The sequence below is a fragment of the Arachis ipaensis genome, chromosome B3, assembly GCF_059453495.1.
Source record: "Arachis ipaensis isolate K30076 ecotype BB chromosome B3, ASM5945349v1, whole genome shotgun sequence".
In the NCBI taxonomy this organism is placed as follows: domain Eukaryota; kingdom Viridiplantae; phylum Streptophyta; class Magnoliopsida; order Fabales; family Fabaceae; genus Arachis; species Arachis ipaensis.
Genome location: NC_142438.1, coordinates 18,090,975 through 18,235,153, shown reverse-complemented (window position 1 = coordinate 18,235,153; position 144,179 = coordinate 18,090,975). Strand labels below are relative to the sequence as shown.

General features: G+C 33.7%; 7 protein-coding genes and 5 non-coding genes across 18 annotated transcripts in view; 6 read left to right on the top strand and 6 right to left on the bottom strand.

Moving 5' to 3' along the window:
• The window catches only part of LOC107629951 (Zinc finger C-x8-C-x5-C-x3-H type family protein), a 7,557-nt gene extending 5,447 nt beyond the window's left edge, over positions 1-2,110 (top strand). For all 5 annotated transcript variants that reach the window (XM_016332918.3, XM_021118314.2, XM_088509338.1 and 2 more), the window contains 4 exons: positions 130-350; positions 525-727; positions 964-1,164; positions 1,762-2,110. In XM_016332918.3, coding sequence (XP_016188404.1) covers positions 130-350; positions 525-727; positions 964-1,164; positions 1,762-1,830 — 694 coding nt within the window. In that variant the 3' untranslated portion in view covers positions 1,831-2,110. The remainder of the gene's footprint in view (positions 1-129; positions 351-524; positions 728-963; positions 1,165-1,761) is intronic.
• Positions 2,111-33,822: 31,712 nt separating this feature from the next.
• Positions 33,823-39,063, top strand: LOC107629952 (TraB family protein). Its single transcript, XM_016332920.3, has 9 exons — positions 33,823-34,478; positions 35,224-35,271; positions 35,405-35,464; positions 36,053-36,136; positions 36,270-36,374; positions 36,927-37,040; positions 37,142-37,242; positions 38,518-38,629; positions 38,771-39,063. The coding sequence occupies exons 1-9, from the start codon at positions 33,993-33,995 to the stop codon at positions 38,897-38,899; spliced, it is 1,239 nt and encodes a 412-aa protein (XP_016188406.1). The 5' UTR covers positions 33,823-33,992; the 3' UTR covers positions 38,900-39,063.
• A 6,076-nt stretch (positions 39,064-45,139) lies between these two features.
• LOC148569955 (small nucleolar RNA snoR80) lies at positions 45,140-45,266 on the bottom strand. The gene has a single exon (XR_015908945.1). It is a non-coding gene; the product is annotated as a small nucleolar RNA snoR80 (small nucleolar RNA).
• A 153-nt stretch (positions 45,267-45,419) lies between these two features.
• LOC148569954 (small nucleolar RNA Z152/R70/R12) lies at positions 45,420-45,531 on the bottom strand. Its single transcript, XR_015908954.1, has one exon. It is a non-coding gene; the product is annotated as a small nucleolar RNA Z152/R70/R12 (small nucleolar RNA).
• A 114-nt stretch (positions 45,532-45,645) lies between these two features.
• Positions 45,646-45,730, bottom strand: LOC148569953 (small nucleolar RNA R11/Z151). Its single transcript, XR_015908961.1, has one exon. It is a non-coding gene; the product is annotated as a small nucleolar RNA R11/Z151 (small nucleolar RNA).
• Positions 45,731-45,838: 108 nt separating this feature from the next.
• Positions 45,839-45,938, bottom strand: LOC148569952 (small nucleolar RNA Z157/R69/R10). The gene has a single exon (XR_015908949.1). It is a non-coding gene; the product is annotated as a small nucleolar RNA Z157/R69/R10 (small nucleolar RNA).
• Positions 45,939-50,343: 4,405 nt separating this feature from the next.
• LOC107629953 (peroxidase 39) lies at positions 50,344-53,132 on the bottom strand. The gene is made up of 4 exons (XM_016332921.3): positions 52,831-53,132; positions 52,556-52,747; positions 51,848-52,010; positions 50,344-50,930 (listed from the first exon to the last, which is right to left on the bottom strand). Exons 1-4 carry the CDS (start codon positions 53,038-53,040, stop codon positions 50,521-50,523), a joined length of 975 nt encoding a protein of 324 aa, XP_016188407.1. The 5' UTR covers positions 53,041-53,132; the 3' UTR covers positions 50,344-50,520.
• A 24,717-nt stretch (positions 53,133-77,849) lies between these two features.
• Positions 77,850-80,231, top strand: LOC107629954 (protein translation factor SUI1 homolog). Of its 3 annotated transcripts, none has more exons than XM_016332922.3 (4): positions 77,850-77,999; positions 78,703-78,803; positions 78,933-79,138; positions 79,870-80,231. In XM_016332922.3, exons 2-4 carry the CDS (start codon positions 78,767-78,769, stop codon positions 79,966-79,968), a joined length of 342 nt encoding a protein of 113 aa, XP_016188408.1. In that variant the 5' UTR covers positions 77,850-77,999; positions 78,703-78,766; the 3' UTR covers positions 79,969-80,231. The 3 variants fall into 3 exon arrangements, with proteins under 3 accessions (XP_016188408.1, XP_016188410.1, XP_088363266.1); XM_016332924.2 differs by lacking the exon at positions 77,850-77,999 and adding an exon at positions 78,005-78,125; XM_088507140.1 differs by lacking the exon at positions 77,850-77,999 and adding an exon at positions 78,075-78,216.
• Positions 80,232-86,136: 5,905 nt separating this feature from the next.
• Positions 86,137-91,441, top strand: LOC148569951 (uncharacterized). Its single transcript, XM_088506753.1, has 2 exons — positions 86,137-87,087; positions 91,436-91,441. Exons 1-2 carry the CDS (start codon positions 86,137-86,139, stop codon positions 91,439-91,441), a joined length of 957 nt encoding a protein of 318 aa, XP_088362879.1.
• A 352-nt stretch (positions 91,442-91,793) lies between these two features.
• On the top strand, positions 91,794-93,482 carry LOC148569950 (uncharacterized). Its single transcript, XM_088508132.1, has one exon. The coding sequence runs from the start codon at positions 91,794-91,796 to the stop codon at positions 93,480-93,482; it is 1,689 nt and encodes a 562-aa protein (XP_088364258.1).
• A 17,976-nt stretch (positions 93,483-111,458) lies between these two features.
• Positions 111,459-116,697, top strand: LOC148569949 (transcription factor CPC-like). The gene is made up of 3 exons (XM_088507779.1): positions 111,459-111,644; positions 112,165-112,249; positions 116,259-116,697. Exons 1-3 carry the CDS (start codon positions 111,593-111,595, stop codon positions 116,347-116,349), a joined length of 228 nt encoding a protein of 75 aa, XP_088363905.1. The 5' UTR covers positions 111,459-111,592; the 3' UTR covers positions 116,350-116,697.
• A 24,705-nt stretch (positions 116,698-141,402) lies between these two features.
• LOC148569948 (small nucleolar RNA R71) lies at positions 141,403-141,506 on the bottom strand. Its single transcript, XR_015908739.1, has one exon. It is a non-coding gene; the product is annotated as a small nucleolar RNA R71 (small nucleolar RNA).
• Positions 141,507-144,179: the final 2,673 nt, after the last annotated feature.

Here is a 144,179-nt window from a genome sequence, read left to right as displayed (position 1 = left end):
ATATCGTTGCTGTTTGTTTTCATAGTTTGATGTCTCTCTATGCTTTTTTTCTTGAATTGATTATTTATTTATGTTTTTCTATTTTAATTGGGGGACGATTTTTGTGTTCAACATGGTTGTTTAATGTAGATCACAAGTCCGACTTCAAAGGCTTGGTGATCAACTTGTCTCGGATATTGCTAGAATTGGTGCTGAGGAAGAAGATCTAAGCATTGATATTGTAAGCAATGGTGAGAATAATAGTCATCCTCCAATCCCCAAACATAATGCCGAACAGAATGATGCATCTCCCCATGGAAAAAAGCTGCATGTGCATGCTGAGCAGGATGTATTGGAAGAGTTAAAACAAGGTAGTAGTTTTGGAAAATACAGTGTAGAAACAGTTCTGTTTACAGTGAAAAAAATGGTAACAATTGTTGTGAGCTGTGACTTCTTTGTCGCTTTTGTTCTGGTAATTACTCACGGTTATTGCAATTGCCTCTCTATTTTGTATACTGAGCTGAATTCTTGTTACGTGCATACAGATAGATCAAAAGTTGGGAATTCGGTTGAAACAAGAAGAAACAGGAAGCGATCTCGTTGGAATTTGCCTGCTCAATTGAATGACAAGGATAATGTAGGCCTTGAAACTCCAAACGATGGAACTGAAGATGCTAGGCCTTTAGATATTGAAAGCAAGCAGAAGAGAGGAAAGCTGAATTCTTCTGACAACCTTTCTTCAGAAAAGGTACAAATTCAATTAGTTATTGGTAGCTATGCCACTATCTATGTGGGCACTCTATGCTTTTGAGGTGTTATAATTCTTCCTGGGTTGTCTGTGAACCTCGTGTTACCATTTTTCAAATTAATTCATATATTAAGCTGCTCTATTGTCTATACCCTGCATGGTGTAATTAATATTTTGCAAAGTGGACTTTTGTCATTCAAGCTGACCTTTGTCTATTCTTCTCTATCAATGTGAAGTTGAAGGAATTTAGGAATGAAGTGCCGTCAACAAGCATGGCAGCTCATGTGTTTGACGAGGAAGTTGAGATTGTATTTGATGACAGAATTGACCTCAACGAAATTGCACATACAGAAAATGACAATGAAGTGGCATTAGAGGTGAAGGGCGTACCCCTAATGCTTCCCCCAGCATTGATTCCCCATACCAATTATTCGCAGGTTAGTTATTCCTCAGATATTTCTTTTTAAATCTTATCAGACTAATTTAATTACTTTTGATCTTTTGTTCTATAGATACTGCATTTTTGTTTTGACAAAATGTGGTTTCATTATGCTAATGTAATTGCTGTCTATGCACATCAACTATGAACTTATATAAATTATACCCGAGTTTAGAAAAGTTCAATTGTCCCCAATAAACTTAACACTTGCAAACAAAACCCCTTTTATCAAGCAAATGATTACAGGATTACTGTAAAGGTTTTGTGACCTGCGTACGTATCAGTCAAACATGTTTTAACATTCAATATATAAAAATCATTTCTGCCATCATTGCAAAATGCAAATGAAAACAGGGCTTTAATGCATGAAATTTCGGGCAGCCTTTTATTATGCCTTATAAACTCAAATTATGAAGTTTATGCGTTATCCAATTTTCATGTATTCAAACTTTCCAAATTCTGCATCACAAAAGTTTAGGGTGTATAGTGCAATTTACACTCTTCTATGACCATAAGTATATTGTTAATCACTTAATTGCATTGAAAATCAGACATTTGTTGTTAAAGACTTAAAGACCATTTCAATCTCGTGCAGTACGAGGGGGACGACGAGAATGTGGACGTGGATGGTCTTGATGAAGGGGGAAATGTGGATATTGTCTGATTAACATTATGGAGTAGCAATTTCTAACCTCTGGTGATGTAAAAGTAGATTTTGAAAGCGACCAAATATCTTGAATAGAGCATTTTGGAATACGTTAGGATGTAAAACGGTGGAAGAAACAAATGACGTTAGTACTTTGTCTATATACTGTAGCACTTATTAGTGATATGATTTATACAGAACACTTGTATAATAGTCTTCATGACTCGGATTTTCGGTGGTTCAGCTTCAATTATTGGAATGGTTTTATATTATCAACCATAACATGCAATTTTCTACATTTTCTGGCTTTTACGGTTTATGTAGTTAAATAGATGTTCTTATTTAAATTCACACGGCTTTCATATGTGTGAAAATTCTTACTACTGTAGTAAAAGGTGGAATCTAGACAAGAAATATGATATGACATTTTATATAGATTGGGAAAATTAAATGAGAAGATTCGCTCCCTCTGCATATAAAAGATGTTGGGAAAATGATGCTCTACCAGCTACCTGGAGAGTTTAATATCATTGATTTTTTAGTTTACATCTGAATTTTACTATTTCGAATTTGATTTAATGATGTATTAGATCTTTAGTTTTTATTTTGTCAATTTTTTTCATTTTGAAAGAATTTAATCCTGAGAAGATTTTTTTTATTGTTCCACACTAATTCAAGGTTTTTTTTTTCTTATTTTTTTATTTATGGTCATGCAGTTGAAGTTGATGACATTAAAAAATGATCATATTAGATGTACATTAAAATTATCTATATAAAAAAATATACATTAAAATTTAAAATATATATTAAAAATTAGTTAAATTATAACGAAGCTGATTTTAACATGTAAATAGTATTTTTGATTAACAAATCGTAAGTTTCGAGCGTTTACAAGTGAATAATGATAAAATAAACTCACTATGTAAGGTAAAGTATTTTTTGTCTTATGATGGCTACATGCAAATTTGCACCGAAAAAATTGCGCGTTTGCTATTAAGAAAAGAAAATTAGTACTAGCTGGTAATATATATATTCTGTTTGATTGATGCCTCGAGAGGAGTGAACATTTGAGATAGAAGTATATTTTGTCTTGCTAGACGTTGACGGAGAACGTCAGAAATTAATCTAAAAATAGAATAAAAAGTGGTGTAATTAGTTGCTAATTAATTTTCATATGGAGGTAACGTTGGGGTTAAATAGCGTTATGGGGAGGCTTTGTGCTTTACCTACATGTGAGATCAATGGAAAAGAAAATCGGACCGTGCATATTGGGAGAGCTAATCGGACGGTCCGTCTTCAACGCACAACACGGAGGGTCCGAGTTGTGAACGAGCTTCCACGCGTCGCACCTCTCTTGCTCTCTAGGATGGTGCCCCCTCAACCAGCAATGAAGTCTTTACTACCCAACCTACCTCCGAAACTCCCTCAAACTATCATTTTCATCTATCCCTACCCACTCAGTAGCCACATTCTTCCTTCTTCTTCATCCTTCAACAACACACACAATCCCTTCATACAAAACAGATCAAGATGCCGAAGAAAAAAAAATATAGAGATGTTGATCGTCCTGAGTATGATATTGTAAATTATTTCAGCTATGATGACTATGTAAGTGTATTTATTAATTTTTTTTGAATATTTCAAAATCAGTATTAGTGTTGTTAGAAAGTTAATTATAGTTATTGTTTGAGATAGTTTAAAAGATATATAACAACCTCAATATTATTATTATTCTTAATGTTATCATCATTATTATTTTTATTATTTAAAATTATAATTACAGTTGTTAGAGTTTTAGTTATAGTTGTTGTTGCGTGGTGTAGTAGCGTTTAAGTTTAGGATAGTACATTATTATTATTATTATTATTATTATTATTATTATTATTATTATTATTTAAAAATTTACTGGTTATTACTAGAAATTTAATTAAGATGGTTGTTGTTAGTAGTTCAAGTTAAGAGGGTGACATTATTATTATTATTATTATTATTATTATTATTATTATTATTATTTAGAAATAAATATACTGATTATTTTTAGAAATTTAATTAAAATAGTACATTATTATTATTATTATTATTATTATTATTATTATTATTATTATTTAAAAATTTATTGATTATTACTAGAAATTTAATTAAGATTGTTGTTGTCAGTAGTTCAAGTTAAGAGGGTGACATTATTATTATTATTATTATTATTATTATTATTATTATTATTATTATTATTATTTAGAAATAAATATACTGATTATTTCTAGAAATTTAATTAAGATTGTTATTGTTAGAGGATTTTGGATTAACAATTAGAGTTTGTAAAATATAATACAATGTGTTAGCAGGCCATGTAGAAGCGGGTCATCTTAGGGCGATCTTTGGTCACGCGTTTTAGAAATCGATTGGGTACGAATCGTGGCCCGAAGCAGGCCATGTAGAAGAACCAGATCTGAAATCTTCTTCACGACACACACCTTTTTGTTCATATATATACGCACCCATAACTCGGACCCAGCGATTACTTGCTTCTGATTCAAAAAATTATAATACTCAAATCGAACCATGCGACTTCTTTTAGGATTTTTAAATCAAAATTTAAACACACACCCAAATCGGACACTGCGATTACTTGCGTCGGATTCAAAAAAAACTATGAAACCCTAATCGGACCATGCGACTTCTCAAACCCATTTTTAATTAATCTTTAAACACTCACAACACGGAGGGTCTGATTAGGGTGTTGCTGCATTTTCAAATTTTTCCTCCATTCAAATCGGACCATCCGATTTTGGCACCCTATTTTCGTTGCAAAGTAGTCGTACGGTCCGAGTTCTCCAACCTGCTACTGAGCAAAAAGCTGCCCCACACAATGGTCTAGCTCTCATGTGACCCATATCCATGCGAAACACAACCCTGGTCTCCATAACAAAAAAAAATGAGCCGTAATTAGTGGTGGCAAATAGGCAAGTTTGTCTTGTCCGGCCCTCCCAAAAACTTGCTATTTGGCGGGTTGGTGTGCCTCACCCATCTAGTAAGGACTGTAAGGCGGTCTCGAATGTCTTTTTCATCTCGCTTAACGGCAGCCAATTTTTTTAATTATTTTTTTATTAATAAACTATTAAATATTAAACAATATGTATAATTTTACAACTATTTTAATAAATTTATAATTTTTAAAGACATAAAAAACTATAATTTTTAAATTCAAAGACATTAAAGTCTTTATAATTCTAAATATGTAACAAACATAATCATCAAGCAAGTTTTTTGAAACAAAAAATAAAACTAAAATTGTAAAAAATAAAATATTAGAATAAATATTATCCAAAACATATAATTAAATATTTTTAAATCTCTAATCAATCAAATATAGAACATAATCCAAATTATAACGTCACCAAAAAACAAAATCCAAATTATAACATCTTCAATTTAAAAAAAAAACCTACGGGCCCGCCCTGTCCACCAAAACCCACCAAAGTCCGCGGATTAGGCGGTGCGGGTTAGACGAATTTTTTAATGATGGCGGTTTCAAATTTTCAGCCCGGTTCGCCTTTTTGAGCGAGTTACGCGGGCCGGGCCGGTGGGTTTCGACTCGTTTTCCACCTCTAGGTGTAATACAGGTATATTAGTGCATAGTGTGTTATGTAGAGATGTGGACCTATAACTTGACTGTGCTACAAAACGCAAGTTGCGTTTGCCAGAAAAAAAAAAGTAAAATGGTTGCTGCAAAAAGGAAACCACATTTCGAAACGTGTCCCCTGCATACAGACACACCTACAACTTTGATCTTTTTTGCCTTGGAAGACGCCAAACGCAGCTTGCGTTTTGCAAGTGGCAGAGCATAGTACAAAGTATGTTTTGCAGGGAATATACTTGCATGTTCGACATGTGTACTGAGAGGAAATTTTATATGCTTCGCCCAACCATTTGCGTTTTGCGTGGAGAAAGAGAAAGAAGTGTTCCTGTATTTTGAGTGAAAGAGAAGTGTTCTTCAGGAGAAGGAAGAAGGAAAAAGCTTGTGTGAGGAGTAAAATCAGTGAAAAAAAAAGGTTCATAATTTTATATTAGCTCAAGAATATATTATTGAACATCTGAAAAATCCTCAATCGGTATGTATATTTTTTATTTTAATTATAAATAATTTGATTTATTTGTGTTGTTATTAGTAAATTTTTGCTATATAATGTTCGTGTTAGTTATGATTATTATTATTACTGTTGTTGTTGTGGTATTACCTGGTGATTATTGTTATGTTATTATTTACTATTACAATATGTTTTTATTATTAACACTATAAGAAATATCGTTAAAATTGACGGTCAAATCGACGGTAATACTGTCGATAATATTAAAAATCGACGGCAAAATTGACGTCGAGTGATCGCTTTTAAATGTATTGATTTTTCAAAAATCTATTAAAATCAACGGCTTGGGGCTGTCGATAATATTAGTTTTGTATTTTTACATATTTAATAAAAGTGACACTTTAATTGTCGATAATATTATTAAAAAGCGACGAAAATGGTGACCGTCGATTTTTGACGTCAAAAAATACGTTGTTTCTTGTAGTGTACTATATTATTATTATTATTATTATTATTATTATTATTATTATTATTATTATTATTATTGTGTTAGAGCTACGTTTATTATTATATTATTATATTGTTATATTATTATTATTGTTGTTGTGGTTGTTGTTGTAGTACGGTGATTATTATTATTATTATTATTATTATTATTATTATTATTATTGTTGTTGTTGTTGTTGTTGTTGTTGTTGTTGTTGTTGTTTAGAACTACTGTTATTATTATATTGTTATATTATTATTATTATTGTTTATATTCTGGTTCATTACTTAGTCAGATTCAAAATGAATAAAGTTCAATCTACATACATTATACAAATTGACACTTTTCTGACCTCATAGAGGTCGGTTATAATGACATAAGCGCAGCTCTACTTATCTAAATAAGTAACCAACTCCTACTATCTCTCCTACTCATCTAGAAAGAAGATCTTAAAAGCCTCCCTAACAAAAAGGAGTAACAAACCCATCATCAAAGGTGAGACTACTCAAAAGGTGGTTATTGACTCTACGTTTACACTTATAAATACCCTGACACCCTCAGGTATTTTTTGAACCCAATTTACTAAAAAATTTGCTAAAATCCTTGCTAACTTAAGCATCGGAGTCCCTTGCAGGTACCATCCCCCAACCTTTACTCGTAAACAACTCGAACGGATTCATCCTCGTTGGAGAAGACATCGTACAAATCACCCAAAGGTGTTTGGACCTCACATTCAAGCCAAAAGCAACCCAGTTTTAGGTAACCTTTGGAACATTTGCGCCATTGTCGGGGATCTGAAAATTAAGACCGTACGATGGCGAATGACATCTCAGAAGATGGACACACAGCTTCAGATTCGGAAGTCCGAGATGAAGATCAACACAACGACGAGTGGGCATTAGTCATACCTCCTCGAGCTGATAGAGGAAAAGGTGTAGCCAGAGATGCGCAACCATCAAATCCTGAAGGAGACAGGATAAGCTCAGAAGTACACCGACCTGAAGGATCCGGGCCAAGGGATTCCACGGAGACCATGGGATTTGTCCACGGACATCAAGGTCAGCTAAAACAACTCGAGCAAGAGCTAGAGCGACGGCGAGAATCTGAAAGAACCCTGAGAAGGGAAGTTCGACGACGAAGAGAGCTAGAAGAAAAACTCTTAAAACTGAAGTTCGACTTTAAGGGCAGGAGAGCCCGTGCTGATCGAGAAGAAATGCCTCTAACAGGCGAAGATCCATTCATAGAAGATATCATGTGCGCTAAAGTTCATAGAAACTTTAAGAGCCCAGACATGGATCATTATGATGGAACCACCAATTTGAGGCATCATCTGAGCAATTTCAATAGCCGCATGTACTTGGCAGATGCATCGAACGCAACTCACTGTAAAGCCTTCACGACTACGTTAACCAAAGCGGCTGTGAAATGGTTTGATAGTTTACAACCTAGATCAGTCACGTGCTTCAACGATTTGGCAAAGAGCTTTCTTACCCGATTTTTCATAAAAAAAAAAAGGATAGGGTCAAGCATGCGCCAAGCCTTTTAAAAGTAAAGTAAGAAGTCGGGGAATATCTACGGTTTATATGGAAAGATTCAATAAAGCATGTTTAGAGATTCAGAACCTACCCATCGAAGCAATCATTATGGGACTAGTCAACGGCCTTATAAAGGCACCGTTCTCCCAATCCATATCAAAGAAGCACCTGACCTTTTTGTACGAGGTGCAAAAGCAAGCCGAAAAGTACATTAATATGGAAGAAACTGCTCGGTTGAGAGAGCCTGCCTCGAGGCAACACAACCCATATCCAGCCTGAGATAAAGAGAAAAAACCAAAGAAAAAAGAAGAATACAGCTCAGACAAAATTTGAAGGTATCACAACTACACTCCGTTACGAGTATCCCTTGTTGACGTCTACAGAAGAATCTATCACACGAAGAAGATTCCAGCTCTCAGACTGATCAAAAATAAAAAAGGTGGAAGTCATTCAAGATACTGCAAATAAGACAAAATTTATGGACATTCCACTAATGATTGTTATGACTTAAAAAATGTGATCGAGAAATTGGCTAGGAAAGTTTGGTTGGATAGGTATCTAGCAGACACGTCGGATGATCAGGGCAAGAGGAAAAGAGATGAAGAAGTGGTGCACGAAATTACAATCACACTTTTGCAATTCCGTACAACTAACCAGCAAGTGCACTGGGTCGTCCAAGTAATACCTTACGTGAGTAAGGGTCAATCCCACGGAGATTGTCGGCTTAAAGCAAGCTATGGTTATCTTGTAACTCTTAGTCAGGATATCAATAATTCTCAGATTTAATTGTAAAAAGTAAAAGAACATGAAATAAATACTTGTTATGCAGTAATGGAGAACATGTTGAGGTTTTGGAGATGCTCTGTCTTCAGAATCTCTGCTTTCCTACTGTCTTCTTCTTCACACACGCAAAGCTCCTTCCATGGCAAGCTGTATGTTGGTGGATCACCGTTGTCAATGGCTACCATCCATCCTCTCAGTGAAAATGGTCCAAATGCGCTGTCACCGCACGGCTAATCATCTGTCGGTTCTCACTCATGCTGGAATAGGATCCATTGATCCTTTTGCGTCTGTCACTACGCCCAGTACTTGTGAGTTTGAAGCTTGTCACAGTCATCCATTCCCAGATCCTACTCAGAATACCACAGACAAAGTTTAGACTTTCCGGATCTCAGGAATGGCCGCCAATAATTCTAGCCTATACCACGAAGGTTCCAATCTTAGATTAGAAACCCAAGAGATACACATTCAAGCTTGATTACATGTAGAACGGAGGTGGTTGTCAGGCACGCGTTTATAGGTGAGAATGATGATGAGTGTCACAGATCATCACATTCATCAGGTTGAAGTGTGAATGAATATCTTAGAATAGAAGCAAGCGTGATAGAATGGAAAACAGTAGTAATTGCATTAATTCATCGAAACACAGCAGAGCTCCTCACCCCCAACAATGGGGTTTAGAGACTCATGCCATAGAAGATACAATATGAAACGTGTAGAGTGTCATGAGGTACAAGATGAATCACTAAAAGTAGTTTTTATAGTAAACTAGTGACCTAGGTTACAGAAAATGAGTAAGCTAGAATAGTTAGTGTAGAAATCCACTTTCGGGACCCACTTGGTGTGTGCTTGGGCTGAGCATTGAAGCTTTCACGTGTAGAGACCTTTCTTGGAGTTAAACGCCAGCTTTTGTGCCAGTTTGGGCGTTTAACTCCAGCTTTCATGCCAGTTCTGGCGTTTTGACGTCAGAATTTCTATGCTGACTTGAAATGCCAGTTTGGGCTATCAAATCTCGGGTAAAGTATGAACTATTATATATTGCTGGAAAGCCCAGGATGTCTACTTTCCAACGAAATTGAGAGCGCACCAATTGGGCTTCTGTAGCTCCAGAAAATCCACTTCGAGTGCAGGGAGGTCAGAATCCAACAGCTTCTGCAGTCCTTTTTTAGCCTCTGAATCAGATTTTTGCTCAGGTCCCTCAATTTCAGTCAGAAAATATCTGAAATCATAGAAAAACACACAAAATCATAGTAAAGTCCAGAAATATGATTTTTGAATAAAAACTAATAAAAACATAATAAAAACTAACTAAAATATACTAAAAACATACTAAAAATAATGCCCAAAAGCGTATAAATTATCCGCTCATCACAACACCAAACTTAAATTGTTGCTTGTCCCCAAGCAACTAAAAATCAAATAGGATAAAAAGAAGAGAATATACAATGAATTCCAAAAACATCTATGACGATCAGTCTTAATTAGATGAGCGGGGCTATTAGCTTTTTGCTTCTGAACAGTTTTGGCATCTCACGTTTTCCTTTGAAGTTTAGAATGATTGGCATCTATAGGAACTCAGAATTCAGATAGTGTTATTGATTCTCCTAGTTCAGTATGTTGATTCTTGAACACAGTTACTTTATGAGTCTTGGCCGTGACCCTAAGCATTTTGTTTTCCAGTATTACCACCGGATATATAAATCCCACAGACACATAACTGGGTGAACCTTTTCAGATTATGACTCAGCTTTGCTAGAGTCCCCAATTAGAGGTGTCCAGAGCTCTTAAGCACACTCTTTTTGCTTTGGACCACGACTTTAACCGCTCAGTCTCAAGTTTTCACTTGACACCTTCACGCCACAAGCACATGGTTAGGGACAGCTTGGTTTAGCCGCTTAGGCCAGGATTTTATTCCTGTGGGCCCTCCTATCCACTGATGCTCAAAGCCTTGGATCCTTTTTATTTTACCCTTGCCTTTTGGTTTAAAGGGCTATTGGCTTTTTCTGCTTGCTTTTTCTTTCTTTCTTTTTTCTTTTCTTCTCTCTTTTTTTTTTTGTTTTTTTCGCCATACTTTTTTTTTTCTGCAAGATTTTTACTGTTTTTTCTTGCTTCAAGAACCATTTTTATGATTTTTCAGATTATCAATAACATTTCTCCTTTTCCATTATTCTTTCAAGAGCCAACACTTTTAACATTCATAAACAACAAATTCAAAAATATGCACTGTTCAAGCATTCATTTAGAAAAACAAAAAGTATTGCCACCACATCAAAATAATTAATCTGTTTTAAAATTCGAAATTCATGCACTTCTTTTTCTTTTTCAATTAAAAACATTTTTCATTTAAGAAAGGTGATGGATTCATTTTCATAGCTTTAAGGCATAAACACTTAGACACTAGTGATCATGTAATAAGACACAAACATAAATAAACATAAAGCATAAAAATTCAAAAAACAGAAAATAAAGAACAAGGAAATTAAAGAACGGGTCCACCTTAGTGATGGCGGCTTGTTCTTCCTCTTGAAGATCTTATGGAGTGCTTGAGCTCCTCAATGTCTCTTTCTTGCCTTTGTTGCTCCTCTCTGATTTCATGGAGGATAATGGGTTGCTTTTGTTGAGGTTCATGAGTGGGCTCTCTTGTTTGCTCCATCCTCTTTCTAGTGATGGGCTCTTGAGATGAATCTCTCCATCTCTCATGACTCGGAGTTGGAAGCAATTGCCTTCCCTTTCCTCTTCCTAGAGGTTTCTCTGGCCTTAGGTGCCATAAATGGTTATGGAAAAATAAAAAGCAACGTTTTTACCACACCAAACTTAGAAGGTTTGCTCGTCCTCGAGCAAAAGAAGAAAAAGGGTGTTATCGAAAGGTGTGAAGAAGAGATAGATAGAGTTGAGGTAGGTGGGGATCCTGTGGGGTCCACATATCCTGAGGTGGCAAGGATTTTTCATCCCTGCACCATGTGACGTGTAAACGCCCCCTTGATTACCAATCCTGGCGTTAAACGCCAGGTTGCTACCCATTTCTGGCATTTAACGCCATCTTTTCTCCCCCTTTCTGGCGTTTAACGCCAGCTCTGTGCCCCTTTCTGGCGTTAAATGCCCAGAATGGTGCCAGACTGGGCGTTTAACGCCCATTCTGCTACCTTTACTGGCGTTTAAATGCCAGTAAGCTTCTCCTCTAGGGTGTGCTGTTTTTGATACTGTTTTTCATTCTGTTTTGTTTTTTCAGTTGTTTTTGTGACTCCACATGATCATCAACCTAAAGAAAATATAAAATAACAATGGAAAATAAATATATATAATTAAAGAACATTGGGTTGCCTCCTAATAAGCGCTTCTTTATTGTCTTTAGCTGGACCTTGACTGAGCTTTTATTCTAGTCTCAGGTTTGAGCATTCTTGTTCAAAATTGCTCTCAAGATAATGTTTGATTCTCTGTCCATTAACAATGAACTTTTTGTCAGAGTCAATATCCTGAAGCTCAACATATCCATATGGTGACACACTTGTAATCATATATGGTCCCCTCCACCAGGATTTCAATTTCCCGGGGAATAATCTGAGCCTAGATTTAAACAGCAGAACCTTCTGTCCTGGTTCAAAGACTCTAGATGACAGTTTCTTGTCATGCCACCTTTTTTCTTTTCCCTTATATTTTTTTTGTATTTTCAAAAGCATTGAGTCTGAATTCCTCTAGCTCATTCAGCTGGATCAATCTTTTCTCTCCAACTAACTTAGCATCTAGGTTTAGAAATCTGGTTGCCCAGTAGGCCTTATGTTCTAGTTTCACGGGCAGATGACAGGCCTTGCTATACACAAGCTGGTATGGAGAGGTTCCTATAGGAGTCTTGAATGTTGTTCTGTATGCCCACAGAGCATCATCCAAGCTTTTTGCCCAATCCTTTCTATGGGCAATTACAGTCCGTTCTAGGATTCTTTTTAGTTCTCTATTAGAGACTTCAGCCTGCCTATTTGTCTCTGGGTGATATGGAGTTGCTACTTTATGGCTAATTCCATATCGGACCATAGCAGAGTACAGCTGTTTATTGCAGAAATGAGTGCCCCCGTCACTGATTAGTACTCTGGGAACACCAAACCTACTGAAGATATGTTTCTGGAGGAACTTCAGCACGGTCTTAGTATCATTAGTGGGTGTGGCAATTGCTTCTACCCATTTAGATTTGTAGTCTACTGCCACCAGAATGTAAGTGTTTGAGTATGATGGTGGGAAAGGACCCATGAAGTCAATACCCCATACATCAAACAACTCAATCTCTAAGATCCCTTGTTGAGACATGGCATAACAATGAGGTAAGTTACCAGCTCTCTGGCAACTGTCACAGTTACGCACAAACTCTCGGGCATCTCTATGGAGAGTAGGCCAGTAGAACCCACATTGGAGGACCTTAGTGACTGTTCGCTCACCTCCAAAATGTCCTCCATATTGTGATCCATGGCAATGCCATAGGATCTTCTGTGCCTCTTCTCTGGGCACGCATCTGCAGATCATTCCGTCTACACATCTCTTAAAGAGATATGGTTCATCCCATAAGTAGTACTTTGCATCAGAAATTAGTTTTTTCGTTTGCTGCCTGCTGTACTCCTTGGGTATGAACCTCACAGCTTTATAATTTGCAATGTCTGCAAACCATGGTGCTTCCTGAATGGCGAAGAGTTGCTCATCCAGAAAGGTCTCAGAGATCTCAGTAGGAGGGAAGGACACCCCTGCTACTGGTTCTATCCGGGACAGGTGATCAGCTACCTGGTTCTCTGTCCGTTTTCTGTCTCTTATTTCTATATCAAACTCTTGCAGAAGTAACACCCATCTTATGAGCCTGGGTTTTGAATCCTGCTTTGTAAGTAGATATTTAAGAGCAGCATGGTCAGTATACACAATCACTTTTGAACCTACTAAATAGGATTTAAACTTGTCAATGGCATAAACTACTACAAATAACTCTTTTTCTGTGGTTGTGTAATTCTTCTGTGCATCATTTAAAACACGGCTAGCATAGTAAATGATGTGCAAAAGCTTGTTATGCCTCTGTCCTAACACTGCACCAATGGCATGATCACTGGCATCACACATTAGTTCGAATGGTAATGTCCAGTCTGGTGCAGAGATGACTGGTGCTGTGACCAGCTTAGCTTTCAGGATTTCAAACGCCTGCAGACACTCTGTGTCAAAGACAAATAGGGTATCAGCAGCTAGCAGATTGCTTAGAGGTTTTGCAATTTTTGAAAAATCCTTTATAAACCTCCTATAGAATCCTGCATGCCCTAGAAAGCTTCTGATTGCTTTAACATTAGCAGGTGGTGGTAATTTTTCAATTACCTCCACTTTAGCTTGATCCACCTCTATTCCCTTGTTTGAAATTTTATACCCAAGGACAATTTCTTCAGTCACCATAAAGTGACATTTTTCCCACTTTAAAACTAGGTTGGTCTCTTGGCATCTTTTCAGAGCAAGTGCTAAATGGTCAAGGCAGGAGCTGAATGAGTCTCCAAATACTGAAAAGTCATCCATGAAGACTTCCAGAAATTTTTTCACCATATCAGAGAAAATAAAAAGCATGCACCTCTGAAAGGTTGCAAGTGCATTGCACAGACCAAAAGGCATCCTTCTGTATACAAATACTCCAGAAGGACATGTGAATGCTGTTTTTTCTTGATCCTGAGGATCTATTGCAATTTGGTTGAAGCCTGAATAGCCATCCAAAAAGCAGTAATAGTCATGACCTGCTAGTCTCTCTAGCATCTGGTCTATGAATGGTAAAGGAAAATGATCCTTTCTGGTGGATGTATTGAGCCTTCTGTAGTCAATACACATACGCCACCCTGTAACTGTTCTTGTAGGAACCAGTTCATTCTTTTTCATTGTGAACCACTGTCATGCCTCCCTTTTTGGGTACAACTTGGACAGGGCTTACCCAGGGGCTATCAGAAATAGGATAAATAATCCCATCCTCTAGTAACTTAGTGACCTCTTTCTGCACCACCTCCTTCATGGCTGGATTTAGCCACCTCTGTGGTTGAACCACTGGCTTAGCATCATCCTCCAATAGGATCTTGTGCATGCATCTTGCTGGGCTAATGCCCTTAAGATCACTTATGGACCACCCAAGAGCTGTCTTGTGTGTCCTTAGCACTTGAATGAGTGCTTTCTCTTCCTGTGGATTTAAAGCAGAGCTTATGATCACTGGAAAAGTGTCACCTTCTCCCAGAAATGCATATTTCAGGGATGGTGGTAGTGGTTTGAGCTCAGATTTTGGAGGCTTATCCTCTTCCTGAGGAATTTTTAGAGGTTCTTTTATTTTCTCTGATTCCTCCAGATCAGGCTGAACATCCTTAAAGATGTCCTCTAGCTCTGATTCAAGACTTTCAGTCATATTGACCTCTTCCACTAAAGAGTCAATAATATCAGTGCTTATGCAGTCATTTGATGTGTCTGGATGCTGCATAGCTTTGACAGCATTTAACTTGAACTCATCCTTATTGACTCTCAGGGTCACTTTCCCTTTTTGTACATTAATAAGAGTTTGTCCAGTTGCTAGGAAAGGTCTTCCTAGAATGAGAGTTGCACTCTTGTGCTCCTCCATTTCCAGCACTACAAAGTCAGTGGGAAAGGCAAATGGCCCAACCTTGACAATCATGTCCTCAATTATGCCTGATGGATATTTAATGGAGCCATCAGCAAGTTGAAGACATATCCGGGTTGGTTTGACTTCTTCAGTCAAGCCAAGTTTTCTGATAGTGGATGTAGGTATTAGGTTGATACTTGCTCCAAGGTCACATAGAGCTGTCTTGGTGCAAGCACCCTCTAATGTGCACGGTATCATAAAGCTTCCTAGATCTGTAAGCTTCTCTGGTAAGCTTTTCAGAATGACTGCACTGCATTCTTCAGTGAGAAAAACTTTTTCAGTTTCTCTCCAATCCTTCTTATGACTTAAGATCTCTTTCATGAACTTAGCATAAGAGGGTATTTGCTCAAGTGCCTCTGCAAATGGGATCTTTATTTCAAGAGTCCTGATATAGTCTGCAAAGCGGACAAATTGTTTATCCTATTCCGCTTGGCGGAGTTTCTGAGGATAAGACATCTTGGCTTTATATTCTTCAACCTTAGTTGCTGCAGGTTTATTTCCTACAGAGGTGGTTGGAGAAGCCTTCTTAGAGGGGTTACTATTAGCACTTGTAGGTGTCTGATCCCTCATTGGCATTTGAACGCCAGGATTGGGTGCTGGATGGGCGTTTAACGCCAACTTCCCACCCTTTTCTAGCATTTGAATGCCAGAACTGGACAAGGAATGGGCGTTCAACGCTAACTTTTCTCCCTTTTCTGGCATTTGAACGCCAGAAGTGGGCATCCACTGGGCGTTTGACGCCAATCTTTCACCCTTCTCTGGCGTTTTAACGCCAGAATTATTCCTCTCTGGGCTCTTGCTGTCCTCAAAGGGATTTTGGGCAGTGGTTTGGTCATCCTCTGTTAGTTGTTCCTTTCTTGGCTTTCTGCTACTTTGAGCTGATTTATTCAATGTCTTCCCGCTCCTTAATTGGACAGCTTGGCATTCTTCTGTTATCTGTTTAGATAGCTGCTGTCTTGTCTGATTCAATTGTGCTTCAATATTCTTGTTAGCCTTTTTAGTGTCTTGGAACATCTCTTTAATTTCTGCTAATTGTTTTGTCATAAGGAATAATTGCTGATTAAGTTCAACAATCTGTTCTTGAGGATTAGGATCAGTAGTTACTGTTCTAGCCTCTTCTTTTATAGAGGACTCACTGCTTGAGTACAGATGCTGATTTCTAGCAACCGTATCTATGAGTTCTTGAGCTTCTTCAATTGTCTTTCTCATGTGTATAGATCCACTAGCTGAGTGGTCTAGAGACATTTGAGCTTTTTCTGTAAGCCCATAGTAGAAGATGTCTAACTGTACCCACTCTGAAAACATTTCAGAGGGGCATTTCCTTAGCATCCCTCTGTACCTCTCCCAGGCATTATAAAGGGATTTATGATCCTCTTGTTTAAAGCCTTGGATGTCCAGCCTTAGCTGTGTCATCCTTTTTGGAGGATAAAATTGATTCAGAAATTTGTCTGATAACTGTCTCCATGTTTTTATGCTTGCTGTGGGTTGGTTGTTTAACCACCTCTTAGCTTGATCTTTTACAGCAAATGAAAACAGTAATAATCTGTAGACATCCTGATCCACTTCTTTATCACATACTATGTCAGTAATTTGTAAGAACTGTGCCAGAAACTCAGTAGGTTCTTCCTGTGGAAGACCGGAATACTGGTAATTTTGCTGCACCATGATAATGAGCTGAGGATTTAGCTCAAAACTGCTTGCTTTAATGGGAGGTATACAGATTCTACTCCCATATGCAGCTATAATGGGGTTAGCATATGACCTCAGAGTCCTTCTAGACTGTTCACTTCCACTTAGGTCCATGATGGAGAAAGGGAGATGATGTGAATTGCAAATAAAATATATTTTTAATTTTTTTTATTAAAAGTAACCGAATAAAATAAAACAAAATAAATGGGAGGTAAAATAAAAGTTTCGAAAATTAAGAGAAAAAGTAAAAAGATAAAAGAATAATTCAAATGCTAAAATGGCTAATTAATTAAAAAGATTTGAAAAATTCTAGATATGATTTTCGAAAATTAGAAGAAAATGGAATAAAAGCAAATTGAAAACTAAATTAATTAATTAATTAAAAAGATTTTGGAATCAGCAATCAGAAAGATATGATTGAAAATTATTTTGAAAAAGATATGATTGAGAAGATATGATTGCAATTTAAAAAAAAATATGATTGAAAAGATATGATTGAAGAAATTAACAAGATTTGATTTTTGAAAAAGATTTGAAGAGATCAATTTTTGAAATTAGAATTTTGACTTGACTAAAAAAAGATATATTTTGAAAATCTTTGACTATTTTAATGCAAAATTTCGAAATTTATGAGTAAAATAAGGAAAAGATATTTTTTATTTTTGAATTTTAATGAGGAAAGAGAAAAACAACAAAATGATACTAAACTTAGAAATTTTAGATCAAAACAAAGAGAACAAACAAGAAAACTTTGAATGTCAAGATAAACACCAAGAACACTTTGAAGATCAAGATGAACACCAAGAACAATTTTTTTGAAAATTTTTAAGTAAATAAAAGCACAAAAACACACCAAACTTAAAATTTTTAGAAAATCAAACACAAATTTTCGAAAATTTAAAGGAAAACACAAAGGAGACACCAAACTTTAAAGATCAAGAAAGAACTAAGAACATGCAAATTCGAAAAATTAAAAGAAAATAAAAGCATGCAATTGACACCAAACTTAAAATATGAAACTAACTCAAATAAAAGACTCAAATTTAGTGACTCTAAACCAACAAAAATAAATTATTCCTAATCTAAGTAACAAGATAAACCGTCAGTTGTCCAAACTCGAACAATCCCCGGCAACGGCGCCAAAAACTTAGTGCACGAAATTACAATCACACTTTTGCAATTCCGCAAAACTAACCAGCAAGTGTACTAGGTCGTCCAAGTAATACCTTACGTGAGTAAGGGTCGATCCCACGGAGATTGTCGGCTTGAAGCAAGCTATGGTTATCTTGTAACTCTTAGTCAGGATATCAATAATTCTCAGATTTAATTGTAAAAAGTAAAAGAACATGAAATAAATACTTGTTATGCAGTAATAGAGAACAGGTTGAGGTTTTGGAGATGCTCTATCTTCAGAATCTCTGCTTTCCTACTGTCTTCTTCTTCACACACGCAAAGCTCCTTCCATGGCAAGCTGTATGTTGGTGGATCACTGTTGTCAATGGCTACCATCCGTCCTCTCAGTGAAAATGGTCCAAATGCGCTGTCACCGCATGGCTAATCATCTGTCGGTTCTCACTCATGCTGGAATAGGATCCATTGATCCTTTTGCGTCTGTCACTACGCCCAGTACTTGTGAGTTTGAAGCTCGTCACAGTCATCCCTTCTCAGATCCTACTCGGAATACCACAGACAAAAGGTTTAGACATTCCAGATCTCAGGAATGGCCGCCAATAATTCTAGCCTATACCACGAAGGTTCCAATCTTAGATTAGAAACTCAAGAGATACACATTCAAGCTTGATTGCATGTAGAATGGAGGTGGTTGTCAGGCACGCGTTCATAGGTGAGAATGATGATGAGTGTCACGGATCATCACATTTATCAGGTTGAAGTGCGAATGAATATCTTAGAATAGAAGCAAGCATGATAGAATGGAAAACAGTAGTAATTGCATTAATTCATCGAAACACAGCAGAGCTCTGATAAACCCATATTTCATGAGTTATTTTGTGCTTAGTTTGAATGATTTATTCAATCCTTCACCCACTTATTCATATTAATTGCATGGTTTTACTTTCCCTTCCTTATTATGTGATGTACGTGAAAAATATGTTTCCTAAGCTTTAAAATTAATTATTTTAATTACCTTTATTTCCATTTGATGCCGTGATTAGTGTGTTGAGTAGTTTCAGATTTTCTAAGACAGAATGACTTAAAGGATGGAAAAGGAAACGTACAAAAATGGAAGAAAAGTGCGAAACGGAGTTTTGAAGAAACTGGCATCCACGCGATCGCATGGACGACGCGATCGCGTGCCAGGAGCGAAGAAGCAGCGACGCGGCCGCATGACTGACGCGGCCGCGCGACTTGAGCATAGCGCATTCGATGCGGACGCGTGACCGACGCGACCGCGCCACAAGGAAAACTCCAGATGACGCGACCGCGTGACCCACGCGGACGCGTGACCCACGCGGACGCGTGACAGAGGCCATGTATCAAAATTTACAGAATACGCCCCCAGCGATTTCTGAAGCCTTTTTGGCCTAGATTCAGGTACAGAACACGCAGACTAGAGGTTATAAAGTGGGAGAATGCATCCATTCAAAAGAGAGCTCACATTTTTATTACTTTCCATGATTTAGATTTAGTTTTGAGAGGGAGATTCTCTCCTCTCTCTCTTAGGATTAGGATTTAGGACTTCTCTTAGTTTTTAAGAGTGACTCTCGATCCAGGTTTAATATTTACTTTAATTTATGTTTCTATGCTACTTTTACTTTAATGCTTTTATTCGTATCTACAGATGTTGCCCAATTGGCTTATGAATTATTCCATGTTACAGATTATTATTTGAATTAATGATTATTTGAGGTATTTCAGTTTATTATTGTTCTCTTTAATTTAAGTTATTATTGCTTCCCATCTAAGGACATTTTTATTCCAACAATTTTACTTTTTCCCTTTTTGGTCTTGGTTAAGAAATCAGTAATTCAACATTATTAAACTCAGCATAATTGATAATCGTTATCTTACTAATTGAACTGAACTTCAATAATCCCAACTTTTTCTTAGGAAATAAATAGGATTCGAAGGTCAAACTAATTAATCCCTTGACTTTCCTTTACTTTAGTAAAGGTTAACTAAGTGGAATTAAGATTCAACTTTCACTATTGTTGAGAGGAATAACTAAGTTGGACTTCCAATTTCTCTTACCTTGCCAAAAGTTGCTTTACAGTATTTATTTATTTTAATTGCCATTTACTTTACTTGTCATTCAAATCACTTGCTTCTCACCTTCTAAACCCCGATTACAACCTTTATAGCCAATAATAAGAACATACTTCCTTGCAGTTCCTTGAGAAGACGACCCGATGTTTGAATACTCGGTTAACAATTTTTAAGGGGTTTTTTACTTGTGACAACCAAAACATTTGTACGAAGGGATTTTTGTTGGTTTAGAGACTATATCTACAACGCAACTGTTTTTATGAAATTCTTTACTGGCAAAAATCCCAACGTCAAGCTCCTCACCCCCAACAATGGGGTTTAGAGACTCATGCCATAGAAGATACAATATGAAACGTGTAGAGTGTCATGAGGTACAAGATGAATCACTAAAAGTAGTTTTTATAGTAAACTAGTGACCTAGGGTTACAGAAAATGAGTAAGCTAGAATAGTTAGTATAGAAATTCACTTCCGGGGCCCACTTGGTGTGTGCTTGGGCTGAGCATTGAAGCTTTCACGTGTAGCGACCTTTCTTGGAGTTAAATGCTAGCTTTTGTGCCATTTTGGGCGTTTAACTCCAGCTTTCATGCCAGTTCTGGCGTTTTGACGCCAGAATTTCTATGCTGACTTGAAACACCGGTTTGGGCCATCAAATCTCGGGCAAAGTATGGACTATTATATATTTCTGGAAAGCCCAGGATGTCTACTTTCCAACGCAATTGAGAGCACGCCAATTGGATTTCTTTAGCTCCAGAAAATCTACTTTGAGTTCAGGGAGGTCAGAATCCAACAGCATTTGCAGTCCTTTTTCAGCCTCTGAATCAGATTTTTGCTCAGGTCCCTCAATTTTAGTCAGAAAATATCTGAAATCACAGAAAAATACACAAACTCATAGTAAAGTCCAGAAATATTATTTTTGAATAAAAACTAATAAAAACATAATAAAAACTAACTAAAATATACTAAAAACATATTAAAAACAATGCCAAAAAGCGTATAAATTATCCGCTCATCAAGAAGATAGGGTTCGCCGAGATTGACCACCACAAACTCCTGAAAGGCACATCCATATGATTGCTGGAGGATTTGCATGAGCAAGAGTAACAAAATCCTCCTGCAAGAGGCATTTAAAAGAAGTTTACCAGGTCGGTGAGGAAGTTGAGGTGCCTGACCTTCCCTTGATCACCTTCACAAAAGAGGATGCCCAAGGGGTAGCGCCTGGACATGACGACCCTGTCGTGGTCACAGTGATACTTGCCAATGTGAACCTCCACATAACTCTGGTAGATCAAGGGAGCTCAGCAGACATCTTGTTTAAACTAGCTTTTGATAAGTTGGGCTTGGAGGAAAAGGATTTGAGAGTATACCCAGATAACCTCTTCGATCAGGGAGACACTACGATCTGACTCCCAGGGTTTATTTCTCTTTACACCACCTTTGGAAAAGGGCTCAAGATAAAAAACCTTGAGCATAGACTACATAGTAGTCTCTACCCTTCACCTTTGCAGTAGTCTCCACCCTTCACCTTTGCATGAATTTTTCCACTCCTGAGAGAATACCACTGTGAGGAGAGACCATAAACTGGCAAGAAGATGCTACAATGAAAGCTTGAACCTACGAGGGTACATGAAAGGGAAATAGGTCAACACCATAGAGCTCGGAGGTGTTTGAATTTGGGAGGAACTGGGACCCCAACCTGAAGAAAAGATAAAGGAGGTTCAGATTGGGGACTAAATCGGAAAAACAACCAATGTAGGGGATAACCTAGAAGAACAACTAAAACAAAACCTCATTAAGCTCCTACAAGAAAACTCCGACCTCTTCGCTTGGAAAGCTTTTGACATGCTTGGGATCCACCCCGACCTTATGAGCCACAAGCTTGCTATTTACTCGGGCTCACGACTAGTCCAGCAGAAACGATAAAAACTCAGTCCTAAAAGAGTAGAAGTCGTAGAAGAACAAGTCCAGACACTGTTAAAAGCCAATTTTATAAGGGAGATAAAATACTTGTTATTGCTTGCTAATGTAGTACTCGTGAAGGAAATAAAACGAGAAGTAGAGGATGTGTGTTGACTACACCGACCTCAACAAAACTTGTCCTAAGGACCCTTATCCACTTTCCAATATCGACACTCTGGTAGATTCGGCCTCAAGCTACAAATACTTGTCTTTTATGGACGCATATTCGGGATACAACTAAATTCCAATGTATAAGTCAAATCAAGAGAAGACCTCTTTCATTACTCCCAAGACTAACTATTGCTTTGTGGTAATGCCCTTTGGGTTGAAAAATGCTAGAGCCACTTACCAAAGATTAATGAACAAGGTGTTCTCAACCCACCTAGAAACTAGTCTACTGTCCGACCTCACAGAAGTGTTTAACACGATAAGGCAGCACGAGATAAGATTAAATCTCATAAAGTGCACCTTTGCAGTAGAAGCCGAGAAGCTCCTAAGATTCATGCTCACTCAAAGAGGCATCGAAGCCAACCCGAACAAATGTAGGGCGATCATGAAAATGAAAAGCCCGACCTGCTTAAAAGAGATCCAACAGTTAAATGGCAGGCTGACAACCTTGTTTGGGTCGGCTATGAAATCCCTACCATTGTTTGCAATCCTCAAGAAGGGATATCAGTTTCAATGGACTCAAGAATGTGAGCAAGCCTTCCAAGATTTTTAAACAATTCTTGAGCCAGCCACAATCTTGACCCGACCCAAAGAAGGAGAAGAACTCGTGCTATACTTAGCCATTTTAGACAAGGTCATACACTAGAAGAAAAATGCTGAGTACCATCAGAAAAATGAAAAAAAAATTGACTGTAATTAACTTACTGTCGGAAGCAATCAGACGGTATAAATCTCGCCGGTACATGTTTACCCCGTATTTAGTAGAGAATTAACTGTTTGAAAAACTATTTGATTATCGGTGCATTTTTTGACGGTATTGTTGGCGCCAAATATATTGTTGCCCGCACTATTATTGTCGGATTATTCTCTCGATAAATCCGACAGTAAACGTCAATTTAAAAAAATGAAATAAATGGTCAATTTTAGTTTTCTATTTAAATTTATTTTTGGTACAATTAATGATCAATTCATAAAAAATAAAACCTATTATTTAAAATAAATAATACAATATGCAAATAAATTAAAGTCAAGTCCACCAAATAACTACAATGAAAAATAAGGCAGAGTAGAAGGCGGTGATGTCTGTGCAGGACCGCTGCTGGTGGCACCAGCAGCGGTGCTGCCACCAGCAAGGATGATGCCAGCGGCGCGCATCTGAGACTGGTATACCTCTATCTGAGCCTCCATCTACTGAAGTCACTCCAACTGCTCCCTCCACTCTAGCCTGAGGTCATTCATATTCGTCAAGCATGTGAGGATCTCTTGATACCTCTCCTGATAATCGTTCAGCTTTCGTGCCTGCTGGTGAAGCCTGCATTGGATCTCCTGCACCTGAAGCCTCAAATCCACACCTTCCACGAGCTCGACAGCTCAACTGGTGGTAGAACCTAACGACGGCCTCAACTGGAGGTGCGGAGGCTGCTGGCGAAGAATGACCACAACTCGTATTCACGGTTCTTGTATGGCACTGAGGCAGTCTCGTGCCAAACCACATCAAGAACAACAACTAAAGTAGCAGAGCCATCAGTGGTGTCCTCCCCACTTTGCTGAGATTTTTGAGTCGCAGTATCTAGTCTCTGTGTATAAGACTCCTGTGTAACACATGTTATTGTGATTAGTAAGATAGCTATACAGTTAGTCCTTAATAATTTTATACCAGAAGATAATCAGATGTATGTTTACTCACATAATGATCCTGAGACTGCTGATCAGCAAATCTCTCTTTGTTCTCCTTCAACGTGTGGGTGTACTTGAAAGTTTCCGCCAATGTCGCCTGACGATCCAACGACTTTGACTACACATGTTGCATTGAAACAATATGATTAGGATTCGTAGTAATGATATGTAAAAGAATATTACTAAATTATTAACAAAATTAAAAACACTACATACCAGGTTAGCCTTAGTCTTCATGAAGGTCGCTGAGTCGCCGGTATACTTAGGTGACCTGGCCGATGCCTTGTTTGTTCTGTTGGTGAGACGCTGATGTCTGAACCCCTCATCGGTCTCTCACTAACTAATAGAGCCTTCTTTATTTTCGGTCAGAGCCAGGTCGTCAGGTGGTCCCGCCCCTAACGAACATCATCCAGCATTTGCTAGAGCCGCCGACCCATTCTATGATCGAATAATTTCCTGATGGTAAGATTGTGCTTAGCGTCCTATATAAAGTGCTGCTACACAAAGAAACTTTAGAATTAGTTACTCAAAACAGAGGATATAAACTAGCTAAAAAGGTTTAAAACTTAAAAAAAAATTAATCACCGCTAATTTATCAAATCATCAATGTTTGGTTTCAGCGGGGATCTTTTTGTAGCTGGGCTAGGATGGTCGTACATCAGCTTGATGACGTTGGTCATCTTCTGAGTACATGCATTGTTGTTCGGTGCGAACTTATCAACAATTCACAAACAAACCATAATATACAGAGAGTTTTTATAGAAATTTCATCAAAGTTTCATCTATAACTGGAATGCGCCACAATCAATGAAATAGGAAACACACTCAGGCATTGAAACCTAAATCCATTGAACAAGAATTAATAACCAGGAATTGAACTTTCAGCAATTCCACAATCAATGAAATAGGAAACACATTCAGGTAATGAAACCTAAATCCACTAAACAAGAATCAATAACCAGGAATTGAACTTTCAGCAATTCCATAATTAGGAAACAGAAAACACTTTCAAGCAGTCAAACTTACACCCACTAAACAAGAATCAATAACCAGGAGTTGAACTTTCAGCAATAACAATAATCAGGAAATATATAAAACTCAAAGGTTATCTCGTACCGCCATAAGGACAAATGGTCAACCGTATGATGGGAGGTGGTGGAGGGGCATCAGCTGCCTCACTTCCATGAGAAGACTTCAGAACTGCAGATTTCGTTGCTGGAGGCAGCGTCGGCATTGCAGCGGGATGCTGAGCGGTAGGAGGCAGTGTCGTCACCGTAGACAGAGGCACGTAGTTAGGGTTAGGGACCATGATAAACGGCTGGCTTGTTAAACCTGCAACCTGTGATGTCACCGAAGTGGTCAGAGTAGAGGGAGAGTATCCAGAAGTCCCAGCGGTATAGGAAGAAACCCTCCCTCTACCCCGACCATGGCTACGACCACGATCAGCAGCCCGATCCGGCAGACCTCTACCCGTCATCATATCTGAAAATAGCATACCAATTAACAGAAATTCAGAATAACAAATCAATGTTATTTAATACTAAGTTCAACATTAATTCAATTTTATTCAAACAAATTTCATCAAATTCAACACAAATTCAGAATATTCAACACAAAATTAGCAGGATTATCCATCAATTTCCAATACTTTCAGCAATATAACACAAACTAATAATCCTAAAACTAACTTATCTTAACCACCCAAAATCAATATACTTGGCAAAAGTTCTGTGTGTATAAATTACGAAAATATTAGCAAACAACTAACAAACAGCTGCGAAACACAAACTACTAAAATCCTATTACATGGCTAGCCAAAGGCATAAGCACATGCTTATCAAAGCATTAATATCCTCATCACAGAAACTATACACCCATCCTAAATTTTCAATTCAACGATAAATTTAATATACTTGGCAAAAGAACTAAAGATTTACAGCAACAAAAGATTTAGCTAACTGATTTTTTAAGCAACACAGCAACAAATTTAACTAAATTTCAGTAATTGTTCAACAAAATAAATAGTTTTTTAACATCAATTCGCAAAAATTCAGCATATTCAACACAAAATCAGCAGTATTACCCATCAATTCAGTCAATTTTCAACACTTTCAGCAATATAACACAAACTAATCATCCTAAAACTAACCTATCTTAACCACCTAAAATCCACTAAAAGCAAAAAATTAACTCTAACTAAATTAACTAACTAAAATTAGAATAATGAAACAACCTAAACAAAACATAATTTGAAGAAGAAAGAAAAAGAGTTTAAAGAAACCTGAAATGCAGAAATAGGAGAGAACTGAGAATATGTGAAGATGCAGCGGCATTATGACATTGCCGCTAGAGGAAGCGGAAGGGTGGTCGCCGAATGCTCGGGAAGTCGCCAAAGGCTGGAGGGCAGCAGCAACGCGATGGTGGTGGGGGCGACGGTGATTTAACGGTGCAAGGAGAAAGGAGAAGAGCAGAAGAAGGAGAAGAAGGGAGGTGTCGAAGATGTAAGACCCCAGATTTTTGAAAATTAAATAATAAATTATTTACGATTTATTTTATTTATTGAAGATATTATTTTCAGAGATTTTTGTATTAATTGAGTATTTTCTTATTATTGATTTAAAACTTTAGTGATTGAGAAAATAATGAGAATTTTATATGCTTTAAATTTGAATAATTAGATTTTGAACTTTATTTTATAATTTAAAGAAAATTAATTTGATTATCTCTAATGATTGAATTAGATTATTTATTAGAAAATAAATTATAAGTTGATAATTAAATATTATTTTTATAGATATTATTATTGGATTAAAATTAGTTTTTTTTATTACTCTATTACCCCTACTTTTAGTAAAATTACCAAAATTACCCTTACCCGTTTTCAATTTAAAAATCCTCTATTGAGAACCAGCGAGAACGATGTTCTCACCCTTACAAATTTTCCTTTTCAAGACGGACGAAGAGTTTAAGAAATTCCTTCTGCGCATCTGATTGTATTATATATTATTGTGTGTGTGTGTGTGTATATATATATATATATATTATAGTTTTCGCTCGCCTTTATTATTATATTTTTGTAAGAGGGATAGGAGTTGTAATGATATGTATGCTTATGCTATTTATAAGTTACTTGTATACGAAGTCTGATATGTTTATATATACATATATGAGGATTGTGATTGATTTTGGTTATATATGCATGTTTGATTAAAATAAAAGCTATTTCCGATTTTTCAAAGAAAACAGCGATACAGTTTCGAGTCAAAGGCTCTTATTCTATTATTTAGTACATAGAAGTTGTCGTAACATCCTCACTATCAGAGTGGCACAGCTGAAAATGTGACATTCTGGTAGTAAGGGTGTTACAGTCGGCGATGTGTTGACGGCGACAGAGAGAAAGCTGTGACGGTGGTGGTCTCGGTGGTGGCGGCGGCAGAGGGTGGTGAGTGAGAGAGTGGGTGAATCTGAAATGAGGGAGAATATGGTTTGTGATTTCAATTTATGCCCTGTTACTGTTGGAAAAATCCGACGGGTAATTATCCGAGTTCGACCTTAAATATGAAGCTTGTATGACCATCAAATTGCAATATCCTTCTTAGCTGAATACTTGAGCAAACAACAAGGAAGCCCAAAAACTTGGCATTTATATGTGGATGGATCATCAAATAAGTTGGTAGTGGAGTAGGAATCATTTTTAAAAATGAGGAAGGAACTCGGGTGGAGATTTCGTTAAAATTTGAGTTTTCGGCCTCCAACAACCAAGCTAAATATAAAGCCAGGCTTGCTGGCTAAAGGCTAGTCAAAGAAGTCGGAGTAGCAAAAGTCACTGTGTTTAACAACTCCCAAGTAATAACCTCTCAGATAAATGGGGATTACCAAGCTGAAGATCCTAACATGAAGAGGTACTTGGAGAAAACACTAGAACACTTCGGACAATTCCAGAAAACAGAGGTCAGACATATAACTCAGGAACTCAATCGTCAATTTGATGCCCTCTCCAAACTGGCTAGCACTAACCCAGGGGATAACAATAAAGCTTGACCCAGAAAACTCTCCATACACCATCAGTTGCCAAGGAAGTCGATAAGTCGGACGCACTGATAATCTCCAATCTTAACTTGGGTTAGATGACTCCTATTATTGAATACCTCAAATTCGATATCATCCCTAAAGAAGAAAAGGAAGCAAGGAGACTCGTAAGGAAAGCACAGAGCTATACTGTAGTTCACAACGTTCTCTACAGAAGAGGAGTATACAGACCTTTACTAAAATGCGTTTCGTCCTCCAAGGCTAAAGAGGTCCTAGAAAAAGTCCATTGTGGCTTCTGTGGAAATCATCTAGGGGAAGGTCACTAGCTAAAAATATATTGCGAGCTGGCTTTTATTGGCTGACTTTATAGAAGGATGCGGCCAACTTTGTCAAGAAGTGCCCGTTCTGTTAGCTATATGCCAACTTTCATGTGGCCCCACTTGAAGAGCTCATCAGTGTCACCTCGCCATAGCCTTTTGCAAAATGGGATTTGGACCTTCTCAAACTATTTCCTTAGGCACCCGGACAGGTGAAATACCTCATAGTCGGGATTGATTATTTCACTAAGTGGATTGAGGCAGAGCCTTTGGCAACTATTACGGCCCAAAGAAGTTGGCGATTCCTCTATAAGAACATTGTCGCCCGATTTGGAGTTCTATATTCCATAACTACGGATAGTGGTACTCATTTCACCGAATCGACCTTCAGAAACTTGGTGGCAAGCCTTAAGATCAAATACCAATTCACATCAGTAGAGCACCTTCAGACTCATGGACAAGCAGAAGCTGCGAACAAAGTCATATTGGTGGGGCTTAAAAAAAGACTACAAGATGCAAAATGAGTATAGGCTGAGGAGCACTCCCAATTTCTATGAGCATATTGGACAACTCTCCATCCCACAACAGGAGAATCTCCGTTCCGACTTACTTATAGCATAGAAGCAATGATTCCTATTGAAGTAAATGGATAAAGCCTAAGGGTAAGGTTCTACAATGAAATAGAAAACATTCAAGCTCAAAAAGAAGAGCTTGACCTCCTCCCAAAAATCCAAGAACAAGCTCGGATAAGAGATTAAGCGTTAAAACAAAAGATGTCGACAAGGTATAACAAGAAAGTTATCAGAAGAAGTTTTGCCATAAACGACCTCATCTTGATCAGGAATGACATTGGAGTACAGAAGTCGGGTGAAGTTAGCTGCAAATTGGAAAAGACCTTACAAGATCATTGAAGTCGTGGAAAAAGGTTACTACAAAGTGTCCAACCTAGTAGGAAACGAGCTCCCTAGGTCATGGTATGCATACAACATGAAAAGATACTATAGCTAGAAAGCGCACCTTGTTCTTTGGTGTACTCTTTTTTTCCGACTTTGTAGGTTTTTTTCTGAGAAGGGTTTTCTCGAAGGGAGTTTTAGCGAGGCATCATAACAAGGGCTAGGAGTTAAAGATAGAAAAACTCTTAGTAGCAAAATAGCATCATTTTTCATTAATGATAAATTGTCATTTCTCTCATTTTCTACAATTAATTGTTCTACTAAACGCATCGATTTAAGCTTGATAAAGCGCAAAAATCGTTGCCTGACCTAGATGGTCGACAAGACAAAGCGACAAGGTCCAAATCGGTGTAAAAAAATACGTAAGTAGATCGTGGTCCAACCTCATTAAGCTATTTGTACAAAAATGAGTTAGCAAAAGAAGCAAGCCTAAAACGAATCGTAAAAGTAACTTGATAAAACAAGACCGATCTATTAAGGTCAGATTCAAGCCTCAATATTAGGAAGGCAAAATCCTATCCGAACTTATAACAGTTTGAGCAAAATGTTATGAAAAAGAGGGTAATCCAAACAAGATGTATGACTTCATAAAACATCTCGAGCAAAGTTGTAAAAGAAAGTCTCAAATACCTTATATTACCAACACTCTTAAAAAGAGGGTAGCATCCCCAAATGATAAAAAGTGTGTTAAGTGATATTTGAAAAAAAAAACAAAAGCACAACATAAAGGCTACGACAACACTTATAAGCAAAAGCTAAGGAACATAAAAGTTACGACAACACTTATAAGCAAAAGCTAAGGCATTTCAAAAGGCCCCTAAAGGGGTAAAAATTCCACAAATATGAGTATTCAGAAAGCAAGTATCCAAATTGAATTATTACAAAAATAAAATATTCAAAGACCCACAGACCAGGCCATCAAATACAAAAGAGATTTTTGAAATAAAGCTAAGAGAAAGGAGGATCCTGCTCATCAGTAACCATGATGGTTGCTCCATCAGCTCGAGATAGAGAGGTCGGGAGAGTCTCATCTTAGGTAGGAGAAAAAGGAGATTCTTTATTGATTCAAGTTGGGAAACTCTAGAAAGCTTCTTCAACTCAGGCACTAGTAGTCTTCGGATCTCCAGAAGGGGTGGCATTTTCTTTAGAAAAGATAATCCTCCCATCAACCACAAACTTGTCAGGATCAATGGGAGAAAGGTCCACGTTGAGAGCAAGTACCCAAAATTGGGCCTTCAAATTCTCGGTCATTTCGTCCATACCCTGAGCCATCGATTCTTCCAGGCCCTCGTACTCTTCCTTCAACCTGGCAACCTCCTCTTTTAGGTTTAATTTCTTTCCAAAGATGTGAGTATAACTCTCTTCAACCTTCTTCTTCAAACCCTCCACCATGACACAAGATGCTTCAGACTATTTCACCCTCTCTCGAAGCTTCAAGACGTCTGCCGAGAGAACTCCTTTTTCATCTTCCAGCTCCTTTTTGGCCTCCCGCAAAGACGCCACCTCGGCTCGAAGATTGGTCGACTCCCATTGGGTAGCGCCAATAGGAGTCTCTTCGAGTTGTTTGAGCAAATTTGAGCACACCTCAGCTATCCGAATACTTCCTCGGGCCAGAACCTGCAGATGGTTTTTTATGGAGACATCATCCATGCTTATGAAACTATGAGAAAGAATTTGCTCTTCACAAAAAGCCACAGCGTTGAATCCCTGGTCGTATACACTACTAGATTTGAACAAAAGGGCTTTGCATTTCTTGGAACTTGACTCAGTAAAAGGAGGCACAAGAGGGGTGGGTCGAGGAGTGGACTCAGTAAAAGGAGGAGGAGGGGGAGGGGGAGGATCAGGAATTACTTTACCCGACTGGGAAGAGCTCGTGTCCGATTTTGAAGGAGAAGAAGTGTCACCCGACTTGGCAGTTTCCTTCAGCTGGATAGCCCGGGCAACAACATTTTTTTAGCCTGTCGAACTCTCTGCAACGCGTCCGAGTCGCTGAGTAAATAATACTAATATAAACATAGAAAAAAGCATAGTATTGGTGGATTCATGAGGATAAAAAGGAGAAGGCTTTTTAGTATCAAAATGAGTAGTATCAAGTCAGAAGAATACTTCAATTCAGTGCTAAAGAATTTCCTGTAGTAGTGCTAGTTGATGAGAGTTACTTCGGAAACAAAGAAGAATCAAGTCAAATTTCATTCTGTATATGTCAGATCATGAATTAGTAACTGCATCCAATCTCCAAAAAATTCTAATTGTTTCGAATTTTCTCTTTTTTTTGGAATGGAAAATGAGGCTACTACGAAATATTTACTCATGGATGGGGCAAGCTTTTTCTTTTTTTCTTTTTTGTAGTCTAAGAGAGGTTGAGGCACAATAGCTATTAAACGATTACTCTAGTCTTCGCTATAAAGGATAAAATAAGTAAAGAAACTCAAGATATATAATCCAGATATAAATAGCAAAAATATTCAACAAAGGAAAGCTAACTACCTAGTTCGGTACGAACATAGCTTGGCTTTTCTATAAAAAAAAATTTGGTGTCAAGATTAAGTGCTCGACCGCAATACTCATGAAAAAATGCCATTACACACTCCTCCACTTCATCTAAATTCTCAAGATTATATTTGATAATGTTGAAAACCTCCTACCAGTATAAGAGTAAACACGGGTTCATTTCTCTCATTCAAGAAAAAGGTCGAGCACCTTCCAAAGATCAGACCTTAAAGACATGATTCTTAAAATCATGAAATGAATAGTCAAAAATAGAGAATACTTTCTTCCCCTAGATAGCCTGAAAAAAATTCAATACTATTTTTTAGAACTAAATGGTTTAGCAAGTTGGAAAAGATAAAAGAAAATCTTGGAAGACAATGGAAGATCGAGCTCCCGACTAACTAGCTGATAAACTTTCATGAAACCTAGGAGTTAGGGTGAAACTAAGAAGGGGCAACTTTACAAATACAAAGAATTTCTAAGTCCAAATCAAAAAAGGAAAGACTCACCTCTAATCTAATAAAAAGACATTCATACATAAAAATGAAATGGCGCTCCAACTTATCAAGTCGGGAAAAGCGAATCCTATCTTCAAGGTCATAGGCACTATCCCATACTTCTCCTCATTCTCCCTCCTCCTACAAATCCTATTCTGCCTAGGAAACATCTCTATATACTTGTTATCAACTACAGGGACAGCAAAGAGAATAATAACATCTACCCAATCTAAGTTAGACGAAACTTTAGTAGACATGCTGAGAATTATTGAGCGAGACATAAACTATACCTACAAAATAAAAGAAAGTTGTTACCACAAAAACTGACGACTTACAAATCGGGAACAACAACTCGTCACACAAAAATGGTCGGATCATCTTTAAGAATGGGACCTTCAACCTGCTTTATTATAATACAAAATGGCACCATTACTCAGAATGAAAATGGCACCATTTAGAGACAAGACAAAACTTTAGAAATTCAACAAATAAAGTCATAAATTTAGCAAATTCAAACTCCACCAGATTCTAAAAATTCTTACAAACAGTAATGAAGGTTTACGATAACCAAGAGAATAAGCAAGAATGAGAAAGGATAAGAACTTCTACGTACAAAAACCCACATTTTTAGGAAAATAAGAAACAACAACATGAAGCTTTACCAAAGAACATCAACCAATAACAGTAAAAAACAGATAAAGAAGAACAAAAGAAAAACCAACCTTAAAGAAGAACAGAAAGAAGGAACGCGCACAACAGCAAAACAAATGGACGATCCCAAAAGCGTTTCTCAACAGATAACCTAATTTTTTAATTCAAAAACATATAAATTTTAAATTGTTACTTTTTAATTAAAAAAATTTAAATCGTTAATTTTTTCAAATCGAATATTTCAATAACCATACGAGTACAATAATACGAGTATGCAATATTATAGTTAAATCGTTACAATAAGATATATATTCTAGTACTATGCCTAAAAATTGTTTATCATCATATCTCGGGTATATAGCACTCGATTTGTCATTTTTTAATTTTATGTATTATATTTCGGATATTGTTTACCCGAGATGTGCTTTTAACTATTTTTAGGCACCGTAGACGGGATATGAGGTGTTGTGCATATAAGTAAATACACTATAGATTACACATTTTTGTAAATATTATATTTAAATAATCTAAATAAAAAAAATCTCCTTTTGATTTGGTGAGATTTTTAAAAAAAATTAAAGAAAATAAAAATAATTTTATATAAAAAAATTTTATTTTCAATTATATTTAAATATAATAATATAAATATATTTATTTATTATGTAAAAAATATTTTTTTAATAAAAAGATTTTTTTAAAAAATAATTTCTATTTTTTAATATTTTTATTTTTATTATTAAAAATTTATTAAATAAATTAAAATAATAAAAAAATCTTTTTATTAAAAAAATATATTTTCTCAATTTAATGGGAGTGAGATACAAGCTGATACCTTTGGAATAACTTGAACGAAGAAGGCCCACAGTGTCCAAAAACAGAATACAATACAGAATAAAGAAAGAAGAAACATTCATCAAGTCACTAAATAGTCTCACGTCATCAAAAGGAGAGAGAGAGAGAGAGAGATAACGCCCATTTTCGAAGTTGTCTTCTATAGCTTATGACTCACCCGCTCACTCGCTCTCAACTCGCCCGAGTCACCACACTCACTCACTTCCTTCGCCCCAAACTAAAACCCCACAATCTCCCCATAACAACAACAGTTTCTCTTTCTAGAACCTTCTCCTTCGCACAATTCTCCACCGCTGCTACCCGCCCTATCCACACCTTCCTCCGGCCAGCGATGGACGACGCGCAAACGCCGCCGTCCGCCGCACCGGTGGGCGACGACTTCGTCCACATCGAGGATCTGAAGATGGAGAGTCTCTCTGACAGCATGGTTCGCATCGATGAGGCTTCCGGCGCTGGTGCTTCTGCCGCCGTTGGAGATTTGTCGGTTCCTGAGGCTCCGGCGGAAAGTTCCGATCGACGTCATCCGGAGCTCCCGGAGGAACTTTCCAGGAACGTGATGGTGCTGTCGTGCGAGTCCTCTGCCGAAGGCGGTGTGTGTGACGTCTACCTCGTCGGCACCGCGCATGTCTCCGAGGTAACCTCTCTTTTGAACTGGAACGGGTTTTGCGTTTCGCTGCATTGAACATTGTCACTGTCTTTGATCGGGAACGTTATATTAGGGTTCTGTTATGTACAATTTAATTTAATTGGAATTCACTTGTTGATATTTTTCTGATTCTTAACGAAGTGGTCCTTTCTTCTTTTCATTATCATTATATCACTAATTTTACGTGTTTTTTTTCAGCTTGCTTAGCAAGCCTTTGATTATAAGCTGTTACGAATAAGAATGAGCTAACTTTTTATAATAGAAGAAATTTGCTACTAAGAAGGAAACAATAATACAAAGAGAACGAACCAGAAAGAAGACATCTATTTTGCAACTGAAAGAAGGTCATGTGTTTTGCATCAAGTAGAAGTGAAATACTTGTTCGAATTTCTACCATTAAAGATGTGATGCGAGAGTTATGCAATGCCCCAACCAAATACACCAAAGAATGGCATAAACTACATACTGCCACAAAGTTTTGCTTTCTTTTTCCTAATCCAGGAAAGCTAGAAACAATATTCTAGGACACACCAAACGCTAACCGGATAAACCATTGCATGAAAATTCAGCCATAGAGCAAAGCAAAAATAAAGTTAAAATAAATAAATAAATAAGACGTGTAACGGTGTAAGTGATTCTAGACTAAGTTGAACTAATTATAGGTGTAATTCAGATGGGGAATAGACAGGTTATAGCTTAATATTCAAGCTTAAATATACATTGTTGGTTGCAGGAATCAAGCAGAGAAGTTCAGGCAATTGTCAGTCTTCTGCAGCCAGAGGTGTTTCCCTTGAACTCGGTTTAAAAGTTTGTTGATACTTGATAGATGGGGTCATTCATCTGTTTAGCTGTCTGCTGTTTTGCCTTATAGTTTTAACGTGGATACCATGTGTCTGGGCTTTCTTTGGCTGCAGGTTGTCTTCTTAGAATTGTGCTCAAGTCGTGTGGCAGTGCTTACCCTGCAAAATCTTAAGGTTTCTGCTTTATACCCTTCCTAGATGATTTTTGTATCACTTTCTTTGTGCAGACATTTTACTTCTGCCCCTTTGTATTTAAGAGCATAGACTTTACAGTTATGGGAAATGATATTACTCTTAGTGGACATCAGAATGCTAACTTCTTGGAGTGAAGAGTTTGAAAGATTTCATATCAGATTGCTTAATATTTTTGTGTCTTACTAGTGTTAGACTGATGGTTGAACATCATTATTTTTGGGAGAATAAAATATTGGCCTTTTACCTTAATGATTTAAGTTTGGCTAACCCATGAGTAGTTTATTTTTACTTTCACGCAAAGGTGAGATCTATCATATTTTCTTTCAGCAATAGCCAATATGATGATAATTGAAAGTAAATTGTTGATCAGTGGCCTAGATATTATGTTATTATTAAACTATAGTGCCAACTAGTTTCCTTGATTCTATAATACTACTGATGTTTTATTCTATCATTTTTTTCAATAGTTTGGTTCTTATTTGGTTGTTCTGTCATTATGTTAGTTTCTATTGAGTTATTTATTTGTTTATTTTATGTTTATTTATTTCCTGGATCTCCCTCTATCAGGTACCCACGATGGCAGAGATGGTTGCATTGATAAAGAAAAAACATAATATGTTTGAAGTACTTTATGGCTGGTTCCTTGCCAAGGCATGTTTACTGTTTTTGACAATCATATTTATCTTCCCTTTGAGAATTGCTACACTGATCTTTGAGTCGTTCTTACTCAAGATTGTTGTATTTCTCATATTCCCTATTTTTTCTTCCCTGAACATTTCTACAGATTGCTAGCAAGCTCGAAGTCTTTCCTGGCTCTGAGTTTCGTGTAGCATATGAAGAAGCAATGAAGTATGGTGGCAGGGTGATCCTAGGCGACCGCCCAGTACAGGTTGGTTAAGCCTTTTGTTTTAATCTGTGCCGACTGTTGGGAGGAACTCTAGTCATCTTGTAATTTCAAGTATAACTCTGCTAGAAAGATTGAAATAAATTATGTTGCATAAGTATAGTTTTCCATTCCTTTTCATATCCTGGTGTTCTTTCGGTTGAGGATAAATTCATGCAGTATAGCTGCCAGAAATGCTAGCTGTAATATATAATGGTGTGGTGCGGAATGCTATATCTTCTTTCAATTGGAATTTCCTGTATTTTTCCCCCCCTGGCATATGTGTATACTTCATACCAAAAATGGTTTGTAGAGGATTAGGTTTGCATATGTTTGAGTATATTTAAGGGTATGGAAATGTATGGTTTATGCACTGTCTTATAGCAGTAAAGCAGAGAGGCTGTTACAGTGACTTAAGCTTTTGTGACTACCATGTCGCAAGATAGCATTCTTACTGTTGCATGAAGATGTAACATCTAAAATTCCATCCCACATTATTATTTTCAGCACTTGCTATTTCATTTAGTACTCATGTATTGTGTTCTCTGATTGAAACAGATTACAGTAAGGAGAACATGGAGTAAGATGCCACTTTGGCATAAGACAAAGTTTTTGTACTCTCTACTTTTCCAAGCAGTTTTTTTACCCAGCTCAGATGATCTCAATAAAATGGTAGATTGCATAATCCTGATTGACTAGCCATTATAAGTGTTAATTTATCATGTGAATGTTAAATTGTTGTCCATATCCTAACCTTTCCTTGCTTTCTTCAGTTGAAGCAAATGAATGATAGTGATGTGCTAACTTTAGTTATTCAAGAAATGAGTAAGCAATTTCCAACTTTGATGGAGACTCTTGTGCATGAACGAGATCAGTAAGCTCTTTTTAACTTGTTACTATTGAAATTTCCTTTATTAAGTCTGTTGCTTGTTGCCTTTTCCTTTGCACTTTAAAGAATGATTCCTTCCATCAGCATTTGTCTCCACAGTTTTGTAATCCACAGCGGAGGGGGTTCTAGGAGGATATACAGGATATGGTTCTGATATTGACACTTTCCAAAACTGAATTGAAATACCAAGGAGGATTAAACTTCATACAAGTGTACCTATTTTGTTTCAAAGTGTAGGATGTGGAAGACCTTTAAATGGGTTGTCGTAGATAGAATGTAGTTATTTATTATGTTTTAAATTTTTAAATCATCTAACCAGATACACCTTTTGGCTAGCGCGCTATAGCATTATGGGTGTTCAATGAAATAGTTTCCTTATACATGGAATGAACAGTACGTCATAGCGCCCTAGAAAGCACAAACATGCTTACTTAGTGGTGTGATCACTCCTCTATCTAGGTACACTTCGTACTGCCCTAGAAGGCACAAACACTTCAACCTAATAAAAAAAAAAGCACAACCCTATAACCTACTTCACACCAACTACCTCTATCTTTTGGAAACTGTACCTTTTGTCAACTGAAGAGATAACAATTATGGAGACAGATCAAGTTAATCTAAGGATACTTTAGAAAGTAGTGAATATTCAGAATTTGTCATTCGATGAATATTTGAAGATATTGTGTCTTAAGTCTTAACCCAACCTCAAAAAAATAAAAAATAAAAATCCTTGGCCAGCCACCCAAATTTTGGTTATTTGTGTGTCCTTCAAGTTTAAAAATTTTGGTGTCTCCTAGTCTGTTGTAGGCTTGTAGCTATGTCAATGCCTATGTTTCACAGTTATAGGTTACTTAATGCGTAAATTTTCCTTCTTTTTTCTTGTGTACAAACAGCATCCTCTGCCTTCTAGCGGTGTTGCAGATCATTTTTTCACTCTTTAACTCATCTTTTGTATGCCCCTTATGTTTCTTCAGAACTAGAATGCCCCTGTAACCCTCCTTCCTACATTCTCTTCGCACCATGTATTGATAAAAATCATGAAATCCATACCATGCATTTACTTTTGTAGATATTTTTATGGGCACAGCTTTACTTCACACGGGAGCATTGAGGTTGACTAACTACACTGGTTCTATCAATTGGCCATTTAGCCTCTTTGTCTAGAATGTCTATAAATTTTTTTCCCCCGATACATATAATTATGCATTAATATTTTGTCTATGATATTAACTACATATGACAATATATGTGACTATATAGATACATGTCCTCGACATTATTAAAAGTGGCTAGCGAGAATAGGTCAGTGGTTGCTGTTGTTGGGAAGGGGCATCTCCAAGGAATAAAGAAGCACTGGAAGCAACCTGTAATGGTTAGTGAAACATTTCTTTTCCTATGTTGTGTAATTTTATATATGCTATAATTTGTGCCCTTCAAAGGTGATATCTTTGTATCATTCTTGATATATTAGATTTTCTGACCATAAGTTTGCTTTTTTACTATTGTTTTTCAGATGAGGGATCTGATGACAGTTCCATCCCCAAAACCAGCTATGTCTGCAATCAAAATCCTCACATCTGTGGGTGTTGCCGTGGCTGGGGTGGCCATCATATCGGGCATATATCTTTCATCCAAGAAATGACTCACTTGACAGATACAGAGATACTATCTTCTACAAACTACAGGATATTAAGTATTAACTGAATCATGGGCTTAAACAAATGTTGCTATCCGCAGAAAAGTTGGGGCAAAGTCATTTAATTTTTTTTCTTTTTTTACACATAATGAATCGCAATTTTACCTAAATCGCACATTTTATTTAATTTTTTTATAACTAAAGTAACTAGTTTGCGCTTATAAATGGCAAGATGCTGAGATTGAACATGTATGCTTTCAACAGTGAACACATGCTAAACACCGAATTCCGTCATCCGAAACCCCATGATTGCAAGTTGCTACTCACTGCAATCTTGTGTTCCTCACGCTGTCACGGGAAAGGATTCCTTAATAATTTATCCCTTCTTGGTTAATTTTCACTTCAAACGTTCTCTTTTCTCCCCCTTAACTCTGCCCACATCCAAACACCACCATTTCAGAAGGCAAAAATTTTAAAAGAGGATTACACAAAATATTAAATCCATCTAACTCCACTCCTTTTCAGTTGCCGCCAACATTTGAAGGTGGTTTCAAAATTTTTTCATATGAAGTACGGATACTTTGATGAGTTGTCGTGTTAGCATGTTAGACACATTTCGAATACGACACACGCGTCTTCCATGTCTACACATGTCCTGTCCAAAAAAAATAAAGTTTTCGGACACGGCCCAAAAGTGAAATTCATTGATTTTTACAAAAGTGAAACATGAAGAATGTAAAATACATAGTAATACCGGTTTTTTTATTCATGTACGCATAAGAAAATCATTATTTCCCAAAATGCGCATGGATGAAAAGTGTGATTAAAATGCGCATGGCCATTTTGCGTTTACCACCCACGAAATGGAATTACTCTCCATTTCAAGCCTACGAAATGGGTGCAATGGCCACTGTGTGCATCTGACCCTCCATTCCAAGTGTGGCAGCCACGAAATGGAGGAAGTCATGCTCACCAAACGCGAATTGGACGACCTCAACGCTGACGCACACGAAGTGGCCAAATCCATGGGGAAGACATGAAGGCATATGACATTACTATCAAGTTGAGCATGATCTTGCGAAGTTGCAGTTGCCAAACAACTGTGAGGCTCGTGGTATTTTTGGATTTCCCAAAATCTCGAAGCCCTCGTCTTCGCAACTCTTACCATCCAATGACATTGGTCACCGAAAAGTTTGCATCGACATACATACCGAGTTTGATCTGAATCTACCACTTTGTATTCTGCACTTCTATGAATGTTATAGTTCTTAACAGCAAGCATCGTTGTTTCTCTGTTCAGGAACTTCAAGCCAATTTTCAGCTCCATCTCACCGGTCAAAGCATAGTTGCTTGGTATGTCTTTCGCTATAGTCAAGTTCATTGGACCAAGACTCAGTGCAAGATAGTGGCCGGGAATGCTGTTGGATCCACTGCCTACCCCCATCATAATTACCGGTTCGGCCCGAGTTAGTATAACCCTTTCGCCATGAAGTGGTTGGGTTTCAAGAACAACTTCTGCTTCCTCACCGCTATCATCCTCAATCTCATCTTCATCAGACGAGTCTGCCAACCCCTCAACAATACCTTCTGGGGATGCAACATGGGTGGTGAGGGAGGGATGTCCGTGAGGATTTTCTACATTCTGTTCCGGCGTCACGAAGGCGTTAAAAGAGGGACTCCGAGCCCTACCAAACTCCAAAAAGGGAATGGCTTCAGCTGCACCGAAATTTCACATTTCCTCCACATTATTTGAACTAGATGAGCTACCACCGACATCTTGCGGCTTCATACGAAGTTCCATGGAATAGATGCTTGCAATGCTACGATGATATGAAAATATCATCGAAACATGCTGGTCCGATTTAATCTACATTTTCTGATAAACAAACGAATTGGCTACCGCAACTGGCATCCTGTAAACCAGGTTACTGATCTCTTTTTTTCCAATTAATCCAGTATTCATCAGAATCAGATTTTTTAGTTGTTGCAAGGATGATTGTGGAGGAATCATTATCCAAAGTGGGTCATTACACATAAATGTTACATCCTCAACTATATGAGAAATTTCTCCATTCGGATATAAGATCACATACATGTGTTCAGAACCCATTTCCACAACAAAAGTGGATGAATCCAAGATTTATGAAAATGGGATTCACAGAGACGAAGAAGAAGTAGAAGAAGGATGAATTGGAGTTGTGGCATCACTTCCACTGGAGAAGGGTTTATATAGCCTCACTTTGGTTCCAATTCGTGTGTGGTACAACAGAATCTGGTGCCCATTTTGCGTGTGTCCCACCTGAGTTTTCCACTTCGTGTGCAGCATCCGCAACTTGGAAGGTGTCCTGACACGAATTATTTTGCGTCTGCCCTGCCTCTATTTCGCGTTTGCCCTGGCTGATATGGTTGTTCCATTTCGTGGCTGGTGAAGTGATATGTGATGTCTATTTCGTGTGAACCAGGCTTGAAATGGAGAGTAATTCCATTTCGTGGGTGGTAACCTTGAAATGGCAATGCGCATTTTGATCAAACTTTTCATCCATGCGCATTTTGGGAAATAATGATTTTCTCATGCATATATGAATAAAAAAGCCTAGTAATACCCCTAACTTTTTCCCTTCCATCCTCTTTGCCTCCACACCCTCAACCTCTCCTCGTCATTGCCGGTCTGTCGCCACCTTCGGTCTCGCTGCCGTACGGGTGATCGTCATCCTTGTCACACCCTTTCGGCCTCTCCACACCCACTCTCTCAATCTCAGCATCTGCTCCTCGCTGCCGTGGATGTTCGTCGTTGCTCCCTGCTCACCTGTGCTCGCTGCCGTGGGTGTTCGTTGTGGCTCCTTGCTCACCCGTGCTCGCCGCCGTGGGAGTTTATCGTCTCTCCGGTTGTCGCCTGCCTCCTCCATTTCAAGTAAGAGAGAATTTTTCTTTTTCCATAATTCAAATTTTGGTTTTGTAATTTTATGTTGCTCTGTACTTCTGAGCTTCTCTTTGATTCTGTTTTTGTTCTGTGATTCTCTTGTCTCCATATTGATTTATCATTTATGCATCAATTGTTGAGTTAAATCTCTGCTATTGTGTGATCATCAATTCCAATACTTCACATTTTGTTGTTGTTTTGTACAAAAGAAATTAAATTGTGCAAAAGTAACTTTTGTTCTTAATTATTGTAAGATTATGAGAGATGAGTTTAGAGAGTGTTCAAAATGATTCTAAAGAAAGTGTAGATAAGTCCTTATGAAAATTTGCAATAAAGAAAGAAAAGATTGAAAGTGGTAAAAATTTTGAGTTTCAATGTAAATTTTACAAGGTCTTGTTTAGTGGTTCTTACACTAGAGTAAGAGTATATTTATTGAAGATTTTAAGAAAAGAAATTAGATTTTGTGTAAAAGTTACATCAACAAAGTTTGAACATTTTAAGAAACTTGATAGTGAAAGTACATTGTTGCATGAAAATAAAAAGCCTAAGTCAATTTCTCTTTCACCCTTATCTAATGCAAGTAAATTTGAATAAAGAAAAAGAAGAACTACTAGACCTTTAGTGAATGATTTTAATGTGAATAAAGAAAAAGAATACTCTAAATTTACATATTGCTAGAAAATTTTTTTCATTTGAATTACCTTTTCATTTAACAAAATCTTTCTCTTGTTAAAGTTTTTTTTATGCTGCCAATAATTATATTGATGGTTATATTCCTCTTGGATACAATAAATTGATGACAACTTTACTTGAGAAAGAAAAGCAACATGCGAAAAGAATGTTAGAGGTTACCAAAAATTCATGGAGTGGAAGGGAGTAAACATTGTAAGTGATGAATGGAGTAATTCCCAAAGGAGGCCTCTTCTTAAAAGTTGTAGATTGTTCATATGAGATCAAGGACAGGATTATGTTGCAAAGAAAATAAAAGATGTGATAAGAGAAGTCGGTCTCTAAAATGTAGTGCAGATTGTGGCTGACAATATGCCAGTTTGTAAAGCAGTTGATTTATTGATTGAAGCTGAATTTCCATATATTTATTGAATTCCTTGTGTTGTTTATACTCTCAGTCTTGCTTTAAAGGACATTTGTGCGGCTAAGAATATAGAGAAGAATAATTTTGTTTATGAAAAATGCTCATTGATTACTCAAATTGCTGAAGATGTTTCTTTTATATATAAAAAAAAACTTTATTGTTAATCATCATATGAGATTATCTATTTTCAATGAATTTAATTTATTGAAGTTGCTTAATGTTGCAATACTCAATTTGCCTCTACCATTGTGATGCTCAAAAGATTTAGGTTGTTAAAGCAAGAACTCAAAGAGATGGTTATAAGTGAGAAACGGTCTTTATACAAGGAAGATAATATTAGCAAAGTTGAGTTTGTTACAAAAAAAATTGAGTGAAAATTAGTGGCAAAAATTTGATTATATTCTTACTTTCACAAATCATATTTATGATGTTTTAAGAAGTAAAAACATGGATGCACCTACTCTTCATTTAGTTTGAGATATGAAATTCAATGATCAAGAAGGTAAAAAGTGCTATATATCTATATGAAAGAAAGGATAAACAAGAGTCATCATCCTTTTATAACGTTATGCACTCAATATTAATTTAAAGATAGACAAAAAATAGTACACTCTTTCATTGTTTAGCACATTTATTATATCCAACGTAGCCTAACTCTTTACAATTATAATTTATAACTTTTATTTATAAGTAAAGATAATTGAATTATTATTAATTTTTTAATCACTAATTATATAAGTATTATAGCCATTAATGATTGAGAGAAGACTCCATACGATTTTTTTTCTCATCTTCTCATCAAGATATTGAGATCACCAATGAAAGTGTTAAATGCTTGCAGAGGTATTTTTTTAATGAAGAGAGGAGAAAAATAAACATTGAATTTGCAAATTTTTTTTATAATAGAAGTGTCTTTACTGATTATGACTCATTGAATAATAGGGGCATAGTCAATGCAAAGTCCTGATGGCTAATTTATGATGGTAAAGTAAAACATTTTCAACTAATTGCTCTTAGGCTATTAGACAACCATCTTCATCTTCTTGTTATGAAAAGAATTAGAGCACTTGTTCCTTTATCCATTTCCTAATAAAAAACAAGTTGAAGCCTAAATATGTAAAAAGTTTAGTATTTATTTACATAAACTATGATGAAATTTCTCTTGATGAATCGGAGTAAAAAGAATAACTTTTTTTAATAATGAAGATATTAACCATATATGATGAAAAAATAGTATGAAATTTAGATAATTTTTTTTTATATGTAATGTACAAAATTCTTACTAATTTGATTAAAATATAAGAATTTAAGATTTTAACAAAAAATGCATGTCCTATGATTTAATATTAATCATAGAACTATATACACTCCATTTCTCTGCTTCGTAGAACTAACTATATACACTCCATTTCTCTTCATGAGACATTCGACCACCTGTTACATAGACTGATTCCACAAACTCCCTCAATTCCTTTACACTCTTCCCTTCACATTTGATCCTATGGTCATTACTTCCTGCACCCATCACTATTAAAATCTGCAACGTTTGCTTTAGTCCTTCCTTCATATTCTCTCGGTCAGAATCATCCAACTCATACCTTCTCCATTCAATCTTAATTTTCCCAAAACTATCGTCCCTAATAATTGTGATGAAATGAGCAGCCCTTGAATATTTGAACATCCTTTCTTTGAAATCAATTCCATTCCCAAGGAAACAATGAAGAATAAAACTCAACTCCTAGTCCCCCATTGCAAGAGTTTCCAACTATGGCTTTCAACTTTTGATGAGTCCTTTGATTGAACCATGTGAACTGATGTAATTATCCCTCCATAAATCTTATCGTTGAGATTTAGGAAAACATTAATTCTGTCGCCACGATGATATATACATCACTATCCCAACTCCAAACGGAGATGTGGAATGATGCAACACCACAAGAGACTTTGAATTTAGATTATTTTGAGTTTAATGTTTTTCGCTTTTTTATGTTTTTTAATATTTTTTGGGTTTTTCTAAATAGTATTTATGAATCCGTGTTATTTGAGTTATTATGATTTGAGTCCCAATCACTAATAGATTATTAGTGTCCATGGCTACATGCTGGTATGTCTCATACTAGTTCAGATAAACTAATAATGTGCGTGCAAAACCCAGTAGAACAGGAATCTTGTTTGAGCCTCGTCTCGTTTCAGCCTCTCAGGTCAGCTAAAATTAATATAATTCTTGAAACAGGAATGTATGTGGCGTTTCCAGGATAAAATGGTACGGATTAAGAAAACCACCAATCAGGATAACCACAACATAAATATGGCGTCCGAGCCATTATACCAAGAGGAACATAAAATCCCTTGGAATTGGTAATGGACGCAATCTAACTCTTAAGTAGTAAATAACCAAATATCACATTATAAACATCACAGAGAATTCCATGAACAAATAAACATTCACATTCATACAAATTCCCAAAATCACTTGAATGTTGTTATTCTATGCAAATTTCATCAATAACTATAGTGCTCAGAAGAAGGAGAAGTCGTTTTTAAAAATTAAGCTCACGGCGAAACCTGACGGTAACGTCCACTGCTCAAAAAACACATCCAGTGTTTTCATCTCGTCACTGCACTTAATCAAGTGTGAAATTAATTGACACCACTTCGGAAATTAATAATAATAATAATAATAATATCAATTGAAAATAAACATTTGTAAGTGAAAAATTTCATATTAAAACAAATCAAAGGCTTCAGTGTGTGTAACAATCAGATCATTGATATGAAATCTCACTGAAATCCGCTAAGATAATTATATTTTCATCATAAGCCCAGATTTTTCTCAAACCAGTTCATCAAAAACGGAATTTGTAGAAAATTTGAAACGGTAGTATTTGGAAAATAGAGCAGAGACTAAACCCTAAAATTTTGAAATAATTTGAAGTGTGCTCAGACAGCCAAGGGTTAATAATCAAATTCCGGGGTGAAGAATCCCAGATCAGAAACTCTAGTCCAAAAAATTGCTTCGTCACAGCACGGAACCAAAATTACCACAACTTTAATTGGGAGAGGTGGAAAAAATGACGAAAAACAACATAAAACAGAGAAGAAAACAGAACGCCCAACACGTAAAGCTGCAACCTTTGTGAGAATTCAAGATCCGAAACGGTGAAGCGTGGTGAAGAAACCCTAAAGAGACATTTGGATCGCTGCGAAAGCAGGGAGATGGAAAGAAAGTGCAATTGGGTTGGATTATATAGGGAAGGAAGGGGAGTGAGGAGATACAAATTAGGGTTTATGAGCATTTGAGTTTGTGGCGGCTATCTTGTGGGTTCACAAAAAATTTTGCCCTTTTTGTCGCGTGGGCTGGATTTAAACTTCCTGCTACTCGTCCAATCTATTTTTTTCTTTTTCTTTTTTTCTTACAAAATTTTCAAAATTAAAAACCCTAATAATAATTTGTGTCAAAAAAGTGAAAAACCCTAATAATAATAATAATAATAATAATAAATTTTGACTATAAGATCTAAAATAAATGGTAATTTATTAAAACTTTTAAATTTACCACAAGTTAAATTTTTTCTATTTATTAAGTCTTACTTTTCTACTAAGGCCTATAGACAATTTAATTAAGTTATTTTTAAAAAAATAGTTTAAATAATAAATGCATATATTAAAAGTAACTTATAAATAAGTTATTTTGTATTTGATTTTTTAGTTCTAAAAGTACTTATTTTAAAAGAAAATAATAAAAAAATTTATTATGAGAAAAGTAATTTTTTTTAACTTCTCCATAAGTACTAAAATAACTTTTTAGAAAGTTACAATTTTATTTTGAAAATTGTACCAAACATTAGGGGTGCACATGGGCCGGGTGAAGTCAGATTTGTTGTGACCCAGACCCGACCCGAAATATACACCGGGTCTATTTATTAGACCCAAACCTGGCCCTAGACCTAATGAAACCAATACACTTTCGGGCCACAATTATACCGGGTAAAAATCGGGCTGTTAATATTACATTACATTGATACCTTCTTATAAGCTAGCATGTAAAAATATCCAAATTTCCAAGACTCCAACCATTATTTAACATAGTAAAATTCACTTAGAAAAATATAACAAGAACCAACCCTTCAAAATTAAAGCATAACCACAATCAATACTAATATTGTCTAATAATACCAAATATTTAAATCAATACAAATAATACAATATTATGCATTAGTCTAAAGTCCTATGCATTCTAAACATAAAACATTAACTTATAGTCTTATAATGACTAATAACACAAAATATTAAGGTTTACAATACTTAAATTCCACATAAGAATAGTCATGATCCATCACTAATAACACAAAATATTAATTGTGTATGATGACCGGGCCACTAGGCCGACTTCGGGTGACTCGAGCTATGGCCTGGACTCGACTCGAAATAATGACCGGGTCTATTTTTAAGACTCTTATCCGGCCCTATACCCGATGAAATCACACCAAATTAACCCCTAAAGTGTTCGGGACTGGGCCGGACCTTCGGACTGAGCCGGGTCATGTGCACCCCTACCAAACATTAATACTATACACTTTTATAAGTTAAAAATTAAAAAAAGTAACTTATAAACCTATCCAAACGGACCCTAAATAATTCTGAATTAGAATAATTTACTCATTCACGAGCTATACTAAATAATTGCTATTTAAGATAATTTATACTTGTAAGAAATAAATCACTACATCTCAGAATAATTTACGTAAGGAAAAGTATAGGGTACTAATATATTATCTGCCAACTCTTATTTATAATTGTGTTTTATGGAAGTATGTTCGTGGATGTGTCTAATAATTAATATATTTTAAATACATATATAAAGAGACACATCCAGAAAATATATTTATAAAGACACTTCTATTAAACACAGCTATAAAAAAGACATTTTTATTAGACACATCCACGAACACACTTCCATGAAACACAATTATAAATAAGAGTTGGTAGAAGTTGACAGATATGTTGTTGGTAACGTAGCGGAACCGTTTACATAAAGTAAAACATGACAGAGATATAATATAAAACCATTCAGAACAAACGCATAATATTAGAGAGAAATTAATTTATATACATAATTTATTCATATATTACATTTTAAAAATATTATTTGTAGACCAAAATTTTTAAAAGATTTTTTTTGTTTTAACTTAATACAATTTCTACTAGTCAGAAAAATACTATTTTTTATAGTTGTCAGAATCGAACCGATAATCGAACTGATTAAATTATTAGTTTATTAATTCAACCAATGAGTTATTGGTTGAACCGATAGAATCAATCCTATATGAATAAAATATAAAATAATTAAAAACCTAAAATTAAAATTTAAAATACATATCTTTACTAATATTTTAAAAATAATTAAGTCCCAAATTTTAAAAATAACTAATATAAAGATAAACATAAAATTAGTTAGTACTACTACTATAACATCTTAATTTTAACGATTTTTTCTATCATGGACCAATTCTGGTTGGTTTTATTCCTTATACAATTTGATGAACAAACCGAACCGCCTGAACTTTCTATTTATTGGAAACCGGCTAACAACTATGCTATTCTTTTCATTTTGGTGGTGTAATTTTTTTGGGCATGCATTATATTTTGTTTTGTATATTACTATCATCTATTTTACTTTTTTTTTTTGTAAAATAGTGATATATCATCTTACTTGAGTTAAATTTTAAAATAGTCTTGAGATTCATAAAATATACTAATTTTATTTTTCATTAATTATATTCTTTATGTTCTCGAGATTATAAAAAATGTACTTAGTTAGTTCTTTACTTTATTTTTGACTAATTTTATTTCCATGGCCATTGACATGTCACACTCTAGAATATATAGTAATTAAATAAGTTAATAATTGAAACTCTTTTAACTTAATTTGATCCTTTATCTCTCTTTTTAACCCTAATTGTAATAGCATTTTATCTTCTTTTTTTTTTTTTTTTTGTGCATTTTGGAACAGAGTAAAAGAAACTCTATTTGATCATCAAGAACGAGGAGTTCAAGTTGTGGCAAAGCTTTGCAAGGGTCAAAATGATGTGATTGTGGTTAACATCCTGTATTCGGGGGGTCTAAAATAGATACCCATCCAAATAAATTCTTATTTAGATGTTTCAATTACAATGTGAGTTTTTCTATAAAAATTATTGTTGAGTTCTTTTATATTAACTCTTAACTTTGCTGCATACATACTAGTAATTAAAACAGAGCATATTAAAAATTCCTTATCCACACAAGACACAAAAACTCTAGCTAATAATCTACTTCTAAAATATTTTCATCAACCTATACAAAACACCGAACTAACAACCACAATGACATATACCTTTAAATTGAAAAAGATGAAAAAAATTAATTTTATTTACTGTACACTTACCATTATGTCAATAGATTTTACGAAAAATTCTTGCTCATTTCCTTCAATGATTTTAATCACTAATGGCAATGATGAACAGGGTATCAATGAACTCAAGAAACCCAAATCGCTTCACCAAACAAACTCTAAAGAGCACTCACAGACTCTAGAATTTTAAGCACAAAATGTTTTAGTTGAGAAGAAGATGATGATATCATTTTGTTTTGGAGTTTCAATGTTTTAACTATCTTTTTCATGAAACAACCTCGTTTTTGAAAAATTTAGCGCCAAAATTAACACGACAATATTTTATGTTACCTAACGTGGCACTCATTTGCTATGTCACTGTCATGTTACTATTGATAACAACGAAATTGATCGAAAAGAAATTAACTAAATGTATTTTTTTAATCTCAAAGACATAAAAAATACAATTGGTAAGTTAAGAAGGAAATTAATATTTCGTAAATATTATCGACCACTTTAAGATTTAATTTTATATTACTTATTTTAAAAAAATAAAATAATAACGGTATGAGACGGTAACATTGATTCTATGAGGAGAGAAATCAAATAAAATAACTGAACAGATGATTTGACTCACTGAAAAAATAACTTTTAAGCATGAGGGGCTCAAAACAACAGCAAATTATTTTCCCCTCTCAAATTTGCTTCTTATTACCACAAGAAAATTATTTTTCCATCAAACCTATTAAAAAAAAAACTATCAAATATATCAACCAAACATGTACCCACAAGTCCACAACATACATCCATAAAAGAAATATACACCCATCCCAAACCGTATAGTATATATCTTATACTATATATTTGATGATTCATGATACCACTTGTATAGATGCCTTGGCATAGATAACCAAACCCCCCCCCCCCCCCAAAAAAAAAAAAAAAGAAAGAAACAGTGTTGAAGATGAAAGAATACCGTACAAATCAAATGTTTTACCAATGATTATTCTGTTGCACTTGTTGCAACACAAAGTTTGCAACAAGAATAAACCATTCTTTCACGGTTTATCAAACTTTGATAGACAGTGAAATTTATAAATTATGATAAGATAATTTTGTTTGATATTACAAGTCTCATATCTCTAAAAAAATATATTCTCTAAATAAAATGTAAGGTATTGGTCACTTATAACCATTAACATTTTTTTTAGATATATGAAACTTGTGATAGTAAATTTTTTTTAATTGATTCTTGAACATATCTTTCTGATCTCTCCTTGTGTCCCAGTAAGGACACCAATCCTTCCCAACTTCTCCATTGAAAGAGTAAAGTCCCTAAAGAAGGTGTCAGTAGAAGTAAGCTCATGGTTGATAATGTTCCTGGTGGCAACGCTATCCAACAAAGCAGAATCAGATTGGAACAAACCCCTTCTCTTTAGAACCTGCTTGTAATAGCCGAGATCAAAGGAGTTGCGGCTTCCAGGGTCCATTTCAACCAAAGTTGTTTGGTCTGCGATGCTCTTGCACTTGGTAGTCTTGAGATTTTGAACGTAGGTGGAGTCTAACGACGGGTCAGCGTCGCCGTTTCCGGTGAAGTTGTAAAGTCGTGTTGCGATTGTTGAGCAGTGCCCAATGCCAATGGTGTGAGCACCTGACAAAATTAGGGAACTATTATTTGCATCCACATACAACACAAGATTTTTTTAAAAAATTTAGGAAATTAACTACAACCTACATCAATTTAAGCCCATCTTTTGTATTTTTAGTTTTGAAATTCAAAAAGTTAGGATAGTGAAAGATTTTTTTTTTGATATAACATACTTTTTATTTTTCAACTTCGTTGGCTGTAATTGGCTACCTTTCTAATTGGCTTTTTAACAGAATCGCAGTTCTACTAGAAAATCAATTAGGAGGGTAGCCAACTAATTGAAAAATAAGAGATCTGCTATAAGAAAGAAAAAAAAAATTCTCCACTACCGTAATTTTTTGAATTTCAAAACTAAAGATATAAAAGATTATCCTATATTGTAGTTGACTCCTACATTTTTTCATAATAAATATATATATTTGAAAAAAGATTTTTTAAGTAACTTAAGTTTTTAATCGGCTCAATTATTTTATTATTTTTTATTGATTATACCTATTCTTTGACTGATTTTTTTGTTAACTATTTTTTTTTATTAAAGTGAACTAAGACGATCTGATTCCAGAACCATAATTAGGATTTAGGAGAATCATACTGAAATAGTCAGTTTGATAAATTATAAAAAAAAGCTAATAATTTATTTAGGTTTATTGAATTTAAGAATTTGATCGTGTAAAAACCGATTAAACAATAAATTGATTAAGCCAATATCAATTTTTATGTATAAAGATATTATTTTATTATAATTTGTTGAATCGAGTCACCAAAAAAATCGTTGAATCTTGATCTTTTAAATTTCTAACTATAATATTTCGTCCAGGGTTCTTTTTAATTTGAAAAGATTAAAAAATACTACTTTGGTAATTTAATTTATGCATGATAACGCAAAAAATGATGAAAAATTAGGATTTTGCATGAATTACCAGAGAGCACGACAAGATCTTTGATATCAAGTCCAACTTGGCGAAAGCGTCCAATGAGTGTGGTGAGGTTGTGAAATGGAGCTGGAAGGAATTGTAAGGTCAAGGCTCCATTAGAGATCAGCCCATCCCTTCTTCCTGTTGGAACATTCCAATAAGGTCCCCCCTGCATCAATGCATCCAGGTTATATGTCACACACACACACACAAATATATATATATATAGACTCGAACTCGCGACCTTTTAAGTGAGTATGGGAAGACTATGTCATTTGATTTATAACTCATTGGCTTATATGTCATATATTTATTGCATACAAAAAACTAACTTTTAATTAGCCAAATATTAGTCAAATTTAGAATTTAGGTTTATAATTTTAAATTAAAAATTATAATTTATAATTTAAAAGGAAGTTGATTAAAAATGTTGATTCGTAATATTATTCTAAAATATATAATGAAAAATTTTTGGGGTAAGCAATTTTTAGTATTTTTTATTATTATTTGACCAGTATAAATACTAAATTATCTTTAATAAATAAATTTTACTAATTTATGCATGCAAACACCGAAAAGATGTAAATGCAAACTATATTAATTAATGTGTGCAAACTCTAAAAAAATGTGAGTGCAAACTATATTGATTCATAGGTATAAAATTCTGATAAATATAGGTACACAGAAAATGGTATAGAATGAAAAAGGGCTTACAATAGCACGAATAGAGTCTCTGGCAGTTAAAGCAACAATATCAGCACAAGAGACAACTCCAGGGCATTCAGCTTCAAGAACGCTCTTTAATACTTCAATGAAATCAAACCCTCTTAGAGTAAGGTTTGGAGGTGCTTCCTTTTCAGCTTGATTGTTCTTTGTTGACGTCACAAGCACTGATCCATCACACCCCTGAACACAACCCGCTACATTATATTAATGCATTATTCAAATACAAATAAGAACAATGATAGATGAAGAAAGTTCATACATACCCTTACAAAACAATCATGGAAGTGAACTCTTAAGAGTGCCGCTGCGAGTGATGGAACCTTATGGATATGCTCATTAACATAGTCCGAAATTATTTTCTCTGCATTTGGGCAACTTTTGGAATAGAAACCAAGTTCCAATTGAGCATGTGTTGCTCCAATTAATGCTATTAGGCAAAGGATCCAAACCTTCATGTAGCTATGGCTTCCCATTTTCGTGTACTTGATGGCAATGTAACTATAAAGATAGATACTTAATAAACGGAAGATTATTGTTCTGTTTTAATTAAGTTGTTTCTTGCAAGTTCCCTCTCCATTGCTTTATATATATAGTGCTCTTAACTCTTCACATTTTGAAATGGTCTTTTCTGCTAGCTATCTCGATCACATGTGCTAAGGTAATGCCTCATGTTACTTCGTCAATCTTTTCAAGTAATAATAATAATAATAATAATAATAATAATAATAATAATAATAATAATAATCTTAACTGTCCAATAATATATAAATTATAAGCCAGAGTAAACCTTTTTTTTTTTAAATTCTATTAGTCAATCATATTTTATATGAATTTTTTTGCAGTATTTTTTATGGCATAATTGTACATTATTAAACAAATCTAGTCACTTCATAAATGGTTAGTACAGATATACAATTATACATACATAAAATTATATATATATGACTTAATCTTTATATTTGTTATTTTTTATTATAAATAAAGTCACATAATATCATTGATATGCATGACCACATGTAATTAATAAAAAAATCATATATAATTTGTGTGCATAAAATAATTTGGTGTGTAATAATTAGGCAGCATGTCCTTTTTCTATTATAGGATAATTAAGTTAAAAATTCCAACAAGTAGTATATGGGCTTCTAAACCCTTCGTTACACGTCCAAGCTATAATCTACAAGTTACAACGAATAATAATTCACCCTTAATTTGTTTAATAATCAAACTTGCCATATCACGTTCTTTTTTGGACGTTGTATATATATATCTTCAAATTTTATATAATGTTCAGTAGAGTTTCTTGCGGTGGTTAATGTATGTGCTTTGGAGGATTTGATGTGCATGTTCTAACAATAAATTAATTTAATTTAATTTGGCTTTTAATTAAGGGAAATAGAGAGTTGACTGATACTTCTCTAAGGTGCCAATGGACCTTCAATATCATATGACACAGTTGAGACATCGCTTGTTTGGATTAAATTAACTTAGCTTCCTGTTGATACACATGGTGGACACATTAGGATAAGAAATGAGAACATAACACATAAATTATGGGAGTTGGTGAACAACACATACAGTTGTATAATCCTAATCATTCATGAATTTTAAATACATTAATATTTAGAGGATGACAAAGATAGAGACAAATTATATAGTATGTAGTATATCCGGGAATTTACTTTAGTAATTGAGGTCATTATATTAGAGTATTAAATTCTGTATATTTAGAGGTAGGATTCAAGCTAATTAAGAGAGCAGCCAGCTTAATTATTAACCTCTAGTGTTCTAAATTACTATTTCATTAATGCTCTCTTCTTTGTAGAGAAAGTTTAGAGAACATATATATAATTAACAATTAGATTTCAAAAATCTATGTGCACAAAAAACAAAAATCTAATTATCATATATATATATATATATATATATATATATATATATATATTATTTAATTTATTTTTAATGTGTATTTTATATTTTAACATATATTTATATTTATGGTTAATTTTGTGGTTATTTTTTATGTGCAGCTAGCATAATTAACATTGTTATATTTTTACTCTCATTATTGTTTTTACAAAGAGCTAATATACTGAGTGGAAATTTAAACTTAAATTCTTTTCTTTTGCATAATTATTTAGTGTCATCAAATTAATAATTCAATTTATTAATAATATATAAATAATATTTGATATTATAAAATGTGAATGAATTAAATATTATGTTTAAGTGAAAATAATATATATGTTTTTTTTCTTATAGACCGGGTATAAATTTAGGTTAAGAAATTTAAAGTACAAATAGAATTTAGGTCAAAAATCTGTATTCATGTATGTATAAGATTAGAATAATGTTACATATTTAAATCATTTTATAAATCAAGTCCAATCAAGTTAAATAATAAGATTTGAAATAATGTTAGTTATAACTAATTTTTGTTATGTTAAACTAATTTAATTAGATTTAATTAAAAAAAATTAGATATGTAGTATTATTCATAAAGTTATAGTGAAATTTAAATATGCATTACTCTAGCCACCGCTAATATTAACAGTGAAAATTAAACTCATGTTTTATAGAAAAATGAGAGAGAAAATAACATAGTTAAATGTATCTCAAGTCTAAACTGTGTGTGTTTTGCTAATGTTAATGACAACTTGATTGATTGATAAAATTGCTTTGTTGGCATGTTACCAAGACACGTGAATTAAGTATAATAAGCATTACAATGATAAGGTTTAAAAATTGCAAGTCAAAACTATGTATAGGGAGATCAGAGATTATTTGTGCTAATGTTGTGCAGAGAAGCATGTGCCGTGTGACCAACATTTCTTGCTTATGCATCTTATATTCTAAACATGCTAAGTTCGTTACTTTCGAACAAAGAATATAGGAGGAGAGAACTAACTGAACGCACATTATCTAACATGAATTTAATTTTTAAATTGTAAATGCAATTCTAAGCAAAGTATATGAAAAGGAAAACACTGTATCTATGCATGTATATAAAGCTAATTAATTAATCAAGAGTAATGGAATAATAACTTGAATTTCATACAAAATTGCACCAAAGTCTTGAATCTCACAATACCACATATACATATTAATCAATCATAATAAGTTTAATTTCCATCAATTAAAAAAAGTGACATAGTTTGCGAAATACGGGAGCTATTAGCTACATGAAACAAATACTATAAGAATTTTTATTTATTTATTTATTTTAAAAGAAAGATTCATATAATTAAGGCAGGATTTCTGTTTCAAGCAACTAGCTAGGGGCGTGGTGGCCGTATTAGCTTGTAATTTAATTTACATGAGAACAAATCATATAATATAATTGTTGTTCTCTTTTGTTTGAATCAATGTGCAATTGATGATGAAATAATAGGGGAAAAAAAAAAAAAGAATAGTTGCTTTGCATTGCACTTTGTCTTATAGCAATGGTGGCTGCTGGCTGTGGCTGGAGAATAAACATGCTGTGTTTATTATAGTTATCTATTACTAATTATTAATTGTTTTGTTGTACATATATACAACATAATAAAATTAACTAATAAGCATAATATAATCCTTTGAATTTCATTTATAATACTCAATGTTGAATGTTCCACTTAAGTACTTTAGAATTCTCTGTATTCATGAGGGCAGAGTATTAGTGAAGAAGGAAAGGACTATTTTAACCGTGACAAGGTCGAGAGATCAAAGAGAATTGGTTAAGATTCTGTTATTGATCAACGTTATGTTCACTGAGAGTTGGTTACATGCATGAACCTATATGCAGTTGCTGCAATAACACAAATATGCTAAATCAACATAACTAACATAACAGATTCAGATTCAAGTTTTTACATACTTCTCTTATCTACATCCACATCTAGAATAAATCATGCTAACACAAATTAACACAGATGATAAATATTCAAAATACATTTTTAAAAGTGTGAATATACAACGTTGGCGTATGATTATACAAGGGCAGTCAAATACTCCATCACATGCAGTTCATGTCTTCATGATTGGTTACAACTATAATTTCAAGATTGCATTGGCACGTTCAAAACTGAGTAATTAAACGTATACAACAAGGTATGTTTGGATTGACTTTTGAAAGATACTTATTTTTTTATTTTTTTAACCGACAAAAATTATTTTATATTTAGATAAATTAAGAAAAAAGAATTTTCAAGTATTAAAAACATCTTTTACTTTTACTTTTAAAAAAACAAATAATTTAATTTTTTTAATAAAAGTATTTTTTTAAAAGATGTATTTAAATAGGTTTTAAATTGAATAAAAATATTTTATTTTAAAAAAAAAATCCAAACTAACACTTAATTATTACTATATGATTTGTCTAAGTAATAAAGTCGTTCTAATTAAATTAAAAAACACATAATAAAATGGCAAAAGGAACCTAAGATTTAGGGGTTTAGATTATCTAAATTTTGATTTCACTTTAGAGAGTAAAATGTGACTTTTCACCATTTATTTCATAAGTGAGACCAAGAGTAAATATAAAAGAGAAACTATTCAATAGTAGAAGATCATACTTTATTCGCTAATGAGTAATAACTCAAATAGCATAGTCTCTCCATACTCAATTAAGAGGTTGCGGGTTCGAGTCTCCTATCTTTAGTAAAAAAAAAAATCATACTTTATTCTCTAAAGTAAAAATTTAAAATTTAAAGGATTCAAATTCAAGATTTAGCATGCAGACATATGAAAAGACATATGAAAATGCATACTTCTAAGTTCTAATGTAAAGAATCTTATTTCCAACATGACCAAAGCGTAATACAGATAGCAATAAATTAGACAGACATTAGAAAAACGTAGTTATTTTTCAATTGGTATGACTTTCTGTCGAATTTAAAAATTTTAATTAAAAATAAGAAGTTTTGAAAATTAATTATGAACAAAGACTGTGTTTTTGCCCCCAACAATTTATTTGTGGCAAATGTAACTTTGATTTGGGAGAATATAGTACCAATTTAAAATTGATAACATCATGTTAATTTGATAAAAATTTGAGAGTAATAATTAACATTTCTCAAATAGGAGCGATAATATTTTGGCAGTGATAAAATCCACTCTCTAGTTTCTAATATAAGAAAAATAAAATTTTTTAATTGTATTACCATATCTCTTGTACAAGCTGATTTTTAAATATTTTAAAGTTAAATGGACAAGTTGTACATGAAAATGGTATTCATCATATTTAAATTAAAGATATGTTGTTCATCAATAATTTAAATAATTCTACTTGCTTATTTTAGATTATAAGGTCGGATAAACTCAATTCTTCTTCTTCTTTTTGATATTTTGGATCAGATAAACTAAATTCTAATAATTGTGCTTATAATTGGGAATCGATTCTAATTTCTTTTATTTTCAAATTTTTAAGATATAATGATCATGGATAATGTAATCAGATGTATTTGAATTATGATACAACTTTTGGGTGGTTGTTGACTATTCTTTAATTATTGGAAAAGTAATTACTTGTATTCAATATTTATGAATTTGATAATAACAGCTAATCTATACTTTGCATATAGAGTTGGCTTATTTAATTTTAAATAAATATTTTTTTACCGACAGATGTTTCCTATTGTATAAGAGTATATATAGGATATAAAGTTGTCATCTTCACTATATGTGCAGAAAAATAAAGAGTAAATTAATGATTAAAATCGTTGCTTAAAAATTTATTCTATTGTTTTTAAATAAATTAAAAACTCTCACAGAACTAAAGGACGATATATACATACATTTCCACTTCTTAATTGTTATTTTATCTTTCATTTTTAGTTAGGTCAAATACTTCCAACTTGTCCAAATATATTATACATATTTTCATTCTGCAGAACTGAAATTGGAATGAACGTATTCGAGCACGCCAGCTAGCTACTTGATTACTGATAAAAACACCAAAACAAACAAGTTTTGGAATTAGACACATCAAATTTAGCATCAAAAGTGGAGTGTATAATATAATATATATTAACAGAACATGAAGCTATAATAACTTACAGGGTTGGCTAGTGGCTACAGTGTCATATGCATTGTTATATATCTTGAATATTCACATCTTTTATCATTATATAAACCAAAATAATTTATGCACCAATTTTTTTCTTATATATTTTTAATTATATAGGGTTAATCATTATATAAATCAATTTTTACTTTTGAATATTACAGTTTGTCTATCTACAATTAAACAAAGGCTAAATCTACAGTCAAGTAAAGGCTAAAAGCCTAAAAACCAAAAACCTAAAATGGTAACCCCCAGTATCTACTTAACATTGGCACAATTCAAGCATACAATCCAACAAATACACAATATATACACGAAACCAAACAAAGAAAAAGCAGCATAAGTACAAAATGAAACTAAGAAGCAGAGAAGAAAGAGGAAACTTACCAGGATGAGGATGATAATCGAAAGGAACTAAGGAATCTCGAAGGAGTTTGGATGTGATAGGGGCGAAGGACTTTAGAGAATGCTAAAAAGAAATGAAAAATGCGAAAAGGAAATGAAGAACGCATAGTAATGATTTGGGAGTTGGAAACTAAAACGTAAGGGCCTAAGGAAATTGAACAGTAACTGACGTCTAGAAGCGCGAAAGACAGAGGTATATAACAGACATTTCGCTCGGGGTTCAAATCAGCAATTAAGAGCATTAAATGTCCGGCGCGAAGAACGAGGCGACAAAGGACGTTCTTTCGAGGCGATGAAGCCCACTCGCGCGTAGGAGGCACACCCCTATCACGAGCGGCTGATCAAGCGACGAAGCAACCAAAGGAGACTAGAAACGCGTCAACAACGGCGCTCGCGACCCTCACTGGCGCGTTGGGGCACTGTTCCGGCCCGGCCCAGCTAATGCAATTCCCCGACCCGGGCGGCCGACCCGGTGAGCGAGCGACACCCAAACCGAGGGGAACACCCGAACATTCCCTCCCCTCCAGCAAGGCACATGACAGCTGGGAGGGGAAGTTTCCTAGAAGGCAGGTCTGTCCCTGTAGGGCCCGCCCTAGGCATGGAATATATAAGGGGAGGGCCCTATCCCTCCCCCACGGTACGTCACTATCTCCTCACTTTTACTATCATCTGTACGGATTCTGACTTGAGTATCAGAGTCTTTTTTGCAGGTGGCTCTCCCTTCACACCATGACATCTCGGTAGGTCGCGAGACTCCAACGATCTATCCTTAGACATGAACCCAGAAAGTAGATCCATTCTCCAGCAACCTAGGACCAGATCCCCTTCATTCCTCATAACCATTCTATTCATCCGACCCGTTTGGTACTCAGCTAACCGAACAAAAGGGAACTCTCCAATAAATTCTTTTTTATTGTTTTTATTTTTTAGTTTAATTTTTTGCTTAAAGGAGTCCGTATTCATTTTAGCAGATGATACTATAATTTTAAAATTGAAATGAAAATGCAAGAGATAGATCAAATTATTGAGAGTGGTGTACCACACTTGACAGCAAGCTAGTACGTAAAACAAAAATGGAAATACTAATACCAACTACTAAATCTAGAATTATTTGGCATTATATATTATTATACTTTTCACATCATTACTAAATTGACTTTATTCGCTAAATTAGTTAATCAATTTAAGTTTGTAATATAATATTTATTCAATTCTATATGAAGCTGCAATGCAAATCAATCATCTTATTGAACATTACTTTGTCATTTACTTACCCAGCCGTATCGTCATCAACATATGATGAGAAGGAATGTTGCGAAGCAAATTAATAACATAAGTGGGAATATCAATAATTTAACTGACCCCATCATACGTCCCAAATTAATAATATAACTGTGGGAATATCAATAATTTAACTGACCCCATCCATCATACATCTATCATTCTAAATTCTAAAGATATATAAGATTTCAAGAATCCATTGAATTTAAGAAAATTATGACTACTGAGAAATGGTTACATTTAATTAGTTTGACTAATAAAAACATCTGGTAAATTGAATATAACTTGATCAGTAGGATGATTATTGTTATTATTATTATTATTATTATCATCAACAGGGTTGAGAAAAAGATATACGTGAGATCCATCTTGGACTCCATATTCAGCAAGAGAAACTCTTTCTTCTTCCTCTTTGCTCATCAAAGGGGTATGATCAGCATCGACAACAAGGATTAAACGTTCAAAAGGTAGCTTCTGTTGGGCTTCAATTTCTCTCTTTAGATCGTGAATCGTGGCATCATTTTTCACTTGGATATAGAACAATGTTCCCGTCAAATTTTCTACCACCACCTTCATGGCCCTGCAGTGATATAATATTATTTGTATAAATATGTAATCTACAAAACAAACCGTTAATATTTTCCATTTTGTGTGTGAACTTAAAGGAACAAAATGAGTTTGGATTGGAGGGGGAAGATGGAGGTAGAGTTGGAGATGCACGCAAATGCTGAAGGGGTTTGTTCATGTGTGCTGCATTTTCGGGAGTTAGTTTGTGTGAATTGAATGTTTCTAAATTCTAAACTTTGAATGTGGCAAAACGGACTTTTAATAGTTCTTTTTGTTACATGCCTACAAAACGAGCAAAACATGGGTCTACTTTTGTTATTTCTTTGGCTTTTTCATTTCTTTATTTAAGCAAATAAATATATATTTTTATCTCTTATTTTACAACATTTTTTTTAATATTAGAACTATTATTTGTCAGTTTTGAATTATAATTTAATTATTTTATTTTATATTTTTTAATTACCAATTTACCTTATTAAACATATAAAATAAAATAATTTTAAGTTATTTTTGTGTTATTTTTAGGTTAAATTATTTTATTCATTTTTATAGTTTTACCAAATTTATAATTAAGTTTTTATAGTTTAAAAATTTTAAATTAGATTTTTACACCGATTTAAAATTTATAATTAGGTCTTTATCGCATAAAATGCGAGAGACATTCAAATTTAGGAATTCAGTCCTATTTAAAAATTTAATCTTTAAAAATAAGTATCTTTAATTTTAAAAAAAAAATTCTATTAATCTAAATATATTAATCTAAATATTTTTGATACGGTAAGAATTTAATTAATTTTTAATTATAAAATTTTAAGAATTGATAGAATAATTTAATTTATTTTTTATTATCTTCTAAGTAATTTTGTTGCTTTTGGATGGGATAAATTGCTTGAATAAATTGCTTTGAAAAAATATTATCCAATCGTCTAATTGTGAGATTAATAGATTACACATTTGAACATAATTAGTGACAACCTAGAATGATTAGGAGAAAATAAAAAGTCAATATAATTTGCACAACAATGCTAACATTCTGTCCTAGGGTAATTGCCTTAAAGGCTGCAGCGAATTACTTGTATTCAGGTTCTATGCATAATCCGTTGCTCCACGCGGAAAAAGGAGGTTCGTTTGACAGAGTATAAATATAGCTTGAATAATGTAAAAGTGTTGAGTGAATTAATTCTTAATACATCTATTTATACATAAATTTTTAAAATTTAATATTTTAAAATTTTTAAAGAATAAAATACATTTTTTGTCTTTAATATTTATAACTTTAATTTTTTTTAAAAAAAAAGAGCTCAACATAATAAAGTAGAACAACAAAAAGAATAATAACAACAAACAAACATAGAAGAAAAATAAAACAATAATCTCATTATTATTTCTGACATTGCCATCAACGATAAAAAAGATCTTTTTTAGTCCATTCCTTGTAATTAATTGAAGATTTGTTGATAATCTTTTTGATAATTTTCTTTAAAAATACTCTTAATATTTAATTGTATTTAATTTTGTCCTAATGTTTTTTGTTTATATTAAAATTATTCTTAAATGTTAATTTCATCTGAAATGTTGGGAATAAAATTAAAAACGTTTAAGAATAGTTTTAAAAAATAAAATTGAATAAATAAAAAATATTAAAGATAAAATTGAATAAAATTAACCAATTAAAAATATTTTTAAAAAAAATTACAAACTTTATCAACAAAATATATACTTTACCCATTTTTAAGTTGATGAAAATACTGCTAATAAAACATAATACTCCAAATTATATTTTATTATATTTTAATATATTGTACTTTATCAACAATACTCTAAAATTTTATTTTATCACAACACTGCATTTTACAGTATTGTATTTTATCAACAATATTTTTATGAACTATACTATATTAGATATATATGCGATTTATTTTAAAATTTATGAAATATTCTGAAAACTTTAGAGTAGTACTCTTTAAATTCATGTATTTATGTATAAATATATAATAAAAATTTTAGATAATATTTGAATACATATATTAAAAATATAGATGAGTTATTTAAAATAAAAAAATAGATTTTAAAATTTAAATTGAATATAGTCTATTTAATTATTCAAAACACAATTTTTTAAATTAAAATTTTTATTTAAAATATAATTTATTTAATTTGAAGTATTAAAATTAAGTTTTATTAAATATGGATTAGTTTTATATTTATTTATTTATTTTGCAAGCAAATTGTTCCAATACAATTCATGATTTGTTCATGGATCATTATGATATTTTTGTTAGGAAATTATTTGATTTCCTAACTTATTTGTGGGCAATACATATATTAATTATAATCACAAATTATGCTATTTCAAATTAAATGACTTATATAATGATGATCTCATTTATTACTAATGAATAAGTCATTATTACTTTTGATTTGGAATTAAATGAGAATAAAACCGGATATTATCTTTTGTTCCTTAGATAATTATTTTTTTGGATTTTAGATATATTATCTTTTGGGCTTTAGATACTATTTTATTTGGGCTTAAGGGTTTAATGGGTGCCATGCTCAAATATAAATAGACCTTCAGGGTTTCGGTCCCCAAGATACCAAAAGCCGCCTTTGTTACTCTTTCCCCATCAAAAGAGTTACAGTACAGCCTCCTAGGAATACAGAAGGCTTTGGTTGAGGAAGATCGAAAGAACCACAAGATCCAAACTCTTCCGATCGTATGATTCATGTTTATGAATTCAGGTACGCTTCCGCATTATGATATATATATTTTTGGTGATTCAATATGGATGATCTGGGATATTGGAAATTAATTTATTCTAACAAGTGGTATCAGAGCCATCCATAATTTAATCATCGAAAATATTCGATTTTTATTTTTCTATTATCGAATCAATATATATATGTATCAATGTATGTTGTTTACGTGGTAAAACCGTTGCACGCATATATATGAACTTGTTTGCGTTTGTGTGTGCATCAATGTATATATATATAAATTGATACGTATATATATTATTGATCGTTTGCGTTAAGCTTGCTTGCTCCCTTTTCAGCCATTTATATATGCATATATATATATATAATATATATTATTTGCGTTGAACCCGATTGTGTTTACGGCCATTCATATATACATTTTTGCGTACAGAATGTGTAAAGCATGTTGTATTTTATTTGTTTGTAAAATTGATAATTTCATTTGAAATATTGATGGAGTACTATTAAATTATAATTTTTTTTTAAAGGTCTAAAAAAGAGAACTTTTTCTTTTTAATATTGTATTATTAGAGGTGAAATCCTTCATCATGAATTAAACTGTGTGTTGAACACAACTATGGCCATTTACAAAACGTCAATGACGTTTTGTGTTTCTTCAATTAAAATAATATTTTTCTAACAAAACGTCAGTAATGTTTTGTGTTTTAATAATTAAAATAATATTTTTTATTACAAAACGTTAGTGACGTTTTGTTCTTTGATGATTAAAAAAAAAATTTTATTGCAAAACGTCAGTGACGTTTTGTACTACTACCACAACCCTGTAGAACACCAAAATCATCAAATATTTTTGCATTTCACATTAAAATTATCCATATATAAAAATTTTAGCCTAAAAAAGACACCATTAAGATTTAAATCCTTTTGTGATTTAAATATTTTTTTAATTGTTACATAAAGAAATTAGTAACAATTTGAATTATTATACCCACATATTTTATAAAGATTTGGTTTTGGAATAAATTGATTGAACATTATGCTGCCAAAGTAGTCTCTTTTGTGAAAATTAATTTATTCAAAACATAAGGAATATGGTGATATGTAATTTATGCGAATATTGGTCGGCCCAAAGGAAGGCCTATATTTGGCCGAATTACATGCACATATTAATGGTAAATAAATATTTGGGTAATTAAGAATAAAATAATACTTATTATTTATGCGAACAATAATCGGCCCAAAGGAAGTTTATTGTTTGGCCAAATAATAAGCATTGTACATTTTTGTTTATTTTCTATTAATTATGCGATCAATAATCGGCCCAAAGGAAGGTTATTGTTTGGCCAATTAATAGAAAATATATGCGGTAATAAGTAGGTTGCAAAGTTTAAGTCTCCATGTGCACATTAAGTCAGTCCAAAGAAAGGCTTAATGTGTGACAGGAATTTTGACAATATTTGATTACTGCAATGAGAGTATCACTTACAGTTAATTTTTCTATCCAAAGATTGAAAATTAATGTTGTACTAGATATCTCAATATGGATTTTTTTACCCATTAATTAACTAATATTTACTGCATGTTCTTTTTTTTTGTTCTAATCCAGAAACTATGGCTTTAGCTACCAATGTTTCTGCGCAAATTAGCAGTATTCCTATGCTGAATGGTTCAAACTTTAAAGTTTAGAAGGATACCGTAGAGATTGTCCTCGGTTGTATGGATCTAGATATAGCTCTTCGAGAGGAGAAACCCACTTCCACTCCGGAAAATCTCAATGAGGTTAAAATAGAGAAGTGGGAGAGATCCAATCGAATGAGCATTATGATCATGAAACGCTCAATTCCTGAGGCGTTTCGGGGCTCAATTACTGAGGATAAGGATGCCAAACAGTTCTTAAAGGATGTTGAGAAATTCTTTACTAAGAAATTCAGTGCTCACATGGCTTTATCTTCTCAGTATAAAAGAAAGCGTGATACTACTGCGGATGCGCCTTCTCAGCAGAAAAAGGCTAAGAAACAGGATCAAGTTTCAACCTGTTTCTTCTGTAAGAAGGTGGGACACATGAAAAAGGATTGTACCAAATATGCCACTTGGCGTGTAAAGAATGGTATAATTCTTACTTTCGTTTGTTCTGAGGCTAGTTTGAGTTATGCACCTGTTGATACTTGGTGGGTAGATTCTGCTGCTACTACTCATGTAAGTGTCACTATGCAGGGTTGCCTGTGGAGCCGACCGCCAAGTGATGCTGAAAGATACATCTACGTGGCAGACGGCAATATAGTTGCAGTCGAAGCTATAGGAACCTTTAGATTATGTTCCACGAGTGGATTTTACTTGGATTTATTAGAGACATTTTATGTACCGTCATTTAGACGAAATTTGGTTTCTGTTTCTCGTTTGGACAAATCAGGTTATTTTTGTTCATTCGGAGACAATAAAGTCAGTCTCTTTTACAATTCGAATAATATTTGCTCTGGTCATTTGGTGGATAATCTATATAGGCTTAACTTAAATTCCTATAATAATGAAATACTGCAAACGGGTACAAAACAAAAACTGAATGAGAATTCGGCATCATTATGGCACAAACGCCTAGGCCACATCTCTAAACAGAGAATTCAGAGGCTTGTGTCGGATGGAATTCTCGGACCCCTAAATTTGACGGACTTTGAAGTTTGCATTGAGTGCATAAAGGGGAAAAGGACAAACGAAAGGAAATTAGATGCCGAGAGAGCTAAAGATGTCTTAGAACTAATACATACCGATATATGTGGCCCATTCCCTACTGTCTCTTGGAATGGACAATGGTACTTTATTACGTTCATAGATGATTACTCTCGTTATGGGTATCTATATTTAATTCATGAAAAGTGTCAAGCCTTGGATGTTTTCAAGTCTTTCAAAGCTGAAGTTGAACTTCAACTTGGAAAGAAAATTAAAGCTGTCAAATCTGATCGTGGTGGTGAATACTACGGAAGATATGACGGTTCAGGTGAGCAACGTCCCGAGCCTTTTGCTCTTTTCCTAGAGGAGTGTGGTATTGTTCCGCAATACACCATGCCAGGCAAACCTAGCATGAATGGTGTTGCAGAGCGAAGGAATCGAACTCTTAAGGACATGGTGAGAAGTATGATTAGTCATTCTTCCTTGCCTGAATCACTCTGGGGAGAAGCCTTAAAGACCGCAGTGTACATCCTTAATAGGGTGCCAAGCAAAGCAGTTAACAAAACCCCATATGAAATTTGGATTGGGAAAAGGCCTAGTATAAAGCATTTGCATATTTGGGGATGTCCAGCTGAGGCGCGACCTTATAGGCCGCATGAAAGAAAATTGGACTCAAGGACAATTAGTTGCTACTTTGTTGGTTACGCTGAGTGTTCACGGGGGTACAAGTTTTACAATCCTGCATCAAGGTCTATTTTGAAACGGGAAATGCGAGATTTCTTGAGGATGTTGAGTTTGGGGGGAAGGAAATATTAGGAATGTTGCTTTTGATGAGGATTCTGTAACTGACAATGATCTGGTCTTTGTATTTATTATTGTTCAAGACACAGTTATAGTACAAGAGCACAATGAGAGTCCTATTGTAGATCTAGTTTCAGTACAAGAGAACAATGAGAATATTGTTGTTTCTCAAGATACTGCTACAGCACAGGAAAATAATGAGAATCCTCCTCAATCCCAATCCATACAGCAAGCTCAACAACCTCAAGAAGTGTCATTAAGGAGATCCAATAGAAAAAAGAGAAAATCCATCTATGGTCTCAAACAAGTTTTCCGTTAATGGTATCACAAGTTTAATTAAGTCATTACCTCATGGTTTTGAGGTAAATATTATAGATAAATGTGTATACCGCAAGTTCAGTGGGAGTAAATACTTTTTTTTGGGTCTTATCTGTTAATGACATTCTACTTGCCAGCAACGATATAGGCTTGTTGCATGAAACTAAGAAATTTCTATCGAACAAATTCGAAATGAAAGATCTTGGTGATGCCACTTTTGTATTAGGAATCGAGATACTAAGAGATTACTCTCAAGGTATTCTTGGATTGTCACAAAAGAACTATATCGAAAAGATTTTAAGTAGATATGTCATAGAAAGTTATAGACCAATGGACACACCCGTGGTTAAAGGAGACAAGTTTAGTCTCAAGCAATGCCCCAAAATGATCTTAAGAAGACAACAATGCATGATAAACCTTATGCATCAGCACTAGGGAATTTAATGTATGCTCAAGTCTACATACATCTCGATATATCATTTATAGTGGGAGTGTTGGGTAGATACTTGAGCAATCCGGATATGGATCATTGGATAGCTGTTAAACGCGTAATGCGTTGTTTAAAGAGAACAAAGGATTACATGCTTATTTATCGGAGATCAGAAAATTTGGAGATCATTAGGTACTCTGATTCCGATTTCATGGCATATGGTTGCGAAACTTTGTCACTGAGCTTCATATAGTAGATGACATTGAAAGGCCATTAAAGATATTTTGTGACAATAAGTCAGCAGTACCATACTCCAATAACAATAAGAGCTTGACAGAATCGAAGCATATAGACATCAAGCTCTTAGTTGTCAAGGAGAAAGGTTAAGAAAAACATATTTTCATAGAACATATAGGAACAGAGTATATGCTAGCAGACCCATTAACCAAGGGATTGATCCCTAAAGTTTTTCATGAGCACACTGCTCGGATGGGTGTCAATATTTGTGATGCCTTGGTTTAGTGAGAGTTTATTTTATGCTATATGTCCTATGACAGATATTGAGTTATTTTTCTGCAGAATTAAGTTGATGGTTTATTTCATGTTATGTGAAATGTTCATTTTGCAATATTTATATTGTATTTGATCTCAATAAAGTTGGACCAGCTGGAAATAGACATGCATGAGATCACTTGGCATGTAATTTCCATATTACTCATCCAAATTTGATCTATGTCGTTAAGTATATTAGGATGGTGATTGGCGTGGTTTAGTCAAGGGATTTAATGTGATAAAAGCTGCGGTAGTTCCATATCTAATGTATGAGACGGACCAGATTGTTAAAGTAATGAGAGAAATAGCATTCAGATGCGCGCATAAAGTTTATAAGATGTGATTATGTCAAGAAATAATATATGTATAGCCCAAGTGGGAGATTGTTAGGAAATTATTTGATTTCCTAACTTATTTGTGGGCAATACATATATTAATTATAATCACAAATTATGCTATTTCAAATTAAATGACTTATATAATGATGATCTCATTTATTACTAATGAATAAGTCATTATTACTTTTGATTTGGAATTAAATGAGAATAAAACCGGATATTATCTTTTGTTCCTTAGATAATTATTTTTTTGGATTTTAGATATATTATCTTTTGGGCTTTAGATACTATTTTATTTGGGCTTAAGGGTTTAATGGGTGCCATGCTCAAATATAAATAGACCTTCAGGGTTTCGGTCCCCAAGATACCAAAAGCCGCCTTTGTTACTCTTTCCCCATCAAAAGAGTTACAGTACAGCCTCCTAGGAATACAGAAGGCTTTGGTTGAGGAAGATCGAAAGAACCACAAGATCCAAACTCTTCCGATCGTATGATTCATGTTTATGAATTCAGGTACGCTTCCGCATTATGATATATATATTTTTGGTGATTCAATATGGATGATCTGGGATATTGGAAATTAATTTATTCTAACAATTTTACCACGCACTGAGTATAAAAACTATGGATGTTATTTTTTAGGATAATTTACTTAAACAAACTAAATGAAATTAATTAAAAAACTACTAGATTGTCCTAATGTTAAAAAGATAATATTTTTGTCCTCAAATATTTTATATAAATCGTTGTTATCATAGAAGTTTTAATAAAAAGATATAAAATTCGAAGAAAGATAATGATTTAATTTATACTTAAATGAAAGAGTAAATCGTTATTGAATTACAGATTCACTTTTTACACATAAAATAAAGTGATGAACCACGATTTATGATCAATCATTGAAGCATTAATAAAACAAAACCGTAAAACAAAACCATATCACATATATACTACGATTTATGTTGTAAGGACATGAAATCCTTATATATACAAGGATTTAATCATTAATGTATGGAATGAAACCATGTGGACTTAATAGCAAGTAGTATTTTCTTGATTTTATTTCATTGAAAAAAACAAATTCATTAATTAAGTCCACAGAAACATTTGTACCATAAAGAGAAAATTATTCGAATGTATAAATATAGCTTTGGATAGGATGAAAATGTTGTAGAAAACAAAAGAAAAGAAGTGATAGTGATAATTTTCTAGCCCCTGTGCATAATAAGGGGGAGATTAAAGAGATTAGAGAGGGTGTAACTTTATTCAATCAGATTTTGATGTAATTTTTTTGTAAATATTATTTAAAAAAATGTTTTTAACTTTAAAATTTGGTAACTTTATAGCAAATAAATTTTAAAAAAAATTATTGTAAATGATCAATTTTTTAAAAAAATAAAAAAATATAAAAATCAAATTTTTGCACGTTTTAAATATTTATTCAAATATTAACAAAATAAATAAGTCGTTTAATAAATATAAATATTTTTTATTTATAAAAAATATAAAATTTATTAATTATTTTTTGTTATATTTTTAAATTATTCAAAAAATATTTTGTCCATAATATCTTATGTATATACACCATTATTGCTGCATATTTATGTCAGGTAATTGTATCGTATTAATAAATGATTTCGTCTTTACGGTATAAATATTTGTGTGAACTTAATTAATGAAATTTTTTACTAAACAAAATAAAAAAAATGTTTTAATTTGAATTGATGTCTCTATATTAGACAAATAGTCAATAATACAAATAAGTGCCAAAAATATGATAGACTATTCGATTTTAAAAAAATAAAAATTCTGGTAAAAGAAGAATGGTAAATTGTGAAAAAGAGGCAAATAGTCTTTTTGCTAAGAAGGATAAAGACATAATTGGGACAATTATAATTGTGTAAAGTCATGATATAATTGAATATCTAAAAATGGTCAAAATGATGAGATCTCAATAAACTATGTCTTTACAGAAAAAAATAAAATTGAAGAAATGATTATTGATGATATATTTGCATATAATGTACCGCTAAATATTATGCATAAAAATGAGTATCCTGAACTAAAAACTGTCGAAAAATGTCGACGAATGGTTGATTGGCGAAAATGAAAAGAAGTCATGAAAAATGAATTATATTCACTTGCAAAACGTGAAATCTTTGGACCTGTGGTCTGAACGTTAGAAGGTGTGAAATTTGTTAGAAGCAAATGGGTATTTGTGAGGAAACAAAATGAGAATAATGAACTTGTACGCTATAAAGCTCGACTTGTAACACAAGGTTTCTCACAAAGACCTAGTATAGACTATAAGAAGACCTACTCTCCTGTAATTGATGCAATTATCTTGAGATATTTGATTAGCTTATCTGTATATCATAAGTTAAATATGCATCTAGTGGATGTGGTCACCACTTATCTATATGAGAGTCTCTAAAGGAATAAAGATATCTGAATCATCCAAAGAGAATTCTCGAAGATTATACTCGGTTAGATTGCAAAGATCTTTATATGGTTTAAAACAATCTAGATGGATGTGGTACAGTTATCTTGCAGAGTATTTGATGAAAAAAGTGTTTAAAAATGATAATATTTGCCCATGTGTTTATATAACAAAATTACATATAAATTCATTATAATTATTGTGTATGTTGATCATGGTTCTGAAAACCAAACCGGACCGGCTAGTTCAACCGGAATAACCGGGAACCGGTCACCTAACCGGTCCGGATAAGGTCAGAAACCGTCTGGCAAAAAATCGATAAAAAACCGGTCGAATCGGCGATTAACCGTTGAACCGGGTGAACCGTCCGATTTTTTAGCGGTTTTTGGTTTGAAATTAAAAATGCTAAACGGCGTCGTTTTGTCTCTTAAAAAAAAAGAAAAAAAAAACCACCATACGGGCAGTACAGAAGGCTCCCTCTTCCTTCACTTTCACAATTCACACAACCTAAACCCTATCAGAGAACTCAGACAAGAGCAACCCCCACCAACAGCTGCTTCTCACCCTCTTCTCCTCATCGTGGAACATCGCCGTCGCTCGCGCCGCCCACTTTACCGTCGCACATCGCTCATCTTGTCGTCTCGCCTCTTCAGTCTCCGGCCTCTGCTTATCTTGTCGACTCACCTCTACGGTAAGCACTCCTCGGCTTCTCCTCTCCTCGTTGACGCAACCAGCGTTGATCACTCCACCCACATCCCTCTGTCTCCGGTTTGTTTACTTCGTCTCTGTCGCTAGCTCGCCGCCCAAATCGCCTCTCTGCTCGCCTCTCCGTTCTTCGCGGCCAGATCTGAGATCTACCTCTCCCAATCCAGCGTTATCACGGCGGCCAGATCTGAGATCTACCTCTCCTTCCCATTCACCCACTACTCCATCGATCTGAGATCTGTTTATTTTTTCTTAATGCAGAGTTCAATTTTTGAATTCCTGCTGTTGTCAGTATGAGAAATCTTTTCTTTCTTGCTGTTGTGGAAATTGGAATCCCTAGAACTTAATTTGTTTGTACTTGTTCTTTGGTTATCAATTGTGTCCTGAATGTATTGTTGTTAATTTTTATGACCTATAGGTATGTGATTTTGATGTGGGCTTCTCTCACTTTCTTGTTTGTTACTGATTAGTTACAATTAATTAGTTTCTAATTTTTTTTCAAGTACTCTTCTTTTCTTTGTTTTCTGAAACTCTAGAAACTTGTTTCTGCATAATTAGTTTGGTGGGTTTGGACTCTGAGTATTTGTTTTGAGAATTGTTGTTCATTATCTCGGTAAGAACTTGTTAGAAGTTAATTAAAAAATTTTCATTTTAAATTTTATTTAGAAATAATTAAATTTTCAAAGATTTTATTAATATTTAATTAAACCGGTCACTTGACCGGTTCGATTTTCAGAACCTTGATGTTGATAACTTAAATATCATTAGATCTCCTAAAGAAATTTCAGTGATCATAAATATTCTGAAAGAAGAGTTTTAGATAATAAAATATTGGAAAAACCAAATTTTGTCAAGACCTGCAAATAAAGTATGTAACAAAAGGGATATATGTTCATCAAAAGATTTACATAGAGAAAATGATAAAGAGATTTTTTATGAATGAATCACACCCAATAAGAACTTCAATTATTGTTAAATCTTTAGATGTGAAGAAGGATCCATTTTGACTAAAAGAAGAAAATAAAAAAACATTTGGTCCTAAATTACCCTATCTTAGTGTCATAGGGACATTAATATATCTTACTAATAATACACGTTCCAACATAGCATTTGTCATAAACTTATTAGTAAGATATAGTTCCTCTCCAAGACATTAGAATGTAATAAAAAATGTGTTTTGATATCTTTGTGGAACAATTGATATGAAATTATTTTATCCTTATGGATCTAAATGACAATTGGTTGGCTACATAGATGCAAGTTATTTATCTGATCTCCATAAAGGTAGATCCCAAACAGGATATTTATTTACACTTGGTTACATAGTTATATCATAGAGATCTACAAAGCAAAATATAGCCGCAACATCTTCCAATAATGCTGAAATATTTGCAATACATGAGGCAAGTCATGAATGCTATTGGCTTAAGAATCTGATCGGATATATTCAATCATAACGTAGGTTGTCTGATAAGAAGATAGCTCCAATAACATTGTAAAGATAATGCAGTGTGTATTGCTTAGCTCAAAAGTGGATACATCAAAGATAATCTAACGAAGTATATTTTTCCCAAGTTCTTCACACATGATCTTCAAAATCAAAGAACAATTGATGTTCAATAGATTCGTTCAAATGATAACTCAACAAATTAATTCACAAAGTTACGTCTAACACCCTCCTTTGAAAAATTGGTACACCAAATCAGAATGCATCGATTTTGAGATCTTAAGTGATGTTACTAACTGGGAGAGAGACTATACTCTTTTTTCTTTGATAAGATTTTTGTTTCTATTATATTTTCTTGACAAGACTTTTAATGAGACAGTTCTCATCACAATAGAATATTATACATTTTTCCTTTCGAGAAACTATAGGGAACAATGTTTTTTTCTGAACAACCAAACAATAGGTAAAAAAAAAGTTAATTTTAATTTTTAAAATCAAATTTTAAATTAATTAGGTTTAATCATAATATTGAATCTTTTTTTATTTTTGAATATGATGGTAATCAGTGGCTAAGGGAATGGGGGTTGAATCTTAGCCCCTTTTTGCTGAGTAATACTAGCTGCCTTTCAAATTAGCTTCAGGAGATTTTTCTGCGTTTTGTCTCATAACCAGATACGAGACATTTTCTTTTTGTCTCGTACCCAGCCAGGAGATATCTTTCAATTTTGTCTCCTTAGCAACAGAAACTGAAATGGAGTAGAAGAGAAAGAGAGAATCACACCAAGAAGTATCCTAGTTCATCTGCCAAGTGCAATGCAGCCTACATCCAGTCTTCATCATAACAATGATGGAATTTCACTATAATCATCTTAATTACAGACACCAATTCTCCCTAGGAACTACCCTTCCTATCCGGGACAAGTCGAGAATCTATCCCCAACCCTGAACTTGACTTGGTCACCTACCAAGCTTTCAACTGCTAAGTGCTAACCCAACTTGCAAGGGGATTCCCACAGAATCATGATACACAACACATAGATGTACAAAGGACCTCTAAGACACATAAGGCTTTTTCTTTAATTTTGTACACTCTACCTTTTTTCACTCACTGGTTTTTTCTTACAAACCTCACACTGTTTGTCTTTTTTACCATGAGACTCAGACAAACAAAACTAAAGAAAATACAAAATGAAACACATTGAAGGAGAAGAACTTTTGTTAGCTTGGGTAGCTATGAGAACCCTGTACTTTTTCTCCTTGTTTCAAGCCTTGGCGGTTCACCTTTATTATAGAAGGAGAAGCCTCCAAGGTTGAAACGGTTCAACCGAGCCAACTTCTTCTTCTTCAATCATCAAATCGGTTCGGACAGAGAGAAGAGAGAGGGAACCGAAAGTTAAAACCAACATGCAATTACCTCTCTCTCATCCCTTTTCTTCAAACTTCATCAATCTAAGCCTTTCATCTTGACTTGGTCCCCAAAACGGATTTCTGACCCTTGATGAATGCTTGATCCTTGACAGCTCCATTTGCTCCACTTCTGCTTCCTCCTCCACGTAGCTACAGTAGCTACCTTCTGTGATGGATGAACAAAAAGTAGAGACGAGCCATACCCCAGGGATCTTCTTCTCTGACCGAAATGGATTGCTTCTATTTCTAGGTATAGAGATCTTGAGATTTCCTCACCACATCTTACCTTTTGTGGCAAGAATCTTAGCCACACCATATTGTAGATCTTCCTTTTGCAAGGGCCATCATCACCTTGGCCATTTGCCTTTTCATAGCTTTTGTTCTTCTTCCTTTGATAGCTTGCTTCTACAAGCTTCTTCCCTGTCAGTGAAATGATACACGAAAACTAGAGAGAGAAGAGAGAGAAGAGTGAAAAGTTTTTCAATGTAATTGATGAATGAAATTAAAATAAATTAATTTCCCACTCCCCATGCTTAGTAACGTGTGAGAGTAATAAAAGCCATCAAATCAATTTTGAATTTTATCTCTCCTATTATCAATACAATTAAATCCATTTAATTAACTTTAAATTCCATTCCAAAGTGGGAGTAGGTAACTGTGAAAAGCATGCACCATTGCTTTCATTCTTCTTCCAATTTCGGACCAAGCCTTGTTGGTCTTTGTAACAAAGATTAATTGGGCTTTGCTAACAAATTTCTTGGCCCAACTAAATAATTCAGCCATATGTCATATAGAATTTTTGTACAAGGTTGAATGTATTTTCTTAACATATATGAGCTTTAAGTTGCTTTATGCCCAATGACCAAGATCTGCAAACAAAACAGAAATTATTAACTAAATAATTTGAAGCTTTAAAAACAAATTAATAATTTCTAATATTTTTAACAATGTTTGATCATCACAATGAACTTGAAGTTTTCCAAACTCAACAGAATTTTTTTTTTCAAATGACGTCACCTTCCGTTTATTCACACAGTCCTCCCATTTCTTCTAGCTGTCTGCTGTTCAGACCTCCGCCGCTATGCGTTCACAGTGTGCCGCCGATCCACCTGCACAGATCTCATTCGCCACCAGAAGGAGAGCCATCGCAAGCTGCCGTCCGTCCACGAGGTGCGCGGCCGGCTGCGAGTGTCGTTGTATTGCGTTACACGTGCAGCTGCCGCAACTGCTCTCTCGCAATCCTGCGCCACTGCCGCCACTGCTGTATTGTGACCCCGGTGCCCTCGTAGCTACTGCCTCGTTACTTATTTCTTATCAACTAAATCAGATGTTCATTTTACTATGTATGCAGATGGTTCTTTTCATTCTAAAGTGGATGTTTATTTGGGTATACCATTGGTATTATACTTGATTTGCTTGATTCTACATGCACATGCTCCGTAGGTTTCTTTTGTTATGTGATTTGGATTAGGTTTAGTTTAATTTTGCTTGAAATCAAGTTGGGTTTGAGTTACACCATTTAAACATGGTGCACAGGTGGTATTTTGGACAACTTATTAGTTGTTTCTTATCAACTAAGGCGGATGTTCATTTTACTATGTATGCGGATGGTTCTTTTCACTAAGATGTGGATGCTTATTTGGGTCATACTATTTGGGTGAACAAAGCAACAGCATGCGATGGAAGTGGCAAAGACACAATGCAGCAGCGTGGAAGCAAGGGCAGAGGTGCAGCGTTGGAGCATCGGCAGAACAAGGCCTCTGGCTAGGCGACGGTGCGACGTCACTCGTGGGTTTCGAAAGGCAGAGCAGTGGTGCGCAAAGAATAAGGAGAAAACGCGACTGCACAGTGGTGACACAGCGGCAGTGGTGCAGCGTCTGAGCAACGGAAGAACTGCGATTCTCCTCGACGGGTTAGCGATGATGGGCGAGAGCGACGCTGGGAAGCTTCGTTTCTGGTGATAGGAAAGGCGGCGGTGTAGTGATGCAGTAAAAAAACAGAGTTGATATTAGGAATAGGTAAAAACGGGGTTTAAGTTAGGAAAAAAAGTAAAATGAGAAAGTGAAATTGAAAACACGATAAAATAATTATATTGGATGTTATTTTCATATTTAGTGGACTTAGGATGTAATCTATTATTTACAGTGTTTATAATTTTTGTTATCTACCTAACGAAAGTATTTTCTTTCACTAAAATTTTTTTTATTAATTTTTTTTGGTAAAATTTTAACGAAGCATATCCTAAATAGAGATAAAAAAAAATGTGACATATTATTTTAATTGAAAGAATGTTATGGTTCGTATGCCTCACTGCATCACCAAACCAATAATCATCCAAATTCGTCAATTTTACCTACACGAGTATTCTTATAAATAGACTAATAAGTGACCACACTTCATACACACCATATTTAACACAAATCAAAGAAGTACTCCGAGAGTTGTCTTCATAATATATATATATATATATATATATATATATAAAAGAGTGTGTTATAAAATCTCAATTATAATAAAATATACATATTAGAGAGTATTAATAAAAATATCTTATTCTATCCATTTTATTTATATATCTACTTATCTTTTCTATATTTATTATTTTACAACAGTTCTTAAAATTTTAAAAAGTAATAATTTGGTCAGTTATTTTTATACAAATAATAGGGTAAATAGATTAGTTATTTAAAATTAAAATTTAAAAAAATAATTATTTTTTATTTTATTATAAATTAATCTACATAATGTTCTAAAGGATTAGGATCAATTTATCTTTTTAAAAAAAAAAAAAGAGTAACTTATGACTTATCTTTCCTGAATAAAAAAATCTAGGCCAAAAAAAATTGATATTTCTAATAAAAAATTAACAAATTAATTTACAATATTTTAACAAATTTGACGAGTCAGTTCTTAAAATCTTCAAAAAGTAATACATTGATCAGTCTAAGTTATTTAAAATTCAAATTAAAATTCAAATTCAAAATAGTTATGAAATTAATGTATTTTTTGTTTTATTAAAGATTCTTTTTTTTTAAATAGATTTTATTAAAGATTCTAACTTTCTTTTTCTTGGTTTGGAAAAGTAGGAAAACTAACAAAATTGTTAGAGGAATAAGAAATCAAGGCCCAAAAAGAATAAAAAAAATTGAGTGGTGTGGCTGGGAGAGTTTCTCGTGTCGTCTAAAATAAACCGCCCTATCGCTCTCTATATAAACTTCACCCCCTGACCCAAAAAAAATAAAACTTCACCCACCGCACCTTCGTATTCTTTTGCCTTTCGCAATTCACCGACAATACATCGCAACAAGTTTCTGGTATTATTACTGTTCTTCCTATTTAAAATATCTTCTTTTTATTGGTGTTATTTCCTGTTTATGCTCTTTCTCTCAATCGACGCATATGTCACCACAAGTTTGAGGAATAATCTCGTGTTTTGCAATGTGCGGGGTTGAATTTGTTTCATTGCTTTGATCTTATTGTTACGTGTTTAGTTAATTTAGATGTTGGAACTTTATTGTTTTCCCTTTTCAGGTGAATGATTTTTTCCTTGTTGGCTATTTTTGTTTGTTTGTTTGTTCGCTCAATGTTTTCTTAAAGTAATTGTGCGTTAGGAACGAGGCAGTTTTATATATGCGTTGTTTTGTACTTTTCAAATTGTTCGTTATGGGAAGGTCTCGTTTATAGTTAAGAATTGAATCGTTACATAATAATTTAGTTAAATAGATCAAATCATTTAATAATTTTTAACTATTAACTTTACATGGAAACAGCTTTATAATTACTCTTCAAACTTACTCCATATGATCATGTGTGCAAATAGTTGAAACTTGAAAGAATATGCCTTTGTACAATAACAACGTTTATGTTCATTGAATATTTTGTATATTTGTTAATTGTTAGATAATTTTCATATTTTTCATGGATCGAGAACTCATAGCAAGTGAACACTTTATAGATGTGTATCCAAATTTCTCATCAATCATCTGACTTGGATTATATTCTATATATGTCGTTCAGTGCCCCGAGTGGTTGATTACAGCAAAAGGACTTTGTTCGTTACAAGTTAGAGAGGCCAACTTTCATGTCTGAATTCGACACTAACATCTCAACTGCTTTTGGTGGGTATTGAATTTCTATCTGCTCGAACATTTATGCTGTATGCATATATTGACACCAATGTTAACTGATTTCCTTTCAACAATTTGTCATTGGTTCTGTCTTTTTGATGTGATTCTGTGATTGAATAGATCCCTTTGCTGAGGCAAATGCTGACGACTCAGGTGCTGGGGCAAAAGAGTATGTTCATGTGCGTATACAACAACGCAACGGAAGGAAAAGCCTGACAACTGTTCAAGGATTAAAGAAAGAATTCAGCTATACTAAGATACTCAAAGACCTGAAGAAAGAATTCTGCTGTAATGGTACTGTTGTACAGGACCCTGAGTTAGGCCAGGTTTGTGTTCTTCCTGATAAATTATGTTCCTTATTTTAGTTTTTAGTTTTCATTCATAGCATAATAAGTGTATCATATTTAATATTCTGTCTTGATCTTAATTACAAAACTTTTGTTTTAGGATTTTGTAAATGAAACAAAAGAGAACAGAAAAATGTTTCCCGGTGTCTATGTAAGAACTGGTACCTAGAGATATAGTAAGGAATGATAGAAAATAGAAGAAAACCTCGGAATTCGATTTATACACTATAGTTGTAGTGCAGTACGTTCCAGTACAGGAACGGGCATGTCTGGTACGTGGTACGTCACCTAATTAGGGAATTCTTATAACTATGATTTATACCAGTGGGTGTAAACCTTCTACTGCAAGAGTGTACTAACATCGAAGCTTGTACCAATAGTTTGCGAGTATTCAAGAGACTCGCGCTCTCCTTGCCTGAAGTATATTTCTGACCTCTCTAAGATAATCCTCTGGTTACCCCTCTCAGCCCTTGATAATTCCCAACTCCCCTCTTAGAATGCTCACACTCTTACTTTGCCACTCGCCAGCTATGCAAGTTTGTTATATAAAACCCACTCTAGCCGCCCAATTACATTAAGTCCTCTAGGTTCCTAAAGGTTTCCTTCACAAAATCTTAAAATAATTACACGAGTATCATTCAGATATCGGTATCCAATCTTTCCATCCTTCGATGAACAAAATCTTACATTCCAATTTTGCATGGATGCAGGTCATACAGCTTCAGGGAGATCAAAGAAAGAACGTTTCAACTTTCCTTGTCCAAGCGGGCATAGTAAAGAAGGAGCATATCAAGATTCATGGTTTCTAAGGCCTAAGCCGCAATTGGCAGGCAATTCAGCTTCAGGCTCCAATTAATATCGCTATATATAGCTTATAATAGTCTGCTATATTATAGTTTAGAACACACCATATAATAGTTTCTACCGTTGTGGATGTTTATTTGCTGGGTTATGTAGCAGAATTATATGTATGCTTCTAAGACAACTATCTTCGATAAATTTGTTATTGTTTATTTTGACATATTGAATGATTGTTATGGATTTATGGGAACTTACCTGTTTGGTTTGTAAATGCATTTTTATTTTCATTTTTAATTTCTGGTTTTAAGAATTTTGCAAGAAAAATAACTTGAAAAGGAACACAAGATTCTATTGTGTTCAGAAGCAAAAAATCTTCTCTTCACACAATTTTAAAGATCAGAAAAATCCTAGACAGGATGAATTGAGTAATGCGTTTGCAGACGAGTTTGTTTTCTTTTATTTTTTTTGAGTCAGAGAGACTAGTTTTTCCTTGACCTGATAGATTTTTTTTGGGGTGTTATGATATATAGTTATTCGGGTTTGCTTTCCAAAATGATTCAAAATGGTCTACAAAGTTCCTGTGTTTCTTGCTTCATGTTTTTCCCCTACAAAATCTAGCGAATTTAGTTGGACCTGATAGGCTGACATATTATTGGGCTACTAGAGAAGGTATACATGGTTTTACCATTAAAAGTTAAACAGGTCCATGACCCCAAAAAAAAAAAAGGTATACAATACATCTAAAAAAGGTCTAATATACATAAAGATGAAATTTTCAAAATTAAGGTCCATGACTCATATTTAAGTGTTTTAAAAAATATTCTTAATATTTTTAAAGTTACAAAAGTAAGTATATTATTTCTTTTTTTTTTTGCAAAATATAAAATGAGGAGCTCATGTTTTTTAAAATACAAATACTTTTTTTTTTAAATTTTACTAAATCGAATTTTTAGTATATCTCAATGCACCTCACTCCACAAACATTTTAGAAGACTAAATATTGTTTCTAAATGATATCACATAATGTCTATATATATATGGATTTTTTTTCTATAAATCACTATTCTTAAAAGTCTTATTATTAAATTAATAAGAGGTGTATGAATAGTTATATCTCCAACATAATTCCTTATGTAGGAGTCTATTTTGGGGTCCCATGATAATTTTTTTTCTTTGTATTGACCTTATGTTAAAATTCTTTCTTTTTAGAATTAATAAGGATTGAACATTTAAGTCATAGAATTTTTATATGTCATAAAATTATTTCTTTCAAAAATTTAAGATGAAAGGATATATAAATGGTTATATATTTAACACACACTCTCATGCAATAGCCTTTGTTGGGTTTGCACAAATTCTTTTTATAAATTTTCTTTTTTTTTTATTGGTCTTATGATTTTTTTTAATTTAACAAGGATCAAACTCTAAATTTTTCGATAATAGAAACTCAATACCATACGATGATGTCATTTTTTTTTTCTAAAAGTGTGACGGAGAAAAAATATCGAAAAAGATTTTTACAAAAATATCGAGTTGTAAGTATAGTTTTAAACCGACAATTAAACTTCAATCAATGTTTAAATTGTTTGTCCCAAATACAAACTCAATAAAATTAACCGAAATATTTAATCCTCGGGTCATCTCTCAAGGAATTACAGGAAAGTGTATTTATTATTGGTTATGAGATTGTATCTTTTTGGGTTTTGAGTTTAATAAGCAAAGAATGTAAATAACAAGAAAATAAACTAACAACTAAGAAAAGTCCTAGCAAGGGTTGAGAAGCGGAATTCCTATCCTCATTACCATTGTCAATTGTGATGGTAATTGCAAATTGCTCTCACGTAATTAACCTCTAACAATTGAAGGAAAGTCAAGTGAGCAAATCAACTTGAGTTCACAAGTCCTAATAAAAAACTAGAGTTAGTGAAGCTCAAGCCAACTAGCAACTTTCAATCAACAACCAACAAGAGACTTTCACAATTCAAGAGTCTCCAAATTACTCAATCCAAGCTAAGAATACAAAAATCTAATTTAAAATCCAACCAAGCATTTTATCAAACATTTGGAAGGCACAAAATAAAAGTATAGAGAATTAATAAGAGATAATAAAATCTAAGATATCCAATTACAAGACAACAATAACCAATAATTAAAGAAAGAACAATAACATAAAAATATGAATTGCATTAATCTAAATCAAAGGAAGCAAAAGTGCATAACAATGAAATAACAAACGGAAGCAATAACAAATAAACTAAAAGAAGTAAGATACTAGAACAAACAAGAATAAAGGAAAACTAAATTAAAGCAAGGTGAAAATTTGAATCTAAGAAGAAATAAGACTAAAAACCCTAAAATCTAGAGAGAGGAGAGAACCCCTCTCTCTAGAAACCTACATCTAAAATCTAAAATTGTGAATGAAAGAGAAGTGAATGATTCTCCCCTCTTCTCCACTCTGCAACCTCTAATCTGTATTTTCGGGCCTGAAATTGGGTCAAAAGCAGCTCAGAAATCGCCCCCATCGTTTTCTGTTTAATGCAGCACATGACGCTCTGTCACGCGTACGCGTCATTGGACTTTTCACTGGCCACGCGTAGACGTCAGCCACGCGTGCGCGTTGTATGTCTACTGCACCAGTCATGCGTACGCGTCGCCCATGCGTGCATGTTGCTACCAGATTCTCAAAACTACAATTTCTTGTGTTCCTTCCACTTTTGCATGCTTCTTTTCCATCCTCTAAGCCATCCTGCCCTGAAAAACCTGAAATCACTTAACACACATATTACGGCATCGAATGGTAATAAGAGAGGATTAAAATTAGCAAATTTAAGGCCACAGAAGCATGTTCTCAATCATAGCACAAAATTAGAAAGGAAAATGTAAAACATGCGAATTATATGAATAAGTGTGAGAATAATGGATAAAATCTACTCAATTCAATACAAAATAAACCGCAAAATAGTGGTTTATCAATCTCCCCATACTTAAACATTAGCATGTTCTCATGCTAAGCTCAATAGAATCAAAAGAGTGAAGAGAGATAGTAGAATTTATGAAATGCAACCTATCTAAATGAATGATGCGAAATGCTTTTACCCACTTGGTTAAAAGTAAATCAAATTCTCGAAAAAAAAATATGAACTGGATTCCACTAATTCAAATTATAAAATGAAGTACACATAGACTTGCAAGAAGAAAGCTCGTGAAAGTTGGGAACAAAGAATCGAGCATCGAACCCTCACCGGAAGTGTATACACTCTAATCACTCAATTGTTTAAAGTTCGATTCTCTTAATTCTCTACTAACCTTGCTTTCTAATGTTTTCTCTTCTTCTACCAATCAACAAAAATTTAATGCACAAATACACATATCAAAAGGTCTTTTAAGGGTTGTAATGGGGTTAGGGTCAGGGTAGGATTGTATTTGGTCAAGTGGATAAAAATCTGAATCCTTGATTAACCTAAACTTCCCACCTAACTTAAGACAATCCATGTAATCAGAATATAAAATCTAACTACCCATTAACTATGTTTACCACATATTCATGCACCTCTATTTTGAGTACAGTACATATGCATTGCTATCACCATTTACTTTGGGGCATTTTGTCCCCCTTTTTTTTATTTGCTCTTTTTCTTTTCTTTTTCTTTTTCTTTTATTTTTGGTTTTTCTTTTTCTTTGGTTTTTTCAATGCATACGATTAAGGTATTGAATGCATAAACATGTCCTCAACCTTCTTTTCATATTTTCACAAAAAAGTCTAACATACTCAATTCCCAAACCAAATATTGCCAAACAAAATTTTTCCACACTTAAATCATGAATACTTTCACTAGTCTAAGCTAACCAAGGATTCAAATTAAGGTCATTCATTATTTTTCACTTAGAGTTAATGATGTGCTAAAGTAAAGAACAAATGAGGTGAATTAGGCTCAACATTGGTTTGCAAAGGATAATGAAAGGGTAAGGCCATATGAGTATGTGAGCTATAGTGAAACAAATGCCTCAATCACGTAAGTGTATACATGCATCAAACAATGGAAATATAGAATCAAGCAAGACAAATATCACAATTTTAGAGAGAACAACACACACCAAAACAAAGTATTGGTTGATAAAATGCAACCAATCAAATAGGTTCAAAATCTTACTGGGTTTTGTGTGTTCGAGCTCTAAACCATGTTCCAAAATAAATTTCTTCAAGCAAGTTCAACACAAATTTTAATTCAAATTAGTGAAATGCTATAAAATAGTTTCTTGGAAAAGAATTCATCACTTCAACTAAGTAGTACTATTATGCAAGCAACTAACTACACATGCAATCTATCATGCAATGCAACAATTAACTAACAAAAAAATTAAAAATTGGTGTTGAAAAGAAAGTAGTTACCCGTGGAAGTCGGTATCGACCTCCCCACACTTAAAGATTGCACCGTCTTCGGTGCATGCAAAGATGTGCAAGTGGATTAGGGTTGCTATTGTTGAGTTAAGAAATTAATTAATAAAATTGATGATGACAAACATTTGATTAGTGGGCTAATCACCCAATTAGTTTTGATTATTTTTGATAAGTGATGCAGGCTAAAAACAAGCGTTGCAGCAACCCAACATCAAACAAAAGATATATGCTAATGGGCTGAATGGTAAGTGAAAATAAAGACAAGCCCAAGTCATTCATCTCAAGCAAAAAGTCTTCCAAGAAGCAAGACAAGGCACCAACGGGCTGAACTTGAGAAGAACCCGATCCAAGCCCGAATTGTTTTTCAATTCCCTCCATCTTGCCTTACCAGAGGCAACGTTCCTCTCCTCTCTAATAAAGTCAAATCAAAGCTTCAGAAAAGTAAGAAAGAGAAAGAGAGAAAAAGCTTCTTCCCTAAGCTAGTAACCAAAGAAGTAAGAGAGAGAAAGTTTAAGCTTGAAACACAGAAGCTAAAACAGAAAATCCAAACCAAATCAAGCTTAAGTTAAAGGTAATCCATCTCATTTTGCATGCATCAGATCTTCTTCTCTTCTTCCCAACTCTCTGCTCTATCCGAAAATGGCATTCAAGGGAAAGTTGGTCTCTGCCCTATTCTGCTTCACATCTACGGTCACAAGTGATACTTGGGGACCAAGTAGTTTCTCAATGGCTAAGATCAAGTTGACCATGAGAAGATTTCTATAGTTACTGCTTTGTGGCTTTCGGTCAAGATGAAGGAGTCAGAAGCAAAGTTTCTACTCTAAGGTTTAATGTGAAAAAGTGAATCTGTGGGTGGGTAAAGCTCAAGGCTCTAGGTGTTGACCATGGAAGAAGAACCAAGCAACAAGCAAGGAGATAAATGAAGCTTGCTGTTCATTCAGAAGGCAAGGAGAGAAAACCAGAGTGTGAGAACAGTGTTCTGTTAAGAAGTTCCTCTACTTGGATAATGCTTTCTTTCAAAGAAGCATTCGGCCAATACTGAAGAACTGAATCTGAGGTTTGCGAATCTGGTTTTGCACATAGCAAAGAGGCTGCTGATGAAGTCAATCTCCTTCATGTTTTACAGATTGTAATGTACTTTTCAAATGTTTATCTTTCTGTAATTTCTTGTGAGAAAAGGCATATTGTGAGAGCTCAAGTAAAAGCCATGAGTGGAAAAAGGCTGAGTGATACACTTGAGAGAAAAGCCTAGAGTTATTTTTATATTTCTTTAGGTGTGTTTATGTCTTGTATCTTGTACTTGTGAGGTATCCCTTTCTTAGTTGGGTTAGCACTAAGAGTGAATAGTTAGGTATTAGCATAGCCAATGTCAAGTTAGGTTAGAACTTGAGTGTGAAAGGATTGGGTCAATCCTGTGAAATTGGTGTATGTAATACTGTTAATTATAGTGAAATTCTTCCATAGTTGTGGAGGAGACTGGATGTAGGTTGCATAGCACAAGGCAACCGAACCAGGATACATGCTGGTGTTAGCTTTTCTCTTCTCTGCTGAGTTCTGTTTTCTGATATTCATGAGACAAAAATAAATTGTCTCATAAATTTTCGCTACTGAGTTCAAACAGAACCTGAATTGAAAGTTCATTTTAAAAAGGGTAATAACAGTAATTAAAAGGAAGGCATAGATTCAACCCCCCTTCTCTAAGCCTACCACAACCTTCAATTGGTATCAGGAGCTAAGGTCTCAAAAATCAAGCTTAACCGCTTGGAGCAAAGATCCAATGGCAAACAACTTGGGCACAACCACAGTTGCCTACACCCTCACTGAAGGCAAGTCAAACAACCGGCCACCTTTCTTCAACGGGAAGAACTACTCCTACTGGAAAGAAAGGATAAGGATTTTCATCCAATCCATTGACAATAACATATGGAAGATTATTGTGAGCGGTCCAAAGATCCCAACAAAGACAAGTACTGATGGAGTGGTGACTCCAAAAGAAGAAGCTGAATGGAATGAAGATGATAAGAAGAAGATAGAGCTGAATGCCAAAGCAATCAACATTCTTCACTGTGCTATCAGCTTTGAAGAGTACCGGAAGGTGTCTAGATGCAAGACAGCCAAAGAAATCTGGAAAAAACTCCAGGTTACACACGAAGGCACCAAACAAGTAAAAGAAACGAGGATTGATATGCTGCGAAAAGAGTACGAGATGTTTAGCATGAAGGATGGAGAAAGCATTGATGAAGCGTTTGAGAGATTCTCATTCATAATCAACAACCTTGATGCTATGGGTACAAATTATGCAGAACAAACTTTGGTGAGAAAACTCCTTAGAAGCCTCACAAAAGAATGGGAAAACACTGCCACTGTCCTAACCGAGAGCAACAACATAAGTCCCATAACCTATGATGAGCTGAGAGGAAAACTCCTTGCCTATGAAGCCACACACACAAACACAGACTCAAAGAAAAAGGGAATAGCCCTCAAGTCACAAATAGAACCGAAAGAGAGTGAGTCTAGTGATGGTATTTCAGATGACGAGCTTTTGTTTTTTGCTAGGAGATTTAGAAGGATGATGAAGAACAAGGGAAAATACAAAGGTTCAAGTTCAAAGGAGCACAAGATCGACTTGAGCAAAGTGACGTGCCATCACTGCAAGGAGGCTGGACACTTCAAGCTAAACTGTCCAAAGCTCAAAAAGAAGGACAAAGGAAAGAAGGAAAGGAAGAGAGTACTCATGGCAGCTTGGGAGGATCTTGAGAATGACTCAAATGAAGAAGAAGAATCTGAAGGAGATGACAAAGACTGCTTCATGGCTGGAAACAACAATCTTGATGAGGTAAACTATTATGATTTGACCATTGAGGATTTGCATGCTATTATTGATGATCTCACTTTAAACACATCAAAACTGCTTGATAAATACAATGAATGCAGATCTGAAAGAGATGTGTTAAGAGCTGAAAATGATTTTTTAAAAGAAAAAGTGAAGGAAACTGAATGTGCTTTGGACATCATTGAAGAAAACAGATTTCTAAAATCTGAACTTGAAAAATTAAAAGGAAAGCACATTGTGGATCCTTCTCATGAGTTAATTGCTAAAAATAAAAGATTAAATGATATGATTAAAAGACTGAATGGTGACTTAGCAAAATTTGCTCAAGGTTCTAGCAACTTGGACAAATTACTTGCAAGTTAAAGACCATTGTTTGAAAAATCTGGTTTAGGCTACATAGCTAAGGAAGATGCAGTTTCTAATACTTCCTCTATAAAATTTGTGGCTTCTTCATCAAATACCAAATCCATACCAAGCAAATCAGGTATCAGATATGTTTCAACTTGTGAAGAAAATTTTGATGAAGCATACACAAGTGAAACTGAGCCTTCACCAAGAACTGGTCCGAGTTCAAACCGGCCAGGTTTGGGTTACATTTCGAAAAATGAGGCTGTTTTCAAGAAACCACCATTTTACAACAAAACCTCATATCCGAAAGGTAAAAATGTTCAAAGAAATTCTGGTGAAAATGCTTTTGCAAAGAGGAACAACTTTAATAAAAATCAGTTTGTCAAAAGAAATGCATCTCCTCCAAAAACCAGAAAATTTCAACACTTTAATCATTTCAAGCAATATAACTCACCTCAATTTCAGCGACACACATATGAAAATCATTGTGTCAATTGCAAGAAATTTGGTCACTCATATGAACAATGTTTCATTGAAAAAAGAGTTGTTGGAAACAAAGTTTACAATGTTGTTTGTGATTTCAATGCACTTGGGCAACCAAGATGGATTAACTTCAAAGGATCCAAATTAATTTGGATACCTAAAGCTACTTGAAAATCTTCATGCATATTTACCTAGCATCCAAGAACAAAAAGGACATGTGGTACATGGATAGTGGATGTTCAAAGCACATGACTGGGAGGTCAACTTACTTCATCAAACTAAATAAGTATGATGGAGGTTTTGTGACCTTTGGAGATGATGGTAAAGGTAAAATCATTGCTGTTGGAAAAGTAGGTAATGAACAATCTACTTTCATTGATGATGTACTTTTGGTATGTGGTTTAAAGCACAATCTTTTGAGTATAAGTCAGCTGTGTGATTTAGGATATTTAGTTGTTTTCAAAAGGCTTGAATGCTGTGTTGTTAATGAAAAGACAAATGAAGTGATGTTTGTTGCCAAACATTTCAATAATATGTATGGACTTACTCTTGATGAACTAAAGGATCAAAATGTAGCTTGTCTTCACTCTAAAGAATCTGAAAAGTGGTTATAGCACAAGAGATTGGGCCATGCAAGTATGTTTCAAATAAACAAAGTTGTAAAGAAAGAATTAGTAAGAGGTCTTCCTTTGATAAAGTTTGACAAAGACATCACTTGGGATGCTTGCCAAATGGGAAAACAAACAAAAAGTTCTTTTAAACCAAAGGAAGACATCTCTACTAAAAGACCACTTGAGTTGCTACACATTGATTTATTTGGTCCAACAAGAACTCAAAGCCTAGGTGGTAAACATTATGGTTTAGTGATTGTGGATGACTATACTAAGTTTGGTTGGGTTTTATTTCTTGCACACAAAAATGAAGCCTTTTCGGCCTTTGAACCTTTTTTCAAGAAAATTCAAAATGAAAAGGATTTGAAAATCTCTTCTATAAGAAACGATCATGGAATTGAATTTGAAAATAATTTGTTTGAATCCTTTTGTGAGGAATTTAGAATATCTCACAACTTCTCTTGTCCAAGAACACCACAACAAAATGGTGTTGTGGAAAGAAGAAATAGAAGCATACAAGAGATGACAAGAGCTATGCTTTGTGAGAGTAATGTTCCAAAATTCCTTTGGGCTGAAGCGGTAAACACATCTTGCCACATTTTAAACAGAATAATCATAAGGAAATTTTTGAAGAAAACTCCTTATGAACTTTGGAAAGACTACCCACCAAACTTAGATTACTTACACATCTTTGGATGCAAATGTTTTGTTTTAAATAATAAAGAAAATTTGGGAAAATTTGATCCAAAGGCTTATGAGTGTTTGTTTGTAGGATATTCCACAACTAGTAAAGCATATAGGATTTATCATCAAGATGGTAGAATTATTGAGGAGTCCATACATGTTACATTTTGTGATACTAACTTGGTACAAAGCATTTTGGAAGATTGTGATGCTGGAAATCAATCTCAAAAGGAAGTTGAAGCTTCTCAAAATCATGAAAAAGAAAAGTCTGGACAAGCTGAACCAGAAACTGCTAATGCTGAAAATTCAAGAGACAATTCCATTTTGTCTCATGAATCTGAAGGAAATCCTGCAGCCAGCAGCGTTCAGAATCCCTTAGTGACTGAATCTGCCTCCAAGTCCACCAGACCTCGTGAATGGAGATTCTTGAAGAATTATCCTGAGGAATTTGTCATTGGGGACGTATCTCATGGAGTGCAAACACGGTCCTCAACTAGAAAGGCAAATGAAGGATTAAACATTGTCATTTTCTCACAAATAGAGCCTCAAAACGTCAAGGAAGCACTTAGTAACCCCTCTTGGGTTAAAACTATGGAGGATGAGCTTCTTGAGTTTGAAAAGAACTAAGTATGGACTTTGGTTCCAAGGCCAAGTGGAAAGAGAGTGACCGGCACCAAGTGGATTTTTCGGAACAAGTTGGGAGAAGATGGTAGCATTGCAAGAAACAAGGCAAGGCTAGTGGCAAAAGGATATGACCAAGAAGAAGGAATAGACTTTGATGAATCCTTTGCCCCTGTTGCCCGAATGGAAGCCATAAGACTTCTCTTAGCTTATGCTACATTTTGTGGTTTTAAATTATATCAAATGGATGTGAAATGTGCATTTTTGAATGGAGTAATAGATAGAGAAGTGTATGTGGAGCAGCCTCCTGGTTTTGAAAATAAAGAGCATTTTGATTATGTTTTCAAATTATCTAAAGCTCTCTATGGTTTAAGACAAGCTCCTAGAGCTTGGTATGAGAGACTTAGCTCTTTTCTTTTGAAAAATGGTTTTCAAAGAGGCACCACTGACACAACTCTATTTATTAAGAACTCTAATGATTCTTTTATTCTAGTCCAAATATATGTTGATGACATTATTTTTGGATCAGCCAATGAATCCCTTTGTTCTGAATTTGGAAAACTCATGACAAGTGAATTTGACATGAGTATGATGGGTGAACTTAATTTCTTCCTTGGGCTACAAATTAAACAAACTGAAAAAGGTATTTTCATTCATCAAGAAAAGTATGCCAAGGAATTAGTTAAGAAATTTGGTATGGAAAATGCCAAACCCATGGGAACTCCCATGCATCCTAGTTCTAAATTAGATAAGGGAGAAACTGAGAAAGATGTTGATGAGACTAGGTATAGAGGAATGATTGGTTCCCTTATATACTTAACTTCCTCTAGGCCCGATATTGTGCAAAGTGTTAGATTGTGTTCTAGGTTCCAATCCAAACCTAAAGAGTCACATCTTTCTGCAGTTAAAAGGATCATTAGATATGTTCATGGCACATCCAATTTTGGTCTATGGTATCCTAAGATTGATGATTTTTCTGCAGTTGGTTATTGTGATGCAGATTTTGCTGGTGATAGAGTTGATAGAAGGAGCACTTCTGGTTTATGTTGCTTCCTTGGGAAGTCCTTAAATGTTTGGTCAAGTAAGAAGCAACCAATAGTGGCCTTATCCACTGCAGAGGCTGAGTATATAGCTGCTTCTTCTTGTTGTTCTCAGCTTTTATGGTTAAAAACACAGCTTGCTGATTACAAATTAAATGCTGAAAATATTTCCTTAATGTGTGATAATATGAGTGCCATTAATATTTCTAAAAATCCAGTTTTGCACTCTAGGACTAAGCATATTGAAGTGAAATTTCACTCAATAAGAGAACATGTCCAAAAGGGGATATTAGTATTCAATTTGTTAAATCAGAGGAGCAATTAGTAGATATATTCACAAAACCACTAGCTGAGGATAGATTCTGCATGCTTAGGACTTGTCTAGGAATTTTGAGTTATGACTCTTTATTTGAAAAATGCTGATGTATTTGCTGGAGCTTTTTGTCTCATAAACAGGTATGAGACAATTCTGGGCAGGTGATAAACGTTCCCCTTAATCAGCGTGTTCTGGGCTTGCTTCAAGTGAAACTCAATCTGGGCCAACTTCAAAATTCAGATCATGAGTGGTCCAAATGTGTTTTCTTAAATCAAACCATCATCTGGGCCCAATATGAATGTTACATTCTTGTTTATTTTTTTGATGATTTGTGTGCTTAAGTTTTATTTAAAAAATTTTTTTGGCCCAAAAAGGTTTTCAAGCTAATTTATCTTTGTTTTGATCCAAAAGGGTTTCATTTTAATTTTGATTTTCAAAATTTAAAATTAATTTCCTGTTTTATTTTAAAATCAAATAAAACCTTTCTTCTATGAGGTCATGTCTTTTCAAGTCTTTTCAAATGGTGATGCAGTTGCATGGTTTTGGAAATCCACTTTTGGGTACGGTTACCAACACTCCATCTCTTCCCTCCATAACTTCTCCTCAAACTCTTTGGTTTCTTCCCACTCACTTCACTGCCTCTCTCCTCAAAAGACTGAAACCAACCAAATGAGGAAGAAGACTATTGCTAAAATGCCTCCTCGTGAAAAAGTGTACAAGCTTCCCTCAAAGCCTTCCACTCGTTCCCAAGACCGAACCTTTACTCCATCTCCTTCTCCTCCTACCTCTCCTCCTCGCTGTGACCCCATGGCTCGGACCAAAAATACTCCAAGATATCCTGCTCCTGCCAAACCGACGCCACCACCTAAGGCAACGCCATCCAAACCAAGCTCTTTGAAACCTGGCTCATCCAAGGGTAAGCGTCCTGCTGCTGAAGAACCTGTTCCTGAGACTACAAAACCAAAGTCAAGGTCTGTTCCTGTGCACTCACAAAGAGGTAACCCTCATTGCCCTCTCAAATCTGTTAGAGAACCAGACATTGATCCTTTTGCTCACAAATCACACTACATGACATCTCACTCAGACTATAACCCCCATCGTTTCAAATCTGCCATGAACCACGATTTTTATGAGGGAGTTATTCAATATCGCACTCTATGTCTATCTTTTCTTGCTGATTTACCTGATTTGAAAAAGAAAGGTTTTTCTTTTGTTGAAAATTTGAAATTTTTAGACTGGAATCACCTTTTCAAAATAAAAAAACCTGTATATCCTCAGTTGGTCAAAGAATTTTATGCAAACATGACTTACCATGAAGGAAGTGTGCATTCGTATGTTAAGGGCAGAGACATTATCTTGAATAATGAAACCATCAGTGATTCCTTGAAGTACACTGATGTTGGGCCGTGTGCTTATACATCTGTAAAGTGGGATGATGGGGTTGGTATCTCTTACCATGATGCTTTGGCTCACATTTGTGAACATGTTTCTCTAATTGATGGCATCACACCCACTCACAAAGCCCTAGGATATGAACGTGCTCAGTTGCACCGAATTGTTAATCACATCTTGATTCCTCAAAGTGGTTCATATCAAAGGGTCTCTTACACGGACACACTTGTTTTGTATGCCCTAATCACTAAAACAGAAATCTCTTTTGCCTATTTGATGGCTAGATACATGTTTGATTCTGTTAGAAGTGTGAAAGATAAAGCACTACCTTATGGCATATTTTTAACTTGCATATTTGAGAATTTTGGTGTTGATCTGTCAAATGAGGCTTATGAAAATAGACATTCATACCTAAAAGGGGGTGGTTCAGTGAAACAGCAAAAAGGACCAACTAGATCTGAGAGAGTGGTTCTAGATGATGATGATGAAGAGTTCATTCCAGATGACTCTCCTCCTCCTTCCACCGAGGGAACTTCCATCTCCACTGGGAAGAAATCTGCTCTGCTGAATGTGGTCAAGGATGTCGCTGAAGAGTTTGTTTCCCAATCAAACCACATGATTGCCATGAGCAAGGAACAAAGGAAGCTAGCTAGCAAGCATGAGAACTTTCTGAGAAAATCAAGAGATAGGGTGGCTGTGCTCATGACCTTCATTGATAACCTTCACAATGATGAAGACATTGCTACTGATGTTGAAGAGGAAGCTGCTTCGGAGGGGAATGGTTCTGATGCCTAGGATTTGTCTCATAAAAACTGCTGCTGATGCTCTCTTTTTGTCTCATAAACTCTGTTTCTTTAGCTACTTTTTTACTGTGTTGTTTTGGATGACTGTAATAACTCTAGCTACTGCTGCACCTGTGATAGTTTATTTAGTACTTTGAACTATGCTCTAACTCTTTTCTGCAGGATGTAAAACTTTGTTTTTTGTTGGTCTTGCTTTTTATCCACCCTTGATGACAAAAGGGGGAGTAATAGCAATAGTATAGCAGATTCTAGTACTTCTTTTGGGATCTTTTGCTGCATTAATACTTGATTTCACCTGCTGATGATATTAGCTTAATGTTGGGCTGATTATATAGTGTTGTTTGTTTGATATCCCTTAGACAAGATAATTGTGAATAGCTCTCTATTGTGTTATCTTTTAGTACAATGTAAAACAGGAATAAAGAAGAAAGCATAATTCCAGGGGGAGCTAATCTTGAAAAGGAAAGGGGGAGCAACACTAAAGCAAGAAACATCAAAGGGAAGTTTCCTAACCTTACTAAAAAAATTTAAATTCCTTTGATCATTGCTTGATTATGTTTGTCATCAAGGGGGAGATTGTTGAGTTAAGAAATTAATTAATAAAATTGATGATGACAAATATTTGATTAGTGGGCTAATCACCCAATTAGCTTTGATTATTTTTGATAAGTGATGCAGGCTAAAAACAAGCGTTGCAGCAGCCCAACATTAAACAAAAGATATATGCTAATGGGCTGAATGGTAAGTGAAAATAAAGACAAGCTCAAGTCATTCATCTCAAGCAAAAAGTCTTCCAAGAAGCAAGACAAGGCACCAACGGGCTGAACTTGAGAAGAACCCGATCCAAGCCTGAATTATTTTTCAATTCCCTCCATCTTGCCTTACCAGAAGCAACGTTCCTCTCCTCTCTAATCAAGTCAAATCAAAGCTTCAGAAAAGTAAGAAAGAGAAAGAGAGAAAAAGCTTCTTCCCTAAGCTAGTAACCAAAGAAGCAAGAGAGAGAAAGTTTAAGCTTGAAACACAGAAGCTAAAATAGAAAATCCAAACCAAATCAAGCTTAAGTTAAAGGTAATCCATCTCATCTTGCATGCATCAGATCTTCTTCTCTTCTTCCCAACTCTCTGCTCTATCCGAAAATGGCATTCAAAGGAAAGTTGGTCTCTACCCTATTCTACTTCACATCTATGGTCACAAGTGATACTTGGGGACCAAGTAGTTTCTCAATGGCTAAGATCAAGTTGACCATGAGAAGATTTCTATGGTTACTGCTTTGTGGCTTTCGGTCAAGATGAAGGAGTCAGAAGCAAAGTTTCTACTCTAAGGTTTAATGTGAAAAAGTAAATCTGTGGGTGGGTGAAGCTCAAGGCTCTAGGTGTTGACCTTGGAAGAAGAACCAAGCAACATGCAAGGAGATAAATGAAGCTTGCTGTTCATTTAGAAGGCAAGGAGAGAAAACCAGAGTGTGAGAACAGTGTTCTGTTAAGAAGTTCCTCTACTTGGATAATGCTTTCTTTCAAAGAAGCATTCGGCCAATACTGAAGAACTGAATCTGAGGTTTGTGAATCTGGTTTTGCACATAGCAAAGAGGCTGCTGATGAAGTCAATCTCCTTCATGTTTTACAGATTGTAATGTACTTTTCAAATGTTTATCTTTCTGTAATTTCTTGTGAGAAAAGGCATATTGTGAGAGCTCAAGTAAAAGCCATGAGTGGAAAAAGGCTGAGTGATACACTTGAGAGAAAAGCCTAGAGTTATTTTCAGATTTCTTTAGGTGTGTTTATGTCTTGTATCTTGTACTTGTGAGGTATCCCTTTCTTATTTGGGTTAGCACTAAGAGTGAATAGTTAGGTATTAGCATAGCCAATGTCAAGTTAGGTTAGAACTTGAGTGTGAAATAATTAGGTCAATCCTGTGAAATTGGTGTATGTAATACTGTTAACTATAGTGAAATTCTTCCATAGTTGTGGAGGAGACTAGATGTAGGTTTCATAGCACAAGGTAACCGAACCAGGATACATGCTGGTGTTAGCTTTTCTCTTCTCTGCTGAGTTCTGTTTTCTGATATTCATGAGACAAAAATAAATTGTCTCATAAATTTCCGCTGCTGAGTTCAAACAGAACCTGAATTGAAAGTTCATTCTAAAAAGGGTAATAACAGCAATTAAAAGGAAGGCATAGATTCAACCCCCTTCTCTAAGCCTACCACAACCTTCAGCTACAACTGATGAACTTTCTTCAAAAGATTGTGTGGAAGTACTTGTTTGTCGCCCCATTTAGAAGTGTTCCGTTCCCCTTCTTGGTGGCCATCCTGAAGGAAGAGAAAAGGGAAGAAGAATAACCCACGAACAAAGATATGAAAACAAATAATATATAAGTGGGCTAATGCCAAAAAATAATGAGGTTCTCAACTACATGGTAGCTACAGCATGCAAGTGAGAAAATAATATAAGCAAATGGTATATTAACTAACACTTGATGCAAGAGTAAAGTCAAAGCATAATTAAATGACAAGAATACTCGGAAACATCAAGTTAAAACAAGAATTGACACAGACAAGATTAGTGATAAGCATGAGAGTATTTGGTCCTATCCTAACTCAATGATTATGAAGTGCAAAAACACAGAATAATGAGTCATAAGGGATGAAAGCACTAATCTTGTGTGTGGGGAAAAAATTTCCAACATTGCTAAATAAGTCACGAAGCACCAAAATGATTCAAGAAATTTTCTAAAGTTGAGTAGAAAATTTAACACCAATGGTGAAATAGGAAACGTAAGAAGGAGAATAAAAATAAGCTACAAAAGTAAAGTAAAAATACAATGAATGGAAGTATGCAAATATAATAAACAAAAGAGAATAAAAGAGAAAAAGGATGAGAAGTTAAAGAAATGAAGAAGAAGAAAGTAAGAAAGGAGGAAGAAAGAAAGAGAAAGGAGTAAAGAAAGGAGAAAGAAATGGGGAAGAGAAGCAATGCGTAAGCATCGTCCACGCGCATGCGTGGGTTGCAGAATGGGGAGGCGACGCGCACGCGTCAGTCACGCGTACGCGTGATAAGAAGAAATTAGAAGGTGACGCATACGCGTCCGTCACGCGTACGCATGGAGATGAATTGTGCTCCTCCCCCAACACTTGCATAGTTCTCGCGCAACTCTCGGGTTTTTATACTGGAGGTGGCATTATTAACATACAACGCGTGCGCGTCGTCCACGCTCACACGTGGGTTGGGCTGTGCGCCTAGAACCCCACCAGTGCAGTCCTGGCACAACTTACTGTCCAGGCCACGGCGTCGTGCCGTTCCAGCACGGTTTGGGCACAACTAAATTCGGGCGTTGACCCGTACGCATCAGACACGCGCACGCGTGACAACCCCCTTTTTTTTTTTAAAATAAACTAACAAGCTACCAAAGTAAAGCCAAACTTTATTAAATAAGTGAAACAATAGCTTAAACGAAATAATTCTAACTAAAAATAAAAATTCAATTTATTACTAATATAAATAAAAGAGAAAATAGGAAGAATTTACCATGGTGGGGTGTCTCCCATCTAACACTTTTAGTTAAAGTCCTTAAGTTGGACATTTAGTGAGCTCCTTGTTATGGTGGCTTGTGCTTGAACTTATCTTGAAACTTCCACCAACACTTAGACTTCTAATAAGCTCGAACATTTCCAAGTGAATTTACCAAACCTTGATGAAGTTTTTCACAAGCTTTGAGCTCCTAAAGGTGACCCTCTTATATGCCGGGGTCCCAAATCATGTTTTTACACCCGTCTTTAAGTGGATCATCATTGTTCCAACCGGGTGGCAAGCAATTCGAATTCTCAATGAAGTACCAAACTCTTCTCTTAGATCTAACCAATTGATCACTAGTCCAACCCTTGCATCTAACTCTTGAAATATCAACCTTGATGAGTCTTGGTTTGCAACTCCAACCACTAAATATCCTTCTCTTACACTTTATTCCGCAAAGCCTCCTAAGTTGACCATCTGTTTCGAGAATACCATACTCAAGTGGGACAGTAAAGCTAATAAAGATAAGTTTTACCCACTCAAATGAGGGAGTAGATGGCAGCCTAGGTAGAGAAGTCTCCAACGATCTTGACAAAGCATATTCAACTCCCGTCCAACCTTGCCGAAGGACTTCCACCGTTTGAAAAGATTCTTCACTTTCAAACTCTTCCTTACCGAGTTCATCCAACTCTTCTCTGTCACTCAAATCATAAATGTGAGGTTGAGAGAAATCTACCTCAATGTTATTTTCAATTGCATCGGGAAAAGGTTCTTCAAACTTAAGGGGTTCACTTGCAGATGCAGATTTATTACTAGGAGGGCTTGATTCATGATCATCATCACCAAGGGAACTTGCCTCTTGATCTATTCCATCCAATTTTTCATAGGAAATATGCCTTGGAAGTTATGCACTACCCTCCTCAACATTAATTTCAAGCTTCTTGGAGGAATACTCTACAACTCTAGATTCCCATGGAGGTTCAGCATCTCCTAAGTCTTCGACCACTTCTTCCTCTTCATCAATTACGGCTTCCTCCAATTGTTCCAATATAAAGTCACATTCATCACTTTCCACCGGAGTTCCTAGTCTCTCCTTCATGCTGCGTTCTTCATTAGATTCTCCACATGTGTCCATGGGGATACTTTGAGTGTTGAAGCGCAGTGAAGCTAAATTATCTACTACCTCGATCAAGGTAGCTATGAACTCTAGTGTCGTCCACTGCATCTCTCTTTGCCCTTGAAGAAGGACACCAAGGGTGTCATCCATTAGAGAGTGGAGTGAATATGAGGGTTCATTACTTGGGAGGAAGGGTTCATGATAGGAGGGTGGTTCATCGTGATAAGGATGTGGCGGTTCAACACTCTCCATCTTTTTCACTTGTTGTACAACACACTCCAGTCCCTTGTTCTCAAGTTGAGATTTGTTAGCCATGAGAGCTTCGTATGCTTTTCGGCTTTTCTCTCGCTCCATTTGATGGATGGTTGCTTGAAGTTGATCCATTGCTTCCTTAAAATGATCATGTGACTCTTGTCCGCTTGGCTAACATAATTAGGATCATATTGTGGTTGAAAGCTCGCATACATTGGAGGTGGTGTATATTGAGGTGGCGGTGCTTGGGAGTAATTGTGTTGGAATGTGGGTGGTTCTATATATGGTTCATATGGCTCATAAGGTGGTTGGTATGGTGGATAAGGCTTAGGATCATATGGAAGTGTTTGATTGTAGGGGCTTGTGAGTATGATAGTTCAAAACTATGTTGAAGAGGGGATTCATAGGCATATGGTGGTGGTTGTTGGTAATCACAAGGAGGTCCACCATATCCATTGTCTTGGTATGCATCATAGAATGGCTCTTGCTTGTAGTACATTGGAGAGGGTTGTTGCCATGGAGGTTGTCCATAAGCTTGAGGCTCCTCCCACCTTTGATTGTCTCATCCTTGATACATGTTCTCATTGTAGTTTTCATTCTCTACAACACAATTTGAACCAAACTCATAGTCAAAGGGGTGAGAATTCATAGTAACAAGAGAAAATAAAAATAAAAACTAATAAGAAATAATAAAAATAAACTCATAAAACTAGAAACAACTAACAAAGAATGAAAAGGCAAACATATTCACAATATTCACAATAACCAATAATAAGGCACACAATTGCAATTCCCCGGCAACGGCACCAAAAACTTGACGGAGGAAAAATTTCGGTAAAGATTTTTACAAAAATATCGCATTGCAAGTATAGTTCTAAACCGAAAATTAAACATCAATCAATGTTTAAATTGTTTGTCACAAATACAAACCCAATAAAATTAACCGAAGTATTTAAATCTCGGATCGTCTCTCAAGGAATTGCAAGAAAGTGTATTTATTATTGGTTATGAGATTGTATCTTTTTGGATTTTGAATTTAATAAGCAAGGAATGTAAATAACAAGAAAATAAACTAACAATTAAGAAAAGTCCTAGCAAAGGTTGAGAAGTGAAATTCCTATCCTCATTACCATTGTCAATTGTGATGGTAATTACAAATTGCTCTCACTTAGTTAACCTCTAACAATTGAAAGAAAGTCAAGTGAGCAAATCAACTTGAGTTCATAAGTCCTAATCAAAGACTAGAGTTAGTGAAGTTCAAGCCAACTAGCAACTTTCAATCAACAACCAACAAGAGACTTTGACAATTTAAGAGTCTCCAAATTACTCAATCCAAGCTAAGAATACAAAAATCTAATTTAAAATCCAACCAAATATTTTATCAAACACTTGGAAGGTATAAAATAAAAGTATAGAGAATTAATAAGAGATAATAAAATCTAAGATACCCAATTGCAAGACAACAATAACTAATAATTAAAGAAAGAACAATAACATAAAAATATGAATTGTATTAATCTAAATCAAAGGAAGCAAAAGTGCATCAACAATGAAATAACAAACCGAAGCAATAACAAATAAACTAAAAGAAGTAAGATGCTAGAACAAACAAGAATAAAGGAAAACTAAATTAAAGCAAAGTGAAAATTTGAATCTAAGAAGAAATAAGACTAAAAACCCTAAAACCTAGAGAGAGGAGAGAACCTCTCTCTCTAGAAACCTACATCTAAAACCTAAAATTGTGAATGAAAGAGAAGTGAATGATTCTCTCCTCCTCTCCACTCTGCAGCCTCTAATCCGTATTTTCGGGCCTAAATCTGGGTCAAAAGCTTCCCAAAAATCGCCCCCAGCATTTTCTGTTTAATGCAGCACGTGACGCTCTGTCACGCGTACGCGTCGCTAGACTTTTCACTGGCCATGCGTAGGCGTCAGCCATGCATGCACGTCGTATGTCTATTGCACTAGTCATGCGTATGCGTCGCCCATGCGTGCGCGTCACTACTAGATTCTCAAAACTACAATTTCTTGTGTTCCTTCCACTTTTGCATGCTTCTTTTCCATCCTTTAAGCCATTCCTGCCCTAGAAAATCTGAAAGCACTTAACACACATATCACGGCATCGAATGGTAATAAGAGAGGATTAAAATTAGCAAATTTAAGGCCACAGAAGCATATTTTCAATCATAGCACAAAATCAGAAAAGAAAATATAAAACATGCGAATTATATGAATAAGTGTGAGAATAATGGATAAAATCCACTCAATTCAATACAAAATAAACCGCAAAATAATAGTTTATCAAAGTGAAAGTGAAAGCAAACCACTAATAAATATAATAACATAGAAAGTGAAAACAAAGAACGTGAAAGCAAACCACACACAAGTTAAAACAAAGCTTAAACCAAGCAAATCAATAAATATAATAACATAAGACACACTAAGCTAAAAACTTAGGCTATTGCACTAGTACCATAAACCTTGAAGGCACTATGACATTTAGAATCATCATCGGAGCATATAATCATCACGAACGAGGTTTCCTGTAATGAAAATCTTCAACTTCTATAATACCAAATCAAGCAGTTTCATCCAAAAATATCATTTCCTTAGTCAAGAATTGAATATCGATCACACACGTCTTAAAGGATCTTTCCTAAAAAAATCTTATTTGTATACAAAATTAGAATAAATTTCAATAAAATTATGTAAAAGAAAGGGAAGGGAAGGAAAAATTTTCAATGATTAGCATGTGAAAAAAGTTTGCTCAACTTGTTAAACTCCGGTAGAACCCCACTAGAGAAATTGTTGAAGCCCAGGTTCAGGCAACTAGGTCCGGCAGTCGGAATAACAATTTTGGGATTTCGTTGGAAAGCAGATTGCGGTGCGGGTAGAATTTCAGAGATTGATGCACGATGCCAGATTTGCGGAGAGGGCCCTGTCAGCGCGTTGAATCGCAAGCCCATGAGGTGGAAGTGTGTCAGATTCCCGAATATTTCCGCCAGAATGCGCCCGGAGAGTGCCACGGCGGGCAGGTGGAGCTCCACCACCTAACCTTGCTCGCATTGCACGCTAGCACAGTTGCAGGGGCTCTGGTTGGTTGCATTTCAAAAGAGAATTCTGCCACCGACGAAGAACCATAAAGCTAGCAATGTTGCCCGCTCCAATGCCAGATCTACCTTTCCTAGTGAAAACACCGCCACCAGCATTAGCACTGTGGCCATAATGCTATTGGCCAGTGCCACTATTGCTCTGCTCTACTTTTGCTCACAACACACACAAAACGCAGAGAAACAGACAATAGAGGTTGTTGAGGTGGGTTGGTGGGTTATAGGTGTGGGTATATTTTTATTCTGATAAAAATTGTGCGAGAAAAAGAGAGGGAATACTTTTATCTTTCTGAAAATAGAAGGGTAGAAAATTAGGAAAAAGATATTTTTAATTTGGGAACAAAATATTCCATTAAATCAAATATTTTTGTCACGATAGGAATTTAATTGAAAAAAAATGGTTCTGGGATCCAATTGAAAGTAAAAAAAAAAGTGTAAAAACCTAATTAAAAATTTGACGAAACTATAGAAACCAATAAAATAATTAAACTTTTATTATTTTACTAATGCTTTTAATAGTATTATTTTACTCTTCTTGACAATGGAATTTTCTTAATTTTAAGGGAAAATTTCACTCTCCTTTCTTGAGAGATACTAAAATGATACTTTCCTACTCTCTATTTATAAAATGTACAATCCCCTCCCTTATAACTTTTAAAAAATCTCATCTTTAATACATTTTAAATTTTTTGTGTTAACTAATATTAACTTTACCCATTTTTAAAAAAAAATAATTTTTATAAAAATATCTTTTAACAAAAATTTAATTTTTTGTCATTAAATTTTGCTTATCCCAATACTCTTTAATAAATTAATTTTTTATTGATTAAATTGTATTTTATGAATTTTTTTTAAAAATTAATAATTAAATTATTTTTTTCTAAGATATCCTTCAATAATTTTTTAATTATTAAATTGTGATTTTACTAAAATTTTTGTTAACAATTATTTTTATATTTTACTATTAATTTTTTTATATCAAAATATATTATTTTAATATTAAATAAGAAAAATCTTACCACTATTAATATGTATAACAATTAATATATATATATATTGATATCGAAAAATAATCTTACCAAGATTTTTTTTTATTTAACGTTAAAATAATATATATTGATATCAGAAAATTAATAGTAAAATATAACTATAATTGTTAATAAAAATTTTGGTAAAATCACAATTTGATATTAAAAAATTATTGAAGGGTATCTTAGAAAAAAAATTTTAATCATTAAATTTTAAAATAAATATTTTAGTAAAAATACAATTTAATCAATAAAAAAATAATTTATTAAAAGATATTTTGATAAGCAAAATTCAATTACAAAAGAATAAAATTTTTGCTAAAAAATATTTTTAAAAAAATTAATTTATTTTTTCTTAAAAAATAGATAAAGTTGACATTAGTTACCACAAAATATTTAAAATGAATTAAAGAACACATTTTTTAAAAGTTATAAAAAAATATATATTTTACAAACAAAAATAAAAAAATACTATTTTAATATCTCTTAAAAAATAGAGTAAAATTTTCTCTAATTTTAATTCATCTTCATCTTAGATATCGTGCTTACGTGGGATATAATAACTCTTTTTTAACATTAAAATAGCATGAATTATAACTATATTTACATAGATATTAAAATTTAATATTAAATAGTTATAATACATAAAAATATAAATTTTAATACAATAATAATATACTATTATTTATAATAATTAAATTTTATTAATAATATAATAAAAATATAAAATTATAGTGTTAATTATATTTTGGGTAAAAAACGTAAACAAGCCAAGGACAGAACAATTTGACACAAATAAGCAAAGTAAAATCTGATTCATCAATCAACTAAAGCATATTTAAATGTAGTTTGAACCTACATGCTTCGAACTCAGTTTTCATGTAATTCGAATCTACAAGGTTCGAATTAAACATTGATACCCAAAACCACATAATTCGAATTCAGCTGATTCGAATTAAGCAGAAACATGTAATTCAAATCAGGGTGATTCGAATCAGGGTGATTCGAATTACACTCACACACGCTGCACATAGTAATTCGAATTGACCAGATTCGAATTACTCATGATTTAATTCTGCCCATTCTTTTATTAAAAAATTAATAATTGATTAAAAAAATTAATAATTTAAAAATTAAAAAAAATTATATATTTTATTTCATGCATTAAAAAAAACTAACAAAAGATTTAATTACGAGACTTCTTTAAAATATTAATGAGTTATCAATTCGAATTTCATACCACACTCTTTTGCCCATTTTTAATAGCTCATGAATATTTTTTTATAAATTTTTTTAATAAATTTATTTAAATTATACCACAAAAAAATATTTTATTCTATACAAAATAACTTTAAAAAATGGCTTAAAAGATGTTAGAAGTACTATAAAAAATTGTAATGTCCTAATGACTTAGGATATTAAAGAAATACTCTACATAGTCAATTTTTTAAAATTATTTTGCATAGAAAATGGCTTAAAATGGCTTAAAATGGCTATTATTATTGACTATGTAGAGTATTTCTTTAATATCCTAAGTCATTAGAACATTACAAATTTTGATAATACTCCTAACATCTTTTAAGCCATTTTTTAAAATTATTTTGTATAGAATAAAATATTTTTTGTGGTATAATTTAAATAAATTTATTAAAAAATTTTATAAAAAAATATTCATGAGCTATTAAAAATGGGCAAAAGAGCATTGTATGAAATTCGAATTGATAACTCATTAATATTTTAAAGAAGTATCATAATTAAATATTTTGTTAACTTTTTTCAAATGCATAAAATAAAATATATATTTTTTTAATTTTTAAATTATTAATTTTTTTAATCAATTATTAATTTTTTAATAAAAGAATGGGCAGAATTAAATCATGAGTAATTCGAATATGGTCAATTCGAATTACTATGTGCAGCGTGTGTGAGTGTAATTCGAATCACCCTAATTCAAATTACATGTTTCTGTGTAATTCGAATCAGCTGAATTCGAATGATGTGATTTTGGGTATCAGTGTTTAATTCGAACTATGTAGATTCGAATTACATGAAAAGTGAGTTCGAAGTAGGTAGGTTCGAACTATATTTAAATGTGCTTTAGTTGATTGATGAATTAGATTTTGGTTTGGTTTATTTGTGTCAAATTATTCTGCCCTTGGCTTATTTACGTTTTTTACCCTTATATTTTTGTGTTTATTAAAAAGTTGATTGTGAACCATCGTAAAAAATTTAATTATTTTGTAATAAAATATTCAACTGTAAATGATTTAATTTTAATGTTTAATTATTATATATAAAAGTATATAAAATAATATATATAAATATTATGTGCAAACTGATTTATGATATTGATAAAATATTTTTAAAAGACATTATGTAGACTATAATATTTTTATAGGTCTAGATCTCTTCTAGAAGGTAGGGTCTTAATTATTTATTTTCAGCTAATCAGCTGAGTCATCTTTTGCTTTTGTTGACATTTCAATATTTCATCTTCATCTTAGCTATTGTAATTATTAATAATAACTTTTCAAATTAAAGCCTGAAATATCGTTTGTATAGATATTAAGGATAATTGGAAGACCTGATTATTTTTTTAGGTCTCTTCTAGAAGGTAGAAGCTCATTGGCCATAGCATATAAGTGTAAATTACTAAATTATAAAAACTCAGGGTTTGGCGAAAGAAGACTCATCTTATTATCTTAACTTCTACTTTAGATGTAAAATATTTTAAAATTTCAGTTAATCGTATTATCTATCAAGATGTCTACAAAAATAAAAAAATTGTTCCGAAGACAATGTATTTAGTATTTATATTTCTGTTTTTAAATATTTTTTAAATATTAACTATTTGTATCTTTGTATCCTATTTCTAAAAACAAACACAGTCTTAAAATTATTATTAATTAATTCCTATTTTGTTAACAGTATATATACATATATATGGCGTTCTTATCCCTTTTGAATTGAATGTGTGCCACAACATATACAATATGCATTAGATATACATGTTATGCATGATCAAAGACAACAAGTCAATATTTTTGTTTGAACGTGTGTGTCACGCAATATATAGTAAATATTTATTTTATGCCCTCTTTATATAGTTGATTGTTCTTATTTTTAAAATTTTTGTCATCTTTTTAAAAATAATTAGAATAAAAATCTTATTTTTCACCATTTTCGTTACAATATTTTTCTAATAAAAAAAAAAAGAAATAGAAAGAAAAATATGAAGACAATTGAGGTCCTTCAACACTTAGTCAAATTACGTCAATATCCAACATTCTTCAAGAATTGCCATTGTTTTCTAGATCCGTGTTGAAGCATAACTCTCTTAGCTTCCTAGAACTAGAAGACTGGGGTCTTTCTAGATAGATATCGACGACATACATGAAATAAATGTTCTAGATTGAAATCAATGTAATTAGCTTAGCATAAAATAACGACAAACTGGAATAGTAATTTTTAGTATTTCGGTCATTATTTGATCCATATAAATATTAAATTATTATTTTATTAATTTATATACATAAATTTTAAAAAATATAAATATAAATTATATATTTTTTATGTATAAAATATCTAAAAATATAAATATAAATTATTATTTATTAAATATTAATTAAAAATAATAATATTTACTAAACATGTTATATTGCATTAAAATAATATCACACAAGTGAGGCATTTAAGGACAAAAGGAAGGAAATGCATAATTCCCTAGATACCCCTTCTAGTAGTTGTTAAACTTTGTTTTTTCCCCATAGTAGTTGTTAAACTTTTATATGCATCATTTTCACCTACAATCTTATAAGATTTTGAAAGATTTGAATGAATATGATATCATATTGGTTTCTGAAATTTTTGATATCATATGTGCCTTTCAAAGATAAAGTATGACATTACATTGTTTCTAAATAATGTCGAACTATATTTATTATTAAATGCAAACTTAATTACGTGTCTCTACTTAATAAGGTTTCTTTTTAATAAACAGAGACTATAATGCTCAAAATAAGGAGAGTAAGATATCAAATTACCCGTCCGATTGCAGACCAAAATATTAAAAGGACAGTATTCTCTGTTAATGCTTTTTCAGCGCCTGAACAGCATGGTTTCATCACAAATTTTTTTCAATTTTTTTGAAAGGATATAAGGAAGAATACATGTAGAGCAGTAAAAATTTTTTTTTACAAAAAATAAAATACTTAACGCTTTTAATCACACGCATATTTGTTTGATTTTAAATATATCAAGGGCAAACACAATGCATCAGGTGCGGTCAATTAGCCTAACTACAATTTTTTATAAAATTATTTTTAAAATTTTTGTGCATAAAATACAATTCATCATAAATAAGATTATCAGTAAAAATCAGAATACTTTTATAAAAGAGAGACTCATTAGTGATAATATTCTGATAACACATGAGTTTATGCATTACTTAAAGAATAAAAGATATGAGAGATGACACTTAGCTTTGGAGTTAGACATGAACAGGGCGTACGATAGAGTGGAATGGAGTTTTTTTGGAAGATGATGCAAAGACTGAGTTTCTGCAATAGATGAATTGACTGGGTTAACACAATTCGTCACTACTATTTCATACTTTGTTACTGTGGATGGTCAACCACACGGTTTTTTTAGGCTATCAAGAGGTCTCCGACAAGGAGATTCTCTTTCTCCTGTAGTTAGGATTAGGGATCATGATGAACAGCTGGTCTGCTAAACCCGCAACCTGTGGTGTCACCGGGGTGGTCAGAATAGAGGGAGAGGATCCAAAAGTTTCGGGAGTATTGGAAGAAACTCTCTCTCTACCCCGAACACGACTACGGCCACGACTAGCAGCCTGATCTGCAGCACCTCTACTTGTTGCTATGTCTGCAAAAAACATACCAATTAACAAAAATTCAGCATAATAAGTCAACAATTCAAATTATAATAATAAAGTGCAAGTATGAGAAACAAGTTCAACACTAATGTACTTCCTATAATCAATAGCATAAGATTGATTCAAGAATTGAAAATCATTCCTAATGTAACCCAAAACTAAATAAATATTCAAAATTAACATATTTGGATTATATAGAATCAAAGAGCTTAAAATTGTATTAATCTTGTACTATTGGACAAAGAAACCTCAATCATGCAAAAATTAAGATTTTGGTCAATTAAAAGCATTTCACATCTATTCATCAATGCATAATAACAATAAGAATGTGAAAGCAAGTATTGATTCAAGGATTGAACCAAAATTTCATTAATAACTCGTTGAGGCATATTGTCGAACACTTGGTATACCAAAGTGTAAACGACACAAAATGATATTAACAAGCACTCTTTTAGCACCAATTTAAAAGCTCAGCACCAATAACACCAAACCAACAGCATAACTCATGAACTCAGTAGCAAATCAATCAAAACAGCCTTAATAGTGAATTAACGCAATCAAAACTAGCAATAAAATAGAGAATATTCATACAATCAAACAATTATCAAACAATCTCAACAACAATTTTTCAGCAAAACAGTCATCAACGTAGCAATTAACACAATTAGATAATTTCAAATACTACAACAATTCAAAACCTAATGTATTGAATCGAACCTAATTTAATCAACCTAAATCCAATAAGATTAGAAAACTAAACTGAACAAATTTTGAAACTGATTCAAAATTAAAATTAAAATTCTAATCAAACCTAAACTAAATTAAACTAAAATTAAAGGAATAGAAAAAGAGTTATTCAAGAACCTGTAATGAAGAACAAATCAAAAAATAAGGGTGGATGTTGTAGTGGTGGTTGTTAAAGTTGCGTCGAAGCTTGCTAGAATGAAGAAAACTACTACAACTTTGGTTCTATGTCAATGAGACAGAGAGAGCAGGAGGCAACGGTTGAGCCTAAGAAGGAAAAGAAGGAAAAAAAAAAGAGAAGGGGCTTGCAGTGGCGGCAGATGGTGGTGATAGCGACACTGGAAGGAGAGAGAGAGAGAGAGATAGAGAGAGAGGGGGGGGGGGGAAGAAGGAGACGAAGGAGGGGTCGGCGGTAGGCTACCGGCGATGGAAAGGGGTTACCGACAGTGGTGATCTTGGCAGTGGCGACAGATGGTGGTCAAGACAATTGGGGGGGGGAGAGAGAGAGAGAGAGAGAGAGAGAGAGAGAGAGAGAGAGAGAGAGAGAGAGAGAGAGAGAGAGAGAGAGAGAGAGAGAGAGAGAGAGAGAGAGGTGGTGATGGTTTCAAATGAGGGGAAAAAGGGTTTGTGATTTGAATTTGCGCCCTTTTACCGTCGGAATATTCCGACAGTAACCCATTGTAGGACACCAACACGCAGCGTTTCACTAATTGGAGTTACCGTGAAAAAAATCCGACAGTAAATTTGCTGATAAAGGACGCGCTAAATTAATTTATTTTTCCTCCAGATATTACTGTCGGACTTACCACTGAAAAATTGAATCTGACTGTAATTACTTAACCTTACGAATTTGACGTTGTTACCGCCAGTAAATCCGACGATAAATCTACCGCTACTTTGCAATGCTAAATCCGACGGTACTCAGCATTTTTCTTGTGGTGTCCATACGCTAATGTGCTGCGTCAATTGATATAAATTAATTAGTTTTAATGATTCAATCATGGATGGCTCTGATACCATTTGTTGGAAATTCTTGATTTTCTTAATCTCAAGATGATCCATGTTAAATCATTAAAAAAGAAATACTTGAATGCGGAAGTGTACTTGAATTCATAAGTATCATCGAAAGAATTTGGTTATTTGATATTTCTCAACTAAATTAAAGCTTTCTTATTCCTAATAGGACTAAATCGCAACTCCTTTAATAGAAAAAGAACTGCAGAGGTGGCTTTGATGTGTTAGGAACCAAAAATTCGAAAGTCACGTTTATATTTGAGTGTGACATCTATTAAACTCTAAAGTCTAAATAAAATAATATTTTTTGTTTTATTATTATTTAATTCCAAATAAAAAAATAATAATGACTTATTTAATTCAACATTTATAACAATAAATAAGATCACCGTTATATAAATCATTTAATATAAAAAAATTTAATTTATGATTATAATTAATATATATGTATTATTTTTAAATAAATTAAAAAATAAAATTTTTTAACACATATATATGTGACCTTTTATAAAGTTAAAAAGAATTTTAACATAATTTTTTTGGAGAGTGCTAGATAAACAATGACCATCTTAAACAACATGAATAACCATCAATCAAATAAAAATATACTACATCTTAATTTAATGTTACTAATTAAATTTAAAATTAATTTACTCTTTTAATTCTATTAGTTCACATTGTTCACATATTATTCAAAAATGTTGTTAGTTACCTATACTTTTCTATTTTTTTTTAAAAAAAATATAGACGCAAAACTTTTTAAAAACAGATTCGAGTGTATCTTCTTTACTGATAACTAGGAAATGAATCTCATGACACAGAACCAAATCTGAAAGTACAGAATAACAAGCAGCGAACTAGCTTATTTATTTCTCCGCTTACAGAATCGTTTTTGTCTTTGCTTTAAACTATCTACGGATCTAGGATAAGAATTTATCATTTTTTTTGTTAGTATATAAGAGTTAATTTTTATTTGCCAATAAATTATAATTTAAATAATATAATTTTTTTATATTTTTGTGAGTTTAAGTCTCTTTATCTTTCCTAAAAAGAAAATTATCTTTATATATATATATATATAATTACTGATAAATAACGATTAAAAAATTTCAGTATGGAAAACGAAAATCTTAAATCCTATGAGAACATATATTTGTTTTAAATTTTAGTATTTTTTTTAAATATTTTATAAAAAATAAAAAAATTATTGATTTTACTAAGTCATTTAAAAAAAACATTAAAACTAAAAGGTTGAGTAAATTTTTATTTCAATCCTAATCATTTACTTGAGGGACAAAGTATTTTAGTCATTCTAATATATATATAAAATTTATTTTTAGTATATATTTTATATTAGTAATAATTAATTTTAATGATTAATTTTAATATATACTTAATATAATTTTTAAAAAATAATATTGTAATAAATCTTAAATAGGATTATTTCTATTTTTTTTTCTTCTTTCAATACCTTTTCAACGCAGTTTATTGCTTATTTTGGTGTATGTCGATAATTGTTGCTTTTTCAAAACAAGAATAAAAACACACTATAGAGGTGCGTGTGAAAGAATATATTGATATCAATTGCAACCAAATTAAAGATTTGTCGTCAAGTCCAGGCTCCAGCTAACACCTTAAAGTCTCAAGCTTCAGCTACCAAGTTAGAGACTTTGATCATCAATTAAATCGCCATGCATGTGTTCAACTACCATTCTTCCTTTCTTCTTCTTCTTATTTCGCTTTCAGTCCCCACCACACCTTTTACTCAATTCTTTATGCTTTCACTCTCCTAAGAATAATACTATACGCTATATTATTTAATTATTTTTATATTATTATTACATAATACATACTAAACATATATATAATCATTTTAATATGATTATAGTACGATGATTATAATAATTATAATATTTTAAAAATATTGTTATAATTAAAATAATGTATTTTAATTGTTAAATAATATTTTTTTAAAAATATTATTAAAAAATATTATTAAAATGTAAAAAATATTATTTTAATAAATTTTGTTAAAAATTAATTAAGAATGAAGTCAATTTAAATTAATTAATTAAAAAATAGATCTGTTATAAAAAATAAACAATTCTTAATTATTTTAATTTTTTAAATTTTAAAATAAAAAATAAAATAACATTGACTTAATTGACTTATATTATAATTAACCTCTAAAATTTTCTACTTTAATCTTAAAAATACTTCCATATAGCCACCATAACACAGGTATTTTAGAATCCACCTCTCTCTCTCTCTCTCTATATATATATATATATATATATAATACCACTCAATCATTTCCCATATCGTTCTTCCTTTCACAGATATATATACAAAGATTCGTAACGTTCGGAAATCTATCTTATCAATATACAAATTTAAAACACTTGAGAGAACTGAGATTTGCTATTCAATTCTAATAATGGGTGACGCGGATCGATCCTCCTCTCATGATGTTTCTCCAGATTCTACAGGTACCCATTTATTAGGAATAAGAAGAATATATATATATAATCCTAAGTAGTGTTCTTTTTATTTATATTTTATTATAGATAAATCAGATTTATTCTTGAATCTTGATATATATGTGTGTGTGCATGCAGTTCTGTTTCAATGCTTGACACTATATCTAAACTCATATTTGCAATATAATGTATTCGTTTGCTTTCTGAATACTAAGTTCTTAATTACTTCTTAGAGTTATAGGTCTGGATAATTGCAATGAGTTTCAATTAACATTGCTAATAACTTGGGAACTGAAGTTTTTTTTTTTTTTGAATCAATAATTATAATAATACTTATGAGTACTTAATGAGTTAATTAGTAGGTATATTTGAATCCTAAACTGCAGGAAAAAAAGAAAAGAAAAGAGTTTTTCTTGTTCTTGTATGGCACTTCAATTTATTTCAGATTTTCTTCGACAAATTACGAAAAATTTATATTATTATTTTTTATTTGAATTACTTCATTTCATTTTATTTATTCGCTGTCCAGAGCAAATCAATCAAGCTTCCAAGATTAAATTTTCTGAAGAAGAAGAAATCCTTATTGGCATGGTGTATAATCTGGTTGGTGAGAGGTTGGTTTCTCTTTTGTCACTGTAATACGTGTTAATAGTTTGAATAATTTAAAGGTGGATTTCATATATAATATATAAAAAATATTTTAAAAAAAATAACTAAAAATAACTAATATTTACTTTATTTAATATTTATTAATTATTGTAATAATTACTAAATATTAAATAAAATAAGATTTAACTATTTTTTTATCTCTCTAATAATATTATTGATAATATAATTGGTAGGAGTGCAAGACCCGGTTCAACTTGGAACTCAGTCGAATATATCATTTTGTTTAGCATTATATTTTAGCCGAATTTAGATCATGTGTTTTGGTGGGTTGATCCAAATCTGATCCAAAATTATGTTACATAATTGAAATACATCCTTTTTATTGAAATTACTAAAAGAATACTATATTTTTATGCTTTAATTAATAATTTTATATTATATTTTGTTTTTATGTTAAAATAATTTATTTTTTTGATATAAATATTATATAGTATTTATTAAATTTAATTTTTTAATCTAATATTTATTAATTTATTATATATAATTTTTAAAATTATATCCATTAATTATATATATCTTGGATCAATCCAATCATTATCAAATTCGTTCAAGGGAGTTTGAGTCTTATAGTTAGAGTCGACGATGTACTATTATGATCAAGTATGGGTCTAGTTAAATTTTGTTCAATAAACCCACTTGTACCCTTAATATATAAGCTAAGGGATGTCAAACGGATCAACCTGTTTATTTTTGTCTAAACAGACAATTTTTAGTATCAAGTTTGGATCAAATATTTTGTTCTTTTATAAGTTATTGGTGTAGGTATAGTATTTAAACACTTTTATATCCACTAGGCTATTCGTTCTTTAATTACATATATATTTTTATTTTTTATTATCTTAAATTAATATCTTTAATTTTATTTGATTATTTTTTATTTTTTAAAATGATCAAACTTTTTAACAAGTGTTAAGACTTGTACGTCACACTTTATAATAAACTAGACATAATACTCGGTAAATAGTTTATAGAATAAAAAACCATTATTTCTGTCCATGAAAAATTTAGACGTTAACAAAACTAATCATAAAAAATTAAAATTAAAATTATACTTATAAAAAATAAGTTTTCTTTGATAATAAACTAGACATAATACTCGGTAAATAGTTTATAGAATAAATAATTATTTCTGACTATGAAAAATTGAGACACTGACAAAACTAAGTATAAAAAATTAAAACTAAAATTGTACCATAAAAAATAAATTCTCTTCGATAAAAATGACAAATAATTAAATTTTTATTAAATTTATTAAAAAATTAATTAAAATACCCAAACTACGCTTATCTATTTTATTATCTTTTACTTTTTAAATTACTTCTTATTTTTCAAATATTTAACATCACCATCTTCCACACCCATACCACCGCAAACCACCATCAATGCCACCATTATATCAATATAACACATCAACAAATACAAGCAAAGAGGCAAATTTTTCAGGAATGTACATTCACCGAGGCCGCTACCACCCTTCAATGCTTGAGGGACTTCTGTCAATGCTCTGGGTACTACTAGACACAACATAGCGAGAAGTCGTTCTGCTCTGTTTAGCTATCCCTAGGAGTGCTAAGGTTCAAATCCAATTCGTGAGAGGCCGAGCCCCACCCCAGCTGTAATGGTGCGGCTTAGGTCAACTAACACAAAGAGGATATCTTCACGGAGAATTCAATTTTACCGGGTTCATGTCGGAGACAGCGGGGCAGTCGTTACACCATTCGTGCAGGTCGCTACTTATGCGACAAGGAATTTTTCGATGCTTTGGAAAGGAGTACAAAGCTCTAAGAAAACGAATGAAGTACCGAACGAGTGGAATAAACGAACGGAATACTTGAAGTGAGTCTAACGAGTAAGACAACGCCGGAAACCTAATAGAATTATTATGCGATGAAAATATTGATATAAGGAGACTCCTGCAAGTTCATCAAAGCTTATGTGAGCAAAGACCGGCTAGCCCCTATTTCAAAAGGGCACTCAAATACCTGGAGGAAATCATCTGTTCAGGAGTTACAGACAAGACGGAGAAAACTGCCGCCGAGAAAGCCTCCGAATGCCACCGTCACATTCCAAAGACCTAGCACGTCCCTTTATACGGTTCCGGCGTTCTACATAGTCGTTAGTCGTTATAGAACGTGCTTGGCTTCGCTCCCTTGCATCTACTCCAATCCACGATCCTACTGCTTTGGCTTCATTGTATTTAAATCCGATTTCAGATCTGAAGACCTAATTGGAAAAAGGTGAAAGCTTTGCAATAAAAAAGAACACTTGACATCTGGGTTTTGGAGTTTGAGCAGGGAACAAGGTTCGAAACTTCTGGCTCGACAATTCCATGATGATTGCCTCTACATATGTGATTGTCTTGAGTGCTTGTTCTGTGGGGCGTTTGTGGATTTGAAGCTATAACAATTAGAAAGTATTTGAGGAAAAGCTAATCGAAAAAGAGAAAGGAAGAAATTAAGAATAGGTGGTTAACAATGGCGATATTAGATGTAAAGATGAGGTAAAGATGGAAGAGATGGAAGATAATAAGGTAGGGGTAGTTTAGGTATTTTAATTAATTTTTAATGGATTTAATAAAAATTAAATGATTGGTCATTTTTATCAAATAAAACTTACCTTTTATGAGTACAACTTTAATTTTAATTTTTTGTAGTTAATTTTATCTACGTTCGAATCTTTCATGATAAAAAATAGCTATTTACTCTAGTTTAGGATAAGTTATAAATTAGATTCAGGCCAATCAATTTTACTGCAAACTTGGTATGTTAAGAATTAAGCCTGACATATTTCTATCCTTTATTACTTAATTGAAACTTGATATATTTTTGTTAAAATTTGATATATTTGATTTGGACTGCAAAAAATAAAAAATAAAAAATAAAAAGAGAAGAATGAGAAAAAATTTAAACGGACAAGTCTGTTTATTTAATTTATGAGTTAATCAGATCGAACTCATTAAACTCTTATTTTTACATGTCCAATTTTAAAGTAAAAAATGTATCCATTTTAGTGTTGTGCAAGATCTGGCATGACACAAGATCTGGTCCGAACTTAAAGTATATTTTTTCAGGTTTAGTTTTGTCATTATTATCCAGTGTATTTTTGAGTCGGATTTAGATTATGTTTTATGTCGATCCAATCCAACCGAAAGTTATATTATATAACTAAAATGTATATTTTATAATGACATTCACAATAAAATGTTATGGTTTTTATACTTTAATTAATTTTTTTGTATTATATAATATTATTTATCTTTAAAATTATATATTTTAATATAAATATATGCTATATTTATTAAAGCAAACATTTAAAAATCATATTTTATTAATCTATAGTGTAAAATTTACAAAATTATATATTTTCGGATTGATCCGGTTTAATTCAATATATTTCAGGTTAATTTATGATCTAAATTCGAATTTTTAAAAATAAACCTGCATGGTGAAATAGTTTAATCAGGTTTGGGTCTAACAAAATTTGGTCCAACTCTTTCTATGTTCACCCCTATCTTATTTAAGGTGATTAAATGTGGCATCTTAGTCAATGAATCAGTTCAAATGGCATATCTCTCCCTTCCCACCTCAAAAGTTTAGGGTTTAAACTCTAGAGATTGTAATTGAGAAAAAATGTGGTAAAAAGTGTGAGGAGTATGTGGATATCCTAAAATGGAGGGTTATTCAATTTATTGACCCAAAAAATAAAAAATGTGGCATCATATATAATGGATTCAATATATTTTGACATTTCTATACACAGTGAGATTAATTGTAAAATGAAGGTAAATGGTAAAAAACTTTTGCATTATTATTTTGTTGCCATCCACGTACATTAAAAGTTATTGATTCAACGATGATAGATTTGTTGTATAATACTTATAACTTATTTTCATTTTAAAGAATCAAAAGCAAATACGAGTTTATAATATAATAACAGAAGATGCTATATTTTCAGGTGGTCTTTGATTGCTGGAAGAATTCCTGGAAGAACAGCAGAGGAAATAGAAAAGTATTGGACTTCAAGATACTCATCAACCAGCGAATAATAATAATGGAAGTGCAAAAGAATGAATCATTTAATGGTTGATTTCCACTTATATGAAGCAAGTAATTTTGGGTGCCTCCGATCCAAGTTGATACAATGAATTTTGTGGAATATATACAACAAAAAGTTGGTCATATTATTATGATGGCTAAGTTGTAGGAGCATTTTACCATATATTATATAACCAAAAGGAGCATGGCATTTTAAAAGCTCCTATGCACGTTGTAATTTTATTTCTCATATTGTAATATGTAATGTTTCTTGGTGTCTTAGAATTGAAATATAATATTCAGTTTTTTCATGCAGAACAATCGGTTGAAAACATTATCTATACATATATTTTATTGTATTTGGTGCAGGCAACCCAATCGTCTTTCTTATTATTCATTTATCTCCTCTATTATTGATACATTAATTAGAGAGACTCTTACTTATTAAATAATAAAAATTTAATGTATATATATATATATTATAAAACTTGAATTACAAAAATTATGTCTCATCATCAACTTTAATTTGTACAAGATATAATAATCATTCACTTTTGAAGCCACCAACTTTACCATGAAGTCTACCTTCTGAAAGACTTAAAAAGTGGTTTAAGTCTTCAATATATGATAAGGTTTCTTTTTTCAACATAATAATAATACACAAATCAAAGTAGTCCTCTATATGTTGAGAATCTGATATCAGAAAGTCAAAATATCTGGCAATATTAAGTGAGATAAGCATATATTATTTTTAAGAGTCGACAATAATTAAGATAAGGTAGGATTATTTAAGTTCTATCTTAATATTATTTTTAAGTTTAAATTTTTTAATCTAGATTTTATTTGTATTTTAAATCTCTCAATCTGATATAGTGATATTATTTGATTAGCTTTGCAAAAAAAAATATTTTTTTTCACTCAAATATAATATTTAATTTTTTTTATTTCATAATATCAAAGATTATTTATATATCATTAACATAAATTGCATTACTAACTTAGTAACATTAAGTAATTATACAAAAGATAAAAATATGGATTCAAATCTTTTCTTATCTATTATTATTATTATTATTATTATTATTATTATATATCAAAAATACTATTTATATATTAAAATCATTTACTAAAATTAGTCACTAATATTGTATTTATGTATAAATATATTTTATACTAATAGATAATTCACTACAAGAGACACGTTGAATAGCGGCGGTTTTTTTAAGAATTTGCGGCGGTTAAAAACCGCCGCAAACCGCTGCAAAACGAAATTCCTGCGGTTCTGCAAGTTACCTATTAGGGGCTGAAGATTTGATTTTGTGGCGGTTTTGAGAAACCGCTGGCACAACTATAGCAAATCAAATAATTGATTTTGCGGCGGTTTCAGAACCGCCGCTATTTGGTCATTGGATTTAAAAAAAAAATCTGCGGCGGTCCAAAACCACTCAGATTTATGTGGGTTTTTTTAAAAGAATGCGACATGATTATATCACATACAAAGCAAATCTAAATGACTTGCTAGCATAACCTTCCCTTATAATAAAAAACAAGATTATATCACCAGTTCATGCACATGAATAAATTCATGAAGCCATTTCACAATTTAAGACAAAATAAAAATTTTGACAAAGAATAAAAAAAAACATACTTTAACCTCTTTTATCATAATTTCTTGTTCTAGCTGCAAAGCAAAATAGTGCAGTTATTAGCTAAACTACTTAATAATGCTTGTTGAACTCATCTCACATTCCAATTTAGACCTCTTCTCTCGGCTCCATTGTTCTTCATTGGTTGTTGACTCCATTTCAAAAGTTCCATACTTTGGTGAGACTGTTGTTGGTTCTCAGGAATCAAAGAATGCATATTGAACTTGTTTTGAGTCTCCTCCATTACTCTATGCTATTGGCTACTGGAACCATCTTCATTTACACAAGCTCTCTCATTTTCAGTACTAGGGTGATTGTTGTTGTTGTTCTTGTTGGCACTTGTTGTGTCTTTTGTTTCAAGCATGTGTATTTCCTCAACCAATGGCTTTCACACTCGGACTCGAACATTTATGAACCAATTCGACACCTACATTAATCAGTTTGTTACATATTTAGAGTATCTTCTGTTAGTAAAAACTAAAGAGAAATGTTTCTTGTACTCATTTTTTGTTACATAGTAACAAGTATTTATACTGACTGGTCTCATTCCCTTGCATGGGATGAAAATATGAAAATAAAAATGCTTACTTTATGACACTGTTTAAAGCTATCATATGATAAAATAGACTCCCTTTCAAAAAAGCTACCATATGAACATTGTAGATTACAAATTCAATGAACTGAATATATAAAAAGACCAACAAATAAAATGATGAATTTGAAAGGAATAATCCCCCACCTGGTTTCGCGAAAGACCTGTTTGTGTTGCCAACATGTGTTTATCAGTGTCTGGGGTAACTGAAATAAAATTCAAACAAAAAAATAAATAAATAATAAAACATGTTTTATTCATATCTTTGAAATCCTCAACATCAAGGGAATGTAAATACTTGAAGATCTATGTCATACAAAAATGTCAATATATTAGAAATTGTTCAAGCCTTTCTTAACTCTTCTCCAAAAAAAAAAAAGAATCTCATTGTGATACAATCTAACCTGTTACAATTCTTTAAAATAAAATTTCAACCCCAAAATATATCATAAACTAAAAATAGTAGTAGAAATAATAAGTAGTACATTCAAATCCTCAACAATTATGCAATAAGTACTTATAAATTAAATATTTTAAGAGTCTAAATTAGGACAACATAAAACACACTCAAAGACAACCAAAGCATCATGTAGCAGATAGCATAAAAGAATATAGATCCTTGGAAAAGAACATAACATGCCAGTAAACTTTTACTTCCATTTAACTCACTGGATCCAGAGAGGAAATTCATGACAATGTTTGTGTACTCCCACAAACTGCAAATGCCATATTGATAATGTTCCATTCGTCAGTAATAACCACAAGATAGTTCGACTAGTCATTAATACCCCTTTCTTAAGTTAGAGCATACTCTCATTTGCATTTTTCTTCTCCTCCATTCTTGTTCAGTTAATAGTTCACGAACCTTGATTTTGAGCTCTTTCTGGAACTCCTCTGAGTGTTCATATTGTTTATCATATTTTTTCTGATAAGCACAAAAGAGAATGAGAGAGAACAAAATATAATAGGTCTTTTAGTGGGAAAAGAAAGGCAACCAATATATTTTTTGTTTAGTATTGATAGCATACTAATTATAAGATATTAGAACACGAGCAGGGACTAGACAGATGCAGAACAAAAAGAAAGCCTCAGTGCCTCACAACAAGAGGGTATTCCAAAATTCTAGGTTCTAGGTGCATAATAAAGATCACAGATTTGTATAGAACTCTAATAATAAAATAGTAAACACATGCAATGAAGAGAATATTGCACACAATAACAAGTGGATGAATGCAGATAAATGACCAATAAAAATTGAGAGCACTCAGCTAAAAATCAATCAATGATCACTGTTGAAGTGCTAAAATTTCAAAGAAATAAAGAATCCAAAAAAAAAACAACCCACAAAGAAAGCAGGATAAAACCCCTTAATGGAAATCATAAACACCAAAAGAGAGTAATCAAGAAAGCAAGAGTGATAGAGAGAATGCTAAACAGGAAAGAAGAAATTAATTTCAGCCGTGGACACATAGAGATAACAAACAATAAAGATAAAGGCATACTGAAGAGGAAGAATAACAAGATCAGCTGCGATTACCTGGAAAGAATAATAAGAGCAGCAATGTTTTTGTTCTGGATTTGGAAGTTTGGAGGTAGCAACGCACGAGAAGGCAATGCAAGATTGATAGATAGAAGAGTGGCTCTTGCTCTTGCTCTTGCTCTTACTAGATTTCAAAGCTCTTGCTCTACCTGCAAAAAATATTTTCCATATTCCAGAAGGGTGCTTCTTTCAGCGCTATAACTACCAAAGCTGAATGTAATTTTAATGAAAAACAATAATAAAAATTGACTTCAATAATTAACAGAATTGGAAATTTTAATAATGGCATAGCAAAATTACACAAGTGCTAAGATAGAGAGCTTCAATTACAGAATAATCTAAGTTCATCCCATGACAAGGATGAAATTGTCACACAATGCTAAATGAAACTTCCAAATTATAGAAACAAAATCCGTATTCTATTGGAACATATCTCAATAACATAATAGTTAATTGAATTGAAGGCAAAATCTTCGATCTAAAATGGAAATGAATTGAATTGAAAAAAATAGGGAACATGGTGATAATCTTCGGAAGGGACAACTATAGCATCAAGAAGGAGAGAGTAAGAATACATCAAAGAAATGAACATAGAAAGAAAGTTAGGAGAATAGTGGAACAAAATAGAAGTAGAACAGTTTCAAAAAAGGAAGAAGCAGAGTTACCAGTGAATCTGTCCTGGTTTCGGCGACGGTTGTAACTGGTGGCGGCGTGTGCAATGGCGACCTCCTCTCCCTATTCGGCTCCTCCCAGCGGCAGCTCTATCAATGGCAGTAGCAGCAAACCCTTATGGTGATGGGAACAGGGTGCAACGGCGACGGCTTTGACCCCAATCGACGGCAGCGGCAGCAGCAGAGCAGGACGGTGCGAGAATGGACCTCCTCCTTCTTGCCTGCGTTCATCGTCTTCTGCTTCTCCTTCACTCTTCGTCGTTCTTCTCCTTCGTGAGCGTGCTCACTCCCTCTCTTTGCGAACTCTCTCTCTCTCTCTCTCTCTCTCTCTCTCTCTCTCTCTCTCTCTCTCCCGCTTCAGTGGCGACGACGACAAGCTTAGTGGTGGCGGCGGTGGCAAGACGCGATGGTGAAGACCCGCGATGAGGACGACAACGGCGCTGGCTTCGCGGTGAGCTGATGCGATCTCCCTCTCTCTTTGCGGTTCTTTCTCTTGCGGTTCTGGCTTTCCGATTGCACGGCAACGCGACAGCGGCGGCGAACCCAGTAGCGCCGGCCAGGCTCCTTCCTCCCTTTCCTCTTCTTCTCCGTTTTCTCTCTTTTCTCTTTAGGTTTCTCTCTTTCTTTTTTATGCTGTTGCTGAGTGTTGTTGTGTTTTTGGGAAGGGGGAGATTGAAATATTGCCAAGAAAAAGCTAAATTGGCTTCAGTTCTAAAAAATTCGTGGAAAAAATTTATTAAATAGCTGCTCTTCCAACTTTCACCACTAAAACTGCTGAAAAACCACCAGATAGCTGCGGTTGTGAAAACAGCTGCTAGTTGTCCGCAGCTATCTTCCATTTTTGTGGTAGTGATTTTAGTGACTTATATTAAAGGTGCGGATTAGGAATAGGGTTGGCTTGACTCCTATCTACTGTGAATCAAAATTCCAACCAGATTGAAATGGATTGGATGATTTCAAATACGAATAGTGCTACCTGTTGGGAAAAACTCAACAAAGGTTTAAATAAGAACCTGCCTAATAGCAGAAACACTAAAAATAATTTTTTCACAACTTGTGTGATTAAATAGGCAATACCAAAGACACTCCAAGTAGTAAATATAATGGCAGAAATTAAATAATTAGACACCAAAATTTTAACATGGGAAAATCTCCAAAAGAGGGACAAAAAACAAACGAGACTTAGTCCAAAAAATTTTTTACTATCAAAATAATGAATACACAATCAGTCTTCCTAGTGACACTCAACAATCAACAAAATACATCATCAAAACTAATGGAATCAACATGAACCCTCCACAAAGTGGGTTTCTCAAATCAGAAAAAAAAAGGCAATACAGCTAGCAAATTATATCCTAATGTTCATCTCTACACCAGGAATAACATACTAAAATTTCATGAGAAATGGAGCAAATTTACTGATTTAATCGGATCAAAATGCCATGCCCTTTTTCCCCAATTTTCTTCTTCTCTCCCTCGAAACTTTCTGTGTGTTTCATTTGCTTTCTTTCAAAATTGAAAGAAGCCTTTCTCTCTTGACTTTTTGCCACTTTATTTATTTATTTATTTATTTTTGTTTTAAAGGTTGTGTGGGCCCCACTTGAGATTGGGGACCCACCAACAAATCTCCCCTCACCAACTCAAGTGGGGATAGGTTGCTCTGCCAAGTCCACCTTCTCTTTGGAGGAATCAAACTTCACTGCAGGTAAACTCTTAGTCATCATATATGAACAATTATCATCAGTATGAATTTTCTCAAGTGCATATGACTTCATCTCAACCGCTTGACGTATCCAATGATACCTCACCTCTATGTGCTTCGATCTGGAATGAAACATCGGATTCTTGCTCAGATGGATAGCACTCTAACTGTCACAAAATAATGCAAACCTTCTCTTGATTGATGCCTAACTCTTGTAGAAATTTCTTCATCCACAAGAGTTCCTTAGAAGCTTCAACAACAGAAATGTATTCTGCCTCTGTAGTAGACAAAGTAACACATTTCTGAAGTCGAGATTTCCACAACACAGCTTTCCTTGCAAAAGTCATCATATAACCAGAAGTAGACTTTCTTGAATCAAGATCCCCAACCATATCTGCATTTGTGTAACCATCCAACACAGGTTGGCCACTCCCAAAGAATAAACAAACTCTGGAAGTACCATTAAGGTATCTGAGAATCCACTTCACTGTTTGCCAGTGTTCCTTACCAGGATTAGAGAGAAACCGACTAACAACTCCAACGGCATGAGCAATATCTAGCCTGGTGCAAACCATAGAATACATCAAACTGCCAACTGCATATGCATATGGAATCTTTTTCATTTTTGCTTTCTCTTTCTCACTTGTAGGATATTGCTGCAAACTCAACTTGAAATGACTAGCAAGTGGAGTACTAATAGGTTTGAAATTACTCATGCTAAACCTCTCTAAAACCTTCTCAATATACTTTTGCTACGACAACCACAGTTTTCCATTATTCCTATCACGAGTGATACTTATGCCAAGGATTTTTTTTTTTGCAGGACCCAAATCTTTCGTAGCAAAGGATCTGTTCAAGTCTTTCTTAAGACTTTCAATCTTCTTAGTGACATAACCAACAATCAACATGTCATCAACATAAAGCAAGAGAATTATAAAATTACTATCAGAGAATTTCTTAACATATACACAATGATCAGAAGATATCTTACTATACCCATGACCTTCCATGAAGGAATCAAACTTTGTGTACCACTGCCTTGGCGCTTGCTTCAGCCCATATAAGCTCTTCTTCAATTTGCATACAAAATGCTCATTTTCTTTAACCTCAAAACCTTCTTGTTGCTCCATATAAATTTCTTTATCTATGTCACCATGAAGGAATGTAGTCTTCACATCAAGCTACTAAACCTCTAAATTCAAACTAGCCGCCAATCCAAGCACAACTCGAATAGAGGACATCTTCACAACTGGAGAAAAAATCTCCTCAAAATCAATACCTTTCTTTTGCTCAAAGCCTTTCACAACCAATCGAGCTTTGTACCTTGGGCGTGAGACATTTTCATCCGCTTTCAATTTGAATACCCATTTATTCTTGAATGCTCTCTTACCCTTTGGTAGCATCACCAATTCAAATGTATGATTCTCATGTAAGGATTTCATTTCTTCTTGCATGGCCTTCAACCAGTCTTCCTTATGCTCATCAGACAAAGCTTCCTGGTAGCTCTCTAGCTCTCTAGTTCCAGTGTTCATCACATACTCATGAGGAGAGTATTTCTGAGAAGGATGACGCTAGATCTTCTCAATTCAGACTCAACTGGTGGTTCAAGTGGAACTTCAACATCTGGTGGAACTTCTGCATTTGACACCTCAGGTTGAGGTGTAGGTTCATCATGCAAATCATCACCAACATTATCAACTTGTACATCTTTCCCATCAACGGGAGGTCTAGTGGAAGGACTAGGTTCATCATTAGCAGAACGTCTAACAGTTATTGTTGGCTTATCTGTCTTCTCAAGATCTTCAATAGTTTGGTCTTCAAGAAAAATCACATCTCGGTTTCTAATTATCTTCTTGCTCACCGGATCCTATAATCTGTAACCAAAGTCTTCGTGACCATAACCCATGAAGATACACTGCTTTGACTTTCCATCAAATTTGGATCTTTCATCTCTTGGAATGTGAACAAAGGCCCTACAGCCAAACACCTGCAAGTGACTATAGGAGACATCTTTTCCTCTCCAAAATTTCTCTGGAACATCACCATTAAGTGAAACTGAAGGAGAAAGGTTGATCAGATCTACTACAGTCCTCATCGCTTCACCCCAAAAGGATTTAGGAAACTTTGTATGAAAGAGCATACACCTGACTCTATCATTGATAGTGCGATTTATTCTCTCTGCAACTCCATTATATTGAGAAGTCTTAGGAACTGTCTTCTCATGCTTGATCCCGTGTCCTTTACAATACTCTTTAAACGGACCCCTGTATTCACCATCATTATCTTCTCGAACACATTTTAATTTTCTTCCTGTTTCTCTTTCAACACTTGCATTAAAGTGTTTGAAGATACCGAGCACCTGGTCTTTAGATTTCAAAATAAAAACCCATACTTTTCGAGAATAATCATCAATAAAAGTAACAAAATATGATACACCACCTAGTGTCTTAGCATTCATAGTGCAAATATCAGTGTGAACTAAATCTAGAACATGTGATCTCCTATGAGGTCCAGAACTATGAAATGATACTCTAGCATGCTTTCCCACAAATTAGAAGAGGAATTATCAGCTACATTCACCTCTTCTTTGTACAATTTACTTGCAACTGGTAGAGAGTAGTGAGACTATTGTCTTCTCTAACAACAATAAGAGCCCCTTTGGTAATCTTGCATTTTCCACTACCAAAGGAAGTGCAATACCCCTCTTGATCCAATGCCTTCACTGAAATAAGATTGAACTGCATATCTGGCACATGCCTAACATTCTTCAACTACAACTTGCATTCCATGTTATTTTCAAGCCACATATTACCATACCTATGATATCACACACTTCTTTATCTCCCAATTTGATCTTGCCAAAATTTTCAGCAGTATAGGAAGTGAAAAACGTTTCGGAGTGACATGACATGAGGCACCAGAATCCATAAACCAAGCGAAATCATCACAGACAAGATTCACATAATTTTCATCATATGTGATAAGAACATCTTCATAAACAATAGCAGTAGTTTCTTTATCACTATCTTTACCTTTGTCTTCATTTTTTCCCTTGATTGTTCTCTTTTCAAGAACCTACAATACCTCTTGATATGCCCCGACTTTCCACAATGGTGACAAATGAACTCCTTTCTTGACTTGTACTTTCCTCTTGACTTGCTTCGACTCTCTGACTTGTCAGAATTGTGAGGTTTTCTACTTTGACTTCTCCCCCGTGACTCTAAAACAAGTGCTTCTGATTGGGAGGAAGCATTAGTCAAACCTCGCTCTTTTCTTCTGGCTTCTTCATTCAACATGCTCTCTTTAACCATTGCTAATGTCAACTTTTCTTTTGGAGTTGAGTTAGTCAGTGTCACAATAAGAACTTTCCAACCATCAGGCAAAAAGCTCAACAACAACAAGGCTTGCAACTCATCATTCAAAGTGATTTCATTATTTGTCAATTGCTTCACCGTCTCCTGAAAAATGCTCAAGTACTCTGGCATTGATTTACCTTCAATATACTTCATATTGACAAGCTTCCTAATCAAGAATGCTTTGTTTTGCACATTCTTCCTCTCATGTAACTCTTTCAATTTCTTCCACATCTTTTCGGCATTCATTTTGGTGTCAACATGTGGATACACGCTAAGATCAAGCCATTGCCTAATCAAAACAACTGCTTTCCAATTCAACTTCTTCCATTCAGTATCAGATTTAGTACCTTTGGATTTATCCCCCTCCATAGGATCATACAAGTCTTTGCTATACAACATATCTTCCATGAGGGTCTTTCAAATCGAGTAATTTTGGAAATTCAATTTGACCATATTTGGCCCATGAGTATTTTCCTCCATTTAAACAGTACAGAGATAAACAACCGAAGCTCTGATACTGGGAAAAACTCAACAAAGGTTCAAATAAGAACCTGTCTAACAGCGGAAGTACCAAAAATAATTTTTCCATAACCTGTGCGATTAAATAGGCAATACCAAAGATACTCCAAGCAACAAATATAATGGCAAAAATTAAATAATCAAACACCATAATTTTAACGTTGAAAAATCCACAAAAGAGGGACAAAAAATCCACGGGACCTAGTCAAGTAAAATCTTCCACTATCAAAATAATGGGTACACAATCAGCCTTTCTAGTGACACTAGGGCATCTCAACAATCAACAAAATACATCATCAAAACTGATAGAATCAACATAAACCCTCCACAAAGTGTGTATCTCAAATCAGACAAAAAAAAAGACAATACAACTAGCAAATTATATCTTAATGTTTATCTCTACACCAGGAAACATACTAAAATTTCATGAGAAATTGAGCGAATTTACTAGTTTAATCGGATCAAGATGGCATGCCCTTTTTCCCCAATTTCCTTTTTCTCTCCTTTGAAGCTTTCTGCGTGTTTCGTTTGTTTTCTTTCAAAATTGAAAGAAGCCTCCTCTCATGACTTTTTGTCATTTTTTTTTCTTTATTTTTATTTTTATTTTGTTTTAAAGATTGTGTGGGTCTTTATTTGAGGTTGGAGACCTATCAATACTATCAATCCTATTTATATTCGATATAATTATTTGTGATCATGTTGTTTAAGAATAAATTTTGCCATACTACTATTATGTGATCATGTTGTGTAAGATGAAAAAGTTAACACCAACATAATTTTTTTTATTAACATCAACATAAATTAACATAGCTGAAATAAAGATACTTAGATAAATGAATACCATATTTGAATAGATAGCATAAAAAAAAAAAAAAAAAAAAAAATAGTCGATGCGAACTTTTGTTAAAACTAAAATCCCAATTTTTTTCACAGTACAATATTTTTTTTTTTTAACTTGATTTGACATGGTCACTTTTTCAAATATTCTTTCAGAATTCCTTGAAACAATCAAATTTGATGTGTAATGTGTATATGTAATGCGTTACTTTTCATAACAACCTTAGTCAAATGTTGTACTAATATATACGTTGTTTTGCTTTTAGGTTCAACTCTGTTGACCCTTATGCTTTGAGTCTTCATTTTTTATTCTCATTTTTGATAGATGCTTCTTCTGATGTTACTTGTGCTAATCTTTTCAAGAGACTAAGATTAGGTTAATTTGCTCATGTTTATCATATGGGCAATTTCATAATATATAGAATCACCATATCCATATGTAACTAGTAGATATTGGATTTATACCTTTTTTTTTCATGGAATTATCTATTGGCTACAATGCAACTTGTTTAGAGCTTAGCCAATATAGCATTTTTGATTCAGAATAGAGCCAAAATACAAAAATTGAAGAGGCATCTAATATGCAAATAGCCTGATTTAAATATATAAGCACGTTTTTTAATTCAATTTTAGATCCAATTTTTATTTTTATTTATTTTATAAAAACATGGTTAATAAGAAATAAAGAATAGGGATGATGGTGATTGAACTAGTTATACAAAAAACTATTCCAATCCATTACTCATCTAATGGTAGCTACCTAATAATTGTAATTCTCTACAAAGACTTTAATTTTGATATAAAAATATTAGATAAATATATCTATTTTCAACCAATCTACAATTAAGTTTTTTTTTTCTTCCTAATATTTTTCATTTTTTCACCATGTTCTATAATTTTTTTTCCGATTTTTTCTTTCTCTTCTTTTACATTTTTTTACTCTTTCTTTTTGCTTCTATCTTCTTCTTTCTCTCTTTCTTTTTCTTTTTCTCTTTTTCTTCTCTTCTTCATATGTTATATTATTTAGGGATAACTACCATTTTGATATTCGAAAGATTCAGTCGCTAACAAAAAAGAATTCCTAAAAGATGTTATCGACAAAACTGCCTTTGAATGATTTGAAAATGTAACAAAAATATATTATATTTTTCGTAAGTGACAAAAATTTCCGTATTTAGCAAATGATTTATCTATTTGATCTGAATTTTTGCAGCAACATTTGAATAAATCTTTAGAAGGTGCACAAAAAGATTCGGGATAAAATTTGATCTCTAGATTTGTCTTCTTATTTTTTTAAACAAATTCACTTAACAAGATCTTATTTTTCTAATGATGATTGCAAAAATTTGCATGAAAATCTCTCCTCTAAAATATTTTTTTAGAATATATTTAATATCTAATTTTTTGTCGCATTTTTAAATTTTTTAATGGTTAATTTGTCGTTAGCATAATTTGAAATTTTTTTTATCAGCGATATGAACTTTCGAGTACTCTATTATTTATATAGAACTTTTGTATTTTTATTAAAATATTTATGTGTTTTTGTTTCAAAATTTTCTATGTTGGTTCCATAATTTTTTTGTATTGACTTTAAACTTTTTTGCATTATTTAAAGAAAGTCAATAATGTTTTCATAAGCATCTATACCATAAAATCAATTTTCACCAAAATGAAAAAGACATATATGGTAGAATCATAATCATAGAATATAACTCTAATTGAAATGCATAGATCTATTTCATATATTATGAGTACATTTTGAAAACACTTCTAATAGAGGGACAAATAATTAATTTTAAAAGAATTTATCGTAAACCTCTTTTAAATATGAATCTATTGAAAAATTTACATCAATATCTCAATATTCTACATTTTTATACTCTAATATATATCTAATAGATAAAATATATCTAATTAATTAGAATATAGAACTTTATAGAATATGGATATAATAAAAAAAATAAAATATATTATATTTATACAATAAATTAAGTATTTTTGTCCTTAATATAAATAAAGTTAATACAACAGTAGTATTTATATTATTTATAGGTGCAACTAACTCTCCAGGAAGTAACTATATTATTTTTCAAGGCAAAAACACCCTACCAATTTGAAACAAAAATAAATAAAAACATAGTTCATTTCAAAAGCATCTGTTTACCTAATATACTATCGTTTTCGGCCTGAATACCTCTTTTAATATTTGTTAGGTCTGAATTTCTGAATTGGGCTTCTTTGTAAACCCAACTTTGGGAGCCACCTTCAAAGCTTTTTTTTTTTTGGTCAAGCTTCAAATGTTATGTGGTAGCTGTTGGAATTTTGGAGTTCAATGAAATGGGCTTCATTAATTAGAGGGCCTAATCTTCTAGTGTGGAAGAGACGAACTAATTATGAAGGGCCGAGTTCCTAGTTATCTGGGGTTCAAAAAAGCCATTTTGAATATAAAACATGCCTGTAGAGAAGTTAATAGAAGTGCAGATTGACTTATAAATAGGGCTGGAAGTGAGTTAAGCTAACTTATGAGCTAATTCGAGTTCGACTCGTTAATGACTCAATAAGTTAAACTTGTAAGCTACTGAGCCGAGCTTGAGCTTGGAATTGAGCTCATAAATTAAATGAGTCGAGCTCAAACTCAGCTCATTAGCTTGTGAGCTGTCTCAATTATATATATATAATCTTAATTATTTAAAATTTTATATTTATTTTTTATATATAATTCTAATGTAGGACATAAATAAAAAATTTATAATTTATTGATAGATAGAGAATATATAAAATTGATCTTTTTAAATTTTTTTAAAAATATATAAGTTATAATTTATTGATATAAAATTATAGATTATATTCCTATTATTTGAGCTAGTTCGTGAGTTCAAACCAGCTCGTGAACTTTCGGTGAGCCGATGTTGAACTTAAGAAATAGACTCGATTGTTAATTAGTCGAGCCGTGAGCCAAGCTCAATTTTTATTACCTGAGCTTGAATTTGGTCTAGTTAAACTCAACTCGACTTACTTCTAGTCCTACTTGCAAAGAATAGTTTAAAAGCGGAATTCATGACAAAAAAAAAAAAAAACGGAATTCCATTTCATTGACCTCCCACACCTGAGTTAAAGCACATTATTACTGATGATGATAGCAAAAAAGTTTTGTTACCCCATATTATTCCTGAGTTGAAGTTTTAGTTTTTTCTTTTTTGTTTGTTGGGGTTCTAAGCCCCCTTTGTGAACCAAAAAAAGAAAAAAGAACTTGAGTAACATTATAACTTTAGGCTTGTCTTAATGGGAAATATATTTGCCTCCTAAAAATGTTACATGCATTCGAGTCTCTCTTGATGAAAAAGAGAGCATCTAATTTGTGTACGAGGACTGAGGAGATGGGTGTCTGTTGTATTGAAAAAAAGAAAACTTTAATTCAACGTTCACTATTTCATCCAAAAATAAAGCATTCACTAATAAAAATTATTCTACACCTGTCACCTTGTAATTTTTTATTAAAAAATATTACTTATACATTAAAATCAATTATTATATATTTATATAAATATATACGTTATATAATTTATTTTTAATATATATTTTAGACTTCAACATATATTTTGAGAGTTTGTAATTGTTAGAAGGGTCGCACTACTATAAAAATATAAATATGTAAAGATTTACAGAGATTTTATCTTATGATGACACGTGCTATGGTTAAGGGAGTATAGTGTTAGATTTGTACTAGCTGTGGCTGACTTTGGGAGCCTGAGCTGAGAGCCTGAGAAGTTGTTGTGGCATAACAGAATTTTGTGAAATTGGATTCCGTTGGGTGCTCTAGCTTTCGGGCCTCAGTTTATCCCTCAAATGTTGTATATATATGACAATGAATGTTGGGTCTTTAAATGATAATATAAAGATGATTATTCAAGCAATGTAAGTTTTTTCATTTAAAAATATTTTTGAGAAAAAAATGTATTATTTATAAATCTCGTTGATGAACATTAAATAATAGTAATAAAAAAAAACTCAACTATAACTAAGTAGTTTTTCACCTCCACGATGAAAAGAAATTGACAACTTGGAGTGGAGGGTGGAGGGGGAGGGAGAGAACAATACAATTAAGTATGTAAATAGTGACGGATCTAAAAAATTTTGGTAGTGGGGCAAAATTTATATAACATAATAATAATTTTTATAATAAAATTAATATGTGTATATAAAAAATTAAATATTAAATTATTTATTAATCACTATATATTTATGTATAAATACATGTATTGTTTAACTTATTTTTAATGTGTATTTTATATTTAATATATATTTTATACAGATAATTATTTTTTATGTACATATAACATGATTATTGTTATAATTATATTTTGTTATTGTAAAATATGATTAGTCTTCAAAATATCTAATATATAAATTAAAACACTAAAATAGTAATTTAAATAATAATATATAATTTAAAATTTTATTCTTTTAGGTTTTATATTTTTTAAAAATTAAGTAATTTTTCTCTTAACACTACCATCAAAATTTTTCTATTTTCATATATATTACTAAATAATTATTTAAAAATTCACTTCCCAACACAATTAGAAGTCGACTCTTATTGATATTCATAGTTACAAAAGTTCTTTCAATTAATATAGGTGCTACGCAAAAATTAAAGCTAATTTGAAAAGAAGATAAATAATATTCTTTTGAGTTGATTTTTAAAAAAGAACACTAATTACGTTTAAATATGAAAATTGATCATTCTAACGAATATCTAATATAAAATTTTTAAATTGATGATTAAATACCAAAACTTGAGTAAAAAATTATTGTGGGGTCAAATTTAATAATCTAATGGAAGCAAATAAATATTTTTATCATATACTACTAAAAAAAATTTCAAATTGTAGTGGGGGCACTTGCCCCCACAACACTACACTTGGATCCGTCCCTGTGTAAATGAAGTAAAAGCATTTTGAATGAAACGACAAACTAACCATAAACGGGACGGGTCGGTCTGTCCCGTCAACTAAAGTGATTCAAAATGTTAGTCCGTCTTGTTTTATGGCGCATTGGCGGGTCAGCGGGTTAATAATTATTAACAAATTAAATACAAATAAAAAAAGTTAAATTAAAATATAATTTTTTATTATCTTTTTTTTTTTTAATTTTTAACTTCAATAAAATTGTTTAAAATAATATTTGTCAATAGAACTATTTTTATTTTAAAAAATAAATCACATAATTTGAGCATATATACGAAATTATAAAATAAAATAAATAAAATTAATAACTAAAAAAAGAATAAAAATAAAAAATAAAAAAGTGTGTGAAAATTATATAATTTTGTAGTAGTAATCACTCTTTTATTTAATAAAAAAAAGAAAAATAAAAATCTTTGGCCTGGCGGGCCGGCCTGCCCCACCCCGTCAAAACCAGCAAATTTGGCGGTGCGGGTTTGGCGAATTTTTTTAATTTGGCGAGTTTTAAATCCTAGCCCAACCCACCCTTTTTAGCAGGTTCGGCGGATTGGCCCAACGGATTCGACCTGTTTTGCCACTCCTAATGTTCATACCAAATATATCAACTCTTTCATTTTTTTAATCATCATAAATTCATACTTATAGAATCATAATATATTTAAAAAGTTAAAAAATAATAATTAACATAAAAGGCATCTATAATCATAATAGCTAGAACTTTTTTTAGAATAATGTCATACTACTTATTTTATTTACAATATAATTAGTAGAGTGTATTATTAAAAAATTAAAAGATTAGACTTATTTTAATAAAAAATTATATGTCTATAGACATATAAATATAATCGCTTCTTATTCGTCCTACCTCGACTCGCAACTAAAATTGTCCAATGTAAAAATGACAACATAACTTAAATTTTTTTTGTGCCAGTTTTTTCTTAATCAGAATAATTTTTATAGATATTTAAAAATATTAAAGAAACTTCGTCTATGTTACACATGCAGCACATAGCCGATCCCAAGCTCGAATAAAGGAGGAGGATTGTGTTAGGTTTTCGACAGTCAACATAAAAACTTAGTTGAATCTTCATGACATGGATCAAATACGTTATTGCGCTAAAGTTAGGTCATTGCCCGGAAGCAACGCGCTATATAGCTCGCATACAGTGTCAAATGAGCAAGAGCTGCTGCATCGGTGTCTGAGTGTAGTGTTAAATGAGCAAGGTTTTTCACATTTTCGTGAATGGACGAGAGTAAATAAGCTAGTTCACAAGAAAAAGGTAAAGGTCAAAGCGACCGAAGGTTGAGATTTGGCACACGGAACATAGGCACTCTAACAGGAAAATTCATGAAGGTGGTGGATACCATGACAAGGAGAAAGATTAACATTATTTGCCTACAAGAAACAAAATGGGTCAGTACAAAGACTAGGGAGTTGGATACTTTAGGGGTTCAAACTTTGGTATACTAGAAAGGTGGAGAATAGGAATAAGGTAGGTATTATTGTGGATAAGCAGTGGAAGAAGGACGTAATGGATGTCAAGAGGGTGGGAGATCGGATCATCTCTATCAAACTTGTGGTAGAAGGAGATACTTGTCATGTGATTAGCGCATATGCACTGCAAGTGGGTTCGGACAAGCAACACAAGACAAGGTTTTGGGAGGATCTAGGGAGTTTGGTCCAAGATATACCTTCGAGAGATAAGATTTTCTTAGGAGTGATTTAAATGGCCATGTTGAAAGAGAAGTGACTGTGTATGGAAGTATTCACGGAGGCCATGGATGAGTGGTCATACACGATTGAATAGAATAAGGAACGATGATATAAGAGAGAGAGTTGGAGTAGCACCTAATGTGAAAAATATGGTAGAATCGTATCTCAGGTGGTTTGGACATGTGAGAAGAAAACCGACAGAGCACCCAGTCAGGAGGATGGATGAGATGAAAGATGATGAATAAGGAGTGAAAGACAGAGAAAGACCTAGGAAAATCATCCATGAGGTGGTTAAACGAGATCTACATGTAAATGGTCTCTCTGTAAATATAATATATAATAGAGCTCAATGTCGTCGTTTAATTTATGTAGTCAACCCCACCAAATGAGATAAATACTTTGTTGTTGTTATATTATTTAAAAATGTTAAAGAAACAATATTATTGTTTATTTTCTGTTTCTATTATTTTGTTAAAAATATAAATAAAACAACCAAAATATTAAATATTAATAAATTATTATTTTCTTACAAAAAATTAATAATATATATATGTAATCTTTTGAATAGTATGTATTTTAATAATATTTATATAATTTTATATTACGTAGTAATATTTTAAAAAATAATATTTAAGATATTTTTTATCTTAAACTAAAATAATTTATCATATGTCAAGTAATATAGATAAAATTTAATTATTTTATATTTTATATATTGAAATAAAAAAAATTTTAATATGAATTTATTTTTAACATAAAAAATGTTACTCTATCTTTATTGAATTTAATAATAAAAAAGATTCATACTTTTTTATACGTTGATATGTTCTGTATTGTTTATTTAAATTTATTCTAAAAATATAAATGTTATTATTTGTGTAGTAATATGTTCTATATTAATTAAAGTCTTTTAATATTTTTATAACATTATTTAATTTTTATTTTATAAAATCTAATAATATATAAAAATGATATATTTAATGTGCACAAAATTATTCATCTCATACTCTCATTTTAGGCACCCCATTTAAAAAAGACTCCATAAATATATAATGAAAGAAAATTAGATACCCTATTCTTTTTGTATTCAAAGGGGACTGAAAATCCAAAATCTCCTCATTCTCTTCAAAATATTAACACTCCTAATATTTCACACTCATACAAATACACTTCTATGTAGTCAACGAACTCCAAAACTCAACAAGAGGCCACTCATTAGCCATAACATGAGGAGCCTACTTATCAGCTCGTTTGTTGGCCTATTAAGGCAATTCCGTTATCTTTTACCATCACGTTACGGAGAGAACTCTTAACCCAGCAAACAAAGCCGCTACTCCAACGCACAAGCCGTCTATGAATATCCAGCATCTGACAAAGGCGCCATCAATTTTTCACATGCGTGTCTCAATCCCAACGGCTAAAACAGAATATCTTTATCTCTGTACATTATGAGATCTGTATGCTATAATTCTCCTTGTTAGAAATATATTTTAGACTTCAACATATATTTTGAGAGTTTGTAATTGTTAGAAATAAGAGAGTAATCTGAAATAATGTATTATTCAGCTTGAGAAAAAGTATAATATACAAGGGATATATATATAGCTACTAGTAGAATCAAAGTAATAAAAGCATGTAATCCTACAATTAATATACAAATACGCTATATAAATACAAATGATACTAATTGATCTAATTCGATTTTAATGATTCTTTTAACATCCCCTCTTAAACTCAAGTGGGAGTTAAGGATACCATTTTGAGTTTGGATAACAGAGTCCGGAAATGAGTCGGATGATGAGCCTTCGTGAAGATATCAGCAGTCTGATCCAGTGTTCCAACAGCAATGAGACGAATAGCACCAATAAGGATACGTTGCTGAACAAAGTGACAATCATTCTCAATGTGTTTGGTGCGTTCATGAAACACATCATTATGGACAATCTGAATAGCACTGCGGTAGTCACAAAAAAATCAGTTGGGGATAACTGAGGAGCACCAAAGTCTTTGAGAAGCCAACGAATTGAGATAACTTCAGCAGTGGTGTCAGCAAGAGCACGGTATTCAGTTTCTATACTTGATCGAGCAGTGAATATTTGCTTCTTAGCTCGCCAGGAAATGAGAGAGTCGCCAAGGAACAAACAATAACCAGTAGTAGAACGACGATCAGTAGGATCACCAACCCAATCAGCATTTGAGTACGCCTGAAGGGATAAAGATGAATGGGCAGAAAAATAAAGACTATGGAATAGGGTGCCTTTGATGTAGCAAAGAATGCGAAGAACTGCCACATAGTGAGTTGTATGAGGAGTTGACAAGAACTGGCTAAGAACATGAACCGGATAGGCGATGTCTGGTCTGGTGACAGTTAAGTAGACGAGTCCTCCAACTAGCTGGCAATAAAGAGTAGGATTATCCAAAACAGTGTCATCCATAGGAGTAAATCGAACATTAGGCTCAAGAGGAGTAGACTTAGTGCAACTATTTGTAATTTCAGCTCGAGCAAGGAGATCTGAAGCATATTTAGCTTGAGAGAGATAGATGCCGTCATCGGTGGATATGACTTCCAGACCAAGAAAATAGCTGAGAGAACCAAAATCTTTCATCTCAAATGTATGCTGAAGGGATGTCTTGAGAGCAGAGATACCATCAACATCATCTCCAGTAATGATCATGTCATCAACATACAGAAGTAGAAGAATAACTCCACGTTCACTTTTACGAATGAAGAGAGCATTCTCATCAGGGCTGCAAGTGAAACCAAGACTGCATATGGTAGTACTGAACTTGTCAAACCATTCACGAGGAGCTTGCTTAAGTCCATAGAGTGCCTTGCGAAGGAGACAAACTTTGCTAGAAGGACAAGGATAACCCGGAGGGGGTTTCATATAGACCGTCTTTTTCAAATCTCCATTAAGAAATGCATTCTTCACATCCATCTGACTGAGAGACCATTTTTTTACTACAGCAATGGCAAGAAGAGATCGAACAGATGTGAGACGAGCAACATGAGCAAAAGTCTCTTCATAGTCAATACCATACTCTTGCGTACAAGCCTGAGCAACCAATCAGGCCTTATAACGATCAATAGAACCATCAGAGTGAGTCTTTGATCTTGTATACGCATCTGCTCCCTACAACTTCCTGATTAGAAGGAGGATCAACCAAATCCCAAGTGTGTACTTTTTCAAGTGCCTATATTTCTTCCTGCATTGCTTGTTGCCAATTTGGATTTGTGGAGGCTTCTTTGAATGACTTAGGTTCATGTTGATGAAGAATAGTAGAAAAAACAATGATAATCAAGAAGATGAGATGTATTTCTTACCCTGAAAGAACGAGTGGAAGGAGGAGGCATGACGATAGGAGCAGGAACATCGTCTGGTCTGGAATCATCGGGAGATGGAGAGGGAGGAAGAACAGGAGGCTGTGGAGGGTGATGAGCGGATAATTTATACGCTTTTTGACATTGTTTTTAGTATGTTTTTAGTAGGATCTAGTTACTTTTAGGGATGTTTTCATTAGTTTTTATGTTAAATTCACATTTCTGGAATTTACTATGAGTTTGTGTGTTTTTCTGTGATTTCAGGTATTTTCTGGCTGAAATTGAGGGACTTGAGCAAAAATCAGATTCAGAGGTTGAAGAAGGGCGCGCTTCCAATTGCGTTGGAAAGTAGACATCCAGGGCTTTCCAGCAATATATAATAGTCCATACTTTGGCCAAGAATAGACGACGTAAACTGGCGTTCAACGCCAGCTTTCTACCCAAATCTGGCGTCCAGCGCCAGAAAAGGAGCCAAAACCAGAGTTGAACGCCCAAACTGGCACAAATACTGGCGTTCAACTCCAAGAAGGACCTCTACACGTGCAACACTCAAGCTCAGCCCAAACACACACCAAGTGGGCCCCGGAAGTGGATTTATGCATCAATTACTTACTCATGTAAACCCTAGTAGCTAGTTTATTATAAATAGGACCTTTTACTAGTCTTTTTGACATCCTGGATTGTATTCTGATCCTGTGATCACGTTTTGGGGGCTGGCCATCTCGGCCATGCCTGGACCTTTCACTTATGTATTTTCAACGGTAGAGTTTCTACACTCCATAGATTAAGGTGTGGAGCTCTGCTGTTTCTCAAAGATTAATGCAAAGTACTACTGTTTTCTATTCAATTCATCTTATTTCGCTTCTAAGATATCCATTCGTACCCAAGAACGTGATGAAGGTGATGATTATGTGTGACGCTCATCACCATTCTCCCCTATGAACACGTGCCTGACAAACACTTCCGTTCTACATGAAATAAGCTAGAATGAATATCTCTTAGATCTCTTAATCAGAATCTTCGTCGCGTAAGCTAGAATGATGGCGGCATTCAAGAGAATCCGGAAAGTCTAAACCTTGTCTGTGGTATTCCGAGTAGGATTCAATGAATGAATGACTGTGACGAGCTTCAAACTCGCGAGTGCTGGGCGTTAGTGACAGACGCAAAAGGAGGGTGAATCCTATTCCAGCATGATCGAGAACCGACAGATGATTAGCCGTGCTGTGACAGAGCATGTGAGCATATTTTTCACTGAGAGGAGGGGATGTAGCCACTGACAACGGTGATGCCCTTGCATAAAGCCAGCCATGGAAAGGAGTAAGACTGATTGGATGAAGATAGCAGGAAAGCAGAGATTCAGAGGAACAAACGCATCTCTATACGCTTATATGAAATTCTGACCAATGAATTACATAAGTATCTCTATCCCTATTCTATTATTTATTTTCGAAAACCCATTACTGTTTGATATCCGCCTGACTGAGATTTGCAAGGTGACCATAGCTTGCTTCATACCAACAATCTCCGCGGGATTCGACCCTTACTCACGTAAGGTATTACTTGGACGACCCAGTGCACTTGCTGGTTAGTTGTATCGAAGTTGTGAACCATGGTATTGGCACCATGTTCTTGGCGCCATTGCCAGGGAAAGAAAGAGCCATGAATTTTACATAATCAAAGTGTAATTACGATTGCGCGTACCAAGTTGCTCACGTTGCCAGGGATTGTTTGAGCCTGGACATCACAATTTCGTGCACCAAGTTTTTGGCGCCGTTGCCGGGGATTGTTCGAGTTTGGACAACTAACGGTTCATCTTGTTGCTCAGATTAGGTAATTTTCTTTTTGTTTTCTTTTCAAAAATTTTTCAAAAATATTTCAAAATTTTCTCACCTGTTTTCGAAAAAAATTTTAGATTCAAAATTTTTAAGAATGAATTCTAGTGTTTCATGAAGCATGTGAAGCCTGGCTGGCTGTAAAGCCATGTCTATATTTATTTGGACTGAGGCAGCAATTTGTTATCAAGAGCAAGCTGGTTGTTGTTAATCCACCTGCTACTGTTCCTGATTTACATGCTAAAGCTTGGCTGGCCATTGGCCATGTCTAGTGTTTTGGACCGGAGCTTTCATTGAAAGCTTGGCTGGCTAGTGAGCCATGTCTAATTCCTGAACTGAAGCTTTAGAATAAGAATGCAAGATTCCTGGAATTCATATTAAAAATTTTAGAATCCTTATTTTTTCTTTTTCATATAATTTTTGAAAAAATCCAAAAAAAAAAATTAGAAAATCATAAAAATCAAAAATATTTTTCTGTTTCTTGTTTGAGTCTTGTGTCATGTTATAAGTTTGGTGTCAATTGCATGTGCATCTTGCATTTTTCAAAAATTTTCATGCATTCATAGTGTTCTTCATGATCTTCAAGTTGTTCTTGGTAAGTCTTCTTGTTTGATCTTTGCATTTGCATGCTTTGTGTCTTTTCTTGTTTTTCATATGCATTCTTGAATTCTTAGTGCGTAAGCATTAAAGAATTCTAAGTTTGATGTCTTGCATGTTTTCCTTGCATTAAAAATTTTTCAAAAATATGTTCTTGATGTTCATCTTGACATTCAAAGTGTTCTTGGTGTTCATCTTGACATTCATATCATTCATGCATGCATTCATTGTTTTGATTCAAAATTTTCATGCATTGAGTCTTTTTGTTGTTTTTTTTCTCTCTCATCATAAAAATTCAAAAATAAAAAAAATATCTTTCCCATTTTCTCTCATCAAATTCGAAAATTTGAGTTGACTTTTTCAAATTTTTTTAAAATCAAGTTGTTTCTTATGAGTCAAATCAAATTTCCAATTTGAAAATCTTATCTTTTTCAAAATCTTTTTCAAAAATCAAATCTTTTTCAAAATTCATAGTTATTTTCGAAAATTCAAAAAATGTTTTTCAAAAATGTTTTTCTTATTTTTATACCAAATTTTCGAAAATAACATAATCAATTAATGTTTTGATTAAAAAATTTGAAGTTTGTTACTTGCTTGTTAAGAAAGATTCAAACTTTAAGTTCTAGAATCATATCTTGTGATTTCTTATGAATCAAGTCATTAATTGAGATTTTAAAAATCAAATCTTTTTCAAAACTAATTTCTAAAATATCTTCTTATCTTACCTTTTTCAAAAAAAAAGTTGGTTTCAAAATATCTTTTCTAACCTCCTAACTTCTTATCTTTTCAAAATTTGTTTCAACTAACTGACTAACTTTTTGTTTGTTTCTTAACTTTTTCAAAACTACCTAACTAACTCTCTCTCTCTCTAATTTTCGAAAATATCTTCCCTCTTTTTCAAAAATTTCTTTTTTATTAACTAATTATTTTTTATTTTTGATTTTAAAATTTTTTCGAAAAAAATACTAACCTTTTTCAAAAACTATTTTCGAAAATCACTAACTCTTTTTCAAAAATTATTTTCGAAAATTCTCTCTCTCTCATCTCCTTCTATTTATTTATTCATTCACTAAAATCTCATCTCACATCTCTGCCATCCTCATAGTTGTGTTTCTTTCTTTACATCATACTCTTTGTCTCCCTCTTTTCTTCCACTCACAAAGGGATCCCTATACTGTGGTATAAAGGATCCATATTATTATTATTATTTTTTTTTCTGTGCCCTCTTCTTTGTCATATGAGCAGGAGCAAGGACAAGAATATTCTTGTTGAAGCAGATCCAGAAACTGAAAGGACTCTGAAGAGAAAATTAAGAGAAGTTAAATTACAACAATCCAGAAATAACCTTTCAGAAAATTTTCGAACAGGAAGAGGAGATGGCAGCCGAAAATAATAATAATGCAAGGAGGATGCTTGGTGACTTTACTGCACCTAATTCCAATTTACATGGAAGAAGCATCTCCATTCCTGCCATTGGAGCAAACAACTTTGAGCTGAAACCTCAATTAGTTTCTCTGATGCAGCAGAACTGCAAGTTTCATGGACTTCCATCTGAAGATCCTTTTCAGTTCTTAACTGAATTCTTGCAGATATGTGATACTGTTAAGACTAATGGAGTAGATCCTGAAGTCTACAGGCTCATGCTTTTCCCTTTTGCTGTAAGAGACAGAGCTAGATTATGGTTGGATTCTCAACCCAAAGACAGCTTGAACTCTTGGGATAAGCTGGTCACGACTTTCTTAGCCAAGTACTTTCCTCCTCAAAAGCTGAGCAAGCTTAGAGCTGATGTTCAAACCTTCAGACAGAAAGATGGTGAATCCCTCTATGAAGCTTGGGAAAGATACAAACAGCTGACCAAAAAGTGTCATTCTGACATGCTTTCAGAATGGACCATCCTGGATATATTCTATGATGGTTTATCTGAGCTATCAAAGATGTCACTGGACACTTCTGCAGGTGGATCCATTCACCTAAAGAAAACGTCTGCAGAAGCTCAAGAACTCATTGACATGGTTGCTAATAACCAGTTCATGTACACTTCTGAAGGGAATCCTGTGAGCAATGGGACGCCTATGAAGAAGGGAGTTCTTGAAGTTGATACTCTGAATGCCATATTGGCTCAGAATAAAATATTGACTCAGCAAGTCAATATGATCTCTCAGAGTCTTAATGGAATGCAAGCTGCATCCAACAGTACTCAAGAGGCTTCTTATGAAGAAGAAGCTTATGATCCTGAGAACCCTGCAATAGCAGAGGTGAATTAATTAGGTGAACCTTATGGAAACACCTATAACTCATCATGGAGAAATCATCCAAATTTCTCATGGAAGGATCAAAAGCCTCAACAAGGCTTTAATAATGGTGGAAGAAACAGGTTTAACAATAATAAACCTTTTCCATCATCCACTCAGCAACAGACAGAGAACTCTGAACAAAATACTTCTAATTTAGCAAACTTAGTCTCTGATTTATCTAAGGCCACTGTAAGTTTCATGAATGAAACAAGGTCTTCCATTAGAAATCTGGAAGCACGAGGGGGCCAGCTGAGTAAAAGGATCACTGAAATCCCTCTTAGTACTCTCCCAAGCAATACAGAAGAGAATCCAAAAGGAGAGTGCAAGGCCATTGACATAAGCAAAATGGCTGAACCCAATGAGGGAGTGGAGAACGCAAATCCCAAGGAGGAAGACCTCCTGGGACGTCCAGTGATCAATAAGGAGCTTCCCTCTGAGAAACAAAAGGACTCTGAGGCTCATCTAGAGACCATAGAGATTCCATTGAACCTCCTTATGCCCTTCATGAGCTCTGATGAGTATTCCTCTTCTGAAGAGAATGAGGATGTTACTGAAGAGCAAACTGCCAAGTTTCTTGGTGCAATCATGAAGCTGAATGCCAAATTATTTGGCATTGATACTTGGGAAGTTGAACCTCCCTTGTTCATCAATGAACTAAGTGATCTGGATCAACTGACATTGCCTCAGAAGAGACAGGATCCTGGAAAGTTCATAATACCCTGTACCATAGGCACCATGATCTTTAAGGCTCTGTGTGACCTTGGTTCAGGAATAAACCTCATGCCCCTCTCTGTAATAGAGAAACTGAGAATCTATGGGGTGCAAGCTGCTAGAATCTCATTAGAGATGGCAGATAATTCAAGAAAACAGGCATATGGACAAGTAGAGGACGTATTAGTAAAGGTTGAAGGCCTTTACATCCCTGCTGATTTCATAGTCCTAGATACTGGAAAGGAAGAGGATGAATCCATCATCCTAGGAAGACCTTTCCTGGCCACAGCAAGAGCTGTGATTGATGTTGACAGAGGTGAAATAGTCCTTCAATGGAATGAGGACTCCCTTGTGTTTAAAACTCAAGGATCTCCCTCTGCAACCATGGAGAGGAAGCATGAAAAGCTTCTCTCAAAGCAGAGTCAACCCAAGCCCCCACAGTCAAACTCTAAGTCTGGTGTTGGGAGGCCACAACCAAACTCTAAGTTTGGTGTTGAACTCCCATATCCAAACTCTAAGTTTGGTGTTGGAGAGTCTCAACAAAGCTCTGCACATCTGTGAGGCTCCATGAGAGCCCACTGTCAAGCTATTGACATTAAATAAGCGCTTATTGGGAGGCAACCCAATTTTAATTTATCTAACTATATTTTTTAGTTATATGTCTTTGTAGGTTCATGATCATGTGGAGTCACAAAATAAATATAAAAATTAAAAACGGAATAAAAAAAACAGCAGAAGAAAAATCACACCCTGGAGGAGCATCTGTCTGGCGTTCAGCGCCAGAACAGAGCATGGTTCTGGCGCTGAACGCCCAAAATGGGCAGCTTCTGGGCGCTGAACGCCAGAACAGGCATGGTTCTGGCATTCAACGCCAGAAATGGCACACAAATGGGCGTTGAACGCCCAAAATGGCCACCAACCTGGCGCTAAACGCCCAGAGTTGTGTGCAAAGGCATTTTTACATGCCTAATGGGTGCAGGGATGTAAATCCTTGAACACCTCAGGATCTGTGGACCCCACAGGATCCACTCAGGATCTGTGGACCCCACAGCATCCACTCAGGATCTGTGGACCCCACAGGATCCCCACCTACCTCCACTCACTTCTTCTCACCACTCTCTTTCACACAACCCCATAAACACTCTTCCCCATCACCTCTTCACCACTCACATCCATCCACTCTTCCCCATAAACCTACCTCATAAACGCCACCTACCTTCAAAATTCAAAACCAATCTCCCACCCATATGGCCGAACCTTAATCCCCCCCTCCCTTCCCTATATAAAGCCCTCCATTCTTCATCAAATTCACACAACACACCCCTCTACACCCTTCTTGGCCGAAACACTCCCCACTCTCCCTCTCCTCTATTTCTTCTTCTTCTTCATCTATTCTTTCTTTTATTGCTCGAGGGCGAGCAAAATTCTAAGTTTGGTGTGGTAAAAGCATAAGCTTTTTGTTTTTCCATTACCATTGATGGTACCTAAGACCGGAGAATCCTCTAGAAAGGGGAAAGGGAAGACAAAAGCTTCCACATCCGAGT

Excerpts from the sequence above, each read along its gene's own strand:
- LOC107629952 (XM_016332920.3), top strand. The coding sequence starts at position 33,993 with ATGACTCACCCGCTCACTCGCTCTCAACTCGCCCGAGTCACCACACTC. Across the intron at positions 35,465-36,052 it reads TTACCCTGCAAAATCTTAAG|GTACCCACGATGGCAGAGAT; the intron begins GTTTCTGCTTTA and ends TCCCTCTATCAG. Across the intron at positions 38,630-38,770 it reads ACTGGAAGCAACCTGTAATG|ATGAGGGATCTGATGACAGT; the intron begins GTTAGTGAAACA and ends ATTGTTTTTCAG.
- LOC107629953 (XM_016332921.3), bottom strand. The coding sequence starts at position 53,040 with ATGGGAAGCCATAGCTACATGAAGGTTTGGATCCTTTGCCTAATAGCA. Across the intron at positions 52,748-52,830 it reads TCCATGATTGTTTTGTAAGG|GGGTGTGATGGATCAGTGCT; the intron begins GTATGTATGAAC and ends GGTTGTGTTCAG. Across the intron at positions 52,011-52,555 it reads GAGACTCTATTCGTGCTATT|GGGGGACCTTATTGGAATGT; the intron begins GTAAGCCCTTTT and ends GCATTGATGCAG.
- LOC107629954 (XM_016332922.3), top strand. The coding sequence starts at position 78,767 with ATGTCTGAATTCGACACTAACATCTCAACTGCTTTTG. Across the intron at positions 78,804-78,932 it reads TAACATCTCAACTGCTTTTG|ATCCCTTTGCTGAGGCAAAT; the intron begins GTGGGTATTGAA and ends GTGATTGAATAG. Across the intron at positions 79,139-79,869 it reads AGGACCCTGAGTTAGGCCAG|GTCATACAGCTTCAGGGAGA; the intron begins GTTTGTGTTCTT and ends GCATGGATGCAG.
- LOC148569951 (XM_088506753.1), top strand. The coding sequence starts at position 86,137 with ATGGCAAACAACTTGGGCACAACCACAGTTGCCTACACCCTCACTGAA.
- LOC148569950 (XM_088508132.1), top strand. The coding sequence starts at position 91,794 with ATGTCTTTTCAAGTCTTTTCAAATGGTGATGCAGTTGCATGGTTTTGG.
- LOC148569949 (XM_088507779.1), top strand. The coding sequence starts at position 111,593 with ATGGGTGACGCGGATCGATCCTCCTCTCATGATGTTTCTCCAGATTCT. Across the intron at positions 111,645-112,164 it reads TGTTTCTCCAGATTCTACAG|AGCAAATCAATCAAGCTTCC; the intron begins GTACCCATTTAT and ends TTCGCTGTCCAG. Across the intron at positions 112,250-116,258 it reads TATAATCTGGTTGGTGAGAG|GTGGTCTTTGATTGCTGGAA; the intron begins GTTGGTTTCTCT and ends CTATATTTTCAG.